Source organism: Orbicella faveolata, unplaced genomic scaffold (genome assembly GCF_042242905.1).
Source record: "Orbicella faveolata isolate gen_17 unplaced genomic scaffold, um_ofav_v1 contig_34, whole genome shotgun sequence".
In the NCBI taxonomy this organism is placed as follows: domain Eukaryota; kingdom Metazoa; phylum Cnidaria; class Anthozoa; order Scleractinia; family Merulinidae; genus Orbicella; species Orbicella faveolata.
Genome location: NW_028301563.1, coordinates 21,285,001 through 21,405,000, shown reverse-complemented (window position 1 = coordinate 21,405,000; position 120,000 = coordinate 21,285,001). Strand labels below are relative to the sequence as shown.

Sequence of the window (120,000 nt, the reverse complement as noted above, 5' to 3'; positions counted from 1 at the left end):
ACTAGTTAGACCAAGACTGAAAAGTGCTTTGAGTTAGAGTTTTAAGGACTAGACTTTGCTTTGTGCTTAGCTTTTAGCTTTGCCTTGTGCTGTTTTAGCTCTGCGGAGTGAACATCACAAAACCCGCGCGAGATCTTTTCAGTGAAAATATCTAGTTTTGAGAGATGAAGTGGCTGCGTAAGAAGGTTTGAGTGATAATCACCTAGCCAAACCATCAAGAACCGTGGGAATAGATAAACAGGTCAACATTACAGTAATCCTAACTGAGCGGCAGCCGCGTCGCATGACTAATATCAAATCCCACTTTGTTGTATTACCGTTTTGATGAATTGGTTATAGCAAGTCAGTACTACAATCATTGACTTACCAGAAACAATATACAATAACTGTGCGAAACAATAGGCCAGCCATTGAAAATCAACGAACAATACAATGTGTGCGCTATTCCGGTAAGCTGTGGAATAGGCCTTTGTGACAACAACTTTGAGCATATGTTGAACAAGTTCCATGTTACTCGGTGGGAGTACCTGGTGTCGATTTCATAATTTTGATCACGTCGTGGTTGCTTTTATTGTCGTCTTGTAAAAGTTAAATCAGGAGGGCGCGATGATTAAGCTTAATTAAAGCCGTCTGAAGTGTACAGTCTATAGTTCACTTACCCGTTACATATCCTGATAATTCCAGGTACCTTGCGTAACTTTTTCTCTCCGGTCCTTTCCTCCACGCTGGAGAGGAGCAATTCAAATTATTGGTGAACGTGTGGTGGTTATGAGCGTAGGAACCTGTCAAGATGCTCGCGCGGGAAGGACAACACATCGGAGTTGTGACGAACGCGTTCACAAAGTCAGCACCTTCTCGTTGCAAAATTTTCTGCGTTTTCGTCATGACATCTGGTGATCCTAGTTCCCTATCTAAGTCATCTGCGAGAATAAAAACTATGTTGGGTCTACTTGACGATCCTGTACCGCTTAGAACATTATTCTTTGGCTTGCGTGCAGCTGACGACAAATCACACAACAGGAGCACAACGAAAACCACGTAGGTTTTCGCCATTTTGGATCAAAACGAAACTCCGATGACTGTGAATTTGGCTTGATTGTTTGAAGAGGCAGAAATCCAGGCCGCCAGGAATAGAAATCTAAAGAGGAGATAACGAAAACATATCAGACAACATCACTGATCCATTTTGAAGTGCGAATGGCTTCAAATATTTCAATTGTCGGTATGAAATTACTTTTGAATCCCGCGATGATCGAGAAGATATGCAAAATAATTTCAAATAAAACGGACAAATTCCCGCTGGGATTTGGTGGGAAATTTGTCACTCGATAAAAATACTCGGTGATTGATTAGGCACAGACTGTAACTTAAAGGGAATGAAACCTCATGAAGGAGACGAAAATGGTCAGCACATATCACACGGAAAACCTGAGTAACTTCCCTTCCAGCACACACCTTTCCGCGAATTTCCGCAGGGAATTTGATGTTGAGGTAATTAATGTCTTGAAAGCGGAGCTCCAAGTCTGATATAGCTGTCTGGGAGGAACTTTTGACCAAAAAAATGCGCACGGTCACCAACAGATAGCAAAGCGGAATAATACGTAATGTAAGCACCCCTGTATTGTGTCGAGGAATTTGGTTGTAATTTAGGGGTCGAGATTTGAGTCATCTATAAACCGGAAACAGTGCTTGAGAAATGAAAACAGATCAACTGATAAACATAAGACGGGTGGGAAGTGGAAATGATAACCCTGAAAAAGACAAACAAACAAACAAAAAAACTGAGTATCTTGTTTAAGGCCGGCAAAAAAGTTCTAAAAAAGAAGGGAATGCGACAACGTGTGTTTGATTGAATAGCAGAATATGTCATCAGTAGCAGACCACCTATCGATCAATCTTTGCAGATCGCTTTTCTTACCAACGGACACAATAATAGAGAGGGAGTTATGTGAGGTTTTTTGGTATGGTTTTTGTTCGTTTTATTAGCACTTATTTACAGTTGTTCTCTCATGTGGCTCTCTTATAAGATACGTAAAGTAGCTTTAGAGTTACAGCCTTCAGTTTTTCAATTGAGACGACTTTAAGACTTAAAGATTGTTATGAATATATATCATTTTTTATTTTATCACCGAGCCAAATTATTTGCATTTCAGACGTCTAATAATCCTGACAAACGAAATCCAGTGCTGAGGAACTGATACGACTTCAGTTTATTGTTAAGAATTTTAGAGTTTCCACCACAAAAGAATTCCCTCACGGTGAGTCGCACCGGGACAGACTACAAAATATCATGGTAAAGGTTAAAAGGTATTTTGAAATTTTTAAATATGGAAAGGCCGTACTAATTTTTTAAATCCAAAACTGGAAATTATAAAATATCTCTTCTCTCGATTAAAAATGTTCTTGCCTGCCTTAAGCTCTGACTGATCTGATGTGATGTCACGTGGTTGACTTAGTTTCTCCACCTCGGTCTCTAACATCTCCAGACGTTGCTTTGGAACTAGCTAAGCAATACCAACTTTGGTTTGAGCCAATTTGGTTTAAAGAGGATGTAGAGTAGCTTGTGTGCTTCAGACAAAGGAATGAACGAGGAAAGAGGTGCTTCCCCACCCTCTCCGGTTTGAGCGCATTTGGATCCGCCCGTATTAGTCAGCAATTCATAAAACAACATAATGGGTAATATGTACACTAAAACAAGTTAATACAGTTGAATCCTCCAATTTTGCGCTCTGGGGAAAAAAGAAAAATAGTCGAAATAGGTCAAATAGCGGGAGTTCGAAATAACAATTAATATGTAATCAATATGGTGGAATGTATTTTTTTTTTATCGACCAAGGGTCGGAAAGGATTACCAGAGGACTTCGTCACTGAGTGCAGGATTAAAGTGCAACAGGAGCCATAATGAAAAGCGCTAATTATGTTTTTCCAGCTATGTTCTAACGTGTTCTGACGCACATCGTAATGATGAAGATTATTTTTCAAACCTACCAAAGGAGTTCGAAATAAACAGGGTTGATTTTAGGCCAAGGGACTAAAATCAGTTCGAGACGACCAGGAGTTTGAACAAACGAGTTCGACATAGCCAGTGGCGGATCCAGACCTCGAGCTAAAGGGGGGCGGGGGGGCGGTTTTGTTTTGCTTACCCAGCCGGCTTTTCTTCCTTCTGTGATTTCTTTCTTTTTTTACCCAAAATAAGGGGGGGGGGGGCAGGCCCCTCCCCTAGATCCGCCACTGATGGCCGATAGTAAATGACTGGAAAAACAAGGACTCAGATCCCCGAGGGCAGATCCAAGAGAAATGGAGTTGAGTTCGAAATAACGGGGAATAAGAAATAACTGTGTTCGAATTAGTTGGGTCCAACTGAAAATGTGGATATAGGAAGCGCAAATACGTCGAAGACGGTGTGAAATGAGTACAACGAATGATGGGATTATGCGAAAATAGTGGAGAGAAAAATATGTTCTAAAAGAAAAATATCTTTAGTGACTTTTCGTGTGTACCACATGACTTAAAAGAACCAAGAAGACTTTTTTGCTGACACTACATGGGGTGCATCCAGGAACATCTCAGATTCGTCCTGGGTGCATCGTACATAGCCTGCGTAGCTTTGCGGTTTTTTTTTGTGGCGCGGAACGTATAGTTTTTGTCAATGCTAATGAAAACGTCATACTAAATTTAGCCTCTCACCAACGTTTCAGCCTCTGATGTGTAGGTTTTCCTTATGAAATTCGTGTCCGAAGAAGCCTAAAATTCGACACCGTTGCCACCATTTTGAACAGTATTCAGCAGCCAGGCCGCGTTTTCGTGACGTCATTCCGTCCTCGTCCAAGATATTTTATTCCAAATGGCTTCCGACTACCGCTTACTAGTAGGGTTATGGCTGCTCTTGAGATGTATTATTTTGAACCAAACATGCTCCAAACCCCGAAAATGATAGCAGTGAAGATTGTGAAGTGGATAATCGCTTGGAAAGAAATACACTGATTTCGCTGACCTTGTGAAGGATGCAAAGTCGGTTGCAGGTTTTCCTCCTTCCCGCCAATTTCGAGTCGGACGGAATAACGTCACATAAACATGGTCTGGCCGCGGAGGACATTATCAAAATGGCGGCCTCTGAAGTCGCTTCTTTCGAAACGAATTTCCTCAGGATAGCGGGCACTTCAGAGGCTGAAACTTCGATGAGTGGAAAAGCTGACTGTTTACTTGCTATAGGTGAAGGCAAAAAAGTGAGCTTTTTGGAGTGACCTCCTCCCTTAAGGAAGCTGACAACAGTTTCCAGCACTTTTCTAACAGCTACACTTTGAAGGATGAATACTGCCACTGTTTAACAAGTGATAGTACTATAATGGTATCATACAAATGCCAATCATAGGCAAACAAACTGACGTCATCCTTTTTATATGAGGTTGCCATAGCTACATCAATATGACCTGCTAAAAAACCCTCAATTTGAGCTTTAAGCTCTTATAACTCACAACCGAGCTTGGTGACTCCCATTTCTGTGGAGTGGGTGGGTTTTAATTTTCGAAACTTTAAGGTGGCTCTGAACCCACTCCACCGATTTTTCTTTTTAAACTTTGCAAAAAGTTGCATCTTATCATGATGATCACAATTCGATAATAAATCAAAGAGTCCTAAGGCGGGAGAGTCCAAACGCGTTAACCCTTTGAATACCAACTACGCATATATGCGTAATTAATGGTCGTGCTCTTTGTACCACTTGTGACGTCATCAATTTAAATGTCATCAGATATTCTTGATAAGCTGATAGTAGTGCTAGGCTAGCCCTTTCCGCACAATGCTCAGGTTTAGATATTGACGACATTCCGACGTCGCAAATCGAAAACAAGGTTATCAGTTTTGGCGCAAAAACGGTGGTAAAATGGTCCACAACGGCTATGATTGATCAAGGTCCATTTCTAGGCTTCGCCCGTAATTAACATCCAACTTTTCACTGCAGCCAGAAAGAACATACAATGCAAAAGGTAGCCAGTGTAAAAGGGCAGAGAAAAACAGAAAGGAAAAGTCCAAATTTTGGCTTATGCGCATGCCCGTAATTGAAGTTTTGCTCAATTTTGTACCTAATCCTCGAAAAAGCTCTCCAACTTAGGCTTATTTAGCGTCATGGCAGCTAAAAAACCTGACTAAACGGTTAAAAACGGTATTTTTTGGCAAAAGTTTGGTATTCAAAGGATTAATTAGAATGGTTATTCCTCGTTCTAAAAACGTGAATGCCCCAAAGCGCAAAACAAGATGAATATTCTTCGTTCTCAGAGCGTGAGAGCCTAATAGCGCTATATACGGAGTCCTAAGGCGGGAGAGTCAAAAAGCGCTAATTAGAATGTATATTCCTCGTTCGAAACGTGAATTCCCAAAGCGCAATACACGATAAATGTTCTTCGTTCTTAAAGCGTGGAGCCCAATAGCGCCACATACAGTGTATACTCTTCGGAGTCCTAAAGCGGGAGAGTCCGAAAGCGCTAATTAGAATGTATATTTCTCGTTCGGAACGTGAATTTCCAAAGCTCAAAACACGATGAATATTCTTCGTCCTCAAAGCGTGAGAGCCCAATAGCGCTATATACGAGTCGTGCGAAAAGGCAGATGCCATTATGCGAGTCGCGTTAGTTCGTATATATTAGACAACATGATGTTGAAATGTATTCAATCAGCAAAACAGCAAATTAGCACTTTTCGACACTCCGGCTTTAGGACTATAGCGCTCTCGAGCTCTCGCGCTTTGAGAACAAAGAATATTCATTGTGTTTTTCGCTTTGGGGCATTCACGTTTTTAGAACGAGGAATATACATTCTTATTAGCGCTTTTGAAGTCTTCAACTTTAGGACTCCGAAGAGTATACACTGTATATGGCGCAACCCCCAAAATCGTTTTTCGCTAAAACAAATCTAGACTTTATTTGAAGCATTTGGGCGAGGAAATTTTTGAATTTGGTCGAATCCTCGATTTTCTATGCCCTTTCAAAGTCGCGCTTGAAGTGTTTCACGACCGCGTTTTAGGGAGTCTGGGGCGGCGGTACCTGATGACGTCTACCCAGGAACCAAACACAATTCACCCTTGTCACACGGCGGCCTTATTGGATATCACTAAGAGAAAATGAGGGGACAGACAGGGACATTGAGGGCGTTGGCTGGGATATGTCGATTCCACTAAAGTTATTTTTAGTTTTAGACGGAAACGGAAGTCTATTTCCCCAGACGTCCGCATGATACCTTTCACCCGTCGATCAGTGAATTTTTAAAGGGCGGTCTGCGTGGAAATACGTTTTGTCAGTAGAAGCCAACCTCGTTCCCAGGGTCTCTCATCTTACCGCCCCTTGGACCCTGGGAACAAGGTTGAGTAGAAGCGCGTAAAGAACCACAACCTATTTGGAAAAAAAACGCTGGGTGAAAGAAATATCAAAGTTTTTCCCCAGAAAATTTCAGTCAAAGAAATTAGCGATGACAACAAGAAAGAATTTATTTGCTTTCATTTGTATAACAACATGCAGAGAGGTATCGTATTGTTCGATATTGAAAACATATATAACATGGAATACTGTTTCAAACTGTCGCGATCCTGATACCTCTAAACGCATCGACGAAAGAAATCTTAGCCCACCGAAGAAAACTATTTTTGTTCCTAAGGCAAAACTATTTTTGAACCCAGCGGCAAAATTACCCTCAACCCAGCGACAGGAGAATATAATTCTGGCCGAGCTGCAAAAGAGTTCGGAGGGTAGCTAAAATATTTTGAATCTGGGAATCAAAACAACTCGAAGCCTAGCGATTAGCAACAGAAATCAACTTGAATACTATATCACAACAAAACAATTCCCAACCATACGACAGAAGTCTATTTGAACCTCAACAGCGCGGATAAAACAACTCGGAGTGTTTCGATCAGCGTAGAAAATAACTCAACAAAACAACAGCTCAGAGCGATCAGTGATCAGCGACAGAAATAATGTTGAATAGCGGTACAGTGACAAATTGAAAAGAGCTCGCCGTGAAGCGACCTGCGACAGAAATAACTTGGACTCCAGCAACAAAACAGCTCGAGGTGGGACGACCAGTGACCGTGAGAAATAATTTTGAATACAATAACAAATACCTTGGAGTAGCGCTCAGCGAGAGAAATAATTTTGAATGCCGGCACAGCGATTAAACAACTAGAAACATGGCGATCATGGGAATGTACCAACAGAACTAGTTGTGACTTCTGATACAGTGACAAAACAACTCCTGTAGCTCGGAGCGAAGCGATAACCGAAAGAAACCCGGGCAGAAATAATTTTGAATTCACAGAGAAATAGAACAATTCACAGCGCGTTAGTGATCAGCGACAGAAACAATTTTTCTGTTCAACGACAAAATAACTCGCATTCAAGCGACAAAAAATGATTTTGTACCAGCAACTGAAGTTCATTGAACTGAGCGAAAGGGACAACTTCTTCTGACTGCTTTTCCAACAGAGAAAACCAGAAAAAACGGAGGTGTCATCTTCGTTTGATCATGTTCATGCCACGTTTTCTTCACCTTCTGTTAATTTGCACTAATGTAAGCTTTCTCTCTTCAGTGTGCGGAGAAAATCTCATTGTCCTTGCCAACATCAGTGTCGAAGTCCATCAGCTTGTTAACTCCATTTGAAAAGTGCCACAGTGCATAGTCCATAACAGCAGCCACGACCTTAATAACATGTTCCGCCGGAACGTTTTGTCGACCACTCAGAACTACATTTCCGCCCGTCTGCATGTGCCATTTTATTCCCAAGGAGATGTAAAAATATATATCCCACATTGATTTATCCAGCCAGAAATACCAACTGTCTCTAATGTACCCGTAAAAGGCGCTTGTATCGACAAAGCGTATTTCCCCGCGGACCGCCGTTACTAAATTGCCTGATCACCTAAAGAATAATGGTATCATGCGGACGTAAAAGGAAATGCACTCCCGCTGTTTTCGGCAGCCCTAAAATAACTTAGCGGAATTGACATATCCCAAGGCCTGGACTGGGAGCCTCCCTCTCTGTCCCTCATTTTCTCTTGATATCACGTATGTACTTTAGGCATGAAATCGAGGCGAAGCGTGTTTAATCTGTGAGTTTGCAGCTAATCATGCCAAATAAAGATCATTGTAGTGTGCTCTTGTGCTCAAATAACAGATCAAAAGGTCGGTTAGGAATTACCTTCCATCGCTTTCCAGTCGACAAATATACGAAGAAAAGCTGGATTGTAAGAATTCGTCGAGATGTTGGCAAAAACTTCCAGGTTAGTGATTGTGTTTTACGACTTCAAGATAAGCAAACTTTATCTGTAATCAATTTGTTAAGGTTTACAAAGTAATTAATTACATTTAATTTGATCGACTAGGATTATGTGTAGAGCCGAACTGCTATTTCACTACGTTGCTTATGTACTCTTTATTGCCCGTAATAATAAAACGTTACAATTGTCCTTTAGATTTCGAGAAGCACAAAGGTTTGCTCGGAATATTTTAAACCATCAGACTTTCGAACGACCTTCTCTGGGAAACGCGTATCGAGGAAAGGTGCAGTTCCTTCTGTATTTCGCTGGTCAGTACCTTCTCCAAAAAAAAGGAAAGCAAGAATCCATTTTCACCTTTCCTCAATAAGCATTTGCCAGAGAAGGTCTTTCGAAAGTCTGATGGTTTAAAATGTTCCGAGCAAACCTTTGTCTGTGCTTCTCGAAATCTACAGGACAATTGTAACGTTTTATTATTACGGGCAATAAAGAGTGCATGAGCAACGTAGTAAAATAGCAGCTCGGCTCTACAATTAAATGTAATTAAGAGTGCCTGCCAGTAAAAATCAGACAAATTCTTAATTTCGCGGCAAGGGTCGAAAATTCGATTTCGCCAGGAGCCATAATCGGGGACGGAGACCGTAAGCGCGCGCCATCTCTAGTATTGGGGTTGTCCCAGGGGCGGGGGAGAACACTCTGCGACGCCTGGCACTTTTTTTGTGTTTGGATCATCCAACAAAAAGTGACGTCACATCCGGTAAAAAAGCGGGCTGAGCGGCAAAATAAAATTTGACTGCGACATAATCGTTCTCCCTGTAAGTAAAACAGCAATATTTCGCAATCGGCGGGATATTTCGAGCGTTTTATTTGGCCATGATAAACAAAATTTTGTCTTCTTCCCCGCCATATCGTTTGTTTGAGGAACAGAACAATTATTTCTTCAAAAAGACGCTGTTTTGAAGGCGTGTGTTTTTACGAAATGTCGTCGTTTCTTCGTAGCTGAATTCCACAGGAGTCATCGTTTAAGCGGAAATAATGAGTTCTTGGTAAGTTGCATTCAATTCAAATATCCTATTCTCTTAGGTAGGCATTACACTGAGAGAAAAGCGCAATGTCAGTTTTCTTCCCGTGGGAGAACCTATTTAACAGAAGCCCATTTTTTTTAAAATTTACCATTGACAAACACTTGAGAGTAATGGAGAGCTGTTAATCGTATCACACTGTAAAGACCCACACACATAACGGGGCGGAACTTTCTTGCCAATCGACACTCAACTCAACTCAAATTCGTGTTCTAGCTTGTGACTCAAACTGGCATTATAAATTCTGTTACGATTTGTTAAGAACCTTAAACGAGATATCTAAACTTTTCCCTTGGTAATCCCTTAATAATGGTAAACGCTTCCTTTAACATGTACATAAGCAGGCCGTGAACTCCTTAAATATAAACAAGAGGATATTTTTATGGGCGATTCAGTAATCAGGGCATGTCGTGGTTTTTTTTTTTTTTTCCAGTTATAATGTAATTTATTTTTCTGTTTCAACAGTGTTAAATGTCAGTGACACTATAAAGTTTCAATACATCCCCCCCCCGATCCTGTGAGGTCAAGCATGCACCTTTAATTGCTTCGATTCCTTTCAATTACCTTGTTTACAGACCAAGTTCCCTATCTTTTAATCCTTAACTATCAAATGTATTTGCAACTTATTTTGAAAGGTTAGACATTTTGCCCTATTTTCAGTCTGCTTTCTCTATATAAGTTTACATCAAGACATTTCAGTTCCAGGGAATGAGAAAACCCTAGCAATTCTGACAATTCTCTCTCATAAAGTTCAATTATTTTAATTCATCACGCTTTCAATGTGCGATCTTAACAAACTGTTTGCAAACAGTAATGAATTATCATGCCCCAACACCCAGCCATAAAAGGAAGTCTGGGAACAGGTAATAGCAACAATGACACTGCCAGGCTGGTGAATGTTACAAGCTATTATGAACTCATGTCTGACAATGATGAGTGACCATGAAACATGGTGCGGTGAAACTGAACAACCAGACTGCGACTGACATTGCTAGTGTTTGTGTTGTGAAAGTGATTGCTAGCTAGTAGTGTCTGAGAACTTGGACCAGACCAGAAAAGAAAAGGTTCCATACTAGAAGTTGACTGAGTAATAAGTTTGTACTCAAAAACTGAACAAGCTGCCTGATCAGACAGTCTTAAAGCCAGCTTCATCGCAACTTATCAAGAGTTCCTGGATTGTGTATGTGGGAGGACTCCATGTAATGACATATATTGGGAAGCTCTGCTCAAAAGTTTTCAGGCTTCAGATATAACTATTAAAGAGTAAGGGATTTCCGACAAGTTGAATTCAGGTGTATAATGAAAGGGTACAGAAATCTTTCTTTTAGGGATTTCCCTTCTTCTAGTTCTAAAATGTTGTTGATAATCTCTCATTTACTCTCATGAGCCAGAATGAGTGGATTCTGATATATTGTTCAAAAAGATATTCTAAAACTACTTTCTAAGGGTTTAGAAAAGGGATGCAGTATTAAGGGGTTGGACCTTGAGGTGGAGCTTCCCCATTTAAAACTATGTAGAATACCTCCCCCCCCCTCCTTGTGTAACAAGGATGTTCAAATTGTTTTCTGGAAAAAAGCAAAAAACAAAACAGTGCCAATTTAAGGGATTGTGTGATTATCAATGTAAGTTCCCATTTGTATTTTGGATTAAAATGGGCCTAACATTATCTGCAACAGTATAAAATAACCATACTTTGCAGCTTCAGAGAGAGACTCAAACTGATAATGAAAACATAACTTTTATTTTTGCCCCTTCCTTTGTACCTTGTGATATTTTTAGGGAAATTCTCAAAACGTCTCTGCCCAAAGAAAATAAAAAATATAAATGAAAATCACTTTTTTTAATCTTGAAAATGATCTCTGAGACAAAAACGTCCTTTTTATGGCTAGTTATTATCTTACAATATGTTGTGAAGAAACTGCTTATAGGAAAATATAAATGTTCAACAAAGAAAATGAACAGAAAAAAAAAAACAAACTTTTTCAGAGGGGCTCCTATATTCTTCAACTTACATGTAGGGTAATAGAATCTGTTCTTACAATTTCACACCAAAGAAAACACCACAGAAATGCGAATTATTGTTATTGTGTCTGAGCTGCATATTTTTTAAATGGAAACATTTCCCATAAAATTTCTACATTATATTCTTGCCAGTACATGTACAACAACATACCAAATATATTTTGGAGAGAGGAGTACTTATAAAATTAGTACAAACTGGTGTAGTTTAATTTTCCATTTAATTTTTGTAAACCTCTTACAGAATGCAACTTTTGGTTAGGTTGCACTTCACTGTCAAGGAAGAAATCACACCAAGGTGGCTTTGCATCTTTATTATGATTTCCATTATCAGTAAAAAAATCACACTTGGACAGGTCTCTTGATCATGAGGGTATTTGCTCATTTACCACCTATAAAAAACAACAGAATTATAATGTATCATTTTTACCTGTACTGTAAATTTTTCAATTGAAATCAGTTTGTTTTCACTTTTAGAGTGGTTTTTAAAAAGGATCACAAGCACACCACCCACCCCTGTTCCTATTCCTACCCTACAACAGTAGAGCCAGGATCCCATATCAACCCCCCCCCCCCCCCCCACACACACACACACACACATAAGTGATAACTTACCATAATACTCCTATACTACAATACAATCTTTGTACAGACAGACCTAGATTCAAACATCAGATCTCTGACTTTTAGGTCCACTTCATCTCCATGAAAGCAACCATTGCAAATGTCCTTATATTTGTTGGTCTAATTTATTGTTGCTCTCAGATTCCCCCTTCCCCTTTGATAAAATTAAATTGGTTTAAAAAAATAAACTGGTTTAAACAAATTAAAGCAGAGGTAGAAATTGAGCCATAAAATTACTATAATTTTAGTATGAGGATATTGAAATATAACTATACTATTAATATCCATATGTTCTATTGTAAAGACAGTGTAACTACTCAAATTGACCTTCATTGTCAGAGACAAAAACCTAAAAACATCTAAACACAGGTCAGTGAGGATACTGCCAGTTTTGCTTTTGCCAACAACCATTCTGCCTCAAAAATATAGAAGATAATGACAATAATAACAGAACCAACATCTGTCAATTCAATAACCACACCAAATTCCCCTACAAATTCCTTTCGACACTTTACAGTAAAATTTTGCCAACAGCATAAATTCAACTCAATGCTTTAAAGTGCTTCTATCCTTAAATTTTTACCCCTTGAGTTAGAATTTTCAGGTGTATCACATAGAATTCCACAAAAGATTAAAAATGCTGTTTACCTTTTGCAAATATCTGCATCAGTTCCAAAGATATGTAGGTTTAAAAAAGAGAAATATGCAAATGAGGTGACTGATGTTGTCATACACTTAACCCAATATTACATCAGGTTGGTAGGCTTATAGTTAGAACTACAGGAAACACACCTATGGCTATAAAAATTATAGACAGCCTGTATTTTCCCATGGCAACTTGCTCTTTTCCAGTCCCCTCTAATCTGATTTCACTAATTCAGTGATTTTCAGCTTGAAAAACATTAAACAAGGCTACGACTTTGACATTGCATGTTAATATGCTTCCTAGATCGTGCTGATGAGGCACCATTGGCAATTATCAAAATGGAAAGCCAAAGGTGGCCAGAAAAGCCTATAATGATCAGGGAAGGTTGAAACCCAGTATGTTGCCATGCTAACAAAAGTGTTATGCTCATATTATGGAGGACATCCGCAAATTTCATCATAATAGCACTTTAAAGCACTGTCCCTAGGAGCTCATGGTCCCTTGTATCTGGGATGAATGATCTAAACGGTAGGTGGGAGACTCCCAGAATATTGAGGAGAGTTGCTAGAATGATTGTATAATTATCTCTTTGCAGGAACTCATTAGACACTAACACTACTAACATGACTGAGTTTGGACAATATATATTTTGTTTTTTTGATACATGTATGCTGTTACTGGTCATACAAGAGGTACCTTGCTACTGAGTTAAGTCTTAATGTGTGTATTTTAAAGGAAAAGGTCACTCCAAAAAACATAAATTTTATGTCAACGCTAATGAAAACCTTGCACTAAGGTTAGCCACTCACAGAAGTTTCAGCATCTAAAGTGCAGGTTTTCCTTATGAAGTTCACCTCCAAAGAAGCACCCAGGCCAAGTTTTCATGACAACATTCTGTCTGACAGATTTTGTCCTGATGGCTTGCAGTACAAGCCTTTTGACTAACCACTCTGGGTTATGGCTGCTCTTGAGACATATTATTTTGAGCTAAACATGCTCTAAACTCCAAAATAATAGCATTGAAGATAGTAAAGAGGATAATCACTTGGAAAAAAATAGATTTTGCTGACCTTGTGACAGCTAGGGGCTGATGCCAAGTCAGTTGCAGGTTCTTCTCCTTCCAACCAATTTCGAGTTGGGCGGAATGAAGTCACATATACACAGCCTCAGGCTGCCAAGACAGTTGCAAAATGGTGGCCTCCGAAGTCACTTCTTAATTTCGAGATGAATTTCTTAAGGATAGCAGGCACTTCAGAGGCTGAACCTTTGGTGAGTGGAAATGCTGAATATTCACTTGCTATAAGTGAAGACAAAAAAAGTAAGCTTTTTGGAGTGACCTTCTCCTTTAAACTAAAAACATGTGAGCTAAATGCAACAAAATGTATATTAAACTTGGGCCAGTTCAGTATGATTTATTACAAGGTTTAAATCAGCCACAAAAAAATTGTTAGCAACTGATATTACTTTGTGAAGGCTTCTGGAAGGGTTATACTTTTATAAAGCACCTGGCAGCAAGTACTATTTTGGTTTACTAAAGAAAGACTCTTGTTACTGCTTAAGGAAACTGTGTTTGGTACAGTAGGTGTCAAAATATTATGGCTTTGATGACATGATAATAGAGATATCAGCCTTGGTAATTTCAGGGATAGTGGATAACCAATCTCCAAATAATATAGTTATGGGACTTCACTATCAAAGTGATGCCTGATGCTTATTATAAATTGTGTATATTACTCCTAAAATGTACGATCCAGAATTTTGTTTTGTGGGTAATAGCTCAAATTCATTTTCACCTCTGTGAGGTACAAATATTCTTAAAACAACCAACACTGACAATTTAAATTACAGTGGAACTCTGTTAATCCGGTTGCTGGGCCACAAAAATCTGACCACATTAACAGTGTGGTTAAAGGGGTTCTTTAAATAAGAAAATGACCAACTGACTGATCCTTTGTTCAAGCCAGAATCAAGTGGCCGTAATAACAAGGTGGCTATGTGAATGGGGTGGCCAGAAGGCAGGGTTCCACTGTAGTGATGAACATATAAGATGATGCTCTCAAACACGGGCTACCCATAAAGATTTTGGAAAGTATAGTTTGTATAATCAGTTAGACAACACACAACTTGGGCCCAGAGCTGACAAGAGATATTCCATTTTATATCCACACCCCCTTCCCCCAGCCACACTCACTAAATAAGTCAATATTTACCACCTAACAGAAAAGATAAAAGTGCAGAAATAACTCTTTCATAGCCCCGTCTAAAGCTCATGTCAACAGAGGAAGAGGGAGTGTGGAAATAAAATAGAATGGCCCTACTAGGGACCATTTATATGGTCTTGGGTACCCAAGACCACCCTTCTCCTGAGTTACCCAGGCCAAGCTAACTTTTCATTTATTTCTTTGAAAATTCAACCAACTGTTTACAGTTAGGATCATGAACCTGTCTCGCCTGCGAGACAACAGGGGTGGGTGAGTTGTCTATAGCCTTGGCTCATGTCACGCCTTGGCACCCTGATAGGCAGGACAACTTTTCTTTATATAAACACTTTGGCTTGGCTAACCGGGACAACTCTTCGCATGGTGAGTGTCACATGATGCCTAGATTTAGAATTTAAAGCAGCAATGTCAATTTACAAAGAAGAGAAAATTAACTCAGCAAAACCCACTGTGATTGAATGACTGAGGGAAACTCAAACAAAGAGGGATATTGCCCATTTGATTATTCAATAAGGGTTTTGAATAGTCATGCAGGGTCAAATTCAGCCAAATGCATGGGGAAATAAATGGCAAACAATCACTTTAAGATCAAACCAAGCTAGAATTCTCAGCCCACCCACAATGGAGCAATCACAACTGACCTTCGTGAATTATTTGATGCATGCGTATGAGACAGCCATTTTTCATTCTTTCTTTACAAGATGGAAGGTAGATGCCATTTAAACATTGATCAAAAATTAATAATGAATGCAAAGGTCACGTTGCTACAGAGCTACATTGTAACCCCACCAGAAGATGAGGTGTTGTAAACAGAACTTTGGAAGAACTAAAAAAGCTGTGAAAACAACCACCAGTGGCCTGTGTTACCACAGCATCCCTTGTTGAGTCAATTTGATATGTAGAACATATCTTTAAAATCTCAAAATAGTCGAATTAACTAATTATGGCTACCAAAATCTGTGATTCTACCTACCCTATTTATTACCAGAATAAAAATTTGATAACCTATTTACCACCATGGTAGCTGACACAGTTGCCCTAAACATAATTTTTGATGGTTTTTTGTTTATGGTCTTATCAATAATGAAGAAAAAGTAGTTTCTTCTAAACAACATTATCCAATTCAAGACTAGAGTACAAAACCCATATCCTATTTAAGGCCAAAATGGCCAAAACTGATACCCTATTTATGACCAAAACGACTGAAAAACCATACCTTTTGGGGCCACACATACCCCTATAGTGCATATAAGGAGTACCCCCTGCCCCAGGTCACAGTAGAAGTGGGTACCTGTCAAAAGCGGAGGAAAAGTTAAGGCCTAAGGAGCTAACCCTATAAACAGGCCAACCCCCCTCTTTTGGAACTGCCCAAAGAAGTTGATTCCCAGGCCAGCATTGCAGTTCAGACAATACAGAGGAATGTACAATTGACCACTCGATAAAATTGAATTCTGTCCAGCATACATGTATATTTATGAACAACTTCACAGTACCCGGGGGGGCGGGGTACTCCCAGAAAATTTGGTGGGGGAGTGCCTCACCCCTTTGTTGATCTCTTCGGGGAAATCTGATATCCCCAAAGCTCGCCTCTAACTGTCAACATTGCTTATTTCTTACAGAGGAAAACCTTATTCAACAAGAGATACGGAAATAGGATACTAATCTTGAGTATACGCTTCAGCATGTCTTTTCCACCACATGCACGTGGATACAGAACTTCAGCTGTGTTCACTTTCAGAAAAAAACGGCTTCTGTTAAATATGTTCCCGTTGTACACAGTGCAAATTATGGCCAGCAATACTTCATCCAGGTTGTTGTTAACATTATAGGCTATTGCACTTAGTGTTATCACCGAATCACGAACAATAAGAACCAAAAGTCGGAACAACACCAGTTTTGAATATGTGTAAAATCCGCCATTCGATGACAGAAGGCTCTCCGTTATTTTCCTTCAAAACAATACTACACTGTTCTCTTTTGCCAACAGTTTTGCTTCAAAAGTCGAAGAAATGTGCCTTCAAGATATTTCTATCCTCAGTATGGAAGGACACGGACCTGATGGTTTGCAAATAGAGGAAAAGCTTCCCCAATCGAAACGCCATTTTTTCGCTTTGTGAAACGAGCTGCGCGGCACCGTTTAAACCGGATGTGACGTCACTTTTTGTTGGATGATCCAGTACAAAAATTTCAGGAGTCTTCTGCCCCGCCCCTGGGTTGTCCCCATGATATGGGACAATAATTCTATTTTTAGAACAAATTGCGTCATCGCCTGCGGCACACGCGCGTACATGCTGCGAGGATTTTTGCGGATGTCGCGCGGGGGAAATGGCGTCCGAAATTCCCGAAATTTTTCATGTTTTTGGCCCACAACTCAGCGCGTTTACGTCTGTTGGAATTTTGCCTAAGTATTTTCGTCGTAAGCTGCTCCAGTTTGAGTGAAGTAAGACAGTGTCGAATTTAGGTATGTTCCGCTGTAAGCTTATATATATCGCTGACCAAGTTGTGTTCCGACGGATGCTTCTTTTACGTGAGCTGTACATTACTCCACTTTAAATTTCACATATGTTGAAGATTAACAGCTTTTCCATTACACAGCAAAAAACTAGCTGGATATATTTAGATATAGCAGAGCTTCAGGACTTCATAGTTTCTTAGTTCCTCTTGCCACACGCTTGCGAGGAATTTGTCAGTCTATTGCGACCGAAAAGTAAGACAAAATAATTGCTAGTTTGAGTTTCGCTTGAATTGTAAGCAACGCTTGATGTTTCATCAAGGCCCAATAACTTTACGTCCGTAGATACTGCTCAGTTTTATTCGTGTAAAAATCCAGTAAATTCTCTGTTGTCGATGAATGAGAGCGCCCGCCGATGCGTGTTTTGTACAGTCAGGAAACATGACAAATTGTACTTCCGCTGCACTTTCGTGTGAAAGCGTACATCGAACTCAAACAATAACTATAGTTTTTAAATATGTTTGAGATTGATAAATGTTTGAGAACATATTAAAAGCTAAGCTGGAAATATGTGAATAAAGCAGAAATAATCAGCAAAGTTACGATGACGCTTTCTTTAATCAACTTCGAATAACGATTTCGATTTTGTTGATCGAGTTATCAAAACTCCTTGTCTATTTTCATTTTCGCAGTGTAAAACTTCACTATGCCTATGTTCAAGAAACACACATGTTAGTAGCCTTTTTTGCGTTCGTGAAATTTGTTACAGCATCTCAGCACAAAAGATAACGAAAGAAATCTTTGTCAAGATTTGTTGACAATTGAAAACTCCGACTCGGACTTGAAAGTGCACGAGCTGCACTATGCAAATGAGCTAATTGAACGCTTCAGACTTTCCTTTCAAAAACTTTTGCAAACTCACCAAACAAGCAGAAGCAATAAGAAACCGTCACTGAAACAGGTTTTGGTTATGAATAACCATTGTCTGAGAAACTCACAAATTAACTCGATACCAGAGTAGAGAGTTTTCTTGCTATATTCTTAAGTCAGAACAAACGCAAAAACATACGCGTAAGCTTACAACTAGCGTGAGCAGATCTTATTATTCATTCCCGGCGCGAGATTGAAGTCTTGTTTTCGACCCTGAAAAACCCACCTTTTCCGTTAGCTCAGAGCATATATCTACATATAAGCGCCCTGGTTTGTATTCCCTGCCTTATTCCCTGCCATCGCTGTGAAAAATACGCAAGAGAATCTCTCAACTCTCACCATTTGATCGCGCAACGTGACAACACCCACGCGAGAGCCCCCGACATGTGCGTGAATCCGCGCGGATATATGACGTCAGGATGGCGCAATTTGTTCTAAAAATAGAAAAATTGTCCCATATCATAGGTGCGCGCGAATCCCGAGACTTACGGTCTCCGTCCCCGATTATGGCTCCTGATTTCACTCATTTTCCTATGGTAGATAGGCTAGGGCATGACAAAAACTACTGGATAGTTTTTTTGGCAAAATATCCTTTTATTTCAAAGAAATATGCAAATTACCAGATTCCGTTAAAATCGTCATTTAATAGATGTTGGTGTACCTTGAATATTTTTTCACTATCGTGTTATAAATTTCTTAGTGAACATGGAGTCAATTCAAGACAATCATTATAGACGTCATCCTCGGAGACCCAGGAGCAGTTAGTGGGAGCGGGAAAAAGTCTAAACGGGTGAGAAAAAAGTTCGGGCGAAGACCCGTTTAGAATTTTTCCCCGCCCCCACTAGCTGCCCCTTGGTCTCTGAGAACGACGTCTATCATGATTGTCTTGAATTGACTCCATGTTTACTAAGAAATTTAGCTAAATTTATAACCCGATAGTGAAAAAATATTCAAGGTACACCAACCTCTATTAAACGGCCAACCCCTATTAAGCGGCCACCTCCCATTTCCTCGAGGGTAGCCCACTGTATTATATGTAAACCAAAAATAATTGCACAGCGCGAAAAGACCTAGGTACGAGTTTAGAGTTACAGTATTTACACAGGGCGTGTAGGTAGCGGTGGTCTAGTAGAAGATGACAACACGGGCAATGGTTAACTATTCATTCTTTCCATTGCTTAATTTAATCTCTCTCTTCTCAACAAGACTGTGTGCTCCCTGTGGTTCCAAGCCTTACGGAGCCTTACGTATTAGGATAGAAATTGTCATATCGCTACCCCCTAAAATTGGATGACAGCATTGCGTGACGAACAAACAAGGAACCGCTGCAACAAAGGATTCAGGTAGCAATAGATCAAACGATGATCAAACGATGATCAAACGTAATATTTTGGTGTAGTGCAAAGCAAGCAACTATCTACAAATCACTTAGCCGTTTTTGACTTAGATGCAGTGGTGATCATATGTGTCGAAAGAGGGTCATAGATTCATGGTATTCGACCATTAAATAAGTTGACAGTTGGCGATGTACATCGGACGTTGTGTAAGCAACAGCAAACTTCTGCTTTATGTGCGACGAATGGAGACAGAAACACGTCAAATCGGCTTTTGGACCTGCCTTTTACAGCAAATAAGGTTAGAACATTTCGAAATTATCAGCTCTGTGTCTATTTCAACTTAATATAGCTCAAGACATGGGCGCGTGCTAAAATACATGTCTAACCCGTAAATTGAAAGTTGACGACGGATGGTCAAATATCTGCATTTTTAACGTACTTTGAAAAGCTCTCGCGTCGCTCACAATCATTTGCCCAAAGAAATTTTTACAGCAATCTGTAGACCATCCTTCTGCAATTCAACCACCAGAAGCTTAATCCATTTGAAGGTTTCGCACATGGTGAAAATCAATTATTTGTACGACGTACTTTTAAGTGAATGAAATACATGTCTTCGAAATTTAATTATTTTGCACCCAACAAAAACCGCAACATTCCCTAAAATCAACCCAGTACACAATTAAACATTGCACAAAAATATTTGAGTGTTTTAAAGATGGAAGAATGATGTGGTTTTGCATGCGAGGCTCTCAAACGTGTTTAATAAAATGGTGCGTCAAATGACGATTTTAACGGAATTTGGTAATTTGCATATTTCTTTGAAATAAAAGGATATTTTGCCAAAAAATCTCTCCAGTAGTTTTTGTCATGCCCTAGCCTATCTACCATAGGAAAATGAGCGAAATCAAATTTTCGACTCTTGCCGAGTTATTTTCCATATTTATGGACAGGGACTCTTAATTACTTTGTAAACCTTAACAAATTGTTTACAGATAAAGTTTGCTTATCTTGAAGTCGTAAAACACAATCACTAACCTGGAAGTTTTTGCCAACATCTCGACGAATTCTTACAATCCAGCTTTTCTTCGTATATTTGTCTACTAGAAAGCGATGGAAGGTAATTCCTAACTGACCTTTTGATCTGTTATTTGAGCACAAGAGCACACTACAATGATCTTTATTTGGCATGATTAGCTGCAAACTCAGATTAAACACGCATCGCCTCGATTTCATACCTAAAGTACATACGTCATATCCAATATGGCCGCCGTGTGACAAGGGTGAATAGCGCCTCAGTCAACTCTCTGTATTTGCTCGAGAAAATGGAACACAAAACTAATCGTTCTGATGTATTTAGGGACTAAAACGTCCAAGTTTTGTCTCCGAATCATTTCTTTTTCATCCCTGGAGTCAGAGTTAAGTTTCGATTCGGAGGACTCCGAAATAAACTTCGATCGAGCACGTTCGACAACTGTGAACTCACTGCTTAGAGCTTTGAGAGTAATTTACAAAATTTCAAGCGACGAAGGGGAAGACTTCTTTGCGGACGAGCTGCTTATATATTAGAAATAGAAAGCTAGATACGAAGTGGAGGAGCAGGCAAACGAAAAGCAGGAAAGAAAACTCAAGGACTGCTTTGGATGGTAATTTCGTCAACTAAAGATAAGATTCCCACGGGTGTTTATAACCCGTTTACATTTGTCCTAAGCTAGAATGTATTTTGTCAAGGTGTGATTGTTCTGTTAAATCGAGTTTGTGTTTTACTTTCAGTTGAATGCTTCATGTTTATAAGAGCGACGTACGTGTTGCAGTTTTCGAGCCTTGATGACCTCCAAAACATTGGCTTCGATCGATTGAAAATCGTATTGTTTGGACCTGTATTTTTAAAGCTGCGGGAAGCAAGGCGGAAGGAAACATTTCATACAATTACCGAGTTCACATTGTCACACGTTTTAAGTCGTAACTCCAAATAACCAATGTAAATTGTTCTCAAAGTTTGCAGTGAAATTCGTCGGATAAGCGAAAAGGATGTGTTCCCTAAGCGGTCCGCAGATAATGTTACGCGGTCATATTTTCGACGCTATTGCACAGAATCTTTGTGGCACTGCTGATTTCCAAACCTTCGAAAAACTCTGTGAGTCTAACAGTTTTGTTATCATGTAATTCTAAAGGATTCATCTTCGACTTTCATCTAAATCGAAAGAGAAATAAGTGTTGGTTAGCGGCGTACAGTTGCGATCTATTTACAGATCAGTATAACGCTTCTTGATCATGATCGGATCACACAACTTTGCCGGTTATGCTATAAATACTGCGAGATTGGAAGGTAAAGGTTTTCGGCCGTATTTCTACAAATTGCTGGTTAGATTTTAAGCAGAAAATTTATGAAAATAGCGTTCGAAAGTTTGCGGAACAAATTCCGGTGAGAGTTCTTCAATGGTTCTCACAGATTCAGTTCGCTTGTTTCGGTTCGACAAAATCAACCATCGTTTACGTCTTTATTGCACCATTAGCCGATCATCGTCAGTGAATTGTACAATATATCTTTCTTTAAATCTGGAATATTGCTGCAACAGCCGATAGCACCTCTGGAAGGCGTTTCTGCGCACTTTTCGAATGTGTATTGCACCATCCTGAAGGAAATGAGAGGACGTGGGATATCCAACCTTCTGGGTAGACGTCACAAGAGCCGCTGGACCCATTCTCCTCATATTCGGTCGTGAAACAAAATGGCGGTGTTTTGGAGCTATTTTCGAGATTTCGTCGGGGCACAGAAAATCGAGGATTTAACGGAATCCAAAAATTTTTTTCGCAGAACTATTTCAAGTAACAAGTAGATTCGTTTTAGGGAAAAAAAAAAAAATTGGGGGGCTAGGTGCACTTTAAGAACAAAGAACATTTATCGTGTATGGCGCTTTGGGAATTCACGTTTCGAACGAGGAATATACATTCTAATTAGCGCTTTTTGACTCTCCCGCCTTAGGACTCCGCATATAGCGCTATTGGGCTCTCACGCTTTGAGAACGAAGAATATTCATCTTGTTTTGCTCGCTTTGAGGACAAAGAATATTCATCGTGTTTTGCGCTTTGGGGCATTCACGTTTTAAGAACGAGGAATGTACATTCTTATTAGCGCTTTTGAAGTCTCCAGCTTTAGGACTCTTATACACTGTATATAGCGCTTTTCGGTTGTACTTTGTCAGGCTTTGAGAACAAAGGATATTCATCGTGTTTTGCGCTCTGGGGCATTCACGTTTTTAGAAAGAGGAATATACATTCTTATTAGCGCTTTTGGACTCTCCCGCTTTAGGACGCCGGAAGAGTATACACTATATATAGCGCTATTGGGCTCTCACGCTTTGAGAACACAGAATATTCATAAGTTTGGCGCTTTTGGGTATTCACGTTTACAACGAGTGATAGACATTCTATTTAGCGCTTTTGAACTCTCCCGCTCTACGAACTCCGACGGGTATACACTGTATTTAGCGCTTTTCGGCTGTACTTTAAAACGAGGAATATACATTCCTTAATTAGGGCTTTTCTACTCTCCAGCTTTAGGACTCCGAAGAGTATACACTGTCTATCGCGCTGTTGGGCTCTCGCGCTTTGAGAACGAAGAATATTGATCCTGTTTTGGGCTTTGGGGCATTCACGTTTTTAGAACGAGGAATATACATTCTAAAACATAAGGTGGTCTCATACCTAATTTTTTTTTTTGCAAAACAACTCTGTGGAACAGTTTTGGTACCACGTTAAGGGCCCATTAACCGATTCATGCGCGCGCTCGCGCGCGTTGCTAAGGAGGTGAAATTTCACTTCCGGTCACTTACGTCAGCCTGAGCACGGAAAATAAAAACAACTCAAAAACTTGCAAATTCGCATACATTTTAGATGCTTTTCTTTGTGTTTCGCAAAATGCAAAGTAAAAAAAGTACAAGCAAAGACAAAATAAGAGAAAGACAGAAAAACAAGAGCAATAGAAACAGAAAAACTAACTCCGTGTGGCTTTGTTTGATCTTACCGAAGTGCGCTGGTAGTGTAAATTGCGCACGCGCTGATAGGGTAACTTCCAATAGATATCTAGCGCACTTCCGGTTTCTTTAAATGCTAAAGGAAACGCGGTTTTTCATTAAATCTAGCCTTTTTCGACGAATTTCGATTAAAGCCAACGTTGGCAACATAGCTATGCATTCCTTTTACGAAATCATGCTTTTTTCAGAAAATTACGAATTTTTCAATATTTTGAAATGCTCTCAAAATCTGACCTTTTAGAAATGAAACAAAATCGATGCATAGCGTATTGAGGATTTAAAGTAAAATATTAAATCAATGAAAAAAATCCCGAGAAAGTAATTTGCCTGGGAGCCTTTGCATTTTTTCTGTATTAGTCAGATGAGTATGGGCGTGGCCTGATGACGTCATCACTAGTGTTACTGATCATGAAAAAGTTGAAACACATCAAACAACTCTGAACTAACTAAAAATGAGGTTAGATGAGACTAAATTTTCCTTAGCAACGGCTCGAAAAGATCGGTTAATGGACCCTTAAAGGACTTTGCATTTTGACTTAAAAATGAGCTTTTCCACGTCACGTGCCACAATAGTTAATGAATAACTAGCTCCTAAGTGTTAAAAAGTGGTGTTCATTATAAACACGATAACGTAATAATGAATGGTTCGAGAAGTATGGAATTAAGTTCGTCCTGTCCATAAGCAAGTTGTCCAGGAGACAAACCTCAGAAAACAGTGTTTTGAGGGGGGTTTTCTCGTGAAATGTTGAAAAAGTATACTAATATTAACTAATATTAACTATATTAACTAAATAACAAGGAAAAATTTCATAAATTGCAAATTTTGGAGGTTTAAGACCTAGAAAATTGTGTCCTTCACCAATGTCGAAAATTTGACAGCATTCGGTTAAAACCCAGTGGAGATATCGTGTGCGAGTTATTGATGATCCGTCTATTTGGCCATTTTGAGAAATAAGGCCTTAAAGTTTTACTTCGGTCTCCGAGAACCCAAATTAGCCCTGTGAACTAGGTGGGGGGAGGTTAAGGGCAGTGGGAGGGGTATATTTAAAGGTTTTACATAAATGTTTCATTGAACACCCGAATACACACCAGTCATAAAAATGTTAACCAACTGTAAGGAGCGTATAAGATGGTAGAAGAAACAATGTTCAGGACCATGATGCAAAATTCTCATAACTACACATCTTTAAAGCGTTTGTGTAAAGTATCATTAAAATGTACAGAATTGAATCCATTTTGTGAGTACTTTTAGACTGTAAACAATGGTTGCTATGGGTGTTGCTATGCTGAAATATAGCTAGAAGTGTTCTGATTTCTTAATTTGAACGTAAATTCCGGAGTAATTAGAGGAAAATCGTTTCAAAATACGATTTACAAATGGACAGGGATGTTGAATCTTCATGTTCCAAAAAAATGGTTTTTTGGAGAAAAATTTATATCTGAGAGTAAAAGACCCCCTCAAGTGTTAGCTATGAAAATAACAAACTAAATAAACTGCGAAGCCGTGAACGAAGATCTTGAACGTCTGATCTCACAGGAGATCTAATTAGCCAAACTTGAATAGTAAAACGATGAGAGGTCAAAGACTACTGAAAGGCTGACACAACGTCGTATATTTAAAACAATATTTCGGCTGTCCATACCAGCCTTCCTCAGGGTCGGATGTTACTAAGTTATAAAAATGAAATTACAATATTTTTTCTTCTGCCGATGCTTGCCCTGTTTTTAATAGCTGGTTCGTTTATTAATAATTGTTCGTTTCGCTGATATAAGTTCATTAAGGTTGACAAATAAGACACAGTCTCATCAAAACTTACCATATTACATGAGATTTACTCATTTTCAGACCTTCCAGAACTTTAAATAGTAACCGCGCAAACACGATAGCGAGGCTCTTATTAACTGCGCGGTTACTATTCCAATATGGCGTCGGGCTCGGTTACTATTCCAACATGGCGTCGGGCTCGGGTGGCGGCTCGGGTGCTCTCGTTCGGGCCGACTAATTACGAACAGTGTCTACACCTGAAGCTACCTGAGTAAGTGAGTGAGTGACACATTTGCATATCGGAGTCCCCGCAACAAACACGTTTCTACGCTTCGCGTATCCACGAGTTTAATCAAAGGCTCTGTGAGCCAACACCTTCATATTATTTGAGGCATGAGATTGAGTTTTTATGTGCAATTGCACTTCATGGTTTGTTTCAGTTTTGCCTACTTTTGTTGAAATACATGAATGTGTACAGTATGATGCATTGCTATGAGCTTCATATAAGTATGCTGTGTGCATGGATCTTCATAATTGTGAGCTGAAAATGAGTAGGGGTGGTTAATTGGTTGGGTGGAAGGATACGGTAATCCACACAGGGAACTAGCTCTTTGGGGTTTTGGAGTGACACAGGGAGCCCTCACATCCGTTTAGAATATGAATAAAAGATTAACCTACCTTTATCGCGCGTGTTTTGTGTTTCGTAGCGGCCATTTTGAATTTTTTTGAATACGCGGTCTGTTAGTGCGAAGTCTGGAACCGAAATTACGGAAGTCTGGGACGGGCGGGAAAATTCGCAAATTCTCGGAGGATCCGATCGCTCACCGAGGATAATAAAGTGACATTCATTTTCTTAGAGCTCCGAACAGGCTCCGAGCGATTTCCGTAATTTCGGTTCCAGACCTCGCACTAGCAGACCGTGCGCGTGTTAAAAATTCAAAATGGCCGCCAAAATACAAAACATGCGTGATAAAGGTAGGTTAATCTTTTATTCATATTCTAAACGGATGTGAGGGCTCCCTGTGGAGTAATGCATTTCACTGAAAGTGAGCAGAAGTGAAACATACTACAATTTGTTTGCTTTCCTTGCAGTTTCACAAATTCTTGGAACCTCTGGTTAGTTTCTTAACAACAGTGGGCGGGGCAGTAGAACAAAGCAAGTGGGCCAGTAATGCAAAAAAGGATTGGGCTATACATTGGTGATTGCGACAGTGCCCACTATAAAAATCCTTCATTTTTTGTCCAGCCCCTCCCATAACGTTTCTTATGGTTGAACAACAACAACAAGAACAACTTGCAATGAACAACAAAAACATTCTGAGGAACAGAGAAGTGTTGTGAGGATCAGAAAAGCCACATACCTTCTTTGCCTTAAGTGACATTATTGACAAAGTATATTTACTTCTTTACCTTCATTTACGAAATGTTTTTGTCCTCTTTGATCGCTAGAACAACTTGTGGTGGGGGTGTGTGACCCACTTGTTTAAACACTTACCCATTTTAGACCAAAATATGCGATTTTCTCTACCCAATTTCAGATCAGACTCTTAAAAATGGCTAGAATCTATACCCTATTTCAGACAAGCAGGCAAAAAATACCCAACTTCAGGCCAAAATGTCCAAAATCCATACCCGTTTTCAGACGAGAACGGCTCAAAAACCATACTGTTTGGGGCACCACACCTATATAGCTTATATAAGGGAGTACCCCCCAGAAGTGGCATTATTAAATCATAGCAACAGCAACCGTGAGGATGACAAAGTATATTTAGTTTTTTATCTTTACTATCTTAATTTCTTTGTTGTCTTTGATCGCAAGAATAACTTGCAATCAACAACAACAATGATAACTTGCGATCAACAACAATAATATTCTCAGGAATAGAGAAGTCTTGTGAGGGTCAGAAAACCTGCATACTTCTTTGCCCCAAGTTGCGTTACTAAATTATTTTAGCAGGAACAGTGAGGATGACAAAGTATATTTAGTTCTATACCTTCATTTACATAGTTTTTGTCCTCTTTGATTGCTAGAACAACTTACGATCAACAACAACAAGTTGTGATCAACAACAACACTTTGAGGAATAGAGAAGTGTTGTGAGGATCAGAAAACCCACATGCTTCTTTGCCTTAGTGGCATTATTAAATTAGAGGAATTCATACAGAGGCTTTAACTGCCAACTGCTAGGCATCACCCTCGTCAGCCGTTGACCAGGAACTATGGTAGTTTCGGCGGCTAGCAACGGGACTACAGTTCCTGGCGCCGCCAGCGGCAGATGCCACTGGGTGGTGCTTGGTCAGGCGTAATAGCAGCAAGCGTGTGGTGTATGCACAAGGAGAGTCCAGGCAGCAGAGAGCTTTACTGGATGCAGTTTAATAAGATATTGTGATCAGCGCAGATTTAGGCACTGCGCGATGACTGCCAGATCCAGTTGGATCCTGCCTCTGCTTCTTCTTGAAGAGCCTTGATTGTTGCTCGGAGAGCTTTCTTTGGGAGTCCGACGTTTGACAGGAAGGACCTGGTCGATCTTGCAATGAAGCCGCGGCAACCGACTTCGACGGGTATAACACTGCAGGCCCAGCCACGATCTTCACAGCTAGCACGGAGAGGCTCGTAACGGGTTCTCTTGCGTTCGTTAGCAAAGTCAAAGTTCCCTTCCCAAGGCACAGTTAGTTCGACCAGATGCACGCATTTACGGGAGTCGGACCAGATTACGATGTCTGGGCGCACAGTTGTGATGGCAATGTGACATGGAAAATGCAGGGCTTTAGATAGATCAGCCAGCATTTGCCAGTCTTGGGCACCCTTAAGTGGCCTCGACTGTTTCGCTCTCTTCATAGCGGCTGGTTGGGGTTGCTCACCTTCCCTGTGGAACTTGATGCCTTGATTTGTTACCTCCTTAACTGGTGCATTATTAGTGCTGGCGCGTTGGACCTGTGTGGCTTCGGCTATAACCCGCAACACTCTGTTGTGCCTCCAGGTGTACTTCTGAAGTGACTTATTGCAAGCCGTTAACACATGCTCTAGAGTGGCACGCGTTTGGTTGCACGCGCGGCAAAAGTCGTCGTCGATAATACCCCACTGTTTGAGGTTTGTGGGCGTAGGAAGGAGGTCGTACGTAGACCTCAGTAGGAAGCTGATCCTCAGTGGCTCCATCTGGGCAAGGGTGGGCCAGCTGAGTTTTCTCTGTTCAGCCTCTTCCCAGCATGACCAAGCACACTGTTTAGCGAACCCAGCTGCTGTAGCTGATCTTCTTTCTTCGTCGATGGCGCGTACCTCCTCGATGACCATCTCACGACGGCCTTTTGGACCCTGCGCAGAAAACCAGCGATGTACGTAGCAAAAGCAACAGTGAGGATGACAAGTTATGTTTAGTTCTTTATCTTCATTGTCTTAATTTCTTTGTCCTCTTTGATCGCAAGAATAACTTGTGATCAACAACAACAACAATAACTTGCTATCAACAACAATAATATTCTCAGGAATAGAGAAGTGTTGTGAGGATCAGAAAAACCACATACTTCTTTGCCTTAAGTGGCATTATTAAATTATAGCAAAAGCAACAGTGAGGATGACAAGTTATGTTTAGGTCTTTACCTTCACTGTCTTAATTTTTGTCCTCTTTGATCGCAAGAATAACTTTTGATCAACAACAACAACAACAACAATAACTTGCTATCAACAACAATAATATTCTCAGGAATAGAGAAGTGTTGTCAGGATCAGAAAAGCCGCAAACTTCTTTGCCTAAATGGCATTATTAAATTTTAGCAACAGCGACAGTGAGGATGACAAAGTATATTTACTTGTTTGTCTTCATTGACTTAATTTTTTTGTCCTCCATGAAAATCTCAAATGAGATTTGCTTTACTAAGAGGAGAGTTTGGACTATGAATTTCCTGGACATGTTATTCGACTTTGTTTCGAGATTATATCCCTCGACTTCCGTAAGTGACTGAAACATGCCATCCAGGGTTTCTCGGTTGCGGTAAAACCTACCCAAGTTTTCTTGATTTTCATCAGCAATAATGATGTATGCTGATACATCCACTGGGAGGCTTTCTTTAAGCGTGCTTATTTTGCTGGAGGAACACTGTATAAGGTCATCAGGGCTGTCTTCATCGTAGTCGTTGCGATGTTTGCAGTTTACACAGACATGTTGTTTGTTGATATCGATGGCCAGGATGCATCCTGTGATTTCGTGAACTTCTTTCGCCTTGGGCTTCAATCGAGCAGCTGCTGCATCACTGTCGGGGGAAAGTTTAATAGCTTCAGAAACAGCAATGCTTGAGTCTTGCGAACCATTAAGGTATTTTTCATTGAAGTGGCAAACTTTTAAATTAGTTAACTGGTACGATTTGTCAATCTCAACTTTATTTATTGCTTCTCCTCACAATGTAAGATGCATTGTGCTGTGGAATCTGCAATTATGGTCTCACTCTTGTTGAATGTTTTGTTCAGCTTATAGGAAAACACAGGCTCGACGTCTGGCTTTGAGATAAGTTTGGCTTTGACGGAGACTATATCGCCAACTTGAGCCGTGGGATTTTTACGCAGCGACCATCAAGTCTGATCAAATTGGGAGCTCTATAAAGGTTTTAGTGTGACTGTAGGCCGCTGTGATTGATGTGTGCGCTGTATGCTTCAGAGCTCAGGTATTTAACGCACAATAAAGCAATTGTTACTCACCCAAAAAGACGGCAACACAGCTGGAAGCAGAACTCCTCGACAAAAATGGCTGCCATGAGAGAACGTGGATCCAGCATGTATTGCGAGCCAGACGGAATTTGATTTCCACCTACGCCAATTTGATTTTAATTTGATTTCCGTCTACGTAATTAAATGTCCACGCAATTAATTGTCCACAAATCCGGCCCTCCACAACAACTCATTCACTGCGCGCATATGAATGAGTTAAAAATGAGGGTCACCGAGCTCGTTTCTGAGTTATAAGAGCTTAAAGCTAAAATTGAGGGTGTTTTAAGCAGGTCATATTGTTGCTATGGTGACCTATTGTATCACGAAATTAAAAGCGACATGCTCACCAATGATTGGGCAGTTTTTTGATACCATACGTTTGGCATCAACCGATATAGGGTGGTTATGATGACCCATCAAAATCTACGTCTTGGAAAGTGCTGGAAACTGTTTCGAGCCACCTTAAGGTCATTCCACTGAAATAGAACCTGCCCTGAGATTTTTGTGAAACTTTGCCTATTGATTGTTTATATTATAGAAACTTAAATTTTGAAATAAAATTGAGGGATCCCCATGTTCGTTTAGGAGCAAAAGCACCTTGTTTATATCCATATAAATCCTTATAATAGCACCATGATTGTAGTCACGATTGCTTGCTAAATTCACGTTTCCGACAATTGTTTTTTTTTGTTCTACACTGAGAATTGGTCCATATTTATTTCACACAGAGAAATTTATTACTCAATTCAAATCAACAGAAAAAAAGTGATAGGCCACCATACTCGTTTGCGAGAAAATGACGATTTACCTCTATGGCGAGGTCCAGCCGTAAAGAAAAAGCCGCCATTTTTTAATGCGCGCGCGCTAATCACGCGTGAAATTATGCGCAGTAGGGATGCGCAATGCAATACTGGGGAATGACCTTAAGGTTATTCTTTAGTGTTGCACAGGGTGTCCTCACATCCGTTTAGAATATGAATAAAAGAACACCTTTATCACGCGTGCTTTGTGTTTTGTGGCGGCCATTTTGAATTTTGTTTAAATACGCGGTCTGCTAATACGAAGTCTGGAACCGAAATTACGGAAGTCTGGAACGGGCGGGAAAATTCGCAAATTCTCGGAGGATCCGATCGCGCACCGAGGATAATAAAGAGACATTCATTTTCTTAGAGCTCCGAGCAGGCTCCGAGCGATTTCCGTAATTTCGGTTCCAGACCTCGCACTAGTAGACCGCACGCGTTTTAAAACTTCAAAATGGCCGCGACAACACAGGGAGCCCTCACATCCGTTTTAGAATATGAATAAAAGATTAACCTACCTTTATCGCACGTGTTTTTGTTTTTATCCTGGGTTAGCGATCGGATCCTCCGCGAATTTCTGCCCGTCCCAGACTTCCGTAATTTCGGTTCCAGACATCGCACTAGCAGACCGCGTGCATATTAAAAATTCAAAATGGCCGCCACAAAACACAAAACAAGCGCGATAAAGGTAGGTTAATCTTTTATTCATATTCTAAACGCACGTGAGGGCTCCCTGTGGTGTTGCATTGCGCATCCCTATTTGCGTCATTAGCGCGCTCACATGAGCGCGTGCGCGTGCAAAACGTAAGAGATTTCCCTCAAACTAAGCTCGATAGCGAAATAAATGCACGGTAACCCCCACTTTTTATTTCATAATTTCAATGAGAACAATATCCTCAAAAACTGAGAAAAAAAATAGCAGAAATCAATACTACTTTTTTGGCAAATGAAATAAATATTACAGAGGGAGACATAACGGGTCCAACACGGCAAATAAACTTTTTAAGTGATTTTGACAGACAGCTGAATCTTTGTTAAAATATTGGAACCAAATTGCTTGCCACGGCTATCAAATTGCAAAATAGAAAAGACTGCAGTGCAGCTGCTATTTTTCTTATTTATTCAATTTTCAAACATAGAAATCAGATCAGTCTTCTCTCACGCAAAGCTATTGATTAGTTGACTAAAATGACTGGAGAAAAATTTGGGATGCCCGAGCTCGTTAGTGAGCTATAGCCATTTTCAACTGACGGAACCAGGAGCCATAATCGGGGACGGAGACCGTAAGCGCGCGCCATTTCAAGTATTGGGGTTGTCCCCATGATATGGGACAATAATTCTATTTTTAGAACAAATTGCGCGATCGCCTGCGGCACACGCGCGTACATGCTGCGAGGATTTCTGCGGATGTCGCGCAGGGGAAATGGCGTCCGAAATTCCCGAAATTTTTCATGTTTTTGGCCCACAACTCAACGCGTTTACGTCTGTTGGAATTTTGCTTAATTAAGTATTTTCGTCGTAAGCTGCTCCAGTTTGATCGGTGAGTGAAGTAAGACCGGGTCGAATTTAAGTATGTTCCGCTTTAAGCTTATATATATCGCTGACCAAGTTGTGTTCCGACGGATGCTTCTTTTACATGTACTGTAACTCCGCTTTAAATTTCACATATGTTGAAGATTAACAGCTTTTCCATTACACAGCAAAAAAAACTAGCCGGATATATTTAGATATAGCAGAGCTTCAGGACTTCATGGTTTCCTAGCTCCTCTTACCACACGCTTGCGAGGAATTTGCCGGTCTATCGCGACCGAAAAGTAAAACAAAATAATTGCTAGTTTGAGTTTCGCTTGAATTGTAAGTAACGCTTGATGTTTCATCAAGGCTCAATAACTTTACGTCCGCAGTTACTACTCAGTTTTATTTGTGTAAAAATCCAGTAAATTCTCTGTTGTCGATGAATGAGAGCGCCCGCCGATGCGTGTTTTGTACAGTCAGTAAACATGACAAATTGTACTTCCGCCGCACTTTCGTGTGAAAGCGTACATCGAACTCAAACAATAACTCTATAGTTTTTCAATATGTTTAAGATTGATAAATGTTTGAGAACATATTAAAAGCTAAGCTGGGAATATGTGAATAAAGCAGAAATAATCAGCAAAGTTACGATGACGCTTTCTTTAATCAACTTCGAATAACGATTTCGATTTTGTTGATCGAGTTATCAAAACTCCTTGTCTATTTTCATTTTCGCAGTGTAAAACTTCACTATGCTTATGTTGAAGAAACACACATGATGTTAGTAGCCTTTTTTGCGTACGTAAAAGTTTTTGCAGCATCTCAGCACAAAAGATAACGAAAGAAATCTTTGTCAAGATTTGTTGGCAATTGAAAACACCGACTACGACTTGAAAGTGCACGAGCTGCACTATGCAAATGAGCTAATTGTACGCGTCAGACTTTCCTTTCAAAAACTTTTGCAAACTCACCAAACAAGCAGAAACAATAAGAAACCATCAAAACAGGTTTTGGTTATGAATAACCATTGTCTGAGAAACTCACAAATTAACTCGATACCAGAGTAGAGAGTTTTCTTGCTATATTCTTAAGTCAGAACAAACGCAAAAACATACGCGTAAGCTTACAACAAGCGCGAGCAGATCTTATTATTCATTCCCAGCGCGAGGTTGAAGTCTTGTTTTCGACCCTGAAAAACCCACCTTTTCCGTTAGCTCAGAGCATAAAACTACATATAAGCGCCCTGGTTTGTATTCCCTGCCTTATTCCCTGCCTTATTCCTTGCCATCGCGGTGAAAAATTCTCAAGAGAATCTCGCGCAACGTGACAGCATCCACGCGAGAGCCCCCGACATGTGCGTGGATCCGCGCGGATATATGACGTCAGGATAGCGCAATTTGTTCTAAAAATAGAAAAACTGTCCCATATCATAGGTGCGCGCGGATCCCAAGACTTACGGTCTCCGTCCCTGATTATGGCTCCTGACAGAATTCAATATCAAAGCAAATCCGCCATGTTTTCAATGTGCGCGTGCACGAACTCGCGCTAACGACGCCTCAAATTATGCGCAGAAAGGATGCGCAATGCAATACCGGGGAATGGCCTTAAAGGATAAAAACAAGCAGGGTATTTGGAGACATAGGTCCGCAATGCAAACATGTGTCTAGTGCAGTGTGGATACTGGGAATTGATAGTTTACCTGCAGATGTTGTTGTGTCCTGAGAAGTTTCTTGTGATTAATTTAATTGTGGGCTCTAAGCATATCTTTGTATTTTGCTATTTTGTAATTCCTATTATTGGGTTGAAAAGCTTTAAAAGTATTGTAGTGTTGTTTGCCCTATGCAGGCGTAAGAAATGGTTTTATCAATACCAACTCAACTTCATTGATAATTTTTCATGCAAAGTGGAGTATCAAGTGTTTCTTTCTGCCACTTTTATACATCTTTGCTTTTTCAATTTGTCGTTATTTTCCCTCGCCCCCACTTATTTTTCCTGGTTACCATAGCTCGAATATGTCCCAAAATGAACAAATATGTATACAAAGAGAAGCAGGTATGTCAGGATAATTTTTTATGCAAAGTAGAGTATTAGGTGCTTCTTTCTGCCACTTTTATACTTTGTTGCCTTTTTATTTCGTCGTTATTTTCCCTTACTCTCACTAATTTTTTCTAGGTGCCATATAGTATGAATATGTCGCAAAATGAACTAACATACATATGGAAACAGTTATGTCAGAAAAAATAGTGAAGCACTAGCATTAGGAAACATTACTGACTAGTTCTACAGAGTGGGATACCAGCAACAAAGGTTCGCCTCGCGAAAAGTTGTGAGTTTGATGAACGAGCAGCAAAGCCAAAATTTGTTGCTCAAAGTAGATGCGCTCTCTACTATTCGCAACAAGTTGATCACGCAAGGTGAAAAACTCGAAACATCAGCCAAGTTGAGAGTTTTTGTATCGAATATATCGTCGCCGCCTTTAAAGCGGCGATATACGAGATACGGGTTTTTGTTTCTCTTATTTTGTCGCCTTTAGAACACAGCACAACATATTCATTTTTGTTGTAGTGCACGTTAGGTGAACTGCATGTGTTCAAAGAAAATTTGAAGGTATATATTTAATAAAGAACCATCGAAATAATCTCTTGATTAGTTATCATAAGCTTGGATTTCGTTGTTTTGAGTTTAATTATATTAATGTCCCTAATGTATGTTGTTTACGCTTCCAGATCAGACAGCAGCGTCTTAAGAAACTAGCATTGATTTTTAAGAACGAGCAAAGCTATACATAGCAAGCCGAATGAGAACTGTACGGCTCGTAGAAAACATGGGGTAACATTCTGTTCAGAATAATAGAAATCAATATATTGATTTGAGAGCATCCGTGTGTTCTAAGCGATTCAGACGACACATATGCAAAGAGCGTAAGAAAAATTACTAGCGTTTTGATTTCTTTTCTCACATAGAAAGAGCATGTTTGTTTGCTTGAGGTCGTTTTATATGGCTGAACAAAAAGGTGGTTCTTTCCCAGTATAAGTACTGTATTGAAACGCGATTTTCAAAACGTTCATGCCAAAAATTTGCTGGCTTTACGGTAATTGTTTGGTTACAACTCTCTGAATATGTTGAGTTAAAGGGAAATCTCTGAATTTTTCTGATTATGTGACTCCTATCAAGCCAAGATCACACAGGTCATCAGGAGCTTTTTTGATTTCTTTTCTCACGTGGAAAGAAAGAAATAGAAAGAAATCGACGTGAGAAATTCCCTTCAATCTTGTATTTACTTGTCTTTTTTCCCTATATTTTAAGATCGTGTGACCGCAAGTTTGTTTTCAGTTGCTTCTGAGCACGTGCAAGGTGTCGCAGAAGTGTCGTCGTAAATGTCATCGTCGCATAAAGGAAAAGGGACTGTCACAAAAGCCAAATCTTTGTTTGTGGGGGGCTTGGAAATTTCCCCCAAAAGATCTTCGCACAGAAAAAATGCCTAGACTTTTTGCCTCAAAAATTCAATAGCCCGAGGCTGTGCAGATAGTCAAGGATTGATAAGCCCACCTTCTTCGAGGGGGAAGGGGAGGGGGGGAGGGGGGGGGATAATAACAACTAAGGTTTTCTCTTTCCTTTAGAAAAAAAAACATTCACCATTTTCACGTTTAAATTTCGTTACCGCCAATGATGATCACTGCAAACTTAAAGGAGGAGGTCACTCCAGAAAGCTCACTTTTTTGTCTTCGCCTATAGCAAGTAAACATTCAGCTTTTCCACTCACCGAAGTTTCAGCCTCTGAAGTGCCCACTATCCTGAAGAAACTTGTCTTGAAAGATCGACTTCGGACGCCACCATTTTGAAAATGTCTTGGCAGCCAGACCGTGTTTATGAGACGTCATTCCGTCCGACTCGAAAGTGGCGGGAAGGAGAAAAACCTGCAATGGACTTGGCATCCTTCACAAGGTCAGCAAAATCTATTTCTTTTTTCCAAGCGATTATCCACTTCACTATCTTCAATGCTATTATTTCGGAGTTTGGAGCATGTCTGGCTCAAAATAATGTGTGTCAAGAGCAGCCATAACCCAGAGTAGTAGTCAAAAGGCTCTTCGGAAGCCATTTGGACAAAAATTCTCCGACGAAATGACGTCATGAAAACACGGCCAGGCTGCTGAGTACTGTTCAAAATGACGGCAATGATGTTCGAAGTTTGGGCTTCTTTGGAGACGAATTTCACCTGGAAAACCTACACTTTAGAGGCTGAAACTTCGGTGAGGGGCTAAACTTGGTGCAAGGATTTTATTAGCGTTGACAAAAAAATATACGTTCTTTGGAGTGACCTTCTCCTTTAAAAAAGCGTCATGTTTTCGTAATGCGAAGATTCCGCGACGCCAATATTCGTTGGAAGAGGATTGGTCCAAATATTTGCCTTGACTGGTTGGGCGTCCGCTCGAGCAGACTGACGAGTAACGGCGACCTATCGATTTGGTTACACATTTTCACTTGTGGTTTTCATGTTCATGTAATCTGTCACGACAGGAGAATTCGTTGAAACTATTGGAGCATTATGTCACATTTCACCATATATATATATATATATATATATATATATATATATATATATATATATATATATATATATATATATATAACTAACTAACTGCAGACAGTACTGTTTCGGCCTTCTGGGCCTCATCAGTGCAGTGCTGAAGACTAGGATGGAGGCTAAGCTTAAAAAGCCGCCCCAAATACTTCACATGTGGTAGTATCTAAGTCATTACCAGAGTGCTCAAACTAGCGAGCTAGTGAGCATGCGCAATTGCAAGAGTAACAACTCTTGGTCCACGTAGCTACATAACATGACATGACATGACATGACATAATATACTTTATTTTCTCACAGTTTACATTTATATATATATATATATATAAAGTAGTCAGCTTTCTTTTTCTATCGCTTTTACATTGAGAGGAGAATTTTTGGCTTTGATGGTGGCCTGATGGTGGATCTTATCATTTTCTTAGTAGCTTTGATTGATGCTCGCGAGAGCTAACGTTAAAAGTCAATCTTGTTTTCCCAGATGTCGATCATTGAAAAATCAAGTTTGTTTTACCCTCTGATCGAGAGGAACCATCTGAATGGTTCCTTATACCGTTTAAAAATCATTACGGCAGTGGAATTATATTTATAATGCACTTATCTGCAGAAACTGGCGTTGAAAAGTGACATGTACGACCCGTTCCACAGGTCAGTTTATCGTAATATTTAGTGTGTTAGTAAAAAAAAATGGTTACACGTGTGCTGTTGTGAATTACAATAACTTCGTCCACTGTTGCACCTGTCGCAAATTTTAATTACAATTGTCTCGTTTTTCAATAACTCGCCTTTCGCAAACTATAATATAAATAATAACCCGAGCTGTCATCAATTGTATTTAAAAAAATTAATGCAACCGAGGCAAAGAAGAAAAAAAGGCAGTTTTGACTTGTGTAAAGTTCTACGTTTCACCACGGCCTTATTGGCTTTACTGATAAAGGTTATCTGTTGTTTGAATTCTTCATCGGGCTTGGGTATTTGCACACAATACCCCATCTTCGCTTACTGGACTCAAATAAGACACCAGGTCGTTACGCTATGCCTCTGCACAAATGGTCTTTCACCGCGTAGGTCCACGTAGCTACATAACATGACATGACATGACATGACATAATATACTTTATTTTCTCACAGTTTACATTTATAAATTAAATTACTACTTCTTGATGTTTACAATATATCTTTTCGAATTTATAATATTTATTTTTTTCTCAAGCATCTGAGCGGGCCGGATTCCTAAATCCTCGAATTTGATTGGCTAATCATACGCACGTGAACGGTCCAGCTTTTTACGATACGGCCCACGGACCGGATTTTTTCTTCGCTGCCTAAAGTTAGCGGTAATCGTCAATCTTTTGCCTTTTTTACACGTCCATCGACGATTAGTCAACGCAAGTTTATTTCTGTTCATTTTAGAATGGCAAGGAAAGTCACTGTAAGTAAATTCAATTGAGTGTTTTGAAGTTGTGAGAGTTTGGTTGGTTGTTTTTAGCTTGGCGCTGTTATAGTTAGTTATTTCTCTTTACGCCATGAGGCGCATAAGGCTGTAACTGTCTCTCGCCAACTAGCCCTGTCTTGCGCTGCGCCCCCGACCTCCGCCCAGCTGGACCATCTCTTTTGCCTGGATTCTTTTTCCACCGTCCTTCTCCATGTGGTTTTAGGTCGTCCCACTTTTCTTTTCCCTTCAGGTTGCCACTCCATCGCCGCCATGCAGTCATCATTCCTCTCCTTTCTGAGCACGTCGCCAATCCAATTCCATCTTCTTCTTCGGATTTCATCACTGATCTTCCTTACGCCTGTTACTTGGGAAATTGTGTCGTTTCGGATGCGTTGCGGCCACCAAACTCTTAGAATCCGTCTCAGGCACGTGAACTGAAATCTATCCAGTTTCTTCTCTTCAGCAGCTGTTAGTTTCCGTGCTTCACACCCATACAATAGAACTGGTCGTACCAAGGTCTTAAACATTTTGATTTTTGTATTCCGACCAATGCTCCGTGTGTTCCAGATCTTCCTCAAGTTGAAAAATGCTCCTTGTGCCTTACTTAGACGTTTCTTGATGTCTTCCGTGCCACCACCCTCTATTGTCTCAGTCGCACCCAGGTATACAAACTCTTCGACGTCTTCGACTTCCTCTCTTCCAATCATTACTTTGTCTTCTCTTCGTGTATTCATTCTCATCACTTTGCATTTTTGAGCATTCAGTTTCAGTCCCACTCTTCCTGCATTATCTACCAGTCGGTTGGTCTTGTTCTGTATGTGCTCGTATTTTGATGAAACTAGGACTATATCGTCTGCAAAGTCGAGGTCTTCGAGTGTACTTGTGAAGTTCCATCTGATGCCATTTCTATGCCTTTCTGTTGTTCTTCGCATTGTCCAGTCAACAGTAAGCAGGAACAGGAAGCCTGACATGACACGTCCTTGTTTAAACGCCAGTGGTGATCTTAAACCATCTTGTTTGCTCTCCCTCGTCCAGTACAGAACACTCAAAATCGTCATACATGATCTTCACCATTCTTATCAGCTTGTCAGGGATGCCATAGGCCTTCATTATTCTCCACAGTCCTTCGCGGTGTACAGAGTCGAAAGCTTTTACGAAGTCGACAAAGTGTGCATAGAATGTTGCCTGCCACTCATTGACCTGTTCTATGATGTTACGGAGGATGACTATTTGATCTGCTGTGCTCTTGTTCTTTCGAATTCCAGCTTGTTCTTTTCTAAGTACATGTTCTACTCCGTTTTGTATTCTCTCGATGATGACTCTCCCCATTACTTTGCTTGCCACAGGTAACAATGTCACACCGCGCCAATTCTTGCAGTCTTTCAAATCTCCTCGTTTTGGTATTTTCACTATCAAGCCTTTCTTCCATTGGTCAGGTACCTTCTCCTCATGCCATATTCTATTAAACAGTCTTGTCAACTCCTTTACTGCCACATCACTATCTGCTTTGTACAGCTCTGCTGGGATACCGTCAGTTCCAGGTGTTCTTCCACTCTTTGTCTTCCTGAGTGCCTGCCTCACTTCTGCTTCCTTTATCTCTGTTGTATCCATCTCACTAATTTCGTCTGTCTCTACTTCATTTTCTTCAATTGGGTTCACCGGGGCCTCCCTGACTAGTACCTCCTCAAAGTGTTCAGCCCATCTTTCAAGTCTGGCATTCTGGTCTTTTATTATCTCACCCCTCTTGTTCTTAACTGCTGCAACTTGACGCCGCCGCTTGTTGGCGCTGTAAGTATGGGTTATTGACCAAGTGTGAGGTCAAGATGGCTGGATATTGGCCAAGTTCTTTTTTTGCGTGTTTATGGACCGAGACGGAGTCGATGTCCATAAACTCGCTAAAAAAAGTAACGAAGCCAAATCCAGCCATCTTGACCAAACAAGCTTGGTCAATAAAGGATTTATTATATGGCTTTCGGGGAAATTCTTCTTGCGGGACACGGCGGGTAGTCCCGAGCGGGCAAGATAGCTCCATCTTGCCCGCTCGGGTAACCAATCACAGCGCAAGATTTGATTCATCTTACCCGCTCACGGAGCTAGCCGTATAATAATGGCGCGTAATCCTGTGTTTCTCTCGCCGTAAAATTTGAGTCAAGTTCAGTCTCGTTTACCTCTCTGATCGTTGCTGTATTTAGGAGAATTTCTGTGGAATACACTTAACGAATTTCCTCGCCTTCTACTATTCAATTTACGGTAGAAAAGTCTGATTTCAAGTGATTTTAAAAGCAACGACTGACAGAAACTGTTTTTGTAGTAAAACTTCAAACTTCGCACGAAATTTCACACCGCAAAAACAATTTTGGAGAACTTAATTGGTAAAATAACTGCAACTAACATAAAGTAGTTCGAAAAAAAATCTGTTCTTTATTACATCTTTCTTTGTCTACTATCTGAGTTACTCGCTCGTTGCCAAGATTTTTTACAAATCGTTAGTAGACGGCGTGCAACCCGATTCAATGACAAGAGTTGCGTAAACAAACCCATCTGTAATCTGTAAAACCAATTTACTGTAGGGGAAAAAAGAATAAACATGTTATTTGCCGGCTTAGGGTCGGTCTGTATAGTGTGTAAACTGTGACCTCGGGCTTGAAAATGTTGCCCGAGGCCGCAGTTTTCACTATACGGACCTCCCAGCCGGCAAATAACATATATATCTTTTCGAATTTATAAATAAGCTACATATCCTCATATTTCTTATAAATAAGTTATAATTCAGTTTCCCTTTATTTTTAATTTTCTTTTTTAAATTTCGAATACTTTAATTCGTAGCACAAATATCAGGTAATACAGCCTTATCTGAAATTAGCTAACAAACATGCGGGAGGAATAGTGACACCGTGACAACTGCCATTACATAGTACCTCGTCCATAACCATGGTTAAACGAGATAAAAATGAGAGCTGAATGGGTTATTACAAAACACAACAATCTGTCATTACAATTTATGACACCTTGGATTATAATAATTTGGGACAACGTGTTAGTATTACAATTTTGGATTGGTAAGTTATTAAAATCTGAATGAGACAACGATTGACAGGTATCACAGTTGACGAAAAACTGTTATTACAGTTACCTACTAACAGATATTACAATTGCACACCCTTGCTTGAGACAAATTGTTAACCTTCAAGAACTAGAAGGATTGAAGCTAAAACCATAGCTTTAAAAGCCGTCCAATAGCAAGACTTGATGTACTGTCGGCAAACTTTTGTGTTAAAAGCAATTGTGTTCTTAATAGGAAAAAAACACCTGGATCACTTAACATAGCGCTCGTCTCCTCAGCAGAAAAAAAAATTCGACAGGACATAGATAACATATATTGACCTGGGAACATGGACGCTGATACTTCGTCTTTACAACGACGGATTATTTGAGGTAAGACAAAGCGATCTAACTACACGCTTCCTTTGCATCGAAGGCAGTTGAACAAGTCCCAGTCTTGGTTCAACAAACCATACGTGCCGTTTATGAGTTTTGTACTCTGTCTAGTATTTCAGTTTTCCATTATTTTTGACTGTTGCACAAGTATTTCAGTGTTAATAGGCTGTAAGGAATTCCCAGTACTTGAGCGAAATGTCTCTATTTAACTTTCCCAATAAATGTGGGCAATTTTTTTATTGCGGGAAGCATGACATGAAAGGTGATACGAGAATACGACGGTACCTATTGATCATCACTTCAACCGCAACTAAGAACCTTCTTACCATGTAAACAAGAATTAATTAGACGTCTTCCCTTGTTTAATTTGCAGTAACTAATTATTGATGACAAAAATTCAATATTGACAGCAAAAAGAAACAAGACGATCGTCTTTTGAAAATCTTTAAAACATAAATCTTAAAATATTTCTGATACTTTGGCCTGTCCTACACAATTCGTCACCGAAGCAAAAGTGGTGAATATTTCACTCGCGTATTTTAACTGAGGTCCAACAACATTCAGAGCATTGAAAATTCTTCGACCAACAACAACTGAGAGAATTAATTTGACTCGAAGAATTTTTGGATTGTCAGAATTATATTTTTGACATGTTTCCTAAGAACGTAGAGATGTCCAGCAGCTCTGTCTACACCAGTCGGATACCAGAGGGCGGGAAGATGAGAGACCCTGGGAACGAGTTTGCCTGTTGGGATACTGCGGGCGAGCTTACAAAACAAGGAGCACTCAATTTTTTCTCCCCAGTCCGCCCTAAATGGCTTTTCTTTCGTTCGATCATTGGCTACCTATTTACGGCGTTTTTCCATTGAATAATTTGTACATTTGCTGTTTGATTGGTCTGAGAGAAGTGCCAGGCCACTCCTTGCTAAAAATTAATTTACATCAGGAGCCATAATCGGCGACGGAGACCGTAAGCGCGCGCCATTTCTAGTATTGGAGTTGTCCCCATGATATGGGACAATAATTCTATTTTTAGAACAAATTGCGCCATCGCCTGCGGCACACGCGCGTAAATGCTGCGAGGATTTTCAGTTGCGGATGTCGCGCGGGGAAATAACGTCCGAAATTCCGAAATTTTTCATGTTTTTGGCCCACAACTCAACGCGTTTACGTCTGTTGGAATTTTGCTTAAGTATTTTCGTCGTAAGCTGCTCCAGTTTGAGTGAAGTAAGACAGTGTCGAATTTAGGTATGTTCCGCTTTAAGCTTAGATATATATCGCTGACCAAGTTGTGTTCCGACGGATGCTTCTTTTACATGAGCTGTACATTACTCCGCTTTAAATTTCACATATGTTGAAGATTGACAGCTTTTCCATTACACAGCAACAAACTAGCTGGATATATTTAGATATAGCAGAGCTTCAAGACTTCATAGTTTCCCAGCTCCTCTTGCCACACGCTTGCGAGGAATTTGCCAGTCTATCGCGACCGAAAAGTAAAACAAAATAATTGCTAGTTTGAGTTTCGCCTGAATTGTAAGCAACGCTTGATGTTTCATCAAGGCCCAATAACTTTACGTCCGTAGATACTGCTCAGTTTTATTCGTGTAAAAATCCAGTAAATTCTCTGTTGTCGATGAATGAGAGCGCCCGCCGATGCGTGGTTTGTACAGTCAGTAAATATGACAAATTGTACTTCCGCCGCACTTTCGTGTTAAAACGTACATCGAACTCAAACAATAACTCTATAGTTTTTAAATATGTTTAAGATTGATAAATGTTTGAGAACATATTAAAAGCTAAGCTGAAAATATGGGAATAAAGCAGAAATAATCAGCAAAGTTACGATGACGCTTTCTTTAATCAACTTGGAATAACGATTTCGATTTTGTTGATCGAGTTATCAAAACTCCTTGTCTATTTTCATTTCCGCAGTGTAAAACTTCACTATGCTTATGTTGAAGAAACACACATGATGTTAGTAGCCTTTTTTGCGTTCGTGAAATTTGTTGCAGCATCTCAGCACAAAAGATAACGAAAGAAATCTTTGTCAAGATTTGTTGAAAACACCGACTTGGACTTGAAAGTGCACGAGCTGCACTATGCAAATGAACTAATTGTACGCGTCAGACTTTCCTTTCAAAAACTTTTGCAAACTCACCAAACAAGCAGAAACAATAAGAAACCATCAAAACATGTTTTGGTTATGATTAACCATTGTCCGAGAAACTCACAAATCAACTCGATACCAGAGTAGAGAGTTTTCTTGCTATATTCTTAAGTCAGAACAAACGCAAAAACATACGCGTAAGCTTACAACTAGCGCAAGCAGATCTTATTATTCATTCCCAGCGCGAGATTGAAGTCTTGTTTTCGACCCTGAAAAACCCACCTTTTCCGTTGGCTCAGAGCATAAAACTACATATAAGCGCCCTGGTTCTTAGTCCCTGCCTTATTCCCTGCCATCGCTGTGAAAAATACGCAAGAGAATCTCTCAACTCTCACCATTTGATCATGCAACGTGACAACATCCACGCGAGAATCCCCGACATGTGCGTGAATCCGCGCGGATATATGACGTCAGGATGGCGCAATTTGTTCTAAAAATAGAAAAATTGTCCCATATCATAGGTGCGCGCGGATCCCAAGACTTACCGTCTCCATCCCCGATTATGGCTTCTGTTTACATTTCATTATTATTTCCTGATTGCGTGTTTCTTTCCCCGGCGTTTTAAAATCTTTTTTTCCAGTAAGGTTAATGACATTGAAATCAAGTCGTCTCGACCTAGTAAGTAAGTAAGTAAGTAAGTAAGTAAGTAAGTAAGTAAGTAAGTAAGTAAGTAAGTAAGTAAGTAAGTAAGTAAGTAAGTAAGTAAGTAAGTAAGTAAGTAAGTAAGTAACTAAAGACTTTATTTAAAGAGGGTAGCACTAAAATAGTATAAAAATACTAACAAACCAGTGGCCCCCTAAAAATTGTGTACAATACGGATGTTAAAACTATGGCATAATTATGAGATAATATAACGAATAAAAATACAATAGATAAGAGATAAAATCAATTTAAAATACAAAAAGTATAACTAAATCACAGAATAAAATGATTTAAAAGCTGCTGTTCTTCAAAAATTTTTTTCCAAAGAGAGTTCCTAAGAGAATTAAGCGACGTTATTTTCCGTATTGATAGCGGTAAGCTGTTCCAGGCTTGACAGGCAGTCACAGTAAATGTTCTTCCTCCTTCAGTTTTACGTTTGATAACAGGGCGAGCAATAACAAAGTGTATAATCATAACACGTTGGTTTCTCATTGTAAGCGTTTGAAACATTGGTGCTGTTGTGTATCTTTAGAGTTTGATTGAGTTTGTTGCTAAAAGAAGAAAAAGAAGCCGGATAATCAATAAGGAAATTTACTCGTACTTTCTACTTATTCTCTTATTGTTGCTTCCAGCGAAAATTATAAAAGGCTGCATGTTTCAGTCCTATGACTATTTATGATTGCCGTAGTTGTTTATTTACGTTTATTTCTTGAAGGATTACCAAACAATCAAACTGACTGAATTATTAAGATAGCGCCTGCATGTTAATTGATTTAAGCACGAAGTCCACGAAGTCCATTTAGTTAAAACATTTTTGAACTTCTTTTAAGTAAAGAAGACAATTTTTCTAAGTAAATACGATAACTAGTTTGATGTCTTTAATAAGGCTAGAAGGCATGTGTCCCTCTTAACACTGAGTTAGCTTATTAACAAATAAACTTCTATGATACAGCTGCTCACTCCACATTAACATTGCTCGGCGGATCACACTACATGAGCGCGATTTAAAAAAAAAAAACACGAAAATTTAAAAGAAATATCGATCGTGTATTTACATAAAGCAAAAATATCTAGAATTTCTTAACCTGTAGCAATATTAAAGGTTTTGATCGCGTTTTCAGCGTTAACCCGCAAACTAGCTAGCTATGTATTTCTGTTTATATCTCAATACTCAGCTAAGCTAATTCCTTTTCCTGAATGTTTTGTGTCGGCGGCGTAGTTATTAAGATTTATTTCGCTTCAATCATTAGCTTATTGAATACGAGAAAACAGAATTGTGCTTGAAAATTTACATACAGAGGAACCCGGTTAATACGGACACTAAATTTGCAGTATTATCTGGTTGTCTATTAAGTTGGCTCTCATCACAACAAACGTTACGGACACATGTTTAAAAACGAGCGGATAAATAAAGTATGCCACTTGAAAAAAAGGATGTTTTAAAAAGCCTTAACTGTGACTAAAGTTTCAGTAAACTGAAGAAACCTCACGCTCATTCAAATAAATACTCAAATGCTTCACACTCAAATAATTGTGCTCTTGTTTAAACACCACAATATAATCATTTAAAATAGTCCGCGAACTTAATAAAATCCCATTTAGCTTGAGAAAACTTTCGTGTTCTTTCAAGACACAATCTTCACAATCGTGGCAAATGAAAAAAATGCATCACGATGACAAACAACAGTCGATGTCCTTCGCTTCATTCACTCAGACATGTCTGTTGTCCGTGTTAACTGCTGTCTGTATACTGTGAATGTAGGGAAAAAATACATGAGGTTATCGTCACGGAAAGTTCAAACTGCTCTCGGTGTTTGTATAACTGGGTGCCCACGGCAGAGCTGGATTCGACTGTATCCATTATTGAGCCATACCACTGCACAACACAAAAACCTATCGAAACAATAATTCATATCACTGGGCATTCGTCCAAACGCTGTAGTGTTGATCATAACAAATAAACATTACAAACTTTAATGATAATTGCGACTTCCTTTCACCTGCAGAAAGTTCAGACCGACATATGGTCGAATATATTAACATTTAGTTATTCAAATTATAGTTGCCAACCTTGTAAGAAATGAAGTCGACGACAAAGGGCTTCAATACGATAACATTTATGCCTGAGCTGATTCTAATTCTTTGTCCATTCTATCATTGATTAGAAGCCAAGCAAGAGCGTGAAACTGCGACAATTACGTGTTTCGGGTATGTATTTTGAAACAAAACTGTATTTTAATAAAATATTCTGAAAAATCCCCAAACATCACAAACGAATCAGCTTGTTCTGCATAAGAATATGATAAAGTATTTTTTACCAGGCTTAGCGTCATTACTGTTTCAAAGATTCGTATTTCTCGTTAACATTGTCATAAATGTAATGAGCGAAACATTTCTTAAACGATATGAAATATTCATTTAGCAATTATATATATGTATTCATATTTACGCAAAAACAAGTCAAAAATTGAACCTTTTATGGCCCTAGGATATGATGTACATTAAAAATGAATTATCTAAAGTGTAAGCGGGTGGTCATGAAATACTAAATACAATATAATATAAAACATCTATTAGTTGTGTAAGAATTAGCCAACGTTTTCTATTTATGAACATGAACGAGTAAAACCTTAATTAAAACCAACTGAAGTGATATAAATTAGCAAGACCTTTGTTTAGTGATTCATTACGTTTTCACGTCTCTTCAGAAGTGCACAATATTCCAGATGGTATTTGCAAAGAATTACTAGCTGTTTCCCTTCACATTAGAGCAGCGGATTCAAGGTAAGATATTTGATCGATTTTAACTGCTCAGTAACATCACTGGCACCCGGTGGCAGTCTGAACTGAGTGGCGATATCATGTAAAACATCTGATCTGAACAGTCGCCAAGCTTAGATCTAAGAACGACTCAACGCTATTCTCGCAGACACTAGAAGCGATGAAAGCATCCTTTAACGCTTCACATCAACGACAGTTTTTAGTACAACCTCGGCGAGCTGCGGCTAGTTTGGCCATACTGAAAACAAATAGCGTGTGAAGAAAATATACCGGTCCATCCTTAATGTGGCAGATGTATTGGTCACCATCATAAATATGCACGAACAGAGCTGGTTCTTGTCAGTTAAGCTTTAACGTAAGTAAATCAAGTACATAAACGACGTTTCGCATGCACGAAGAAAGTCAAGCGTACAAAGCCAAGACGAATCGTTAGAACAGTGCAAATGATGGTTAGTTTCAGAATGATATCTTTTATGCACTTCCCTAGTTATGCAAATGATCCGTTGAAAATTTTACTCCGTGGTAGCTACGTATTGCATATACCGTGAGTTTTTATATTATATGATATTTTACTTGATCCATCATTTGCTAGAGTTTATTAACAAAAAATCATAACCTGAGAGATGGAGCTTTGGAAAATTGCAAACCCTAAGGTTGTTGTTATCGAAAACAATAGCCTGTGTTAATGTCATGCATGAACTTATCATGTTCGATTTTTATAACAAGTAGAATTAATTTCTTAATGTAAAATAAACTTCTTTTTAGAATTGAAGAGATGTGACGAAAACAACACGCACGTCACGGGTGTATATAGCTTTTTATCTTACTATATTGCTGCTGCTTCTCTATCCGTCCATTTGTGTTTGTCTTTTCCGAGGGAATTTTCACATTGAGATAATCTCTTAACCTTCTTTCACATCTATTCATTTGTATTCTGAATAAACCTTTATTGTATTGTACCAAAATTGGACATTTTAGACATTTTGTCGCTGTAATTTTTCGCTAAAAATATATTGTTTTTCTACGATCATCTTGGTCTTTCAAAAAAAGCCGATTGTTAGCTGAATGTTTTGGTCTAATAAAATTCCTGTTCACAGGACCGAAGGGCACACTTAATAAGGAAATAAGTTCGTTGGGCGGTAACTTTTGGAATGAGCACGCCAAATCATTTTAGAGGACTTGCGCTCCGGCGTTCTGACGCTCTCGTGTTCAGCTCTTGTTTAGGTCGAGTCCTCTTATCCTTGATAAAGGAGCCTGTGAAGGAGACAGATTTTGTGACACGATCAGAAACTCTATTTCAAGCATGAACATTGTCAAAACCATAGCTGATACCACAAAATACCCAGCGAAATTTGCTTTTTATCACCGAAGCCAAATGTTGTCTTCCTATAAACGAGGTCGCTGGACCTTACCAGCTATAAGGTAGCTCTTATTTTCTGATTGTATATAGTCAATCAGAGGAGGGGGAACATGCAGTCAAAAAGAGAACATCAATGAAAGTGATTTTTATACGGTTTTAAGGAATACCGTCCTGTGGCATCAGAAGTTCAAATACTAGGTATGAAACGAGTGATGTACCAAGGGAGGCTGTAGGCGAGTGTGTACACGCATTTCTCAGCATTATATTTTTAAGAGAAGCGACATCACATTTATATACTTTTCAAAGAAAAAACTAATGCCGATTACGGCAGGATGACTTCAGCTAATTTATCTTTAACTGGTTTAGGTCGAGGAATTGTCTTTGTAGTATTTTTTTGTAGTATTTGGGGAGAATGGTCTGTATAAACATTAATGGAAGCCTACAAACAAAATGTCCTTATGTCATGCGCCTCTGGAGGAAGCATGGAGCAATGCTGATTTCTACGAACATTTTACATTTACTCCAAGTTAGCTGAATCTCCAAAACGGTTTTATTTTTATTTTTAGATTTCTTTCTTGTCACCTACGTTGTATCCATGTTAACATGAACAACAGCACAGCTTCAACTCCGTTACCACCCAACTATGGCAAAGCAGCATTGAATGAACTTCTTCCTGTTGCCATAGCAATAACTCTGGCCAACGGACTGGTGTTCGCGTTATTTTACAGAAGGAAAAGTCTTCGAACTTCATCCAATTACCTGTTGCTTGGTTTGGCGGTTTGCGACTTCCTTACAGGTGCAATCAATATTCCATACTTCATTGTTTTCAGTTTCGAAGTTGTTCCGCAAGCCATTCAGAAAGACTATTCTTATTGGCTGTACATTCTGCATACTCTGATGTCCGTGTCAGCTGCTTATCATATTCTCGTCATAACGGCGGAAAAGTACTTGGCGATTGTCAGGCCACTGAAACACTATCTGGTAACCAAGAAAATGGCGTTGAAAGTGTTGGCTGGGATTTGGATCACATCTGCATCCATTGCTGTCATTCCGTTACTTTGGAAAAACAGCCAGTCACGCGTTTATTTCATTGTCCATTCTTCGGTTTGTCTTCTAGTAGTATTTGTTCTCCCATACGCATTTATGATTTATGCGTACATAGTTATGTTCAAAGCGATTACCAGTAAAAGAAGACCATCGTCAACTCACAGAGATACGTCAAGGTTACACAAGAAAAGCATCCATGATCAAAAGTGCATTTTAGTTTTCGCAGTGATGGCGGCGGTATTTGCATTTTGTTGGTTGCCCTATTTCACCATTGCGCTGCTACTTAACATAGAGATCCATCTCAAGTCAAATATTTCTAAACCAACTTTAAAGACCACCAAAGTGCTTGCCTTCGTTCGATACATGACATCCATCATTAATCCTCTGCTTTATACCTTTTTCAAGCGCGACTTTTGGCAGGCTCTACGAAATCTTCCCGTCAAAAGCGGGTATATGTACAGAAGAACCTCGTCGACGTACTCGAGAAGTCGATCGCTGCCGCATGATACAGTGACAAGAAAAAAGAATTCTATTGCCGACAATTCCATGCTATCTCGGCTCTCGTGGACTGGAGAAACTACTTCAAGAGCAAACGATAAACTGAAAACGAACACCGCAGAAGAACACATGGTTTTCATATCTTCCGTGTAAGAGCACGAGAAACACGTTAGTGGTAGAATGACCTTGCGTTACGCCGCTTTCGGTATCAGCAATCACAGATTATTTGTACACAATAACTCTGCTTGCAAGTACTTAAAAAAATTGTCTTGTTTCACGAAAAAAAAAGTTTAGTTTTGCAGTCTCTTGCGCAAAATGTTCCGACTAAAAGTGTTCCGCTGAAGTTCTTTAATATTTGCGAATATTTTTTTTGTCCAGTTCAGTTAGTATAGGTAATCACATGGTTTCGAGTTCAATTTGATTTGCACGAGTGAGGTTTTCAAAAACGGGCCGCTTCGGCAAGTGGAATATTCAGCTTTTTTAAAAACTCACAAGTGCTAATTAATTCCAAATTGAACTAGAAAAACCGTATGACTACTTATTAATAATATAAACATGAAAAAATTCGCGTGGAGGAAGTGTCGGAAGATCTTTCTTGAAGCCATTTTTTCTCATTCGAGAAAACTTTTTTCAAAGTTTCCGCACTAAATTTTCGCCATCACTTTGCGTGATATCATTGGCTTAGAAATTTCCTATTTTCTTTCAGCCAATCATAATCTAGGATTACGATGTGTAATTTGCACTGGTGTTACACTTGAACTGCATTGCTCTCAGCCAATCAGAATCGAGTAATTTTTTCATGTATTTGACAAATTGACGTCAGTTTTTTATGCGTCTGTCCTCTTACTGATGATAAATTGCGTCATAACATACTCAAAGTGGCTGTGGAACCACGAGCCGCAGGCGAGTGGTTCCGCAGTAAACTTTGACAATGTTATGACGAAATTTATCATCAATAAGAGAACAGACGAATAAAAAACTGACGTCAATTTGTTTTTTACAATAACAAGACCCCAAAATGGCCAAATGCCGGGATAAATGAGGGAAAAAGACGCCGTAAACTTGCCGTAAACAAAGATAACTGATTTTTTTTCAAACTGACGCAAACATTGTCAATAGCTTTTCTCGTATTTTGATTGGCTACTTAAAAAAGTCCATTAAATATCATTGGTTAAAAAGTTGACAGTTTGACAGCTGAAAGTTTAACTTGAAAGCTTGCATGTACTCTGTACTCTTATTGATGATAAAAATGAGCCAGTCAGCGCGCGGGAAATTAGACAGTTATTGTAAAAATTATTATTTAAATAGAGCGGTTTTCAATTGAGTGTCGTAAAACCAAAACCAAACCAATTACTTACCAATTAGACTACTCAGCTAATCTCAAACCGTAGTAAAACCAAAACCAAAACCAAAGTAATTGTCTAATTACTTTCGACACTCAAATGAAAACCGTTCTAATAATAATAATACTAATAATTATAATAATAATGATGATGATACTAGTAATCTGTAAATCAATAATCAAAATTAATTTAGTAACAAAGGAGTTACAAAATCAGTTGAATTGCATGGAATACAATAAATATGTACTTAGCTATCTCACGTAGATAACTAGAGTGAAACCTGTATTGAGGACGTTCATGCTAATTGTTTCTGCGCATCCTTACTACGCACGCAAATTCACACGCCACGTCATGCGTGAGAGCGCGCACTAAGTGATAAAATGAACAATGATAGGGCAGATGACCATTGTTATAGCTTTGCCTGGATTTAATGGTCTTGGACGTTCAGTGACCCCTACCAGTTGACTAAATTCACTTAATAGGTCCACTTAAACAATATTTGACAGAGAACATTTCACTTCAAAGATCTAATTGCAATATTTCTGGGCTTACAGACACTGTTGCCTTATTCGCTAACGAAGCCCGATTTTTTTTCAGATTTAAGGTGCTCCTCCGGGCATGTTCTCTCCAAAACGAAGTCTGTGACCCCCATCTTTCTTACATTTCTGACATAACTAACTCATTATCTTACAGTGGTAAAAGTCTCAGAAAAAAAAATCAATGTTTGAAAATTTTCGCGCGAATGTCCTTAAGCGGACACCCTTGGGACCTTCATTAGTGTCCGCTTAAGGACGTTCGCGCGAAAATTTTCCAGTCGATAGATTTTTTAAAATAAATTTACTGTAGTCAGATAAGGAGTTACTTGTGACAGAAATGCAAAAAAAAATTGGTGGTCACCGACTTCGTTTCAGAGATGAAGCGTGTGGAAAACTACCCTGATTTTGAAAAATTGGCGCACGTAATTCAGCGTGATCTACAGGGGTTTATAGTTAAAAGGTGAGTCAACAGAGGCAAACGATCTTAGTCATATATTGTAGAAGTGGGTTTGTTGCGTAAATAATTCCAAATATTACCAACGTTTTCACAAAACTTAGCCTTTCAAGAGACATTTGAAACCGTCGCACATATAAACGAAAAGCTATTAAAAAGAACGGAAGGCGATGGGGTGTCTGGAAAACCCGAATAGCGAATAGCGAATAGTCGCGAATAGCGAACAGCGAATGGTCCCGAATAGCAAATAGCGAATAGTACGAATAGTGCGAATAGTCTCGAATAGTGCAAATAGTGGCGAACAGTCTCGAGTAGTGGCGAATAGTGGCGAATAGTGGCAAATAGTGACAAATAGGGTACCCAGTATCTCGCAGTCAACCTCGCAGCAACGTAGGATGGGATTTTCCCGCTAAAAAGCGCAGACGCTTATCAGGACAAAAGGTGTTTCTAAACCGTAATTTCTTCTGTGTTAACCGCTGCAAAAGCGTAAATACCTCTTTATTAGGTTATCCTTGTGTTTTCTGTTTTCTTAATGTCGGCGATGGACAGTCGTAGCCTGAGTCCGGAGAAGGAAAGGTAATAAATTCACAGAAATTCTGTTGCTTATTTGGATAATCAATTAACGCGGGACATTAGATCTAAAGCGGTGACTATTGACGACTATTCGTCACTATTCGCCACTTTTCGCGACTGTTCGCCACTATTCGCACTATTCGCGACTATTCGCTATTCGGGTTTCCCAGACACCCGAAGGCGATGGTGCATTTTGCAAAAAATTCAAACTTCTAGTCGATAGATTTCCTTCATTTTTTCGTTAAACCGGCGTAAAAAATCGGTAGGGAAAATGGTCAATCGAAAGAAAAATAGGGGTCACCGAACGTCCAAGATCGTTAAATCCAGGAAAAGCTATAGCAATGGCCATCAGCCCTATATATCATTGTTCATTTTATTACTTAGCGCGCGCGCTCATGCTTGACCTGGTGTGTGAATTTGCGTGCGCAGTAAGGATGCGCAGAAACAATTAGCGCGAACTTCCTTAATACAATACCTTTTGTAACCCAGTGCGACACGGTGTAAGATTTAAAGATTGCTCATAGCACAATGTCCAGTCAGTCAATGCATCAATCTGGAATAATCTACTTAGCTTTAAACGACAACGATGAACAATGTTAAAGAAGTCTAAGCTGAGCTTTTGGAAGTAACAAAAAGCTTTAGGAAGCGTAACTGGGTTGCATTTATTATAGTAAATATTTCAGAATTAGAAAAAGGAAATGGTAAATTGTATATGTTGCATGGAAACCTAGATATTGCAATGGTATATCTTAGGTTCAGTTAAATAATGTAATACATAGTGAAAATTCTGCATAATAGAAGATAGAAAAATATGAAAGAATCAAGGAAAAGCTGAAGGTTTTGTTAATGTTGATGTGTTAAACTCAAGCAGTTACCTTTCTCATTTTTGTACTTGTTGTTTAGGCAAAATGACTGCCTCCATTGTAAATGTGGAATTTTAAGGCGTACAACGATTTCACATAAAAGAGTCTGCATACGAATTAAGCGGCCCATCAAGACTATGGTTATTTTTGGTTTACTTCTGTAGCATGGAGCAACCAGGAGTATTTCTACTCCCTTCCCCCCACCACCAACAACAGCAGTAAACTTTGGACTTAAGCTGGCTAACAGCAACATATTTAGAAGAAATAAACTGATCATATCGAGATCTCAATTGTTTTTCTGATTCTTTATTAATGTAACTTTCTTCAGTAAGAGAAAACTGTGTACCTTTCATCGCACTGTCATCGCCACTGACCATATTGTTACTCACTTCGAATAAATATTTCACGGGCACATTGGCCGTCATATTTCGCCTTAATGTCAATTCCTTTGCTAAGTTCCACAACTATGACTGTAAACAGTGCGCTAAATTATACTAGGCTTCGAACAAGTTCAAAGTACAACCAATAAAATTCATAATTACATGTAATGAAACACGAGACAAAGCAGCAAATTACCAGGGAAAACATTTAAAATCTCACTTCAACCGAGTGTTCCTGCATCATGGCTCCAATGACTTCCTTCATGTTATCTGGTTTCAGTTTCTTCCGGAAGGTATCGTTGCTTATATCAGGCATTGGCTTGAAACAATCACTGTAACTCTCCGATTCCGCATTTCTTGAATTCATCTGTGTAGCTAAATAGCCCCAGATAAAAGCATCAACTGAAGTCACTCGGAAGGTTTCACTCTAAAGGTTTCCAATATAAACCCTTCCAGTCGACCAACAGTACTGGATAACAGTCGAAATAAGTTCACTCTGAATGCACTTGTTTCACTGAAGTTTCCAATCTAAAAACTGGCAGCACAAACAGTCTTCTGATCGACCAAGAATAGATTCTTCTAACATTCTAAAGACGCGGGGGAAACAAAGCACACACGCAATGTCTTCTGGGTAGCGATTGCGCAATTTAACCATTTTTGAGTTATTTTTTTTTCAAGTTATTTTTTTGTGACAAAAATACCTCATAATCGGCGCGCCGGGGTATGTTATGGACGGGTCAATGGATGAGTGAGTGAGAGATGTATGTATGTCACACTAATCAGATTGGATCTACTATAGACAGCCAATCAAATTTCTTGTTGTAAAAGTAAATGGTATGTGAGAAGATTTGATCCCGATACAGTTCAGAACGGCCATATTAATTCTTCTATAAAAGAGGAGGAAGTATTCATATATTGGGCTTACTTCGACATTTTCTGTGGGTTAGGTTGAGGATTTTGTGGGCGCGTTTGATAATCATTTGCAACTGGATAATCAGTCAAAGAAACATAGTGTTTGGCATATAACTACGAGCATGCGATGAAGGGTGAGCTTTGCCCATTAGATTAGTTTCTGAATTGTCTTAGCCCCTCTACCACTAGGTTTAAGATGTGAATGAAAAACAAGTTGATGTGGTTTCTATGATAGGATCAATTGTATTTTAGGGGGGCGGAATGCACTACTGAGAATGTGAAGAGGTTGTGACCAGGTTCAAATCGGTGTTGTATTGAAACCTAAATATTGCTGCAGAGTTCGTAATAAGTGTTCCGGGCGTAGGCCTACTCTGGGACCTTAAGTCACCTTAAGTTAGTTATTAATGTGAATAAGCGAAAACCCTGACAACATTGAAAAGAAAAGATTTAGTTTCATTAAAACGTATCTTTTCACTGCTCCAATAGTAAACAAGAACCATTATAATTGTAAAATCGTCACAGGATAGTATCTTTTTGTTCTGTCGACGAAATTAATCGCAGTCTATTCGCTTTTTACATCGAAACTTATCAATGGATGCTGAAATTAACGACACTGATTGGTGTGACATACATATATCTCTCACTCACTCATCCATTGACCCGTCCATAACATACCCGACGCGCCGACTAAGAGGTATTTTTTTTACAAAGAAATAACTCAAAAATTAATTGTAACTATTAACATTGTTAATGTTTTTAAAGTCATTGAATCGCTTAATCTTGTAGTCTCGAGTACTGTCATTAAATGTAAACAAAAATTAAAAATTGAGTCATTATCAACTAGTGTTAAGTAAACTGAATTAGAAAATATTACTAAGAAAATACGCGCGCTGATTGGTTACAAATCGTATTTCTATAACTCGATGGAAACACAGAACTAGCACGAGCTGTCGACGTAATGATGGCGCGGGCAAAGAGAATTTACATTTTGATAATCAAAGTTAACAAGTTGTTTTCCTTTTTTTCGCCGCGGTGTCTTCTAAAAGAAATAGAAAACATGTGAAGGTGAATCAATCAACATGACACGAACGTGGGACGAAGAAAAATTCTGAGTTCCCGACAGGAATCGAACCCATGACCTCCCGAACACCGGGCGGGCGCTCTATCCAATGAGCTACGAGAACTCATGACTTTGTTCTCCATGAGTTCTCGTAGCTCAGTGGATAGAGCGTCCGCCCGGTGTTCGGGAGGTCACGGGTTCGATTCCTGCCGGGGACTCAGAATTTTTCTTTGTCCCACGCTCGTGTCATGTTGATTAATTCACCTTCACATGCCATTACCGAGCTTAAAATTCACCATCTTTATTAACTTATCAATAGAAAACATGTTCTCCGTCTTTCTATCGAGTTATAGAAATACTCGTGGAAGTTTGGGAGAACTCGAAAAGGCTGTGGAAACACTCGTCTGCGGCTCGTGTTCCAACAGCATTTCTCGTTCTCCCAAACTTCCACTCGTGTTTCTATAACTCGATAGAAACACGGAAAATGTAGACCAAATTATTCTATTCAAAGTTCAATTTAGCCTAAACAATTGATCCGGAAGTAATTATTGCAACAGAACGAGCCAACACAAACAAAACATGTCTAAATCAAAAACATTTCTAAAACATGTGTAGCAAATTCTCTGTGCACGACCACAGTGTGTCGTAATGTCATGACTAAAATTTTGTTTTTAAACAACTGGAGAGGTCATCAAACAATGTGCACATTGTACTTCCATTGTACTTCTAATGAATTGATACAATACATGAACAAACTTGAATTAACCTGAATCAACTTGTTAACCAAAACTGCAACAGCACACGGCACACATTAACTTAAGCCATCTTTATTAAGGGTCCACGGACGGATTTCTCGAACGTTGCTAAGGCTCGGTTCATACGTCGCATTTCTGCCGTGTCGAGCATGCGTAAATGTGTTCCCGCCAAAGAAAAAGAAGAAACTTGGCCATTCTCGACCCAATGTAACCTGAACGTATTGCAACACATACTGCTCCGTTGTCAGCCTTCTCCTTCTCGTTCCATTGGCGGACAATTTTTCGCAAAATTAAAGTCCTTCGTCCACAGTCGCATTTCTGCCGCACTTAAGGTGGCCGAACACAGTTTTCAAGTGCCTATGCCTAATTCGCCGATCCGTGATCCGGTGCGTGATCCGACCCGTGATCCGCTCCAATCCTGGTTTTGTCGACGCCGGCCTATCAACCGGGTTAAAATAATATGCAAATTAGATACACGGCCCAAATTCTCACGTTTCGTTTATCTGAAGGCAATCGCCTCCAAAAACTTTAAACCTCTAAAACGTAACCAAATGTCCGCGTGTTCAAAAATCAGTTTTATAGCTTTTTATAGTTTTTTTTTTTTACGCCCGTGGTTCAATACAGTTTTAAAATTTACACCGTCAATTAGTTTTACGTGTTTCCGGTATTACGAAAATATGCTACATAGGAACGCTTCGCAATGTTAAATTCTGAAGAAGGCTGGTTTGGCCAGCCGAAATACAGTATACCTTCAAAAAATCATCCTACGTTGTGTCGGTTTCTGCTTTTATATTCTCCATTTTATATGTGAAGCCGATTAGATCACTATTGTTTTGACATATACCAGCAGGATCATCGTTCGAGTTGCTCACTATAATTTCTGACCGCTTTGCCTACCTGTCAAGATGGCAGCTCTGTGCTGTGCCACTAGGACGGACACATTTAAGCAATAAAGCCACGTACAGAAAAATAAAGTCCCAAAACGGCAATTCTTCCTTCAGTCTCTTCTGAAATACCGTTTTGATCCATGATGAAAAGAAGACTTACATTGTATCGCCACGTGCATCTTTCTGATGATTATCTTTCTCTGGCGATGAAGTTATCTCTATGATTGTTTCCTCGCTGAAAACAGGGGCATGTTTCAGCGTTAATTTGCGTTCGAAATTAAATCTTTCAACTGCAAGTCTGCATAACGTAAATTAAACCTACATTTCCATTGCCAATTCCACGATGGCCAGCAGGCAGTCTGATAACAGGACCTCAGATCATACCATGTTATGCCGGTCTGTTATCCAGGAAATGTGTCATTTATTTAACACAAGATGAACACGTGGACAACGTTAGAGTCATGCATCACGCGTCACGCCACTTGACTTTCTTAACAGAGATCGTTGTCTCATGGTTAGCATAGGACCATGTAATTAGCATATAATTACCTCCTCCTCGTTTTTTTAAATTTCGTTATTTATATTTGTTATTTGCATTTTTATATTTTTTATCAGATGTCTAACTCGATCTTTAACTCGAAGTCCAACTCGAAATCTAACTCGAACTCGAACTCGAACTCGAATGCAAATTCGATGGTTCGGGATTCCCAAATTCAATTAGAGCTGACAAGTTATCGGCTATTGTTCCTGGGATATTAAACAGAAAAGAAGCTTTCATTTCTGGACGGTTTTTACGTCTCTGCAGTAACAGTTTAATATTTTCATTTGATGGGCATTTTATGACATTCTTTTCAATCCGATTTTTTTTAAGGTGAAAAGTATGAAAACTGTTCAAATGTTTTTTGAAGACTGCGCGGTACCAAGTTAAAGTGCAATTTAATTAAATCAGACTTTCAGCGTGTCTCTTTCTTTCTATTTTCGGTGTAGTAGTGTTGTGTAAAAAATGGTAAACTTACGACTTGTATAAAATGCGAAAAGTTCTCTTAACTTGAGTATTTTTGAGCAAAAATTCCTCTTGGGGGTTGGAAGGGCTATGTGATTGGTGAATGAGGGAGTTATGCATGTGCGCGTGTCACACCAATCACAGCGTGGGTTGTATCAAAGAACGAATCAAATTGCCTGTTAGAAAATAAGATGGTATCTACATTAATCTGGAGATTACTATAGTTTGTTCAGTCAAACATTTTGTGGCTTACCTTATTAAAGGAAATTAACGCTCGTGTTAATTAACGTATCAGTATAACCCATTTGACCATCCGCGCTCGGTCCGCTCTAGCGTTCGTGGTTTTAACAAAAACCCATATAAACCGTATATTTATTGAAGCTTAATAACTACAGATTATGTCCCGACCTGTTCAAAACGGTAAAAATATACCGTGTTTCGAAAATGTGAATATGTTTACAAAACTTGACGAACCCATAACTCAAGGTATGCGCCCGCTAAATTTAGGTCGGAGAAAACGATTAACATGGCGTCCGTTTCTTCACACACTGACCTCAAAAACCGTGTCTCAGATTTTTGGCACATGCGTTTGTTATTATTTTACAAGAGGATAAAGTTAGAAAAGGGTGAAAAATAGGACTGCCCGCGAAAAAAAGGCATAACTTTTTAATGAAAAGAATAATCAGAATTCGCAGACAAGATTTTGTCGGCGATCGTTCTAACAACATTCTCTCAGAATTTCAGCCAATTTGGTCCAGGGGCTGCCGACCTGGAACTCGAAATGCACGTACAACTCGCCTATTTTTTTTTACTTTCGAGAAAAAGGTCAAAAGAGAAAAAACAAAATTCGGCGACATCCAAGTATTATGAGACTATCACACCAAGGGAGACACCGCAGAGGAATCAGCTTTCTATGTAACAATAGGACTGTGACAGTTAACATGGAACAGGTACAAATTTCCGCGACAGCGCGCGGTAAATTATTCACCAGTGAATAAACCGCTTTTTCATGTGTGAAGTCAGAATTCCAAACAGGGGCACCCAACGGATCGTTTCGGTAAATTATCTGTTCGGAAGGCCTTTAATCCCCTCTGATTTTCTTGAGAGAATTGGCACCTCGAACTTTCGTGATATGAGAAATTTAATGTCTGTTGTTTTCGGACTGTTGAAAATGTCGTTTTGGGTACCGAAAAAAGGCCAGCTATCATTTTCGGAAAGGCGATAAGACCTAAGGTTTTCGGGAAATGGACAAAAAAGCCCTAATAAATTCGAGGATACTCAATTTCCCCTAGAATATCCGAACAGATAAAATTTTTTTAGTGCAACCTAAAATTAACCTACAGAGCTTTAAAAGTACTCCAGATAGCCTAAAACAGCGTCTAACAGCATTCGAGAGAAAACGGTCGTTGGGTGCCCCTGTCCAAAGTTAGTAGACGTAAAATTATCTTTTGATTCACTATATTAGCATTCGCAATTTTACGTATAGGTTGACTAATCTTCAAAATTATGACCATGTCAGTTAACATGCCGAAGGCCCGTAGAAGGTCCCCGAGAAAATGCAAGCGCACAAAGGGAAACGCTGGAGCGGACGTCGTAACCGGGCGTCGTAAACGGGACTTCATCGACTGATGTTGATCCAAAGGCAAAGATGCTGGAAGAAATGACAATTGCTGGGTAAGAAAAAGAAAATGTTGTACTGCTGATTCTAATTTTGTACAATCGATCTGCCTTTCAACTTCGTCCACTTCAGTCTTCGTCAATCTGCTCTGCTTCGACAGTTTCTTGCAACAGTATTTTAGCGCGGCTTGCGCTCATTTCGGTTTGCTCGCTGGCTTCGTGATCGCGATCGTTGTCCAGTTCATCCAGCAATTTTTCTTGATTGTAAAACGACCCTTTGTCGCTTTCCGCTAATTTAGCGGCCCACTCTTTGTCGAAAGTGTTTTTCGCCTTCTTTGGCCTTCCTTTAGCCGATGAAAACGGTCAAGATCGCTTTTTCTTATACGAAGACATCCGGTACTAATTTCGGCGCGCGAATCACGTGTCTTGATGTCATGTGACTTCTTGCCTCGATAATTAATTCATTTGACAGAACTTGTCAACTCTCAATTAAGTAATTAATATGCAAAAAATCTTTCTCGCGCAATAACTAGCGGCAGATATAATATTTTTTCGTGGATTTTTTTTTATCTTAAAGATTACCATAAGATTTATCCAACCGCTTAAAAAAGTAAAATTTTGCAAAAATGGCAAATTTTCCCCTTACTGATACCGAATTGACGCGAATTGAAGGTAAATTTACTTCCCAATAAAAGAAATTAACGCGAAAGAGGGGGCAAAATTTCAAATGAGGGAAATTAACGCGTCTGCTCCAACAACAAAAAAAATAAAACAAAAAACAAAACAGAATTTGTTAAGAACAGGAACCAATCTATTTTAACACTGTAAAGCTGACAGCGAACACGAACAAAATTCAGTGGAAGTACAGTAAACTATTTAACAATGTGAAAGATTGATGCGAAATGTGAAGTGCGCGAATAAAATTTATTGTTTGCCTGTGTCAAGAGTGTCTAGAGTGTGTCAAAGATTTGGGGGAAGATAATGGTGATTAACGTCGCGGAAATTAACACGCAACTTAATTAACAGCACGGAAATTAACATTTACATAAATTAATTATAACGCAACTTAAATTAACGCGAATTTCAAAAATTCGCTTCAATTTCATGAAGCTTTAATTTCCTATAATAAGGTACTATTTAGTTATCTTACCATTACCGATGTAACATCGTGTGTACATCATAAATTCCCAGTTTCTTTCTTGCTGTACATCGCAACCAAAAAAATATGTCAAATTAATCAAATCATTACTGTAAACAGTTCCATGAATGCTCCTATCTCCGAGACTTTTAGTTCACAAAAAATAACTCTTGCACGCCATGCGTGCCTATGTTTCGACGTAGGAGACGGCTCCGTTCGCATTTTATGACTGGGTTCGCCTACGGCAACCCAGTAAAAAGCCCTTGAAGTGTCCGCTTATTAACCGCGCGGCCATGGGCCGAGCGCGGTTCTAGGTTTACCCGTGGTTTATTATTATTATTATTTTTTTTTTTGTCGGCGGCCAGACGCAGACCTCCGCTCGGCCAAACTTTGAGTCACGCAACGTGTGATGTTTTTCCGCCAGAAGCTGTTAAAACATAAACACACGAACAATTTTACGGATATTGTTTTCTTTTTTGTGGGTAAAATATATTTTCTTTTCGCTTTATCAAAGCGTTGGATTTAAAGGTAATAATAAATATGCTGAAAAAAGGTATTACGTCAGCCATGGAATGCGCTGACGTTGCAGCTTTCACTTTCGCTACGTGACAAATAAGATCGTGTTTACTTTGCAAGTTTATTTCGGCAGAAGCGACGGTCATTAATTTATTTGTAATTTTGCGAGTATTTCTTGCGGTTTTAGGCAAATGAAGTAAATCCTTTGACTGTTTCATCGCAGCGAGTTCATAGATCGGAAAGAAAATTAAATGTTTGGAAGCGAAGCAAAGAACGTGTCAGAACGTGCAAAGATTACGTCATTGATAGGGAAATAACCACCGTACTAAAGATAGCCGTAGATAACGCAATTCTTGAATTATGTGACTCGTGTGACTTCTTTGCTAACCCTTAACTCAAGGGAAAAAAACAATTAAATGTAATCGTGACTTTAAAGAAAGAAAGCGGTTTGTAATAGTGTTCGTATCTTCATGCCCATACATATCCCGAAGAAACTTCCAGATTAAGACTATTACGTCATCGGAGATGTCACAACGGCTACGACTGATGGTGCGATAATAGAGTTTATGTTGATCAAGTGCTGTGATGTCTACAGTAATCAATGAATCATCAAAGATTGCTTTGGAATATGCACTGCGTTGCGACTGTAGTACTAAGAAAACAGTTAAATTTTAAAAGCGCGGTTATAAGATCTAACAGATCTTCTTGTTGCAGGTTTTTTTGCAACAAAATGGCTTAATGTTGGTGTCCGCGTCCGCCTAACAGAGCTCGAGGTGTCCGCTAAATGCAGGTTTTTCACAGTACAAGTGGGAAGACAATTTAGGGACTCAAGCTGGTGTCCACTTAATATAAGGTCCGCTTAATACAGGTTTCACTGTAAAACGTAAATCCTCGATGTACCGCCTTGGACGTTTATTTCAAATTTAGGAGAAGACGGGGGGCCGCTTATTCGAGGGGGACGCTTATTTAATTTTTCCTAAATCGTGGTCAGATATGATCGGGATTTTTTTATAATATATATATGTGTCAGTTCCCCAGAAGTCTCAGATGGATCCTGTCTCTCTTGAAGAACTACGTGATATAACCCCTTTAGCTGCTGTAGGTCTGCTGCACAAGGTTGGTTGGGCTTTAAGGAATGAATCAGTAGATCTTCACTACCATCCGTTGCGACGGTCAATGTGCAGTGTCGATAATCACTTGCTTGTAATTGAACACGACCAAAACTATGCATCCTTTGTTGTCTCAGTACTCTTCCATAAAACAGGAGAAGGGGAGGCGCTTATTTTAAATTTTGGCCGATGGGAGAGACGCTTATTCGAAGGGGGCGCTTATTTGAGGGGAGGCGCTAATTCCAGAATTTACGGTATTTGTATCTATTATCGCAGGGGAATTAATTGAGTGAGTCATAAATAGAGGACGCAATAAAGTTGTCTTTAAAATTAATAAGAGTTGTGGTGTTTTGTGGGAACGTTACAGAGGAATCCTGTTCTTCACCGAGTAAGCAGTGGCGGATCCCGACCTTGATCTAAGGGGGGTGTGAAAGGGGGTGGGGGGGTGGAGGTCTTTGCTTGCCCTACCGGCTTTTCTTCCCTCTGCGATTATTTTTTTTACCGAAAGTAAGGGGGGGAAGGTCCCGGGCCTCTCCCCTAGATCCGCCACTGGTAAGGGTAACAGAATTATGTATCTTGGCGGGCGAAGATTGCTCTAGGACTAATAACGGATTTACACGTAACATGATTACGACTATTTTGTTGGTGGAAGTGAACTTGATTGTGCCCTTGATCCAAATATGGTCAGTGCATAGAAATATCACAGCCACCGATTGTCTTCTGTGTCGCGAGAAAGAGTAGGGAAAGGATGGTGGTTTTCTGAAGTGGCTTTCGAGCATGGACAAATAACCCCTCCCTGCTAAGAACATGTTACGGGAAACACGTTGTCATCGTCGTTGGTTTTTTAACTGGCTACTTCTCCATATTCTGCTAAGCTTAATTGTTAACAGCCCTTATACTTTCCCTATTCGTGCTTTTCATCAGATTATTTACACCGAGATGAACAAAAAGTCTTCTAAGTGTACTCTTTCCCCAAGCCTTAATGGATCCAGTTTTCCAGAGTTGTGGCTCAAAACTTTGGTTCTTATATTAATCTTTCGTCCAGTTTTCTTCCAAACTGATTCAGTTTGATACGTTTCTCCACTGCATGGCTCTACACATCTGCTGGACAAGAGCACTAAATCGTCAACGCCAGAGGTTTTATCTTTCTTTCTCGCGAGAAGCGGGAACCCGCTAAAGCATGATACGCGGCGAACGGTTTTTTCATCACCACAATCGGAAGTAAAAATGAACTCAAATATCACCATAAAACGTGTCAGAGATACAAGAATCGCATAACAATACAACTTAAAAAATAAGTTGACTCTAACAGGTGAGAATCAGACAAAATAAACGGTTCAGCGACGTTTAAAATTACTCAGAGGCAGGTTTGTAGTTTGCTATAGTTTATTAGTTCCCAGATAAACTTCGTCAAGACGCGGCTCAAGATAAACCAGGTTTTACCGTACCAGAATTGCAAGAGGCTAAATCACGCTTTAAACTAAGCTAAGCATCATTTAAATAATCAGCCCTTTATGTTCACCGACCAACTCGATACTAGGATAGGTCAATGTCAATATCTTTGGCATCCCAGGGTATACAAACTTCAACATTCTCAGGAGTGAAATTTTCTGGAAAAACTGCTGGCGCAATAGCGTCCTGTGATTGGAGAGAATATTGGGCGGCTAGAATCCCAGCCTTCACACAAATGTCCGGAGAGAAACCTTGAATTATAAAGGAAGCCATTGCTGCTGCAAAACTGAAAGAAAGAAAGCCAAGAAATTAGACGTCAGCACAGGTCTCAACTGTCCACCGATAAGGGCAATTTTGTTTACAATATTTGCCACATTAGCATAAGCGTAGGAATTTGAAAACGCAGTTTTATTTCTACGGTTAGGCCTATACCGTCCACACTAATCCGTCACGAAAACGAAAACGCTCTTTAAACCTGAGGTATTTGAAAACGCCGGCTTTGCGTTCTAGTGTTGACAGAAAACATTTCGAAAAAGGCGTTTTTCGAAAACCATGACACCACGATAACAATTTTGCGTTTTCAGATTCCTCGGGCATAGAGTGGACGGAAAACATTTGATGCGTTTTCAGCGAGAAACCTTCGTTTTCAAATTCCTTCGGCGTGCTGTGGATGGGGCGTCAGGTTCTGATCAAGCTACAAAAATGTCAGTTTTCAATATTGGAAGGGAATAGCGCCATTAACTCATTAGGGCTTTCACCACCCAAACATTTTGAAACTTTTGAAATCCAATTTTTTCTTGAACCGCCACACCTCAGTGTTTCTGCCACACGTCATTTGTATGCATGATACTCGACTCGGGCTGCGCCTTTGTAAACTATCACGAGATACAAAATATTGAGCTCATATTCTAATTGTTAATTAGGCATTTTAGTGTGTTGTATGGTGATCTTACCTATCGCCCGCACCCGTAACATTTCCCACTAGCATGTGACTGCCTGGCCCCAACGCGGGAAAGTGTCGTGCTGACACCAGACTGTGTTGGCGCGTTGGTAAATTACTTAAATGATGAGCCGTCGGAAACGGAGTGTCAGCGGCAGTATCTCTACAAATAAGGGCACCATGTTTTCCAAGAGTTACCACGACGCAATGAATATGCTTTAAAAGTGGCTTACAAAGATGTAAACACTCGGTTATAATGTCATCCAGTGGTCGATCTTTTTCTTTATCGTCTTTGTTGTTGTTTTGAGGAAGATGGCTGTGATTTTGTGATTCTTGCGTCACTATCGCGGAACTCATAGTTCGAAGCTCTTTCAGATTTGGCGACACGTAAGTTATGCTGTGCCAGGCATCAGAGCGGAAAGGTTTTTCTGATTTCATGATGCAAGTGGGCTCAAACCAAACTGAATAACAACACAAGCTTTATCACATACCTGATTTTACAAAATGACCACAAAGTTATCACATCAGGCAAATTAAAAAACGCATGTACATTTAGCTGTTAAATAAACAAATATATTTAACTCCATGATATATAACGATGCCGTTGGCAAGAGCGGAAACAGTTGCACTTCCTTTTGTTTCCGATTGGCTTAAAAGAGAAAACATGTTCTCTCGGATTGGTTGGCCAGAACTGGTCTAAACTACTGAATCAAAGCCCCGTTCTAACTTGTTTCTGGCAGCAATTGCTGGCTTTACTGATCGGGTTCAGGAAAATCTTGTAGCATGTTCTTATCAACAAGGCACAAAACAAAATATTCCTAATACTGATTGGTTGGGTTATCACAGACCTGGTGACTGCTATACAGTTGCCCAGGTAAAGCTGTCCCCGCCGCTCCCCTCTCGATTACTTTTGAGGGGATGGGTATAGGAATATACCAATATACTTAGTTTTCTCGTCGTACTGTCTAATTGGAAAATAAAATTAGAAAGTTATCCGATTTCATCCACAAATTTTGCCACAAGCTTGTCCCTTCGACCATGAAAACTTTTGTAAAAACCTTGAAGTTAAGCAAAGAATAGCATACTCTGTAAAGACATGAATGGTCATCACAGGAATGCTGCACGGTACCATTTTAAATCTTTCTCTGCAGTTCAAATATACGATCTTTCACATATTCACTTGCAATATCTAATGTCCAAGCTGTTTTAGAGTTGACCAGGAAACCACAATCGGAGATCTCTTTATCATGCTAAATTAGGTTTTCAACTTCAAAGAAAATTAATGAATAAATAATTAAATAAATACATAGATAATTGAAAGCAGGAGTGAAGGTTTGATTTAAGGCCATGGCATTGTTTTTCATTTGCAGAATGCAGAAATTAGGAAAGCGGAAGTTGATTAATGCATGGAAAGGGCGTAGACAGTACGAGCCACGTGTTGGTCGCCAGGTAGACTTACCTGGAATGTGATTGGCTGCACAGAAGTGACACGCATGATCAATAGCTTCTTCAGTGATGTTACCGTCCACCATTACCAGTGGCGCGTGTTTGATTGGTTCTTCAAAAGCTGAAATCTAACAAAATACATTCACAAGTCAAACGGTAGAACTCCCAGGCCTCAAAAGATAAAAGATAAAATGCAAACTTACAGACGCTTGCTGCATGGCGTAGTGCCATAAAAACACCACAAATGTTGTAAGTGTCGAATACACTTTTTACAATAACTGTTTAATTTCTCGCGCGCTGATTGGCTCATTTTTATCATCAATAAGAGTACAGACGGATAAAACTTTAATTTATGCAAGCTTTCAAGTTTAACTTTCAGCTGTCAAACTGTCATCTTCTTAACCAATGAGATTTTATGGACTTTTTTTAAGTAGCCAATCAAAAAGCGAGAAAAGCTATTGACAATGTTCGCGTCATTTTGAATAAAATACACTTATCTTTGTTTACGGCAAGTTTATGGCGTCTTCTCCCCTCATTTATTCCCGGCATTTGACCATTTTGGGGTCTTGTTATTGTAAAAAACAAATTGACATCAGTTTTTTATGCGTTTGTCCTCTTACTGATGATAAATTTCGTCATAACAGTGTCAAAGTTTACTGCGGAACCACTCGCCTGCGGCTCGTGGTTCCACAGCCACTTTGTCAATGTTATGACGCAATTTATCATCAATAAGAGGACAGACGCATAAAAAACTGACGTCAATTTGTTAAGTTTAAAACACCATTCTATTCAATATTTCCATACCCATTAATTTACTTGCTCTTTTCATTTATGGTTATTACTAATATCTATAAATTCTTTGTCTTTTTTATAACCGACACTAAAACGTCCGTGTTGACAAATATGACATACATTATCAGGTGTAATAACTTTGTGAATGTCCATGTCACCGACTGCCACGTGAAAGTCGCCATTTTGACTCAGTATAGCCGAGTAAGTTCCAGTGTGATTCACCTTGGAGGTATATATACCACGTGTAACCTGTCGACCATAAAAATACCTCATTATCTTGGCGGTAGCTTTTTTTAGTGATTTCAAAACGTGTGTGCACTCTAATTACAGCTGGGTATAAATTCTTCTTACCGGCCTCTATATACCTCTTATTATGGTAGTTGGGAGAATCTCGTTGTTTATAAGGAATTTTCGCTTTTTACTCTCCTGCCCTGTCTCAACTTGACCAGGTATTGATGGAATAAGGAGGAAGTGGATGCTGATGTGTGTTTGGTAAAAGAATACTCAAAATGGCTCTATCAAAAGCGCACAAAACTTTACCATGTTAACTTCTTCACAATGTTTAAGCATCATGACTCCTAGAGGATCACTTCCTACTGCAGATACAAACACTGGCTTCAAACCAAGACGAGCAAGGCATTCTATCAAAAGGAACAGAAAATTAGTTGAACCGACTCTACTGAACGAAGCTTTACTAGCTAACACAGAGTTCACTTTCAGAAAGCTTAAAAAATCACACTGACCAAAGCCGTCATACCTCAAATGAAACTTGATGTACAGGTACCTATGAGTTCCTAACGAAATTCATATAATGAAGAGACTGCAACGAGATCGGACATGGTGCTACCACACCAAGCAACTGTCAATGATCAAGACCTTTACAATGATATCATTTTCCGTTGCTTCGAGGTCACTTTTGCTTCGAAAGTTGACTTTTGTTAAGTATGTAATAGACGTTCATGCCGGGTGTATTTTTGTCAAGTCTATAATAGACGTTCATGCTGGGTGTATTTTTGTCTCGTAGAGAAAACTTACTGAAAACCACCCCAGAGAATCGCCAAACACCCGGAAAAGCTGGACACCACTTGAGCGCGTTAACTCATCTGGGAGTGTTCGAGTACAAAAAAGTATTGCTCCAAACAAAATGCCGGAGACAGTGAGTTATTTTGTTTTTTAATTACATTAAGCTATTCTGCAGCATTGTTGAATTTCAAAGAATGACGAGCTTATAAATCATTAGAAAGTCATAAGTCGTCAAGTGATCTCAGTTAAGGTTACACAATACCTTGAGAGTGCTACTTTTGTCGAATTTTTTCTTTTTAAACAAAACAAAAAGATCGCTACAAAATCGAACATTTCACAGAAAATGAAAGCAAAATCTTAAAACGCGCGAGTTATTTTGAAAAAAAGGGTTTTAATAAAAGATAATAAAACAGTTTAGTTTAGTTTTCGTTGCCATTTTAAAGTGTCCGCGTCTTCCCCGACAAACCCGATTGTCCGCCGTGGTGTAAAGTGTAACTAGAATGTGACAAGAAACTGATGATTGCTGTGGTTTAAACCAGAAAAAAATTCAGTGGATATTAAAGCTAAAAGATATAACATCTCATTTGTAATTATTAAGCTAAGAAAGTTACTGATCTTTGTTGCAAGGATTAAAAAACAAAACAAAACAACAACAACAACAACAACAAAAATACGAAATGAATAAAACAAACTACCAGCAAGATTTCTTCCAACTCCACCAAAACTCATCCTCACCTGGCCAGGATTGGACGCTTCAGGCTGTTACATAAAACAAACCATCAATTTACATTAATAACTAAACTTTAGAAATATACCCATACTTAGCAAGTGTTAACCAATATATACACTCTTTCTCTAAAGTACGACTTCTCTGTCATGAGATTAGAGCTGTTGCTATCAGAAATTGTGTAATACATTGGGGGCGGTAACACAGGCACTTTTAGGATTTTTAGCGCGGTAAATGACCCATTAATCATAGGAAACTGCAGTTGGTGAGTGTCACCGACATTTCCCGAGGTAAATTTCCCGTGTTGAATACCCATGGATACGTCAAAAAGTTCATACGCAGCGCCCATGACATTTAACGTGGTAAGTTGGAATGGTGTACTGATGCCCAAGGCACAAGAGCCAGTCACGAAGCTCCGTTGACATCAACACGAAACCGGAAAGGAAAACGGGTTTTGGCTTTAGTTTTACCTTGGCAAATCAAAAAACCAGGGGATAATCTACCATGAGAAATGCCATTTACTGTGATGTGTGTAACCTCAACTGTTATTCAACCTTTTCTCCAAGCTGAAATAACAACTCCAAGAATGACTGCCCAATTTTCTGAATGTAAAATAATTATATCTTTTAAGTTCTGTTGCAAAGAATATTATCCTAGATTACATACCGAGGATAACTTACTATAATCTTCTCAGCTGTTGCAATAAAATCCACATTGGACCCACCAATTACAACCTAAGGACGGAAAAGTGAAATCAGAGTTTGACCGCCGCGTGTAACGATATAAGGACATCGGCATCCTTGCAACCATTAGTAAACATGCGATTTTCTTCGGGCTAGTAAGAACAGTCCGAGAATTAAGCACAAGTCCTTGCACAGTGCAAACCATGACTGTGGAATTGTATAGCTCAGCTTCAGAATTCAGACACTGGTGACCGAAAAGAGAAGTCTTTTGACTCAAGTTCACGACTTGTTACCGTAGAAATTATAACGATCCATTTTGCTAACTAAAATTTGTTATTTTTTTATCGTGCTTAAATACAATTTCATCCTGGGTTTAATATTAAGTTTCCTTTGTGTTTGGGTATGCTCGATAATTAGTATAAAACAAAGGAAAAGATGAAATTGAACAAGGGTTAATTAAATTGCACAACAATATATATCTAACCGAATTCGCAAAAACATGCCCGCATTGACTCAAAGACAGTCCCAGCGGCCAGAAGTCCTCTGACCACCCCCCTGGCTAGGAGATTGGCCAATCACGCATGCACGTGACATGGGCCACTCCAGCAGGGTGCCATGTCAACACAGAAGCCTCAAGCAAGGTCAAACAACTGAGTAAAATACCCAGAAACAGAGTCAACATCAAGCTTATTTAACACCGAAAACTCAAATTCTAGCTAGTTGGGAGTGTCAGTAAAAGACACCCCCCCCTCCCCCCTGCTTTTGACAGCTGGCCCCCAGCAAGCCACCAGCAGATAGGCCAGTCATTGGGCCATGTGCCCAGCCTAGCCTTGACGGAGCCTCCCCCCCCCCCTCCCCCCCTGGGTTAAGGTCGCTGGCTTAGCCTGGATTCGGGCAAAGCCCGAATCCAGGCGAAAACCTAGCGGGCATGTTTTTGCGAATTCGCTTAGATATATATCACCTAGAAATTTGATACCATTGCAACTGTACGCTTTTATTTTGCTAACTATAGTACAGCCGCAATGGTATCAAATTTCTAGGTGATATCTATGCTACAACGTTTAACCCCATCCAATAATCGTCATTGTTTGACTCAACACTGAGAGCAAAGAAGAAAAGACATTTGAAATATCTGTGGCCTAGAGACAAATTTAAGAGTTTGTTTAAGACCTGCAGTAGACTGCTCTGTTTAACGTTCCAGTTACTCAGGTTCTCACTAGTTAACTTACTGGTCTTTGCAACCTGTTCCACTCTGTAGTTGAGTCCGGAAAACCCCGTACTTTTCCTTGAACATTCTGTGAAATCAATGCCAATGTCTAAGTGACTTTTTAAATCTAATTATAATATGTTGTTGTATGTATGTCAAGTAATATATCAGACACGAGAGATAGTGTCTCATCACATTTCCAAACACTGAATTGTGCTTCATGATGTGACGAAACACTCAAACCTCTATCAACACTAAAACAAAGAAGGAGTAATAGAGAAATAAAATCATAAGAATTTTTGCTTATCAGGATCAGGTAGATATGCAGACCGTGCGCGGCGAGTCTTTCTCTCATGTGTCCATTTGAGTTGCGCTCGACGAAATAAGTACAAGACATAGTATAAGTACAGGATTAAAATGTCCGTGAGCGTCATTGTCAAATCGTGATATTTTTAGTGGGAAAAAAGTGAAAGTAGCGGAAGCAAAGTCAACACTGAGGTAAACGCCGCAAGCTCATACTTTCTCAAAACCATGACAGTGACTCTGTTTGGACATCTGATCTTTGTTAGCATAAATTTCTACGATTTTATTTCAGTCTTCGTTTTCTTCATAGTTTTAGACTGAGAAGATATATCAACAGTCCGGAATATCCCAATAAATTAGGACAACTGCGATGTCACGAAACTTGCGTTTCAACCAATGAGAATGCGTGTTTTGGTTAGCGTGTTGTGTTTCACATCAAACCAAGAAATTCAAGATGGCGGACAAAGAGAGTTGCCAATGCTTTCCAACGCGGCGATGAATGCGAGTCTTCAGGAGGTATACAAAAGGAAAGTTGTGTTTTATGTTACAGACAATTCTGCCCAGATAACGATTATCCTCGAACCAAAGGAAGCACTACGGAACGCAATTTAAATTGAGAATTGCGGGCCAAGTTTGACGAGCTGCTGTCATCATTCCTTGCAAAGAGACCATAGAATCGGTAAGCATCTTTACTCTGCATTTTTTTAAGCACAGAAACGATCGATACGTGAAGTGAGACTTTCCTCTTATCTAGGGATTATCGGGCCGAAATCGACAGGACGCGCGCGTTCTTCTATGCCAGCATTACATAGTCAAATTTTATACGTCCAAAATACGTTTAGCCTAAATCGAGGAAATGAAATCATTAAACATAATTTTCAATAAAGTTTACGAGTGAGAAATTCTTGTTCCGTTATTCAAAATATACTAAGCTACAAAATGTAATCAAAACTTTACATGTTTTGTCAGATGCATGGATAACCAAGAATCTGTTAATGTATTTTTGGAAATCTGAAATTTCTCCCTTTTGGTATATATTTCAAATATTTCTTGTATCTCTTTGTTTCTTTGCTAAAAGATATCGTATCTGATTTCCACATTTAAATTACTGATCAAGCAGTCAAGGCAGTGTTTGACCACATTTCCAAACACTTCGCAGTTCGTCAAAAATGCTCTACTACGCGTCGTTTTTAAATCTCTCTTTCGTCTCTGTGTTTGAAAATGTGGTGAAACACGGTCTTTCATGTTTGATATATTACTTCCGGCTTTACAGCTTTCTGCGATGTACTTTAGTATTTCATTCAAAACTAGCGGCCAAACATCGCAGTCATAGTGGGTATAAAAGACCTCCCCGTGATTCTGGTAGTTACATCTTCATCCTCAGCCGGGCTTGGAAAACTCGTCTATAAAGAGGCGACTACCAACATGGGCACGGAATACATGCCACTTACCACAACTTTCCGCTTTTCTTTGAGTTTTTGTATTCTGCACAATTCAACAGCAATTGAACTTCCTATCTTAGCATTGTTTTTCATAAGCGCCATGTCTGAAACAGGAAGTTAAAGATGTATAATAATGGTAACATACATGTAAGGAGCTCGGTTTGGTGGTAGGTCCACCCCCAAAAAAGACAAATTACGCCTCACACAAACACAGGGAGCCCTCACATCCGTTTAGAACATGAATAAAAGATGAACCTACCTTTATCGCGCGTGTTTTGTGTTTTGTGGCGGCCATTTTGAATTTTTAATACGCGCGCGGTGTGCTAGTGCGAGGTCTGGAACCGAAATTACGGAAGTCTGGGACGGGCGGGAAAATTCGCAAATTCTCGGGGGTAGCCGATCGCTCACCGAGGATAATAAAGTGACATTCATTTTCTTAGAGCTCCGAGCAGGCTCCGAGCGATTTTCCGTAATTTCGGTTCCAGACCTCGCACTAGCACACCGCGCGCGTATTAAAAATTCAAAATGGCCGCCACAAAACACAAAACACGCGCGATAAAGGTAGGTTCATCTTTTATTCATATTCTAAACGGATGTGAGGGCGCCCTGTGCACAAATACGCAAGAGACATGTCGTTTCGCCCGGAAAACGATTCGGCCGATGATGATCGACAGGACTGAGTCGATTTCCTTGTAAGTCCACAGAAAGTTGTGTTTAATTCGCATTCTTTAGTATACCAAGCGAGAAAGATAAAATTGCGGGCATAATGAAACAAACTGAAAATACACATCATGAGTTGCACGACTGTGGGAGCTTAACTACCAGTCTAGACGAAAGAATTTTCATTCCGGGCGACGCTCCTCCCTGCGAAACAATTGAAAATCAAATACAAGTGAAAAGATTGTGTAAATGAAGGATACTGGCTTGAAGTGATTGACCCTCAGTGAGTTCATTTACTCTCTGAAGCACAAAGGGGGTAACTTCTTTCCCAACAACGCTGGATTCCCTGTTAGAATATAACATGGATAATTAACTGTTTTATATTTCAAGTGTATCTTCAAAGTAAACAAACACAGCTCATTCACTGTAACCTAGCTTCCTTCAGAGCCTGTTGAACTGCATTCTCTATATCCTCTCCAGATGCAGCTTCCTCTTTGTCGATTGGTACAGCTAAAACAATTCCACTACTTGATCCCAGTGATAGATTGGCATCTAAAATATTTAGATTATGATCAGAATCATTTTTAAATCTAGTACTAACTGTAAACCCTCTACTGCTCTTGAGGACTTATTTATTTCAAGCATCGGACAGGAGGCTACTTAGGGACGGTGCCTACTTTTGTTAGTGCGCATACTTTCTGCGCATCACGCAAGGCAAGCGCCACGCGCGCGCTGGGGTTGACATTGACGCAATCAACTACGCTACCAAGTACACGACTAAAAGAAAGCAAAATTTTCCTACTGTGACCAAATCAAATTTAATGAACCCGTACTTAAACCAAGACCACCAAAATAGCAGCATATCGCTAATCACTAACTGTTAACGTCTTCCAGCTGCAAAACTAGCTGTTATCTGTCGCAAATTGTACTGAAATCCAGCGGTAAACATATGTACCTGCAGATGGCGTAGTGCGCGCGCAAAACAAGTACGAAATACGCAAGTGCTTTACTTATTGGGGAGGTGACAGGAAAAAATATAACGGGCACCGTGAAAGTTTTCAAACAAGATCAATGACTTTAAAAAACGCGTGGTTACCCCTATATTTTATGTTATGAAATGGAATTGGCAAGCCTATTCAACACGTGATTAGTTTCTGGTTGTGAGCAAAAGGTATTTAGACTGTATTTTGGCTGAACCAGAGGAAGACTGTCAGAGACGCTAAAAGCGCTGTTGCAACGATTTTGTTATTAAAAACATATCAAAAATGGTTTTTATGTTACCATTTACCATGAAGTTTTAAGATCTTTATGAATGTGTTTGCTTTTTTGTTTGTAAAGGCGAATTCGAAGGAAATCTGTGAAGAAATATCCTCTCCTTCTTTTTTCAGAAAATGCTGATGTCAGCATTTTATGTTGAGATTCAAGGCTAATTATCTCGAAAAAATGCGTGGCTACCCCAGTTTTTCTTGGTGGATTCCAATAGCCCTTGCAAAGGTCTACTTTTTCCACGTGGTCCTTACCTGGCGCAAAATCTTTGTATTTAGTAGGCACCGTCCTTAATTTGAAGTGAAATGCTAAAAGGCTATCACTTCACCACTCCTTTTTAGTGCAGAGTGCACTATTGGGATGGTTTAGGGGGCTGTTGTTCGCTAAGGCACTAAGCCCTAACGCAATATCGCCATAAGGTGTAAACTTTAATGTTTATTTAATTAACTAATTTCAATCAATCAATTAGCCTAGCGGGAAGGAGGGTTGGGTGGGTTAGGTACCCGAGTGCATTACGCAAAACGTGTCACATTTACGTTGCTTTGTTAGGTATTGAGACAAAAATAGATAGATAGATAGATAGATAGATAGATAGATAGATAGATAGATAGATTGATTGATTGATAGATTGATAGATAGATTGATTGATAGATAGATAGATAGATAGATTGATTGATAGATTGATAGATAGATTGATAGATTGATTGATAGATAGATAGATAGATAGGTAGATAGATAGATAGATAGATAGATAGATAGATAGATTGATTGATAGATTGATAGATAGATAGATAGATAGGTAGATAGATAGATAGATAGATTGATTGATAGATTGATAGATAGATTGATAGATTGATTGATAGATAGATAGATAGATAGATTGATTGATAGATAGATAGATAGATAGATTGATTGATAGATTGATAGATAGATAGATAGATAGATAGATAGGTAGATAGATAGATAGATAGATAGATTGATTGATAGATTGATAGATAGATTGATTGATAGATAGATAGATAGATAGATTGATTGATAGATAGATAGATAGATAGATAGATAGATAGATAGATATAGATAGATTGATAGATAGATTGATTGATAGATTGATAGATAGATAGATACATACATACATAGATATCTCATGCTATGCTTGTGGTGTAATTCTCTTAAGAACAAAACAATTTGCTCCAAACGCATGCGCAGATTAGTTAGCGTCAAACTCGACTATATGGTAAGTGAAAGATACATTTCATATGGGACTACCCACGAACGTTGAGTGCTTTCCCTTGTGGTAGAACATAACATGTAAGACGCATGCGTTCTAGCATTGCTAGTGTGATAAACTCCGTTCTCGAGTTCAGATGAACACCCAAAGTTCATGTTCAGCCGAAACTTTCCCGCGTTAGTTACATGTAAAACTAGTAAATCTGTGACAAAACAAACTTCGTTATTATTGCCGCAGACTCCGTGGCACTTACTGAAACTTCCAATTAATTTCATCTGTCGATGAGGTGACTCGTTCACCGATGTGGGATATAGTTTCGGTCAAGTAAAGATCTCTACCTTCAACACTTTTCGTTGAAACGCTCCTCAATGCTATTACTCGATAGCATTGTGTATTAGTTTGATGTGGTTTTATTGTTTACACCAACTCGGCTGGCAACGAAATTAGAACGCACTATTCCGTGATTCGACGTGACTATTTGATTATTAGATTAGTTCTTGTTTATCGGCGAAATGAAAATTTACGTTTTGAATGAAACAAAATGGTTCCTCTTCGACTTTTCAGAAGATATTTAACTTTTATATTCCATTTATCTCCGGCAATGAGTTAAAAAAATACACATCTTTCTTATATTTTGGTGGAAACAAAGGTATCTTGTTGCATACATTGGCGAGGAAAACAAAAGTATCAAATTGCAAACGTTGGCGTGAAAAGTAATGCTACAAAATGAACGAAACTCAAGAAAAAATACCATAATAAATTTAAAACCGTCTTGACAAACAGTAATAATTGTAAGTTATTTTTGGGCAAAACACAAACATGAAACATACACACTGCTAAGATTATGTCTCATCAAGTTTTTGTCCGCTCATATTCTGCAAAGGGGAAAAGGCCTAGTTGACTACTAAGGGAGAGAACAGCAGGGGCGAGCACCTGTGTGACTACTGCATCAGAGCCGTAAATTAAACTCTGCACTATCTGAGATTGTCTCACTAGTTAGAATAGTACTCTGATCAATACAGTGGCGAGTTCACGTTCATTTTGGGTTAAGTAGCAGTTTACTTCCCCCAAATCTTGTGAACACTATATATAAGTTTTATTTTCTGTATTGCTAAGGTAAAAGGGCACTGGTAAGATAGTCTGTAGCTTATTGTTTGGGTTGTATTCTTGCCCTAAATCGGGAGTGGGTTGAGGGGGGGGGGGGGGGGGAAGGTTATTTGAGGAGGAGCTTAATAGAGGTATAAAGGAATTTGTAACTGGCCGACTGCTAGTAATAGAGGCACTTATACATGTACTACACCTAACAATTGACCATTTTTCCTGACAACAACCTGACAACTTAAAATACTGCTGAGCCACCCATCCAGAGGGAATTTAATAGTACTCCAAGTTTTACAGTGATAATAACACGACAGCCTTAGTATTATGCTAGCACTCTTACTAATTAAAACTTGAAGTCTTCCAGAAACTCACCAATTAATTTGGCTGCCTCTTCAGGGGACTGAATACTGCAAGCAGACTAATTGCAAGTGTTCAGAAAACAACAATGTTGATTACTTGGTAGATTACTTGTTTTTATCAAAGCTGTTTCTGTCTTCATAAGAAATCCTTACGAACTGACTAAAATAATTTGTCTTTAGGATTCACCAAGCCAGTGTTACATTCTTATGCACAAATGCAGCAATTTAATTTTTGAAATCAGGTGAAAATTTTCTAAGTTGCTTCAGATTGGAAAATCCAGTCCACCTTGCAACAACTGTGAAAATTACGGTAACTGACGCAAGAAAATATTTGTCATTTGAAGAGGGTCTTCCAGGCATATTTTGTGTTAGATTGCCAAGAAAGGAGGTATACAAAGCGGTTTGTTCCATTCAAATGTTCAAAGTCAGGATGAGAGGTTCAAGTCACACAGGAAAATCTTGGATAGCCTGCGTAGCAAGCGTTTCCGTGGGGTTTAGAAGCAAAGAAAGACCGAGGAACGGGATTTTCGGTGTCTTCTCTGCGCGGAAAATGGGGCGAGAGCCAAAACAAAGAAAGAGGGGGGTGGGAGTGAGGAAGGAAGGAAACGCTTGCAGACAAACCCCTGGATTTTGAAAACCTCCGTTCGCCAGCGAACGGGGCTCGTGATTGGCTGGGCTAGTTCAATATTATTGACATGTGTCGATTAAAGGTATTTTAATACCTTTGAGCGCCAGACAAAAGGGGAAGACGCGTTCGAAGCTTGTTTACAAAACGCTTTTTAAACTTTTCTCGCTGAACGAGGATTTAGTCGTCAGCTTCGACAGTACGGTAGAAATCCTGTATTGCAATGCCGACGCTTTGGTTTTTCGAAGCCTGCACATTATTGCAGAAGCAAGTGCGACACAATTTGCAGCTGTTCCTTTAATTTTAACATCACTTTCTTGAATGCCACATGCGCCAAGGACAAGAAAATAAACCACGGGACAGAAGATTCGCACTACTGTGTGGGAAAACCTAGTGATTTCGTCTGGCCGAGGGGAAGATTATCTGTATTCAGATACTGGTCAAGATTATCGTTATTTTCCCTCTTAGATGTTTGAAGCCTCTCCTGCCCAAATTCCAAAGTTTTCCGAGAAGACTTTCCGTTGTTTGTTTTTACTACAGGCGACAACACTCGAACCGATTTGCGGATCTGGGGTTTCCAGCAAACGCTTCTTTACTGGAGTTGCCTTTGTGGGAGTTGACTTGCTAATTTTACCTTGTATCGAGTCCTGGACGAATGAATACAGTGCTCCAAGATTTCGAATCTTGCGAGCACAAGGATTACTAACGTGACTTGAATACTTCTCACATTTTAACTTTCTGGCAGATTTGTGCTAAAACTTCACCCTTGCAGTCCTTCCTTTTAGACGGATTGAGTAGAAATATATCTTGATTACAAATTACCAAATTTTATTCATCGAGATTTCTCTTTGTTCCAGACATATTTTGACAAGTTAAAGTTTATTTTGGTTCAAAATTCACTTCCGCTACGGAAGGCCGAAGATTTTATTGGTTAATTTATGACAGCCGATGACAGCACGAAATTTCAGTGTGCGCACTCAGGCATGAAAGGCCAAGTGGGCGGTTTTCAAAATCCAGGGGTTTGTCTGCAAGCGTTTCCTTCCTCTTACCAGTACGTAACAAATTCTTTACTAAATGTTAGCTCAGTAATCGTATTTCTCCTTTCAAAGGCGCTGACCACAAGAATTTAAGAACAGAAGAAATTGTTTCTAACTCCACTCAGTAGAGCACACAAAATGTTTTGATGTCTAATGGGCTGTTCACAAACACTAAGATTGCTCTAGATGTTTGAATGACTGCCACAAAAACATGCAAAAACCAAAAACTGTGAGCTAAATTTGCGATTTCCTGTAACCATGTGATAATCTCTTAACTATAAACCGCCAGATGAATGTGAATGCACCTGCTAACTAGAACTGAAAATTGGGTTAAACCGCCAAACTGCCAGAGCATAAGAGAACATCTTACCTGTAGGAAACTATGTACTAGCCCCTCCCCCAGTACATTGCTGAAGAATTTAAGTTAATTGTGTACTTGCACTAACCTTAAATCCACTTTGTCGTGTGAAAAAAGCTGGAAAGTCTAGGGATGCTCCATATGTCGCAACTAGAACACCTTGTGTTTCCTAAAAATTACCACAGTTAATTTTCTTTCCGGTGGGACCTTACTGCTGAGTCAATAATTTAACCCATCGAAACTTGGATCCTAAGTCTCTTACTAGCTTTCTCTCAATAAAAGAAAAGTCTCAGGCCACTGGACCAACATAAATGAGATCGAAACCTTCAGCGGTTTTGCCATGGAACTAAGTCTGATTAGAGTGATGGTCTATTGAAAAGAAAATCAGAGAATTTTACTTAAAGTTGATCTATTTTGATTCATTGAATTGTAGTCACAAAGAAAGTGGGCAATGAAAATTATGCAGAATAATGGAATTATGCTGAATAGTAAATGTTCTTATTGTAGTTAGCAGAGATTGATTCAGTTCTTTGTGCATTTCAAAATGGCAGCACAACCTCTTTTCCTGACAATAGGGTGTTGCACTGGTTCAAAGAGACGCACAACATGTACGCATTCCTGCCAAGCTACTTATGCCGTGTTTTCACGAGAGAGGTTTGCTACGGTTACTACTTACAGAGGTTTTGTAACTAGAGAAGCCGTTTACATGAAACTAATTAACTAAAGTAGGCCTCATACAACGGACGGTTTGAGGTTTTCTCGGAAAGCAAGTACTGCAATGTTGCTCAGAAACTATTGGAAAATTATAAAATTTGACTTTACTCCAATGCCAAACGCAGGTGGTTGTCATTTTGCTTGTGGTGATGTCGAGCCAAACTCTCCTTAAATGTAAAGCTTTGTAGATGAATAGTGGAAAGAAAATTTGGATATCTCGCTGAGCCTCATCGCGCAAAAAAACCTGAAACGGCATCTGCCATGGAGCCCGGGCTACGTAAATGTTTACCGGTACTTCTTCTTATTCAGAGCCGCTTTCAATTCTAACATTTGCTTGTCTTCTCCATAGACCTTAATGAAGCTTTTTTTCTCTCTCTTTGTGGTAGTTTTTCTCAGTTCTAGTTGCTCCTGCCTGTACACTGCTACTAAGCTACTGAGCTTCTAACAGAAAGGAAAAGCTTACGGCACTTGATGATGAACGTGAAACAGCAGCCCGGGATTTCTTTACCTAAACATGAGTTTATTTAGCTTTTTTTGCCCGTTGACTTGAAACCTACTTACATTAGGAGGAATCTTTGTCTATTTTTCTCTTCTTCAAGCGCTGCACGCGTGAACACTTGCTACCAAGACACTGCGACAACGTCCGCTTTTCCTCGGTTACCGTCGGTTACTGAGCTAAACCATGCCTGATGGGGCGTTTAATTGACTACAAACCTAGGTTGGCTTACTTTTGATTTTGCCACCATTTACTGAGGTTTGTTACTGTGTTTACACGATTAAAAATTTCACTTCAGTAAAGTTAAAACAAAACCAAGGTAAACATCTCTCGTGAAAACACAGGATTAGTGAGGACTTACTAAATATTCCAGAGTTAATTCAATATCCAAAATAGATTTAGCTCCAGCACACACCACAGCCACAGGAGTTTTTCCAAGCTCAGTAAGGTCTGCACTGATATCAAATGCTGTAAAAAAAGAGCAATGAAGGTCCCTTATTTCATGATTCTTTTAACATATAGCAGATCATCAGCTATTTTGCTAAATAAAACATAATACCATGGGTACTAACAATACCTTAAATTTAACATATAACTAATTGAAAATACTTATAACTACAACTGTGGATTCAAAGTACAAAGACTGTTTCTTGTTCTTTAAATCGTTGTGAACTGCTGAATAAATAGGTATTCACTCAACTTTCAAACGGTGATATACTGTACAAAAATAAAATTAATTATCTACATAAGACAAATGGTACTGTCAAGGTGAAAGAGGCATGGATCATGTTACAATTTTGACAGTGACTAAAGTGAAACATGACGTGATTATAGCAGAGCTCCAGTATTTGGGCCGCCAAGCGGAGCATCATACTCAAAAGAACCTGTGAAATGCTTTTATCATGGTCATCATGGCTTGCGGTATTGCTTGTGGGTACCTAGGCACAATGACAATGATGATGATAGCAATGCCGCAAAACATCGCACCCATACTCCAACTAATAGGTTGACCAAGACATGCACCCTTGGTCAATCGATTGACACCTGTCAATTCACGGTATCCACTGACCAGTATCACGTGACCATATCGCTGGCTCAAGTTTAGAGCTCATCGAAGTCATGTGTTTTTTCAAAGTTGACCGCTACCAAGGTACTGGTTTTACATTGGATTGCATACTCAAGGCAGGTTAACTTATTGTAATCCGAGGACTGGGTTGTGAGGGAGCCAGTTAAAGCTAACCTGGAATTAAATAAATTTTTCTTGTATGAAAATGTTTTTCACTGCTTATGTTATGTAGTTTGAGAATATTCAAACTCAAAACAGAAGGCCAAGCAACATAAACAGAAAACATCACCACAAAGTTACAAAACTAAAACAAAAATTCTTGCTTATCCTGAGTTGGCTTAATCAGGCTCTGAACAACCTGGACCAGGAGCTCCACTTTTCAAGGCTTGGCTAAATCTATATTTTTTAAATAGTCATGTTGACGAGTTAAAATGCAAAGAAACGTATCAACTTGAGCTCTAAATCATTTTAGAAAACAACCCTAAGAAAATCTGGCAATGATTGGTTAACAATCGTGTTTCTATAGAAAACAACTCAACAGAAACACAGAGTATTTACATTTTGATGTTCAAAACAAGTTGTTTCCCTTTTTTCGTCGCGGTGTTTTCTAAAAGAAATAGACAACATGTTCTCCGTGTTTCTATCGACTTATAGAAACACTCGTGAAAGTTTAGGAGAACTCGAAAAAGCTGTGGAAACACTCATCAACAGCTCGTGTTCCCACAGCATTTCTCGTTCTCCCAAACTTCCACTCGTGTTTCTATAACTCAATAGAAACACGGTAAATGTTTTCTATTTCTCAAATGTTGCTGTAGTCAATTTGAATTCACCTCATTAAGCTTTCAAATGACATATTAAACTCCCAGATCTGTGGGGATATACTTGGGAAAATTGTTTTTGCAAAATTGAAAAGCCAGCACAGTTAGCACTAGCCTGCGAACGCAGACGTATTTCCGGCTGTCGCTTGTCTCCGCTGAAAATAACGTCTGCGAACCCGAGCCAGGAAACGATTTCTGTGACGTAATGACTTTTGTCTCTCCTTGGTCAATCAGATTCCATGATAGAATGAAACTTGAGTGCTCCTCGCAGCGAACACCTCGCGCAGTAGTTCTGGGGCTACTTGAGCTAAACTGTGATTGGCTTAAAATACCTACGTCAAAGAAATTGTTTCCTGGCTCGGGTTCGCAGACGTTATTTTCGGCGGAGACAAGTGACAGCCAGAAATACATCTGTATTTGCAGGCTAAGTTAGCACTGTTGAATTGTGAAGTTGTCTCGATCATACTATGACCTGACAGGGCTTGATACACTGCATGAGCTATAGATTATTTATCATATAACACATTCAGTGACCTCAAAATAAACAAGTTTTTCGACCTGTTGTTTCTCAAAGCTTTCACATAACACGTTATGATTGGGGTGAAAACAAAATTCCTTCTAAAAAAGACGGGAAAAAAATCTTTGAGCCAATACCAAAAATCAATCTCAGATAAACAGAAACCTATGATGTACTATAGCACGGAAATCATTCTAACTAGTTCCAAAATGATTCATCTCTCACAGTATTTCTGTAATATCAATAGCTTAATGACAGAATCCACTTGTTAACCTGACTGGTAAATCCACTAGTGCCAGGCTATTGGACAGAACTTTCTTTGCACACTGATCAAGGGTGTCCTACCATACATTTAACCAAGAATATTAAAAGAAATTTATTTTAAATATTAGCTGCCTTTAATTTAGTGAATACTTTTCTCTCCTTTTGGATATGTTTATGTTATTGTAAACTAAGTAAATGGAGAGACTCACTTGACTGTGCTCCTCTGTGCACACCACCAATACCTCCCGTAACAAACACTGGAATCCCTGTGGTATTTGCAGCAATCATCGTGCTTGAAACTGTAGTGGCTCCAGTCAGACCCTGGCAAGTACAACACACTTGACATGTCTGCTGCAACAATCTGTAAGTCTACCATTCTTATCTAATAAACCATCTCAGGTGGCTGAAATAATACCCACAGCAGAGATATTAATCCTCCTCCCAAAAACTGGTTGGCTGATAAGAATTTGAGAATCATCTCTCAAGCAAGGGCACAAACAGCTAGCTACAAGTCAATTTCCAATCAGAGTGATGTACATGCAAAACTGGCAAGATCTTGTCAATTGAAGAGAAAAGATATCACAATGGTTGATTCACCTGGCTTTTCACACAACTAAGGAGTAGTTGTATGGGTCAGGGACCTCTTTACCAAAACATTTCTCCAGGTAAGTTTAGAAGACAACAGATATTTCCTTGACAAAGACATATCTCAAAAAATGCTTTTAACTTTAAAATATTTAATAAAAATAATATCCACAATAAAGAATGACACCTTGCTGATGACATAAGGTAAGTCTCTCCTAGATGTCTTAACAGCACATCTATCTTGAGCCAGGCTCTCTAAGTTTTCTTCAGACAAACCTAAATATGTTTTAAAGCAAACAAAGTCATATCACTAGTTATCCTAGATTGAAATAATTAATTGTTGTGTATTTTGTTTCTTAAAAAACTATCTACACTTGGCTGACTCCTTCTACATACCAACATGTATTTTCCCAGACATGACTGCCACAGTGGCTGGTATTGCTCCATTGTTTTTTACAATCTTCTCTACTTCTTTGGCCACTCTTCAATTTACCACACATGCAAAGTAAGACATCAATAATTATATGAAATCTTACAATCCATAACAAAAGAACTTATATGAATGCCTTCATTCATCAATCAATCAATCAGTCAGTCAGTCAGTCAGTCAGTCAGTCTACCAACCAACCAAGCAATCATAATGTGTGGTTCCAGAACATATCCAATGCTGGTTGAAAAATGACAGAGAAAGATCAAACATATGCCTAATTGGTAGACATCATGTCCACACTATCAAAAAGCTAAAATCATAGGTATGGGTCTCAGTTTGAAGTGTTCTCTGTTTTTGATGACAGAGAAGTTTGCATGGGTTTATTACTTTATGTTCAATGAATCAACGAATGTACATGTGAAGCATATTTCTCAAGACTCCACTTTTAACTAATTTTGATTTCTCTCAAAACTTTTTTACCAAAATTTGAGTTGCCAAACTTGTGGTACAGCTTATCTGTGAGCATGGCTTATCTGCTGGTGTTTACAGTATGTACATTATTTATGGGGATATTTACCAGGTCAGGATTAAGACTGCTGGGTTACGAAAGATTAAGGTTCTGAGATTTAATTTTCCTAAAAATTACCTTGGAAAATTCTAGATGTAAATGCAGATGCAAATGTAAATTCTAGATGTAAATGTGATCAAACATGAAATGAAATCTTTCCTACCATTCCAGTGCTCCTCACTGTCCACAGTTAGATATATTTCAAGACAAATGGGTTTGAATTGATTTTGTTAACTTTAGTAAACTGTTACTACAGGGATAACGATAAAAAGATGTGATAACCTATGTCTGAAATGAGAATAATTTTGTACCAGTATCAATTGTAATATACAAAGCAAGAATCTCAACTGACTGCACAAATAATGCCAGAAAATTATAGGCATCAGCTGTGTTTAAGCTAAATACAGCAAGATCTTTAAAGTATAAAATGTACAACATCACTGTTGTCAACTTCATTGTACATTTATTGCTGCACCTCTTCTTCGGTATTTTGTTTGACTTGATGTCCAATGAACATGCTGCTTAGGAGTGCTGGTGTCTGTGTCGTCTGAAGTCAGAACAATAATGGAAAATATATGGCAAAGAATGGATGCGACATTTCTGTTGGTTTGGTTACATGAATCGATTGGGAAAGTGTGATAGTGTTTATTCGATCGCATTTCAAACCCTCTGGACAGAAAACTCTTTGTATACCCTCCTCCCCTTTGAAATTTAGCTCTTTCAGACCCCCCTACCCCTTGGAATTTCTATGACCCTCTGTGGGGGTGGGTATGGATATTTTCTGAAACCACACAATATCAATCAATTAATCAACCCCTATATGTGTTAATCAATCGTTCCTTTAATGAATATCGACCATTCAGTCATACAGACAGATGGTCATGTACAATGAATCAGTCAATCTGTTCAGTAACTGTATCTGTGCATAACCTGTAAATAAATCAATCAGCCTATAAACCATGCAGTCACAGGTAGTCTATCTATGTAACAATCAGGCAGCCTGATCAGTTTAAAGTTATTACAAGCAGTTTTTTGAGAAAATGTTGTGCTGCAATGGTGGGCAACAAATTTATTATAAAAAACATGCATGATTCGTCATCTTGGAAGCTCTCAAAGTTGTCGTCTTGTGAAATCTATGAATGTCCTTGAAAAAGAAAAAAAAGATCGTGTCCCTCTTCTTTGTCAAAGCCAAGACCAAAGAAAGGGAAGAAAACATTTAGCTGTGAATCAGCAGCAGACCTTGCTTCGAGTGACAAAGGTTCTTTCTTCAACCGAGACGAATGGCTACAAGAAATCGAAGAACATGAACGCAGACCGGATACAAGTGATAAGCAGTCGGTTGAAATGAGTGCAAGCCGTTCTAAAATTCGGTTAGAAGAAGCCGAAGAAGAACAAGAAGATGTTAGATCATGGGCAAAGTTGAATGGTAGAACTATTGTTTCTGGAGAAAACCTGCAAGGAAAGCTTCAGCAGTCAGTTTTATGTTGATTCTGTCACGGAGATGTTGAACTGCAGGAGAAGGTGTCTTTGTTTCCCACCACCGCGAAAATTTGTTACCTGCCAAACTACTATTGTTCAAGGAAACTGATACTTTCTTTTATCGATCAACACTTTATTTGCTTGACGCCTAGGTGTCGCTAATCTCATTGCGGTCAAAATTCTATTTTTCCTTGTTTCTCAATATAAAAATTTGGGTGGGTTGTGCATATATTTTGAACTCCAAGTCGGCAGCCCCTGGACCAATTTGGCTGAAATTTGGCCAAATTGTTGTTAGATAGCTTACCTACAAAACCATGTCTGCTAATTTTAATTCTTCTTTTCATTTCAAAGTTATAGCCTATTTTCCACTGGTGGTGGCAATAATTTCTCATCCCCGAACATATTTGCTTGTAAAAATAAAACGAATGCACATTCCAGAAATCTGACACACCGGTTTTTAGGCAAACGTGTGAAGAAATGAAAGCCGTATTAATCGTTTTCTTCCGTTTGTTTTTGGTGAGCGTGGAACTTAATGAATGAAAACACTTAGCTTTGCCAGATGCTTTAAAGAATATAAGGTCTTTGCAGATGTTTAGAAAGAAATTGAAAACTTTCGTGCTTAATCAAAATATTGATTATTGGATAAATTTAAACTCACTATCTTTATTATTGCTGTTTCGTGGACACAGATTTATTTGGCCAACATATATTATGAAATGTTATTATTGAGTTATGTTATATAATGGGGGGATTGTTAACTACTCCGGTTGGCAAAAGTTTTTATTGCTCGAACACACACACTAATAATGAATAAAATGCCGAGCTAAACTTACAAGTTTTTATACTTATGTAAATCTAGTTCCAGAAGGGTCTCTGTATATATTTGGGCTTGCGGGACAATGCATACTAATTATCAAACACTCTGCATTACAACTATGCCTGAAAGGTGACAGAATAAATAGAAATACATAAGCTGATTATGTAACAGGGATCTCCTTAGAAAAGCTTGTATGAGCTTGCTGGGATCTCCTGCTACTCTAAAATGTTATTTATTATATATCACACTGTTGTAATAGATGAGTGGCAAATAAAAAAAAAAACTGATAAACTGAAAAAATTAGTTTGGCAAAAACCTTCTCATTTTTTTTAGCACATTAAAGTTTTATACCTTTTAAAGGGAATTAGCTGTAATCATGATTATTCAGCTTTCAAAAAATATACAGTTTATAGGGGTTTGTGCTGAAACAAAGGGGGCTAGAATGATCTGCACACAGACAGCCCTGGTGGGTTGGCTGATACCTTAAGACAGCATACCCAAACTGGCTAATTTAATAGTGGTTAATACTTACCCTCGACAACCTAGAGTTCAAGTTGCTGTGCAAGTGTTTTACAAACTCAATTCAAGATTTAGTCCAGAGCTCAACACTGAAAATGCAATGATTAATCGACAGTGTGCACTTAAATTTACATTCAGACCTTGAATACATTGAGTTTGGTACTGAGTAGCTTGTTATATCAACCATGCACATACTTAAGATTTTCAGGGTATGGCATTCCATGAGTAATAATGGTTGATTCCAATGCAACCACTGGCCTCTTGCTGACAATTGCCTCTGCAACCTCTGGGTAGACTTGAATGAGTCGATCCTGCAAGCTGTTGAGACCAGCTGGTCCAGGTCCAAGAGAATTCCTTGATATTAACCGAGCAATTCTCCTTAAGTGCTTGGCTTGCTTCAGTATCTGACAGGGTGTATGTATATTCAACATTCTTGATGTCTTGATGTACTTTCTGAAAAAACAATTATGTAAAAAATTTCCAGAGTCTTTTATTGACTAAAACATCCCTTGCACTGAGAAGTGTCAATAGTTGGGAAGTATAGGCCAGTAGTGCAAGTAGTGGACATATACAAGTAGTAGACAGCCTCTTTTGCCCTGAAGATGACATTATGTCAAAAACGTTTGGTCTTTTACTTTTTTTTTTGAACTATTTTTCAACATTTTTAGCCTTGTAAATATTTTGTCATATCAAGTGATTTTATGGATAACAAAACACTTTGTTATAACTATGAATATGGTCTTTCATATATTCAATTGTATCAAAAAGAGAGTACAAAAAATACCATGTTCAGCAGAGTTTTTTTGACAAACTTTGTTATATCTCAATTCAGAAAATTAAAAGATAAAATTGCTTTTGACAAAGACCCATAAAAACATATAAAACTGAGTTGATGAACTTCATTGGAGTCCTGTACTTTTCAAGCAAACCTTGGAGCTCCACTCTCACCTCCATGCACAAAAATGTACAATGTTCTCTCCATGCAAGCCAGAATGGTACAAGGAAGCCTTGTTAATATAGCTTATCACTGGTAATCAAACACAGTTCTAAATATGGTCATAAAGTCCCTGATGAAATGGAATGCCAGTTGTTGTTTTTTATTTACTAAGTTCTGTTACTCTCCATGGGTGCATTGCTCTAAAAAAACAGGACAGTTAATGAGATCCATTTATTTGTCAGTCTTTTCCGTGCTGTCTGTCAGCAGAGACAAATTATGAAAACACTGGACCACCGAAAGAAAAAAGTGGCTATTTATTTGTGAAATATGGGTTATTGACCAGATGTGAGGTCAAGATGGCTGGATATTGGCCAGGTTCTTTTTTTGCGAGTTTATGGACTGAGAAGGAGTCGAGGTCCATAAATTCGCAAAAAAAGAATGAGGCCAATGTCCAGCCATCTTGACCGAACAAGCTTGGTCAATAAAGGATTTATTATATGGCTTTCGGGGAAATTTTTCTCGTGGGACACGGCGGGCAGTCCCAAGCGGGCAAGATAGCTCCATCTTGCCCGCTCGGGTAGCCAGTCACAGTGCAGGATTTGATTCATCCTGCCCCCTCACGGGGCTAGCCATATAATAACAACAGTTATTGCCTCCATCACCAAAATTTGTCTTCCCCGTGCAAATGAGCTGGCTCTCCCAAGGGACATTTGAACATATGACAAATACTTGAAAAATACCAAGTGGGGGGGGGGGGGAGGGAGGGGAATGAGTGGATTTGGAATTGACAGAGCCATAGCAATTAGGGTGGGCACGGGTTTCAGCAGGGAGACAACCGATTTTCACAGGCGGCATAAGTTTTTAGACTGAACTTCATGAGAAAAATTTTCCTCTAGATGGTCATATCGTCCTCACAGCTGGTCAATTTTCATGGATGCAGTCGGCATTACTGAAACCCCTGACCATCGGAAATTCTGTGGGGATGGGGGTACCAAAAGGAAACATTTTAAAGAAGAACATGAAGCTTAACTACAATTTCCAGAGGAGTGAGGAAGCTCACACATGAAGGAGCTTCTGTTGGTCAGGGATGTGGATATTTCCAGAGCACAAATTATTCACACCTCAAACTAGTTCATGAGACCATCCGGCCGTATAATTAATTTCATGAGACCATCCGTATAATTTTTAAAAGGTTAACATATGCATGGCTAAAATATCTTCAACTCTATGTAAAAGGAGGAATATCTTGGGACTCTTCGGACCGGGGCATAGGATTTCTATACATGCACCTCGAGTGTACCATAAAGTGGGAGGGTGCCAGACCAAAATTTGCACCATGCGACAGAGGAGATGCAAATGTCGTAAAAAGGAATAGTGATTGATACTTCCGTTACCATTTAAGCTTAAATTTTAAGTGAAACTAGATCACCGCATGAATGCATGGACAAAGTGTTGTGGCAAGATTTTGCTATTTCTAACCAAATTTTAACGAATCACTTACCAAAGCTCAAGCACTTTCTCCTCTACCTCTACTCCTGGGAAACGGCGTTCGGCGCGGCGTTCGGTTTCGGCGACAGGGATCGAGAAAGTCCGAAGCCCCGACAATGATAGATGCATTATGGGTAGCACAAAAAATATTATGGTCTGTATCATGGACACGTGCTAAGTTCTCTTTCTTTCACGTTGGCTTTGAAGTAAGTCGTGGTGAGGTCTTGTCGTTAAATGTTTGCGTAGACGTTCCTTTTTCTGTGTATAAATCTCTATATAATAACTGCTTGTCTACCTGGAACCCTTAACTATACAATGGTGCGATAAAAACAGCCAAAACACATTATGTTTCGACATTGGCCATGGTTTCATAGACTGTATTCACGCTGGTTATCACTATCAGTAAATGACCAACATGCTTTTGCGTCTCTTTACGGTCAGTTGTTTCACCAAACCCCGGCAAAGTATATATTTTCTGAACGCCTAAGAATTGTCGCTAACAAATATACAGTGAAACCTCTATTAAGTGGACCCCCAATTAAGCAGACACCCTCTATTAAGCGGACACTCGGTTCGGTCCTTGTGTACAGGTTCACAAGAACCAATACAAAAGACCCAACAATGTTCAACAGCTAAACAAAGGTTCGTAAAGAAAGAAGTACAATGGTTATTCCCTCTGTGTTCCAGTACACCAGGACACAACCGGACACTTAGCCTGGTCCCGAAATTAACTTCTTATATTTTCCGTTATAACAAACCCCTATTCAGCGGACACCTCTATTAAGCAGACGCGGACACTAAAATAAATTGTATTTGGCTAATTTCTATTGTTAAAAACCTCTATTAAGCAGACACCGGACTGAATTGACAATGTGGCATTGGATCACGTCCTTGAAGTAGTCGATTAAATAGTTGATTAAATGTAACCCGATTATCGTTGCTGTATGGAAAGGGCATTATTACAAACAAATTAAAGTTGGTAATGAAAGGTGATGAACTTGAACTTTGGATAGCTTTGTTAACAACCTGGAACTTTATTACAGTACAGAGGAACCGTTGAGTGTTGATTGTTAACAAACATTGTGCAATTGTTATAAACCTTTATTAAGCAGACACCCTCTATTAAGCGGTCACTTGGGAAGGTCCCGAGGGCATCCGCTTAATAGAGGTTTCACTGTATATTTGTTTTAAGTAACAGTCACTGTTTTCTTAATTTTGCGTTCGATTGAAAGTACGATTCCCTGTTTTGCTTTTTTTTGTACGATCACGCAGTTAAACTTAAAAAGTTGGTATTTAAAATGTCCATTGCCTGTGCAACCTAAATATGGTGTTTGTTTGGCACATGTAAAGTTTGACATTTGAAACAGGGCCTTAGGGTGTTCCTTGGGTGTTGAAGGATTAATACCAAAGGTGCAAAAAATAATATTTTGTATTGATCAATGAAGTGAAGGCTCAGTTCACATGACAATAGGTCTTGTATTTATAAATTACAAATATAGAAATATTTGTTGGTCTCAGTTTTACTGCTTGTGCACGAAAGTCTGTAACACTCCAGTTTTGTGTCACAATTTCATGGTTGTTATTTAACAACTTGTTTTCCAATGAAATAGGTTTAGGGATGCCAATGGCTAACTCTAAGTCTAAGTCATAGTTGTAAGCCACCTCAGGGGCATCATCTACTTGAACCCATTTTGAGCCTTCCCTAGCCTTTTCAGAAATTTTTAATTGGCTGGCACTAATGGTTTTGTTATCCTCCATAGTGGTTCTTGTCATTCTCACTTGCCTGTGGGCAAAGGCCCAGGCAAGTCATCTGCCAACTTAATCAGGACAAAAGTTGGCCAGGACAAGGAAAATTTGAGAGTTGCTTGTCAAAAGGGCAAACCAGAATTCCAAGTGTTTTTTTAGTCCTGTACCAGCTACTGTGACAGAATCAGTTAACACCATGATTTGTTTCTTTTCTAGTCTTTAAACGCTACACTTGCGCAATCCTTCACCAGTCAAAATGGTTAGGGAAGACAAGGCAACGTGGAAGTCTAACTACTTCATGAGGATCATTGTAAGTTTCCACTTTTCATTACTTAACTGATGATACTCAATTATTTGGCTCTCCATGTAAGGATATGAAGTTTCGTATTTGTTATTTTGCGGCATAAAATTGCAACACTATTGCAATTCTTTTTAACTTAAGTAGATGAAATGAAAGCCTTAAAAAGTATATTAGGCTCAAGTGAGAATCAACCTGGTGACTATTTCAGCTCATGGTATCTGGTCAATAATTGTTTATGGGGCATGGGTTTTGCAGAACCTGATTGTGTGTGTTATATGGTGGCTATACACATTTTCTGTGCATGATACATGCAAATTAACTTTTATACAGCAGGGCTCGAAATTGTGACTCACTGGTCACCAATGTGACCAACAATAGAGTGTTGGCAACCAGATATTAAGAACTGGTTGGTCGCCAGTTGGTAACGTACCTTTTCTTCCATCAGCCTTGTACCCTCAAAGGAAAATCGACCTTACATGTGGATGAAAGATAAAATTTATGCAAAATAGCTATAACAAAACAAACCCATGATTCTTCAATCGCCAAATGGATCGCCATGCTTGATTCAGCAGTTTCTTTATTAAGCAGTATTGCAGGTGCACTACACAACGTATGAACAGAGCCTGGTAGGACTATCAACACTACAACAACAACAACAACAAAAACCTTTATTAACGTGTCTGGGGTATTTAGCATTGCTGCTAATTGGGGACACACACAAAAAAGAAATTATGAATATAAAATGAATAAGTATATATTAAAAAGTTAATAAGTAAATATTAAAATATTAATAAGTAAATATGAAAGTCAGGTCAGGATAAACATAAGGGCAGTTTTCACAATTATCCACAAGCAAAGATGCTATATCTCTTCTTCTTCTTATAGTTGATGTGAAGGAATGTAAGGTATCACTATTCTTTTCATCTCTTGAAAGTCGTGACCACAAGTGTGGACCCACTGTGGCAGAGTAGGGGCCAAATTCCAATGTCTGTCCACCGCGCGAATTACTGCACCAAGCCTTGTTGACCTAGTCTTGGCACCGAAAATTTCATAGACCTGAAGCTAGACAAGGAAGAAAAGGAAAAAAAAAAAAGGAACATGGCTGAAGCTGCTTTCACATCGATTATTATTTCGTTATGTTTTTATGTGTTCTTTCTTTAACATTTTACTATTGTATAAGCTTCTTTGTACATTAACTTAGAATTAAGTTGAAGATTGTCTACATGAGGGTAATACTGAAGAGGAAAAAAATCAGTGGAAAAAAATGGCAACCTAAACTTTGGGATTAGTCGGCAGTTGGCTCCTTAAAGTGGTACTATGACGAAAATTGCATCTTTCCTTTCGCAGCCATTTTAAAACATAAAAGAGTAGCCTGTGTGAGAAGAAAGATGCTGTTTACTATATTCTAATATCTCTTTTCATTCCAGAGATATCCAAGTTTTTAAAATATGCAAATTAGCAGAGTGATGACATCATACACTCAACCAAATTTTGATCAAATATGATGAAAAAAGATCTCAGCCAATTTGTATCAGAAATGTTTGATTCTTTGCAGTAAGATTCTACTATATGTGCACCACAATATAAGCTTAACAGTTTGGTTACCAGGGCAACATACTGGGTTCCAGACCTCCCCAATATTAAAGGCATTTCTGGCCACCTTTGGTGTTCCATTTTGATATTTGCAAATGGTGCCTCATATGCTTGATCCAGCAAGCATATAAATATGTTAGCTCAAGTTTGTGGCCTCGTTTAATGTTTTGCGGGTTGAAAATCACTAACATATTGAAATCAAGTGGGTGGGGACTGGAAAAGAGTGAGTTGCCATGGGAACAGAATTTTTTTTATAGCCATAGGTGTGTTTCCTGTAGAACTATTAGCCTACTAAGTTTCAATGGTCTGCGCTGCAAATTGACCAAGATAGCTCTATTTATATACTTGATATAAAATTGGGTTGAGTGTATGTCATCATCAATCATCTCATTTGCATATTTTACACATTTTTCAAACTTAACCCATTAACGCCTGAATGAAATTGCCCGCGACCCACCCGTAATTCCCTGGCGTTTTTTTGGAATATTTCTGAGTGAGCGAAAGCACAAAAATAAACCATATGCGCAGTAACCACAGACACAGGATCAGGTTTCAAGACATCGTTTATTTAAAGTTGAATAAATGAAGGGTCAAAATATTAAAAACTACTGTATTTACCCGTGTATTAGTCGATCCTGTGTATAAGTCGACCCCCAATTTTTGAGGCCAAAACCTAGATTTTCTTAATTTCCAGGTAAGAATTTCTTGGAAAACTTATCTTGTATTTCTTAAAATTATCTTTCAGCTACCACAGATATGTAAACAAATCACAGCATGTTTCAATGCGCAGTTTTAAAGCTTATTATGGCACGTATACGAGCGTTTTACCCAGTTTAGCAACACATGTGCATGCAGACTTTTCGATGATAATTTTTGTAAAATGCTCACAAAAATAAAACGTAAGGATTTCAAACAAGCCGTTTTAAGTGCGAAGAGATTAAAAGTGGCTTTATAAGACAGGCAAAACACCAAAGAAGCTCGCGACTTTCAGAACGACGCCATAAACAAAGTGCAAAGCGTGTGTTGGGAACTTGGTAGTCAAGCCTTGAAATCGGTCAAGTACTGGTACAGAAGTCCTCGCACTCGTATCCTGCCAGGTTACCAAGCAGAGAAGTTCCAAGCGCGAAAGATATTTTCTCCGAGCGGCTTTACTACAGCTTTATTTAAAGGAAAAATATTGGTTCTTTATGACAAAATTGAGCCAGTGAGTGTCTACAAGATCCAGGTTAAAATTTAACGAATAAATGTTGATGCATTTTAACTTGAAGCTCTGATATGGAGAGACAGATCGCTAAGCGAACGTATGTTGTAAACTGTGCTGCCGCTTATCACATGTTTGTTAACATTGAAAGACAATTATTATGCTAATTATTTGACTGGCGCTTGGATCTCAAGTTTTGACCCATGTATAAGTCGAGGGCGAATTTTTGGACTGATTTTTAGGTCTTGAAAGGTCGACTTATACACGGGAAAATACGGTATTAGCAAACAGAACTCAACCTAATGTGTAAAACTGATGAGAAAACAAGAAATTATATTATTTCTTTACTGCGCGACAAAATGTCCCACAGAAGCTCAGAAAATTGACTGCGAAAATGAGTCAATTATTGACTTTGGAGGACAAAAACAAAACCAAATACAACAGAATTGAATTTCTTGTACTATAACGGCTAACATTTGAGAAAACAACGAAAAATAAAAGTGAAGAACTCGTGTAAAAATCAATCTGAAAACAAGAAATCAAGTAATTTCTTCGCCCTACGAAAGAAAGATGAAAGTCGTAAATCAAAAAGACGACAAAAACAAGCGAATTATTTTGAGATCAGTCGTATTTCAACTGTGTTAAATCAGTGGCCATTTAGTCCTTTTCTCAGCGGTTCTGTAGTAGCTGAATAATATTTGAACGAAGCGAATAAACTAAATAAACAAAGCGCCTAGAGGTTGCTGTAAATTAAACATGTAGAAATCCAGTGTGCAAGTTACTGTTCACTTTTAAAACCTAAAATTCCCAAATACAGGGAACCAAATGAAAGAGATGCGAAAGGAAGTTCAATAACAATAAATTTTCATTCAAGCTGAGACGAAGAAACCTATTTAAACGGAAAAAATTGTTCAAAATTTTGCAGACGTGCTTCGCTGCATGACCGCATGTTCAAATTATTCTTCACGCTAACGCGAAAGCTTGAGTTTTTGCCGACCGCTTTTGCAGTCATTTTAACACCCGTGGCTTTAACAATCGTTCCAAAAGTTGAATTCAACTTCGAAGTAATAATGTACATTACCATTTTTGTTTCTGAAATCCGGAAAGCCGCTTTAAACCTGTGATCTGTCATCAAAACTTGAAAGCGCTCTGATCTTCATGTTTTCTCGGCGGTTGTAGGAAGAAAAACTTCTTCACCAGAAAGTTTTGAGGACTCTGTATTCCTTGATCCTCCATTCTGAGGCCACCTGAACATTAATTTGTATTTTTCCTTTCTATTTTAAAGCCCAAAGCAGTAATTTATCTGTGTTAGGAATGAAAACAAGACCTTGGAAGTTTTTTAGATTTGGACCGCCATGCGCCATGTTACCTGCACTTTTTGAGCACGCGATTTTAAGAAGAAAAACCGTCTTTCTAGGACCCCTAAAGTCCTCTGAAAATATGCTCAGAAAGTCCATTGTGATTGGTTTATTTGTCCTCAAGAACAATAGAACAATAGGGGACCAAAGAATCTTCAGGGAGGGTAGGAAAGGCAATTGTCCCCATGTGCTTTTTTTTCGGGCGGTTACGGGCGGCACAGGGAAATGGAGGAGTTTTTTGCATGGGCGGTTACGGGTGGCACAGGCGTCAATGGGTTAAATATCTCCGGAACTAATGTAGATATTTGCAAACGGTAAATGGCGTTTTTATTCTTTCATGGAATTCTATGTGATGCACGTAAAAAATCAAGGGGGGAAAATTTGATCATAGTACCAGTTTAATAGAAAAGTGAATTTTGAGCCCTGCGCAGGCCAATTACACATGGATGATGGAACATTATGTCACTCATAGATGTAAAGTGTGTGTATTAAGGAAGAAAGTTCAAATTTCCTGAAATCAGGCTTAGGAAAATATAAGCATCAATACTTTAGTTTAATGCTTGTAGAAACTGCAGACTGTTTACGTTTTTTTCATACTTGGGACAACTATTGCTCGAACTGTGTAAACAGCAAGGGATCAATGAATGGTAGCTATTTGCTGAGCAAAAGTTCTGAATTTCGATGTCCACATAATGAACCTGTGTCATAACAACAGTGCCAGTTGCAATTTCATAACTAAATGACAAGGCAACAGTTATTACTGGTACTCTTGCAAACCTACAGCATTTTGAATGTATCTGTTACATGTATGTTTTAAACTGCTTAACCAGTGTTTTTAATCATCACTGATTGTGAATGACAGCTTATCAAACACTCGACTGGTTACAAGTAGAGGGTCCCTTTTGCTACCAAGAAGTAGAAAGAGGAGGGAATCTATATCTCTGGCTAATTTACATGCAGAGCATTTACTGCCATTCAAATCTCATTTGCAATAGTTTGGTAATTACTGAAAAAAGTTTGAACTAATGAAATGTGAAAATGAAACATTCAAGCAGTGCTCCAAGCTCACTTTTTCAAAAAGTCGCCTTTTGGCAACCTTCAATTGTAAAATGGTCGCCATAAAGAAAATTTTGGTCGCCAAAAAAAAAAACAAAAAAAAACCCCGTAATATCCAGGGGCAGACACTTTGTGTATGTTACATGAATGTCTACTACTCCGAGTGGCCTGTTAGCAACACTTTCCTTTGCCCAATTGTTACATTTACTCGCTTGCCAATTAAAAGATTGTAATAACGGGCAAGACAAAGAGAAGGAAGAGACTCGGATGTCTGGTAGCAGAAATGATTTATTACAAAGCAGCTGAGACCAGGTAACAAATCGCCAATGGTACGCAAAACCTTTGAAATCAATCAAATTGGCCAATTTAAGCTGCAGAGACGACAAAGTAAACAACTGAGGTAGATTTATACTTATTTGGACTTGACTCGATCGATCCTATTTCCATACATTCCTTTATATTTGCGTAACGTATAATTAGTCAGACCGCTTGTATCAAAATGCTGCACTATGTGAAATGAAATTTACCTTCAATCATTTCGACTTGATCACACTAAGTATCATTAAGTAGTCACTCATTTAAGACTACCGCAACCTACATCCACAATCGCATGTCTACATCTTCATCCATCTTCTGGCTTTATACAAGAGACACATGGATTTACCAAGTTTTGTTTTTGCGTGACACTTCATTGCAATGAGTGACTGAGGTCGGCGTTGACCAGCAACAGTGATCAAAGAAACCAGCTTTCTCAGTTTATCCCATTTATATCCCATATTTCGCGAAAATTAAAAAGACAGCTCAATTTTCCCACTTTTTTTAGTGATCGCTGTTGAAGGAAAAAACCCTTTAAGATTGCCTCGTTTTATCCCTTTCATTCAAGAGGCTAAAAACAACATTCACGTAATCATTGATGCGTGACAACTGCACTTCAAGTCAGCACTGAATTTTTCTTTCCTATGAGAAAATTAGACATCCTCACTTTTTTCCATAAGACCGTGCCCCAAAACTTATATGAAATACACAAAAGAATACAGAAACACTCTCAAATAAAGTTATTTGTATTATAAACACATTAAAAATCCTGTAGCTTTCAATCTTGCCAAGAGAGTCGCAACAAGGCATGGACTTCGCCGCCAACAGGTTGACCAGGGCGGCAAATTGTCTCGGTCACTGAAGCATCTCAACAGAGAACTACCTCTGTCAGCTTCTGTCGGGGTGGATGTAAGTTCCGCTCCTCAGCAGGGTACAGGAGGTATAGTTTGGCTTCTTCCCAGTTTATGCTCCTTTTTGGTTATGCATTCGTATCGAGTAGCGGAACGACGAGAAGGAGAAAGACCAATGATACCTTCGTTTTTACTTTTGATAATTCGACCAAACATTGATTAATTTACCAAGTAAGTGTCTTTTATAATCTGTTGGTCGTCTTTCGTCAAAATTTTAGTCGCCAAATTTTTTTTTCACTCGCCATGGCGACCAAAATGGTCGCAGCTTGGAGCGCTGTCGAGGGGCTTGTCAATTTATTTTTTCTGGTTTTCTGTTTAAGGTCTTGTATTGAAGAAAAAGAAAAAATATCATTTCTTTTCTTTCTCAACAGCAATACATGGATGAGTATCCAAAGATGTTTCTTGTTGGTGTAGATAATGTGGGATCCAAACAGATGCAGCAGATCCGCCAGTCTCTGCGTGGAAGAGCCGAGATTCTTATGGGCAAGAACACCATGATCAGGAAAGCTATTCGTGGACACTTGGACAATAACCCTGCCCTGGAAAAGTGAGGGAATCTTGACTGTGTTGATGAAAATTTTTCTAAGTCAAATATCTTTTAAATAGACCTGAGCCATTGAACAGGCATTTTAAATGAGTAATAGCATAATAATAATAATAATAATAATAATAATAATAATAATAATAATAATAATAATAATAATAATTGATATTATAGCTAGATAGGAGCTGCAGGGGTGATGAGATTTCTACAAAGGGGCAGTCCGTCAATCATCTGTAAACTTCTAGTGTTGATTTAACCAGTCAGAAGGTAATTAGCAAGAGATAGCATAGCTAGGAGTGATCATATGTTATTCAAATGAACATGACTTTCTTTGCAGGCTGAAACTGAATTTCCTAGTTGGCCTAACTTCCTGTGGCACTGAACACTCACAGTTTGAGTGTTTTGTTGTTTCCAGATTTGCTGAAAAATTACAGCAATGGATTGATTCAGTAGTGTGCATGGTACTGTACACATTTTGAAATGGCTACCAAAGCAATGGGTTGATCACTCAATTTTCACACCAATTGTTGTTTTACTGGCCTTGTCATCTTTTCATGGGTATTACAAGTTGGCTTTAAGAGCAGGTTTTAATCTTTTAAAAATGTTTTTTTAGAGTTTTCCTTCAAAATTATGTTCTTTTTAGTGTTCTGGGAATTGGTCTATGCTATGTAAATTGACAGGACGTGTTGTTCAGGATAGAAATGACTATATAAGCAAATTTACAGTGCGACTACTCGAACTGGGCCACCTAGAAGAAACCTAAACAAGCAAAACGTGAAATGAGAACAATGGACTGGTAGCTTTCTTGTGATGGCAAGAAATGAGGGTCTGTTTGACATAAAGCTATCAACCCATCTGCATTATATACAATCTTAGAGATTCAGTCCTTGATGGTGAATTATCATAATTATCCGGAGCCTATGACCCAGAGCCTCCACATGTAAATAAAAAAATTATACCCTTGAGTCACACCTTTCCTGTATCTTTTTATTTTTAGAAACAGCATTTTCCATGAAAACTACTGTTTCCATCGTAGACTGCCTGGGGTCAATTTTACTCTTAAAAATATGGCGGAAAATGGTGATACACATTCCCTTGTACTTTGTTTGTTTTCCTGACCATTAAATGATTCCTTCCTGTCAGTACAGTCGAGAGAGCCTGGTTTGGGGTTGAATGAATAACTGGTAATATTAATAAACAACTTTCCTGACCTTGAAGTTGTCAAATGTCTAAACTGAACATGGAGTTGCTGTCATGATCGAGTGCGACTTATTTGCTTGTGCTGCTCTTTCAAGCTCTGGTTAGTGTGATAATGTAGCTTATCAACTAAACAGAAAGCCTTAGTGCTCTTTGGACAGGGCCTGTCCCAGGATGAAGGCAGAGATTGATAAAGAAATACTGTGTTATGTGATCTCGTGCAAGGTGGCATTGGGAATATGCAACGATTATCAAGTAGTGCAAAAACCCTGGCTCAAACTAACAGTACTTATCAGGGTCAATTCCTTCACATAAAACCTAGCAACAAAATGTCTGTTGTTTGTGAAGTTGATCAGCTGGAACTGTGGCAAAGAGAATTGTCAATCGCTGGTTTTGGAGATGAGATCTTGCATTTTACAATTTGTGAATGTTCCCAATAGATGTCTCAACAAGACAACAGGCAAAGAACTGTTGCATGCTTTGCCAGCTTGTAAGGAAGTCTATTGATCTAGCAAGGCTTTCATCCTAGGCGATAGGGTTTGACCCTTTTGTATCTGTAATTTCTTGGTTGCATGCAATTGTTAAGTTTCCATATGGTTGATTTGGGCTCATTTGTGATTCATACATACAATACCTGTATTTATTGTATTATAATGTTTTGGTTGGACCTATGTGGCAGAAAATCTTCAGTGAATTTAACTTGGTTATGTATTAACTATATGTTGACCTAACGTCAATTTAAAGTCATTTTCACTATGTCTCTGCTTGCGCATTTTTGGTTGCGATGCCTTTGGATATTCTTTTCTACATTTATTTAGAGTCTCACTGCAAGCAGGCTAATTCGTACTGCAAATTTCCCTACTTATACAATACTCAGCAGAACTTGGATTGTTTCCTTTTGATTCTTCTTGTTTAAATATGAGTAGGTTAAGTTTAATTCTTACCGGTACCCTGGGATCCACTGTAATTGGCTACGCTGTAGTTGTCTCCTGGCCTAATGAACTTTTAATGTATATAAGTTAGTATTTTAGTTAGGTGAAGGTAAATAAATAAGGTTTACTCACCAAATTAAAAAGAAATAATAAAAACCCTTCCTCGTCATCACTGTTTGAAGAAGAACGTAATTTGGAGGAAGAAACAACATTGAGCTTTACTTCGAAAGCCCACACTTTCCTTCTATTGTTATTTATGATCATGCAAGAGTGCGGCGTGCGCAACAACAACGGAATATTATAATTGCGTTGTGATTAGGTGTTTCAAGGGTGGGCACAAAAGGGTTGACTCCAAGGGTTAGTATTGGAGGTGCAGGCACGGGTCATGGGCCCCTATAGTTATAAATCTCGCTCAAAAAACTTAGCTTGAAAATTCATTTTGTGACAACTAAACCAAGACCATTGAAAAGCCTGCAAAAATTAGGATCAAAACTAACCAATCAACAAATGGCAAAGTTTCCTGAGAGGTTTGCAACAATTCACACTTGGTTGGGTTTTCAATTTTGTTAAGTACTATTGTTCATGTTCTTCAGTGTTGTTGATTTATTTGAGAAAAAGATTGCTATCCTGTTATCAAGTAGCTTTCTGATTGGTTAAATTTTTTCCCAGTGGCCTGGTTTGAGTAGTCACACTGTAACAGACTGATGAGTGTATGGATTCTGGATTTGAAATATAGTGAGACTGTACAGTTGGTTAGAATTTTAAACCATTTGCAAGTTTCCCTTACATGTAATAATGAATTTAAAGGATAGGTCAGATTATTCCTGCTTTGAACAGTCAATTCCCCTATTATTTATTACAAACTAGCTGTAACAAGATAATTTTTTTAACCCTTAGGTTGATTCCACACATAAAAGGAAATGTAGGCTTTGTGTTTACTAAGGAAGAACTTACTGAAATACGGGATCTTATCCTGGCAAACAAGGTGGCTGCCCCAGCTAAGGCTGGTGCAATTGCTCCCTGTGATGTGTTTGTTCCAAAGGGTAACACAGGTTTAGGGCCAGAGAAGACTTCGTTTTTCCAGGCATTGGCCATTCCAACCAAGATTGCTAAGGGAACTATTGAAATCTTGGTAAGTGTCATTGTTTTATTTGTAATTTAATGATATTTAGTTTTTGTTACTGATTACATGCTTTTCTCATCTTTCAGCATCTCATAAGAACAGCTTTTTATAACATACAGAGTTCTGTGAATTCAACTACAGATAAATTGATAAATTTCTTTGACTGGTGATATGAACTATGATGTTTTTATAGGTAGAACAAGTGATATTATATTTTGGCAAAAGATTCCAATCTAGTGCACAAAGAAAGTGGTTTCTAGGGAAAATTTTTCTAGGAAATTCAAATAATGGAAGTACTCAGGGGTTTCAGTAAGTTTTTTAGCAGCTGGGCATCAGGGTATGACAACCAGGCAGAAAAAATGCAAGGCCCAAAGGGGCTTAGCAAGCAAGGGGGTCCGGGAGCATGCCCCCACCCACCCCATTGGAAAATTTTGAAATCCTAGACTTGCAGAGATGTATTTTCCTGCAATTTGGAACACAAAATTGGCACCATTTAAATGCCTACAGTAGATCATTGTAGAATTAATGTAATCATATTTTGATGCCATTGATCAATGGACCAATCAGTTTTCATAATCTTTTACTGATTATATGAAAAGATGGTGACACAAAAATTTTATTCAGTATTCCATAATTATTGGCTTCGAAATGTTTCCAGCAAAATCAAACTTACAAGAGTTTTTTAATACTCTGCTTTTTTTAATTACCGTGAATGAAAAAAATGTGCTGTTAGCAAACAGCATGATTAGAATTGCTGCATAATTTATACTGTAAAGAGAGTAAGAGACTTACTTGACATGTGAGTTGGCTTCTTTTCATCATTTTAAAAGTGAATTAATAAAATAAAGCTTTTTTAATATCCAGGACAATGATGAAACTGAGCATGATATTGCTCTGAATTTGGTGCAAACAGGTTATATATTTTTGTTTGCTGTTTAGAGAAACAGGAAACTTGAAACTCAAACCTGTGGGAAGAAATAAGTCAAGTGCTAGGCAACCAGTGAAAACAGCAAACCGATTGAAATGACTATCTACAATTTCATCACTTTCTAACGCCAGTCAGGACAGGCTTAGAAATAATCATATACTTCCTTTACACTTTTTGACGAAGAGGCAGAACCAGAAAAGAGAATATTCCGAAACTATTTTGCTATTTTCGTATATTTATAGGCACGAAACGGGAACTGGTGAGTTCTGTGGTATTTGAATTTCACAGTTGTTTTCAGACCATTTTAATACTCTTGCGGGGAAATGTGGAACAATACGGTTTTCAATACGAAGACAATACTAATCAAAAACATTCTTTTGGTGAACTTTCTTTTATAGCAGACTAACTAACTAACTAACTAACTAACTAACTAACTAACTAACTAAATAATTCTTTGTCCTAAGTAAATTTATCTGCAAAAAATCTTTTACTCCTCATTTTACAGTACTGTTTTAAAATAAATAAACCCTTTCAATGCATCATGACGCAAAGTTTATTTCCCATGAAACTTCACCTACCTCATGACCTTTTCACTGGTGGAGCAGAAAAAGATTGAGTTATCTGCCACATGATTTTGACACATTTCAAGTGGGCTTTCGCGCTTTACGTGTTTCCGCAATCCGTCATTGGACAATTTGCTTCACAATTCGAAGATACAAGGGATATAATGCATACTATGACCAGCAAAATCATGTTTTCTCTGACTTGAAATAGGTAATTAAATTTTTTAGAAGACTTTTACCCTCAAGGAAATAGCATGGGACAGCAACAGCATGATATAAATTATTGATGAAGCAGCTGGGCAAAGTTCTGTTCACAACTGGTCAATTTGCGTTGTGCCCAGCCCTTCATGGTACCAGCTTTCCCGAAGGACAAGGCTGAAAATTAGTTTTCTTAGCACACTGCAGTTAGCTGGGCTGCTAGGAGGTTCTATGATCAAAAGATCTTGAAGAGGTCACTGACAATTAGTTGTTATGTCGGCTGTTGGAATGAGTGGCAGCTATCCGTAAACACACCAATATTTACTATTTCTGACCTTCCCAAAGAACATTTCAGTTTTTCCCGTGGGTGTTTATGCATTATTTTTTTATGCATTAGTTATTTTGGTATTTTGGTGATAGCCCACAAAGGGAAGACAAATGTGAACATCTTAAGAAAAAGCCAAACAGACTTTATGAATGTGTTAACTCTATTTGAATAATAGTATGAAAATTTGATTACAAGACTTACAATTTTATCAACAATGTGACATTGCTTTTTGCTGTTATCAAAATAACATCCTTTCCTCCAATGAACATGATCATTCACCTGCAGGCAGGTGATCATGTGTAACTACTGATATGAATAGTTACAAATTCTGAAAATTTGAACTTAAGTGATTCCTCTGCCAATCAAACTGTCACATTTGTCTAAAATCAGTTTGTCAACGTACTTTTTCCAAATTTAAACTGGCTCAACCCATCTTTGGTAGTGCAGTGCAGAATTAAGTGATTTGTGCCATGTTACAATGATGCTACTGTTTGGCTCTTTGTACTTTCTCAGAATGATGTGCATTTGATCAAGAAGGAGGAGAAAGTGGGAGCTTCAGAGTCCACTCTGTTGAACATGTTGAAGATCTATCCTTTTTCTTATGGTCTTGTTATCCAACAAGGTATGGAACAGTAGCCATTATTATGCAGTGATTTTAACTCAAATATGATTTTAATGGAATGTGTTTAATATGTACATGTTCACAGTACTTCAGAGTTAAAGAACTATCAATAATGAACTTAATTTTCTAATTTAATCACAAGACAAAACGCACACTTTATTTTGTCTCCTCGCCTATAAAATTACTCTAGCAATTCTAGACTATTCTGATATCGATCTGTCCTTAGGACTTGAGTCGTTACAAACACCTTCATTCCTTCATTACACTAAAAAAATCCTTGAATCAGAGGATCGAAATTACTCACACAAGGGCAGGTCCTAAACTGACCAAAATGGCAAGTTGCTAAAAGGTTTTAGAGCTGCAGAACATGCACTTTGTCGCGTGACTTTCATGAGTACGTGCCGAGTGATCTCCTGACCTCAGTGGAGTGTGAGAAAGAAAGAAAAAACCTGTCCAGCATTGAAAAAAATATCCATAAATAGATAAAGTGGCCAGTAAAACAAGTTCTTTCGTTAGCAGTGGGTCTCCAATCAACCAGCTTTTTATACTTAACTGTGATACCTTTATAGATATTTTACTTCTGAATAATTCTTAATTGTCATGTTGGCAAAGTGGTAAGGTTAATGTCAGAGGATCAGAAGTTGGCGGGTTGAGGTCAGCTGTTTGAATCCTGTTGCGGGGCTCTTTCTTTTTCCTTCGAGCTTCCTTTTTTTTGTACTTCGAGCTACTAGCTAGAGGATGGTTTGTGTTTATATAGGTACTGGAAAATACAAATGTTCCAGCCATAATAATAATAATAATAATTAAAGAAAATGAGACAGTATGGAAATTTAAACATTTGCAGAAGACAAACTTAAACTCTCAAGCATGAAAGTTTAGGTTGAAAGCTGCTCTCAAAGCAGTCGATAGATCACATTACCGTATTTACCCGTGTATAATGCGCACCCATATATAATGCGCACCCTGATTTTCCGGACAATTTTTGAAAAAAAATACCCACCAAAACAAGAAATCCTTGTTCAACAAAAGACAAACAATATGTATATTCAATTGCAACAGTTTAATAACATGAAGTTTCAAGCTTACAGTACTCAGGTAATTAGTGTTGACCTGCGGGTAAACTTTTCTAAATCACAAAGCAATTATTTACAACAGTTTCGAAGTAAGCAATAATTTTACGATTCACAGTAAATGGTTTGAACCCAGGAGTATCAGTAGTTCGTATAGTGTGATCGTCCGGGTGAGTGTAGTTCTGAAAAGAACTGTTGTTGGTGACTGACGTTTGGATGAGAGTCCAATTCAATTTGACATGCCATCAAATCGAACTGTCAGCACAATTGGCGAGAAAACAGTGAAGATTCGAACCACAGGAAATGAAAAGAACTGCCTGACTGTTGTTTTGGCATGCGCAGGAGATGGCTCCAAATTGAAACCGCTGGTCATTTTCAAGCACAAGACCATGCCAAAGATCCAAAACAAACATGGCGTCGTAGTTGCTGTCCAAGAAAAGGGCTGGATGGACAGCGAAATCATGAAAATTTGGATTGAAAAAGTTTGGTGTTGTCCAATTGGAGGTCTAAGTCGGCGAAGAAGTCTACTTGTGTTGGATTCCTTTGAAGCACACAAGACGGAGCAAGTGAAACGTTCGCTGAAATCGGAGAACACGGATTTGGCCATAATTCCTGGCGGGCTCACCTCAGTACTGCAGCCTCTAGATGTCTGTTTAAACAGACCTTTTAAGGACAGTCAGGCAAAGGTGGATGGCATGGATGGCTGAGGGAATCCATGAACTGATGGCTACTGGAAGACAAAAGAAACCATCCGAAGAACTCATGTGCCAGTGGAGCGGCGAAGCATGGCGTGATATTCCACGAGAAATGGTCGTGAGATCTTTTTTTAAGTGCGGAATCACAAATGCTCTGGATGGTTCCGAGGATGATTCTGTTTTTGACAGTTCATCAGATGATGAATCTATTTTAGAAGATGAGGTTCTTGTAGACGAACTCTTCGCATCTGACTCAGAGTCAGAGGATTTTTACGGATTTTGAGGTACTGTTAACAATCGTAAAATTAGTTCGTATAGTGTGATCGTCCGGGTGAGTGTAGTTCTGAAAAGAACTGTTGTTGGTGACTGACGTTTCGACAACCTGAGCGGAAGTCATCTTCAGAGTCAAGTGAATAGTGTTTGTCAGTCGATGATCTTATAAGTCTGGTCCGTTGAACGTGATTGGTCAGTATAGCCATGATGGTATTGGCTGAAAGACTCGTGTAAAGTTTGTCATCAGTCATTGGTGGGTTTCGATCCGTCTATTGTTAGTCAAGTAGGTCGGTTTTGGTCCGTGTATTGTTAAGTCGGTCTGTTAGAAGTCCGTTTGTCGGTTTCGTTTCTGTCGTGGATAAGTCGTTTGTAAGGCGCCGGTAGTTGTTGACATCTGTTAAGAGGCGTTTGTTCTAGGTTAGTGTACCAGCTTTCCAGAGTCAGGACTAAAACACTCAGTGACGCCTAAACGGATACCGACCGAGTCTATTGTATCTAGTGTTGAGGCGGTTCTGTCTCGTCAGCGAGACTTATCAGAATCTGCCAAGGATAACATCAGAAGCAGAATTGCTTCCACGGTACAATCAGCCTCTATACCTGACAATAACTTGACAAAAGACGAACAGCAAGCACTGAAACGGCTGAAAAACGACAACAACATTGTCATACTACCAGCCGACAAAGGACGTGTCACTGTTGTTATGGACAAGACTGACTACTTTGACAAAATGGACGCACTTGTTAACGACAAACAAACTTACGAAGAACTTAAACGCGACCCGACGCCAGCACTTCAACGTAAACTTAACAGCAAAATACTTACGCTTAAAAAGACTGACGCTATTGACACTCAACGCTACTATCGACTGAGGTGCTCAGTACCTCAACCACCGAAACTTTACGGACTACCGAAACTGCACAAACCTGGTATACTGATGCGACCTATAGTGTCATTCTGTGGGTCCCCTACGTATCAACTGTCTAAGTACTTGACGACCATACTGCAACCCCTTACTGACAAATCAAGACGCAAACTACAATCTACGGAGAACTTTATTGACGCTATTAAGACAGTACAGATACCTGACGACTACAAACTTGTGTCTTTTGATGTGAAATCACTGTTCACCAGTATTCCACTTCAATTGGCATTACAGTGTACCGAGACCGCTATACAACAATGTACTGTTGAACTGCCGTTACCTACAGAAGACATCATGGACTTACTGAACCTTTGCCTTACATCGACTTACTTTCAGTACAACGGTAAACACTACAAACAGTTGCATGGAACAGCAATGGGGTCGCCTGTTTCTGTTGTTGTCGCAGAAATTGTGATGCAACACGTGGAGGAACGCGCCCTTGCAACTTGCCGACAAACGATACCGCTTTGGTTACGCTACGTTGACGACACCTTTACCGCCGTTCACAAAGACGAAATTGACGATTTTCACGACCACCTAAACGAACAGAACGCCGACATCCAGTTTACTGAAGAGATCGAAGAAAATGGAAAACTTCCTTTTCTAGACTGTTTGGTAAGCCGCGACAACAACGAACTACGAACGACAGTGTACAGAAAACCGACGCATACCGACAGATTACTTCCTACAACCCGACTTCACACAAAGCCACGACTATAAAGACTTTGACGAGACGAGCGCAACTAGTTTGTGACACACCGGACAGCTTACGTGACGAAAACAGATACTTTGAACGTGTTTTTCACAAAAACAACTACAACGCTGACTTTATTAGACGAAACATTTACCGACCTACTGAAGCTGACGCTACGAACAGGAACCCTACGCTTGTTACTACAGTGACTATACCTTACATTAAGGGCACTTCTGAGACCATCTCGCGGATCCTACAGCCCTACAACATTCGTGTAGCCCACAAACCTACAACTACGTTACGACACTTACTGACCGACGTGAAAGACAGAGACGAACTTAACGACAGATAGGGAGCAGTTTACAAGATCAAATGCTCCGACTGCCAGGCTTCCTACATTGGTGAGACTGGCAGAAACCTTAACACGAGACTGACTGAACACAAACGAGCCACGAGAAATGGTGACGCCAACAATCACATTGCTGTACATCATCAACTGACAAACCACAACATTGACTGGGACTCTGCTCAGTGCTTAACCTACAGTACAAACTATTTTCAACGACTGACTCTGGAAAGCTGGTACACTAACCTAGAACAAACGCCTCTTAACAGATGTCAACAACTACCGGCGCCTTACAAACGACTTATCCACGACAGAAACGAAACCGACAAACGGACTTCTAACAGACCGACTTAACAATACACGGACCAAAACCGACCTACTTGACTAACAATAGACGGATCGAAACCCACCAATGACTGATGACAAACTTTACACGAGTCTTTCAGCCAATACCATCATGGCTATACTGACCAATCACGTTCAACGGACCAGACTTATAAGATCATCGACTGACAAACACTATTCACTTGACTCTGAAGATGACTTCCGCTCAGGTTGTCGAAACGTCAGTCACCAACAACAGTTCTTTTCAGAACTACACTCACCCGGACGATCACACTATACGAACTAATTTTACGATTGTTAACAGTACCTCAAAATCCGTAAAAATCCTCTGACTCTGAGTCAGATGCGAAGAGTTCGTCTACAAGAACCTCATCTTCTAAAATAGATTCATCATCTGATGAACTGTCAAAAACAGAATCATCCTCGGAACCATCCAGAGCATTTGTGATTCCGCACTTAAAAAAAGATCTCACGACCATTTCTCGTGGAATATCACGCCATGCTTCGCCGCTCCACTGGCACATGAGTTCTTCGGATGGTTTCTTTTGTCTTCCAGTAGCCATCAGTTCATGGATTCCCTCAGCCATCCATGCCATCCACCTTTGCCTGACTCTGTCCTTAAAAGGTCTGTTTAAACAGACATCTAGAGGCTGCAGTACTGAGGTGAGCCCGCCAGGAATTATGGCCAAATCCGTGTTCTCCGATTTCAGCGAACGTTTCACTTGCTCCGTCTTGTGTGCTTCAAAGGAATCCAACACAAGTAGACTTCTTCGCCGACTTAGACCTCCAATTGGACAACACCAAACTTTTTCAATCCAAATTTTCATGATTTCGCTGTCCATCCAGCCCTTTTCTTGGACAGCAACTACGACGCCATGTTTGTTTTGGATCTTTGGCATGGTCTTGTGCTTGAAAATGACCAGCGGTTTCAATTTGGAGCCATCTCCTGCGCATGCCAAAACAACAGTCAGGCAGTTCTTTTCATTTCCTGTGGTTCGAATCTTCACTGTTTTCTCGCTAATTGTGCTGACAGTTCGATTTGATGGCATGTCAAATTGAATTGGACTCTCATCCATGTTTGCCACAAGATGAAGAGGATAGTTGTGGGCTCTTCGCTGCCTGATAACAAACTGGTGAAACTGCACGATTTTCTCTTCGTAGTCATGTAGAAGACGTTGGGCGAGCGTGGTTTTCTGTCGCAACGACAAACCGTTTCTCTTCATGAATCTTTGGCACCAGTGGTTGAAAGCCTCCAACTCACGAGCAGCGATGTCATACTGCGGATGTTTAGAAAGTTCCATCGCTTTTAGCCTGATGATGGCCGGGAAAATCGTCAGTCCGTTGTTTCGCTTTTCTGTGATCCAAGCCATTAGATCTTGCTCAAGGCGAGGCCAAGCCGCTTTCCTTCCACGATTCGCACTTTGGAGTCGTGGCATTTTCTCTAGGTTTTCCTTGCTTCTTCGCCAAAGACGGATATTGCTTTCGTCAACTCCAAACTCTCTCTGGGCTGAATGATTTCCATGCTGTTCTACATATTGTATAGCTTTCAACTTCTCTGCTGTGGTGTAACTTTGTCGCTTCGTGTTTGCTGCTGCCATGATTGCCCGTAAGTTTACAATGATTGCAATGAAGATGCTTCAAAACAGTTTGTTTTTATCCATCATATTTAAACAGCTGTTATTGGTTAGTTATGTTTTTATTATAACAACAGTCTTGACAACAGCCTATTAAAACCAAGTTTATTGTTCTTTCGTGTATGCATGCAAATGAGTGTAGCGGTGTAACGATCAACAAACGAAAGGTTCCGAGTATAATGCACAGTGCAAATTTCGAACTATAAATTTTGGGGAAAAAGTGCGCATTATACACGGGTAAATACGGTATACACCCACCTTTGTTGCATACCAAATAGCCATTAATTTGGGAGTACTGGTTCAACTCCAAACACGAAAGATCAGTTCATTGCTTTAGCAGCATTTCGTTTCAAAAATTGTTTACAGACAAATGTTTGGGAGACTAGAAAATTAAGTGAGGGTGTCTAACAGCCAAGCTACATGCTTCATGCGTGGTGAATTAAATCTGCTACCTAGTATGGTAAAGTTGCGATTCATAAGTTGTGTAAAACCAATATTTGAAAAAGAGTTATTTGCCATCGGATTCTCATACAAACACTGTAATTTCTGACCTCTTTGCCTACCCAGCAAGATGGCATTGAAAACCATGATTACACCTATTTTGTATACGTAGCTAAGGTCTGCTAATGCAAATACGAAGGATCCATGCATTACAAGAGACACAATCCATAGGCATACATGACGTATTCAATGCTCAAGGGTTAGCAATGTATTATAGGGAGAATGAGAGAATCCTTTACAGCAAAGCAAAAGTAAAAGGATGGATGACTTCTTTTCTTATGTTCAATATTTTAGAAGCAAAGATCTTTCAATATGATTTTCTGGAAGGAAATAATGTGTGAGAAAATAACCATTATTGATTGTCAACATAGAGAATGTAGTCACCATTATGGTGACTAAACCAGAATTTTTTGGCTGCCAGAGATGAAATGTTAGTCCCACTGGTGACCGTATCAGTTACAATCTCGAGCCCTGCAGTCATACATGAGTCATACATGTAGTCTTACATGAGATATAAACCACTGACTTAAAATGAGGCAAGAGTAGTTCGCTCGTTCGTGATTTTTGTTTTCTTTCTAAGTTTTCAGCTGAATTTCAGATGACTTTAAGCTCGGAAAGGTAGTGCAAGGGTATAGAAAACTTGTAAAACTTGAAGACTGTTTGACATGTACATTTTTTATCTCAAAAAGTCATATTCATCTCAAGAGCAGCTTGTGAGTTCAGAATTAGTAGACGGTGATTTTTGCCGGTGCTTACGGAGAACACTGTCTCAGGTTAGACTAGATGATATGCCTATGACCTAAAAATGTCTTTCTCATAGTGGTGACCAAAATTTAATTATTAACATCTAGGATATGATGATTTTTGGCATTAAGAAGTGTTTCATGTGTCTGATAAAGAAACCCCAAAATAAGTCTGTCTTTTTTGGTCGGGTCTCTGAAAATGCTAAGTGTTGCCTACGACAAAACATTCTCTGTCGTCCTCAAATTTTCGGAAGAAATCTGAACTCCTATTTCTCCAAGAAAGATCGTTAAGAAGATTAGGATAGAGATAATGTAGCTGGCACTTGCCTTCAACTAAGCTTACCCAAGTTCACTTCCAGCTGTGTGCCAGCCCAGTGGCGTGAGTTTTTTATTGGTTAACATGCCTTGCTGTGCAGAAACTTGTCTGAGTAATCAAATCCCTTCTCAAAAATGAAGATTTTTTAAATTTCAGTTTGATGCAGATGGTGAGCCATGAAGGGACCACCTTCTCTATGTTCCTCTCTAAACAGCAAAACATCTGTGTACATGATAATGTAACTCTTTGTTTTTCAGTGTATGAGGGTGGTGCTTGTTTTTCACCTGATGTGTTGGACATTACCACTGAAGATATTATGTCTCGTTTTGTTGAGGTATGTCAGACTTGATAACAGTCAATTTGCTATAAAATAGTGTTGTGTTGCGAGTGGTCTAGCACTACTAATTACAAGGATAAAAATTCTATTCTATTTGTCATCATTGTTGGATTGTTGTTTTTGTGCAAAATGGTATTGTAAATTGACATAATAAATAATAATAATAATAATAATAATAATAACAAATATAATAATAATATTTATTAACCTGTATTGCGCCAATATCAATATGAAATTTTCATTGTCGCAAACTCAATTACCTAATCAAATACTAAATTACCAAAATATCTAAATAATCTAACAGTTATTGAAAACAAAGTAATAAAAATCCCAGTAGTAAAATATACATATTAAGTCTAGTACTAACTACTTAATAACCGAGAGTGAGGTCGTTACGGGAAAATCTCAAACTGAGGTCTTGCCGTATTGACTGAGCGATAGCGAGGTCAATACGGTAAGCCGAGGTTTGAGATTTTCTCGTAACGACCGAACGGTCGAGGTTATTAAGTTGTTTATTATATGGCTCACGAATTAAAGAAAAAAAAATTATTCGAGCGGAAGTAGTCAATTTACATCCGGCGATGCGCGCGTTTACCGATTCATCCATCGTCTCAAACTCAGGGCAAAACTACACAGTCATTGAACTTTACCACTGTATTTCTTTACGGGAAAAATGATTGTCACAGCCCTCAAAAAGGTATTTTAGTATCGTGGTGCCACAACTTCATGAGGGAGTTTTTTCAACTTTTGTGGCGAAACGTCAACGCATATCGAACTGAGACAGGAAGTGCTTCAAAATAGTCCAAACCAACGGTCTTTCGGTGAAAGAAAATACGAACGCTTCAGAGTGCACTGCTCAGAATAACTCGATCTTCGCATTCGCTTTCGACAACATATCTTGGCCTTCTTCATTCTGGGACTTATGAATGTACTTTTCAAGCCTTTTGAGCGTCTAAAACTTCCTGCAGGTATGAGAAACACTGCTACCGACAGAAACCGCCCGATTGTTTACATCTGATGATCCTGGAAGCTGATTTACACTTGCTTGTGTTAAAGCGAGGGAATCTATTTGATGAGAACTGAAACGGAGTTCAATATTTCGGTAATTGTTGTGACTAAGATGATAACTTATAAGTTTCTTCGTGGTGTTCTGCTCAGGATACGTGACACATCTGCCGATGGTGTTTTTCACTTGGCGATTTTAGCTTTACTCAACACTCGGCAAACCTTGATTGTTTTTCACTAGTGCCCGTCAAGGCTACCGGTAAGTCAAAAACGACTTCTATACAAATTTTATTGAGGAAAAATTCCTAAACTTTTAGCTACTCGGAATTAAATTTACTTTTCTTACTGTTTTTAATCGGCTTTCATCGTTTCAATGCGCTTCAATTTTCGGAGCCGGGCTCTTCCTAATTTGCATAATCCGTAATCGGCCCGTGGGCATTACGGCTGCATAATGACCGCTCAGATCTCGCTCTTAGCCAATCAGAGCTCGCGTTATATCGGCCACAAGCCAAAGCCATATAATAAAATCTAATATTCATCTCCATATATACTAAATTAACTATAAATAAAATGCCCCTTTTAAAACATACGTCTTAAGAGACTTTTTAAATGTAAAAACAGTTGAGAAGTTTCTTACTGAAAAAGGGAGCTTATTCCACAACTTCAAAAGAACGATCCCCCAGTGTAGTAGATGTCTTGCACTTGGCATTATCTAATAATTAGTGATTACCTGAGCAAAGCCTATACCTGCTAGGCATCTTTAATTTAATTAAATCTATGATATAATTGGGAGCAAGGCTATGTACTGCCTTTAACATAATTAAAAGTATCTTAAACTCATGACATTTTGTGAACATCTAATTGAAAGATAATTAAGAATACAAAGTGCAGCACTATAAGAGTCACATCTTTGCACAGATATGTACATTAATACTCGTGTTACAGGAATATATTGGTTTTTGTGTGCAGACTTTCTATTGTAAAAATTAATTACAATCTGGTAATGATTGGTGGAAATATTTAAAGCACTACTGCAACGAAAATTTTGTATGTCTTTCTCAGTTGTTCTTCTGTTAATTTCACATTCGGACCCTACATTACACTACATTACATTACACTACACTACACTACATTACACTACACTACATTACATTACACTACATAACATTACATTACACTACATGGAATCGGTGTAACTTTTTCCAACCTGGGTACACAAATTCCCTAAAACAAGCATCATAAAGCCGTAAGAATCATGTCTTACATTACTCAAACAACAAAACTGAAGAGCCTGTGAAATCACTAAAGCAGGTTTCTCTGTGAACAAGTTACAACGTGTGATATATACAGCTAAACAAATCTGTAGTGTTCGTACTTCCACTCTGCATTTTAAAGTAGCCATGTTTTGGGGATTTTGATGCAAAACATGTGACCATGAAGTCAGTTCGCTTTTCAACCCAATCCTCCTTTTAACTCAGCTTTTCAATTTGAGTGATGGCAGACCGTTTGAGCACAAAGTTACAGTCCAGTTTGTTGGACTTCTCTTTGCAATTTGGGTGATGTAGTCTTTATATCCAGAGTGGTTAGAAAAAGTATTTTTGATGGCAGTAGTTCTTCAAATGCACACTTTCTATGGAGAAGTGCCCCTTCCTTATCTTAAGTTTGAAAAAGCACTCTGGGTGCTTACTAAGTAAGTCTAGTGAGTCTGGTACCAGTTTTAATTTTACCATGTTAATCACTTTTTCAGGGTATTGTGAATGTTGCATCAGTATCCCTGCAAATTGGTTATCCAACTGTGGCTTCAGTACCTCATTCAATCATCAATGGCTTCAAGGTGTGTAATTTTCCAAATTAATTGTGAACCATGTTCCTAAGAATGCCCAAGATTAAGAGTGTTAATACAATATATAATTAACATGCAAAACAAAATTCGGACAAACTTTTGTGTAAACATTGACCCAGGATTGGTTTTCCATTCTTTTTTCCATTTCCATTAATGCTTTCCATTGTTTAGACGTGATGAATCATTAATGAGTTTGAGAAGTTCATTTGATGATTGTACGACATTTTTGTGCTTCAGTAAGTGATCCATAAGGTGGCTTGTTTTGATGGATTATAACAGCCAACTTCTAACTTTTTTGAAAAATGTTCCAAGATGTTTTTCCTTTGTCTATTTACTGCTTGCTTAAGTCTTTTATCATTGTTTGTGAAACTTGAACAATTAAACGTTAACAAATGGCCAAAATGAACGACCGAGTACCTAAGGAGAGACTGGGCACTAGCAGGTTAAATCACGTTTTTCTCAAAATCTACCCTTACGACCCCACCTCAAATTTCAGGAATAAGAAATTGGCTCTGGTTTAACGTTCATGCAAAGTAAAATAAAAATCTGTAAGACAGATTTTTCGCAAATGAAACTAAGAAAATGTGAAATCAAAAATAGCTAACAATCGGTCTTACAGATTTTTTTAAAATTTTGGCTCTAAACGTGATTCACCCCTACAAATCAACTGTGAAAATTTCATCATGGGTTTTTCGGTAGGTTTTCGAGGTATACTCGATCAAAGACTGAATTTTACAACCTTGGACGAGAATTGAATTGCGCATACCCTTTATTTAAGCGCGCGCTTCGTATACCGAAGTGATTTAACGCCTTTCAAAAGCTGAAGTGGTTTTTGTTTCTGCTTAGGGTTACTTGCGTCATTTTTGCACGCGCGATTAATTCTGACGTCTGACAGGCAATCATAGCGCGCGCTACTGAGTCTCCGAAAAACTGTAGTAAGCCAGCTTAAGCCCAACCATCTCTTGCAATCGTTTTGAAAACAACCTCTTCTCAAATGACTCCACTGAAAAGTCTTTTGAACAAAAGTAATTCCAAGCTTTTATTATCGAAAATTTACAATCAGTTTATTGGCGTTCATTAATGATCAGGCAGTTCCTTAGTACTTTTTTTGTTTTCATTTCAGAATGTTGCTGCTGTTGCTGTTGAAACTAACATAACCTTCCCACAAGTTGAACAGGTAAAGGCCGATTACAATCGGTATTTTGTTACAATTGTACAATTTGATCTTGGTTTTTTCACTTTTTGGTGGTAAAATAGCCATATTTTAAGTTTGCTTTCTGAAAAATAACCTGTCGTGAGCTGTTTGTAAATCTATTTTAAGTTTTTACAGGAGAGTAAGTTAACCTATTATTTGTTGTTAGCTCAAAGCTTTCCTGGAGAATCCTGAAGCATTCGCCGCTCTGGCTCCTGCGGTCAGCTCAGATGATGCTGCTGTCGCCGCTGCAGAAGACACCAAGGAGGAGAAGAAGGAGGAAGAAGAGGAAGAGGAGAGTGATGATGATATGGGATTTGGACTGTTTGACTAGGCAACAGGAAACCAGCACTCAATAAAAAAATGTTTGAAAATACGTTTCTCTTTTTTTGTATTTTATTGTTTTTATTTGTAAGTTGTGCAAGGGACAAGCAAAGAGGTACTATAATGCTAGTTTTACAATTTTACATTAAAAAGGGATACACACACAAAAAAATAAGAGAAAGGGAGGTAAAGAAGCCTATTACAATGTAAATAGATCTCTACATACACCATCACAAAACATATACTAAATTAGCTGAAGCAAGGTAGAAATTTGTTCCATTTTTTTTATAATTTTTTACCAATTAATTGCTGGTAGCTGCAGTTGTCTGTTCAATCTGGCAAGTTGCTTTAACCTTGGCTATGAAGACCTCTAGAGAAGGATGTATGATATTTAATTTACGGTTATAAATATAATATTTAGCTGATAAAATAATATGGTTTAGAATATGAAAGTCCTCTGCGACATTGAATACTCCAAAGATAACATTTTCTAGCGTTAAGGATGTTGAGACTACCTTTTTTTCAGAAATCCAGGAACAAAGCAACAGTCAAGATTTTGTTACATCACAATGAAAGAATAAATGCTCAGGGGACTCGACTTCTGTTTGACAAAAGACGCAAAGTGGAGAGTCAATCATTTTAAATTTGAATAATTTTTCATTAGTAAAAACAATGATTTTTAACAGTTTGTACTGAAATTCCTAGTATCTGTATCCTGTGTGACCGTAAACGGAAGAGAGTAAATTTCTTTCCATTCCAGTGAAAGATTTGGGTATTTTTGTTTTATTTTGCTTTGAGCAGAAGGCGCCGTTTGCTTTTTGCGTTTAAATTCATTTTATAATAAAGTTTCCATACAACGCGCGCTCTGATTGGCTGAAAGAGCGTGCTTTATCAGAGAACAGAGCACGGGTTGATGACGGTAAGTTGGCTTTCAAATTTTTGCTTCGGAATTTTGACAAATTTTACCCAAATTAAACATCCCCTGTGATTCAGACAAACGTAATGGAAACGAGCTATTTGTCTGTAGTAAATATGGCTCACAGAGACCATTCGGTTAGCAACAGTAGTGTTAAAACTGTACTAAAATAAGAAGTTTTGCTAGATTCCCGCCGACAAAACACGTAGCGAAATAAACAAATTCTCAACCTAAACAGTGCTTCGATAAAAGACATTGTATTTGTTACGAAGGCAGAAATTATACTTAAGAAGTAAAACAACGACAGAAAACAACAACTAAACTGTCTCTGTTTACGATGAGAAGCTTTATTTTTGTAAAAATGCTCAATTGCTCAAACAACACTTACATGTAGTGTAGTAATGCTTGTTCTCCGGTCATCGCAGCGAAGTGAACCGACGAGTGGTCAGTGCAAAGCATGCTCTAATATTCTCTTCTGTGCTTGGAGTAGAACCAGTGGGAGCCGTTTAGTCTTTCTAACTCTTACGCTAGTTCGGGCAATCTTGCTGCATGCGGCTACAAGCCGTAAATAACTGTAGCTCCGTTCAAATTCGACTCGGCATTTTGCATTTTCATCCGCAGGCTTTGAGCTCCGCGTTTCGTAATTTCCACTGGAAAAGTGCACGTTTTCATGGGCCACAATATGGCCGCATTCCTCTGGACTATAAACCTTCACCTGCCTTTAGATCCGTATTTAAAATTTAACTGAAAAGCGAACTTCGAAGGCATCGTTCTTCTCTCGAAAGCCTTTCAAACTACTCGAAACTGAAAGCTTAGCTGAAGGCCAGTTTGTGATTGACAGCTGTCGCTTCGTTAGCCAATCAAATTATTTGAACAATTCTAACAAGGATTCTGATTGGTTTATTTTAGCGTGCCTTATCAGAGAACAGTTCACGGCTGACGCCACTTTTGCTCGTTTGGAAAATAAAGTTTGGTTTGAAAAAATTCAGCCAAATTCGTGAGGAAATTATCGGATTCTTTATCATAAAACAAATACAGAAGCCTCGACTGTGCTCTGTTCTGTTGTAAAGCACTTAGGAAGCGGTAGAGCACTCAAGAAGT

At 38.9% G+C, this 120,000-nt stretch overlaps 4 protein-coding genes and 1 long non-coding RNA gene across 7 annotated transcripts in view; 2 read left to right on the top strand and 3 right to left on the bottom strand.

The window, feature by feature from the left end:
• Window positions 1-1,608, bottom strand: part of LOC110044337 (extracellular sulfatase Sulf-1-like) — a 19,194-nt gene extending 17,586 nt beyond the window's left edge. The window contains exons 1-2 of one of the 2 annotated variants that reach the window (XM_020749872.2): window positions 1,456-1,608; window positions 660-1,138 (exon numbers count right to left, since the gene is read on the bottom strand). In XM_020749872.2, coding sequence (XP_020605531.1) covers window positions 660-1,053 — 394 coding nt within the window. In that variant the 5' untranslated portion in view covers window positions 1,054-1,138; window positions 1,456-1,608. The other variant, XM_020749873.2, reaches the window with a different exon arrangement.
• Window positions 1,609-11,566: 9,958 nt separating this feature from the next.
• LOC149105257 (uncharacterized) lies at window positions 11,567-17,495 on the bottom strand. The gene is made up of 2 exons (XR_016201316.1): window positions 16,068-17,495; window positions 11,567-13,929 (listed from the first exon to the last, which is right to left on the bottom strand). It is a non-coding gene; the product is annotated as an uncharacterized LOC149105257 (long non-coding RNA).
• Window positions 17,496-46,688: 29,193 nt separating this feature from the next.
• Window positions 46,689-51,955, top strand: LOC110064030 (octopamine receptor beta-2R-like). Of its 2 annotated transcripts, XM_089271563.1 has the most exons (3): window positions 46,689-46,855; window positions 47,356-47,431; window positions 49,355-51,955. In XM_089271563.1, the coding sequence occupies exon 3, from the start codon at window positions 49,392-49,394 to the stop codon at window positions 50,484-50,486; it is 1,095 nt and encodes a 364-aa protein (XP_089127689.1). In that variant the 5' UTR covers window positions 46,689-46,855; window positions 47,356-47,431; window positions 49,355-49,391; the 3' UTR covers window positions 50,487-51,955. The 2 variants fall into 2 exon arrangements, with proteins under 2 accessions (XP_089127689.1, XP_020626690.1); XM_020771031.2 differs by lacking the exon at window positions 46,689-46,855 and having other exon boundaries at window positions 47,334-47,431.
• Window positions 51,956-64,847: 12,892 nt separating this feature from the next.
• On the bottom strand, window positions 64,848-90,931 carry LOC110064017 (uncharacterized). Its single transcript, XM_020771019.2, has 19 exons — window positions 90,840-90,931; window positions 88,597-88,854; window positions 84,985-85,070; window positions 84,776-84,864; window positions 84,213-84,324; window positions 81,700-81,806; window positions 80,217-80,297; window positions 78,122-78,167; window positions 74,586-74,706; window positions 74,415-74,500; window positions 73,504-73,598; window positions 71,772-71,837; window positions 70,540-70,593; window positions 69,828-69,891; window positions 68,650-68,750; window positions 68,230-68,358; window positions 67,331-67,445; window positions 65,885-66,332; window positions 64,848-65,217 (listed from the first exon to the last, which is right to left on the bottom strand). The coding sequence occupies exons 2-19, from the start codon at window positions 88,830-88,832 to the stop codon at window positions 65,016-65,018; spliced, it is 2,238 nt and encodes a 745-aa protein (XP_020626678.2). The 5' UTR covers window positions 88,833-88,854; window positions 90,840-90,931; the 3' UTR covers window positions 64,848-65,015.
• Window positions 90,932-90,968: 37 nt separating this feature from the next.
• LOC110064018 (large ribosomal subunit protein uL10-like) lies at window positions 90,969-118,035 on the top strand. Its single transcript, XM_020771020.2, has 9 exons — window positions 90,969-91,032; window positions 92,789-92,882; window positions 99,679-99,854; window positions 102,878-103,112; window positions 105,634-105,742; window positions 113,540-113,616; window positions 116,372-116,458; window positions 117,591-117,644; window positions 117,829-118,035. Exons 2-9 carry the CDS (start codon window positions 92,829-92,831, stop codon window positions 117,991-117,993), a joined length of 957 nt encoding a protein of 318 aa, XP_020626679.1. The 5' UTR covers window positions 90,969-91,032; window positions 92,789-92,828; the 3' UTR covers window positions 117,994-118,035.
• The last annotated feature ends 1,965 nt before the right edge of the window (window positions 118,036-120,000 follow it).

Coding starts and splice junctions, on each gene's coding strand:
- LOC110064030 (XM_089271563.1), top strand. CDS start 49,392: ATGAACAACAGCACAGCTTCAACTCCGTTACCACCCAACTATGGCAAA.
- LOC110064017 (XM_020771019.2), bottom strand. CDS start 88,832: ATGTTGAATATACATACACCCTGTCAGATACTGAAGCAAGCCAAGCAC. Junction 67,446..68,229: donor AAGTTATTACACCTGATAAT/GTATGTCATATT, acceptor GTATTTTGTTAG/ATTTCAGCTTTTGAAGAACC. Junction 66,333..67,330: donor TGCAGCCAATCACATTCCAG/GTAAGTCTACCT, acceptor GTTGTTATTCAG/TTTGGTTTGAGCCCACTTGC.
- LOC110064018 (XM_020771020.2), top strand. CDS start 92,829: ATGGTTAGGGAAGACAAGGCAACGTGGAAGTCTAACTACTTCATGAGG. Junction 99,855..102,877: donor AATAACCCTGCCCTGGAAAA/GTGAGGGAATCT, acceptor TTTAACCCTTAG/GTTGATTCCACACATAAAAG. Junction 116,459..117,590: donor CAATCATCAATGGCTTCAAG/GTGTGTAATTTT, acceptor TTTTCATTTCAG/AATGTTGCTGCTGTTGCTGT.